Source organism: Acipenser ruthenus, chromosome 12 (genome assembly GCF_902713425.1).
Source record: "Acipenser ruthenus chromosome 12, fAciRut3.2 maternal haplotype, whole genome shotgun sequence".
NCBI lineage: Eukaryota > Metazoa > Chordata > Actinopteri > Acipenseriformes > Acipenseridae > Acipenser > Acipenser ruthenus.
Genome location: NC_081200.1, coordinates 2,569,457 through 2,691,352, shown reverse-complemented (window position 1 = coordinate 2,691,352; position 121,896 = coordinate 2,569,457). Strand labels below are relative to the sequence as shown.

The window sequence follows — 121,896 nt, the reverse complement described above, 5'->3', positions numbered from 1 at the left end:
AATGAAATGATCCTAAGTTAGTAAGAGATAACAGTAGGATTCAGAAGAGGTACAGTAGTCCAGCCAGTGAGCCCTGTGACCAAACTCTTACAGCCAGAGCAAGATACACAAGCCTTTTCCTTGCTGCTGTGTTTGTGTGGAAGAACATGTCCCTTTCTCACTCTTAACAAACCCAGATACGTAATCGGCTAAAATGGGAAACCCAGTAATTGCTCGTCTGTTGTTTTCAAATCGGACTTTTCCACTCTGTAATTGTCATGTGCAGATCACACAGAAGCAATGCATCATTTTTATTTGCACAGTATTGTTTAATGTGTTTTATTTCGTTTGAAAATGAGAACGGAAAACTTTCATCTTTACCAATTTGGGGGTTATTTGATACTGAAGAATTTCTTATCAATCACAGGTTAAATTCACATTGGAATCAAATATGAAAACAGTGACAGTAACAAAACTGACCTGAAAAGCTAATGGGCTTGGAGAATGGGAAAAGGTAGCCAAGATCTCAACACCATTAGCAACCTAAGGCACAGGTGTAAGGCTGCTTAAAATAATTTCTCGGGCTCCTTTTTAAGCTTTTTTTTTTTTGCAGAACACAGTATTAATATAACTGGAGGAATATTTGGAATGCCTGGTCCAAGACATCTATAATACTTCAAAGTAAAGTACATGGTTGTCTTCTTGTTTGGTTCTTAAAGAAACTGGTGCCTGATTCTGCATACACTGCACTGTATTCGTTTTTTGTTCGTTTGCAGTATAATTAGAAATCCACACAGTAGCTAATTGCACTGAAGCATTGACCTGCAACCTCACTGGATCACTGGTTTGGCTTCTTGTACCAGCTGCCTGATGGGAATCGGAAATGTCAAGACACCTTAGTTGTTTTTGTGATTTGCACTCATCAGTGACACTTGTTATTTTACTGGAAGTCTTCTTCATTAGCTGACTCATCCGGGGTACGTATTAGCAAGCCGTGCCCTACTGTTTGGGTAGACCTCTGACTTGAATTATTCCCATTTTAAAACTGCACTCCAACAAAATTCTACAATAGCAAACAGTGCCACCAGGTGGACAAAAATTGCAAATGACCTGAAATATAATTACTGTACTAGTGAAAATAATATTATTATTATTTATTTCTTAGCACACGCCCTTATCCAGTGTGACTTACAATTGTTACAAAATATCACAGTACAAAGTATCGCATTATAAAATATCACATTACAAGTTATCACATTATAAAATATCACATTACAAGTTATCACATTATAAAATATCACATTACAAGTTATCACATTATAAAATATCACATTACAAGTTATCACATTATAAAATATCACATTACAAGTTATCACATTATAAAATATCACATTACAAGTTATCACATTATAAAATATCACATTACAAGTTATCACATTATAAAATATCATATTGAATAGTACTTGGCATTAAAACTGGACCTTGACATCTCATTTACATCTATCTGCATTAATTGGCTTACTGCAGCTTTAATTCTGTAATTGGCAATTATCTAAATTGTTATTTTGTATGCTTGTTTTTATTATATATTTTATTATAAAGCATGTTATACATCAAATAAAATGTAAAAGTGAAATTAACCATATTGACAAATAAACAAGTAGTGGTTAGGGCTCTGGGCTCTTGACTGGAGGGTCGTGGGTTCAATCCCAGGTGGGGGACACTGCTGCTGTACCCTTGAGCAAGGTACTTTACCTAGATTGCTCCAGTAAAAACCCAACTGTATAAATGGGTAATTGTATGTAAAGAATAATAATAATAATAATGTGATATCTGTATAATGTGATATCTTGTAACAATTGTAAATCGCCCTGGATAAGTGCGTCTGCTAACAAAATAATTTATAATAATAATTAAAAAAAAAGAAAAACACGGAAATAATTATTCAAACTTCAACTGTACCCATTCATATAAAGCGTTTTTAATATTATTTCCAGTGATAAAAGGTTCTTTATCTGTTTTTAGATATATTCGGTTTATATATAAATTCGGTTTATATATATATATATATATATATATATATATATATATATATATATATATATATATATATATATATATATATTCGGTTAACCGATAACGTGTTTTATTTTTTGTAATTGAAACAGACGCTGTGATCACATTTTGAACAGCCTGCCCTGCACGAGCCGCTCAGCATATCCAGGTTCTGTTAGGAGCCGAGCCCTCAGTTTAATAATCTTGAGAGCTTTCAGCGGGTCGCTGTTTGCATGAACTCAATGAAGGGTATTGCCAGTTACTCTGTTAGCTGTTGAACTGACAGGAGGTCTGCCAAGCAGGTGCTATGCGCAGCCAGTTGTTGCCAATGAAACCAGGCAGTTCCAAGACAGAATTGAAAAAAAATAAAATAAAAAAAAAGTAGTTTTTGAAAACATTACGAGAAGTTCCATTAGCATTAATCTGTGCATTCATTAATTCATGTAGTCATTCATTTGATTGTAAACTAAAACGAAATGTGTTAAGACACAATGCGTCAACCCAGGAAACGTACCGCACCGGGTAGCAACAGCTGGTTTTCTTGAGTAGATACGTTTAGGAGGTCGCAACCAATTTAAACGAAATTATAAACACAGAGATCATTGTTATATTTAAATCTATTTCAAAATTAAATAAATCGTAATTGAGAATTATGTGCAATATATAGAAGAAAGATACGAAATGTTGCTTAAAAAAGAAGAAATGCAACCTGATTATAGCTATTTCTATAAATTGATATTTATTAGTCAGTTGTTAGTGGATTAGAGTAAATTGCTACACTATGCTGCATATACTATTACTAATAATTGTTATTTAAGTTATGGTATTAGTATTAATATTGTTATTTGTTTGGAATGAAACATGTGTAAAAGCACTGCTTGCTAAGACTGCCCATTTCATCACTTGCAAAGCCATGTTTGCAGTTCTTAAATTAGATATACGTTTTCATTCGACTTTACCCGTCCTCGCGCAACCAGAACGATGCCTGTATCCTTGTGGCTGTTCACCTCCCGTCCCTAAGGATTATGTCTGTGTGCTATTTTACATGTTTTATTCTGCGTGGAAGGCAAAATCTATAGGCTAAATGAAGATTCAGACGGTTGACAATCCCCGCACCCCTGTTTTATGATGTAATGGTTTTTAAACAAATTATATTCAATGGATGTATCATAACATTTATAATACGGTCGCATTATAATAGACTGTAGCTTCCCTAATAAATGTGTACATTATGGTAACGTATATTATAATATACTCGCTGCAGCATGAAAGGGCGTTGTTAATGTGTTTAAGTCATTTATAAAATACGAAATGAGCCCTTATCGAATAGGTTTCTATTGTCCATGTGTCCGTCAAATTGGGAAACACAAACCATACGATAAAAAAAGTCAATTTGTTTATTTATTCATGTATTTTTTTGTCTTTGTTTTACAAAAGCTTTTTCCTATCGTTTATTAGTTGATATTAAACTGAAACCTTTATCCTGGAGAAATGTATAGCATTTGTATTGGTTAACGCTTATAGAGGCGCGTTTGCAAACTGGAGGAGACTGTGTCAATATCATTTTCGACAACAGTATCTTGGATGGCAACATTAATTTATATTTAAAAAAAAACAAACTTTAATGTTAAAAAGTTTTTTTTTTCAATTGTTAAAGAAAACTGTCTTAAATTTCAGCTCATAATCTAGAATTAAAATAAATGCGGAGGCTTGGCCCGTTTATTGTCAGCCAAAATCCATCACGTTGATCAATGAACATGTCATTTTAATGAATACATTCCAATATATCAGTGGACCATATGTAGTGTGTAGCTTGTCGTGTAAATGGCTATACCAATGCACAAGTGAAGCATTTACACACAAGCACACACAAACCGAAATGAAACGATTTTTATTAAAACAATGTTGAAAAGAGCCAAGATCTCCAGAGAGGATACAGAGTTGACATAATAGAAGAACGCGAAGATGTAATTCCATGTTTAATTGGCCACAAAGTAAACAATGCAAAAGTGTAGCTGATACGATCAAAGCGAGACTGACATCACCAGCGGTTATAAAAGGAGCGAATGGGGAGGCAGAGAGGCAGGCTTGTGAGAACCAAGGCGCAGAGCAAGGCGAGAGAACGCACAGCTACAAAGCCTCCCAATCGAGTTTGACACGAAGGAGACACAACTTCGGAAACCAAGCAGAGCACAATGAATCTCACGCATTTGGTCGCTTGTGGACTATTGGTGACACTGCTTTCCGTGAGCATGGAGGCAAAACCTTTGACGCAGTCACAACAGAAGGTAAATTAAAATGTTGTGTGTGTGTGTGTGTGTGTGTGTGTGTGTGTGTGTGTGTGCAGGTTTTAATCCAGGATGATATACAGACTAGAATACAAACAGACTGGATCAATTAATAAGGTATAGGTGCGGGGGTGCTAGGTGTCTGAATCAAAGGGATGGGCTTTGTGTAAAGTTTTCATTCATTAAAAAAAAAAAATCAATGCAAAGGTTCATTCATTTCGATTAGTCGCGGGGGTAACACGGTGATGTGGGATGGGTTGGATTGCTGCTTATTGTGTATAGGTTTTAGCCTGCAATCGAAATGTGTCCGCATTGTGCTGGAAGGCAAGGCGTCAAATCATAGATAGGTTTAATTTATAGGTGGAGGTTGAGAGATCTTAAATCGATGTTCTTTTAATAAATGAAAGACGAGTTTTGTAAAACAGGTCTCATAACACAAATGTAGAGCACTGACTTGGTTTCTTGTTTGTATTACATTACTGGATTTGTGTGTAAAAGCAATTCAAAAGCAATATTTTTTTATTTATTTATTTTTAGTATGGAAGTTTGTAAACTTTTTGTACATAATACTTCAAATAAATAAATAACACAATGCATAATCTCGGCAAAGCGTGGGTGCTGTAACTATACATGTGAGTGATTGATTTACAGATTTGGGATTTGGAAGTTATCGGTCAAAACAGGTGATTGTTGTAGCAAGGTTGGTGGGCAAGTCAGACAGAGGCAGCGGTAACGGGACTCCTTTCACATTCTCGTGCAAACCCGCACATCTCTTTCCTTCAAGCAAATCTGGTGGTACCCACACTGCACTCTCCTAAATACAGACTCCCTGCTGCTTTAGTGCGAGGAGGCTGGGCGACGCTTCTACCACAGTAAGGTAGCTTTTAACGGTACCCCCAATCATTTTACTTTCCAAATGCGTTTTGCCATGCGGGTATGTTTAGACGAGCGGTATAAACTTCCATTTTAATAACATAATCCATCTGGAACTTCTGGCGCGGCGTTCTCTCCTTTTTTAGCCGGTGACCGGAGCAATGTAGCGCGCTAGTACCAATGTTGCGCTGTAGTAGCAGTGACACCAGCTGGCACGGGCAATGTTAGAGTCATTGACGGGCAAGCCACGGGCACAGCGGGGATCGAGAAACCACTTAACGTGGGAGTCAGCCTTGGAGATTTGATTTACTGCACTTCTCTATTCGTTTACCACTATATACCGCAATAAATGTCTACACCGTGCACGGGTATTTCTGATATCATCCCCGAGTACATTAAAACAGTAGGCTAGCCTATTGTTGTAATCTACAATTATAAAATATAATCAGTTTTTTTAGTTAAATCCCATCATGTTTTTTTTTATACTGATTATTTAGGCTGTACAGTTTATTATCGAGCATGTTTCTACGCGTAGAGCCTGCTATACAGCTTCGATCACACTTTATTTAATTAGGCACTTAAACAATTAGTACAAATCAAACCACCAGCCCCATACCGCTGTATTAAAATGGATATTGGAGTGAAAGCATTAACACATTCTTTTAATCGCCACTTTCCTTCGTAACTGTCTGTGTTAACGACGCGCTTAAAACACATTAACGCACATTGTTCATTTGTTGTTAATGTTTATTGCTACTACCTAGTAAATTAAACACTATTAAAAGTAATGTTGTCTTTAAAAATACCCTTAAACAAATGAAAACCCATCTCATTAAGTGTGTGCGTGTGTGTTTGTGTGTTGGGGGGAGGCAGGGTAAATGGGGGCTGCATATTACCTGAAAACTGTAAGCAAGCCTATTTTAACTAATTATTAAGAATGAAAGGGACATGATTGTTATTAAGCTAGTTATAACACAGACAGCGCCCCTCAGGGTAAAGGGTGACCCTTTCTTAGAACTGCTGTTCAAATACCTATTTGCCAGTACAGTAGAAGGCTCTTTGGTTTATTCTGGATAGACTTTAGACTCCTTGGACAGGTGCGCAACTGAAACCAAGCATTCCACACCACAGCAGGTTAATACTACAAATAACAACAAATACATACAGGAAAACTAAAAGAATGTTCCACTGATTAGGGACAACACATAGACCTGATTGAGGAGAGGACAACACATAGACCTGATTGAGGAGAGGACAACACATAGACCTGATTGAGGAGAGGACAACACATAGACCTGATTGAGGAGAGGACAAAACAATGCCTGATTGAGAACAACACATAGACCTGATTGAGGAGAACACAGCCGTGTACATGTAACAGAAAATGTGTTGCTCAACATGAACACAGCGTGTTCTCTAATCAAATGCATGCAGAATTATATATACTGCAGGGCTACCTTATAAAGCGTCAAAGCTTTACAACAGACACAGATATCATTACGAACCCAATTACCAACAAGCACACCTTACCACTGAAAGCACAAGAAAGAAATGGAATGGAATTGTGTTGGTGCAGAGAAGTGTGTGTGTGTGTGTGTGTGTCTGAGCTGGAGGTACAGTATGGGGTCAGGGTGATGTACGATTTCATGTACATGCATATAGACAGGCACCCTATACAAGAATATAAATCTTAAATGACTGATTGAAGATAGTCATTGCTATTGTTTCCAATGAATGTATCAGTTCATTAATGTGTTGAGTGAGCGAGTGAGTGAGTGAGTGTTGCTCATTCCTCTTTCCCTTTGTTTTGCAGTCCCTGACAAGTTTACTAGGCGAGGAGCTCTCTGAATATCTGGCGTCCGGGGAGCGGGACTTGAGGCTTGAAAGTTCGAGAGTGCGGCTCCTCAGGGACCTGCAACTGGACGCCAGGGCTAAAGCGACCTGGGCTCGCATCCTGAACGATCACCCCAACCCCAGGAAATACAAAGGCATCCACAAGAAAGGCCTGTCCAAAGGCTGCTTCGGACTCAAGCTGGACAGAATAGGATCCATGAGCGGGCTGGGCTGTTAGAGCCACGGCACAGAGTTGGGGAGGCGGTGAGTAGAATTAAAATACCCTGGTATCAAGATAATATCACACACTATAATTAGGCTTGATTTGACCAATGTCATGCGTCGACTGACTAAGTGCACTATAAGCAGAGTGAGAGTTTATTCCTAGGCATGTAGGCAAAAAATGGACCTCTGGGAGTTAGCCACTGTTTTTATTTATTTATTTGTAATTATTTGTTAGAGTGAGGTGTTGCTGACTTACTGAATTGACTGATCTTGAAGCTCAGGACCTTTTTTCGAAATTAGTCAAGTAAGCTAGTAAATATACTTACACTCTATACAATGGTAAGCTAAATAAGACACGAGCGGTCTATTCAGTTGAATCAAGTGCCACATTGTGATGCAGCCTTCCTTAAATCATTGAAATATGACCGTCCCTACTGTTTGACATATCTTTACACAAATGGCCCTTTATTAATTATGTAAAGAGAGACAGTTTTTAGGTAAATGTAATATATTATACTGCGATTGCCACAGCGAGCCCCAGTTTAATTGTGTATTTAAGTATTTATCCCTGGCCTCTCAGGTGTACAAACCCGCTCAAGTGAGCATATATTTTATTTTTGTAATAAATAACATCAGTGGTGAGTGGCTGTTAATAAAACAAACCAATAAAAACAGAGCCACATGAGTAGTGCTTGATGATGTCAAACCCATTCATCGATACTCTGGAGCACCCAAAACACGCTTCCCTGCAAAGGAGCTCATCCCATGCAGCTCATGTTTAGAAAGCTTTGCTGCTGAAAAAGCTAAACGCCATTTCTGCATGTTCAGGGTAACAACGTAACATAACGGAGCAAAGCAAAGCAGGGCATTACATTGAAACTGAAACGCCAAAGCAGGGCTCAATTCTGCTCTTCAAGCTGAGTGACTGCAACAACTCACAATCCACTTACAAAGTGTACAGTATATTAAGATGCACAGCATTAGTCAAAGACAGTCATTACCAGAAACAGCAGATAAGCAGAACACAATGCAGCACTGCGCCACAAACAGTTTGGAACCCTTTATCATTGCAGATTTATTAATCATTGGAAGCATGAGGTAAAATGATTCAACTTGGCAATAGGGGTCTATGCTTTTATACATATACCAGTCAATTCCACTAGACTGATGGGCATGTGTTTGCCTTGAAGGCTGTCTCCCTGTTGTTGCCTAAAGCAATGTCATTAGCTTTTGGCTTTTTGCTTTTGCCACTATATCCCTTTCTTAAAGAGCATTGTGTAATCAAAGGGGAGGCAAAGATGGGCACAAACCTATGAAGGCTCAGTGGCTGAGTTTTGCAGCCAGGAGCTCTATTTAATAGAAAGTTCTCAGGGCTGCCCTGTAATAGTATACCTGACAGTTATTGAAGTTACGAGAATGCTATATAGCTGCTGTATGACTCGGTTTACAGGGAGCCTACACACAGTATACAGAAAGAGTGAATACAACAGTCATGATAAGAAGTAAGGAGGAGACGACTTGTTGACTGATGACCAGACTGTGATAAATACTTACACAGGACAGCTTGTACTTCAATTCCACCTCCATTTCTTTATTCTGAATGGGGAATCCTGTCAACACGTCAGCGCATATCTGTGTGTGTGTGCGCATCAGAACAGTCAGTATATGTCAGACAGACAGACTGACAGTAAGTCAAAGTGGTTTAAAACGTACACAGTGCTGCACAGAGCTCAATCAATTCAAATTCATACCCTTTAAACTTGTTTTATTTTGGATTTTGTTTTAACTGAATAGACAGAAACGTGTGTTTTTTTAGGGGAGGGAAATAAACTGGTGTTATTGTTTTTTTTTAAATGTATAATTAATTATTTTTAAGAAAAAACTTTGCATGAGGTTTATTGTGTATTTGACACCTGAATATCTGATTTATTTCTCTCTCTCTTTTTTTTCTTTCAGGACGCTCATTGGAGGATGGGTTTTGGACAACTTCGTTTTATTTGCTCATCACCCGAGGAAAACAGAACAATACCATCCTTATTCAAGAAACTGATAGGTTCGAATTCCGGTACGAAGAAGCGTCTTCACCAGCGTTACTGAAGGTCCTGAAAACCATCACATTAAACACATACACAACAAAACAAAACAGCGGACCGTGTTGTAGAAACTAATAAGGCAAATCTGTATATTATTGTCGCTGCTGTACATTCATGTATTTCATTCCTGCATAAATGTATTTATGTTTAAAACTATTTATATGTTTATAAAGAGATATTTATGAATATGAGTTTTATTTATGTAACATTTTTTTGAAATGGATGCAAACTGCAGGTCAAATACGTTTGTAACTTTTTGTCTTAAATAGCTGTAAATGTTAAAAAAAGAAAAAAGAAACATTCCACATGCACTTCCCAGTGTCTTTCAGTTTGTTTTGCGGAATGCACCTTAAGAACATAAGAACATGAGAAAGTTTATAAACGAGAGGAGGCCATTCGGCCCATCTTGCTCTTCTTAGTAGCTTATTGATCCCAGAATCTCATCAAACAGCTTCTTGAAGGATCCCAGGGTGTCAGCTTCAACAACATTACTGGGGAGTTGGTTCCAGACCCTCACAATTCTCTGTGTAAAAAAGTGCCTCCTATTTTCTGTTCTGAATGCCCCTTTATCTAATCTCCATTTGTGACCCCCTGGTCCTTGTTTATTTTTTTAGGTCAAAAAAGTCCCCTGGGTCGACATTGTCAATACCTTTTAGGATTTTGAATGTTTGAATCAGATCACCGCGTAGTCATCTTTGTTCAAGACTGAATAGATTCAATTAATTTAGCCTGTCTGCATACGACATGCCTTTTAAACCCAGGATAATTCTGGTTGCTCTTCTTTGCACTCTTTCTAGAGCAGCAATATCCTTTTTGTAACGAGGTGACCAGAACTGAACACAATATTCTAGGTGAGGTCTTACTAATGCATTGTAAAGTTTTAACATTACTTCCCTTGATTTAAATTCAACACTTTTCACAATATATCCGAGCATATTGTTGGCCTTTTTTATAGCTTCTCCACATTGTCTATATGAAGACATTTCTGAGTCAACATAAACTCCTAGGTCTTTTTCATAGATTCCTTCTTCAATTTCAGTATCTCCCATATGATATTTATAATGTATATTTTTATTGCCTGTGTGCAGTACCTTACACTTTTCTCTATTAAATGCCATTTGCCATGTGTCTGCCCAGTTCTGAATGTTGTATAGATCATTTTGAATGACCTTTGCTGCTGCAACAGTGTTTGCCACTCCTCCTATTTTTGTGTTGTCTGCAAGTTTAACAAGTTTGCTTACTATACCAGAATCTAAATCATTAATGTAGATTACGAATAGCAGAGGACCTAATACCGATCCCTGTGGTAAACCAATGCTTACCTCGCTCCATTTTGAGGTTTCTCCTCTAATCAGTACTTTCTGTTTTCTACATGTTAACCACTCCCTAATCCATGTGCATGCACTTCCTTGAATCCCTCCTGCGTTCAGTTTGAGAATTAATCTTTTATGCAGTACTTTGTCAAAAGCTTTCTGGAAATCTAAATAAACCATGTCATATGCTTTGCAATTATCCATTGTCGATGTTGAATCCTCAAAAAAATCAAGCAGGTTAGTTAGACACAATCTCCCTTTCCTAAAACCCTGCTGACTGCCTCCCAGGATACTGTTACCATATAGGTAATTTTCAATTTTGGATCTTATTATAGTTTCCATAAGTTTACATATAATAGAAGTCAGGCTTATTGGTCTGTAGTTACCTGGTTCGGTTTTGTCTCCCTTTTTGTGGATCGGTATTACGTTTGCAATTCTCCAGTCTGTCGGTACAACAGACCACTTAAACAATGACACTGAACCCCCATCACAAAGCATAGCAAAGTGTAATCCATCACAGTGGAAGCATGGTAAAGCACAGGGAAGCACTGTAAAGCACAGAGAGGTATGGTAAAGCACAGGGAAGCATTGTAAAGCACAGAGAGGTATGGTAAAGCACAGGGAAGCATTGTAAAGCACAGATATGGTAAAGCACAGGGAAGCACTGTAAAGCACAGAGAGGTATGGTAAAGCACAGGGAAGCACTGTAAAGCACAGAGAGGTATGGTAAAGCACAGGGAAGCACTGTAAAGCACAGAGAGGTATGGTAAAGCATATTACAAATAACCATGGCAAATGCCTAGTTTTACCATGGAAAAGGCAAGGGAAAAATTGCACAATGACTGTGTAAATTGACTGTGGTAAGCTTTGTAATAATTATCATGCCTTATTTAAGAATTTTGTTTAAGGGTTTTAAGGCACTAATATACTCCTAACCCTTTATCGAAAGGTTTAATAAAATATCTTCTTTAATCGTAAAACAGGCTTTTAAGAAAATTGTCTAAACTAATTAATATTTCTATATAGGAAACTAACTGGGGGTTTTCCCCAAGGCTGATTTATAGGAACATAGTAATAGAGTGAGGCTTCTACATTATAGAGTGGCGGTATTAAGATCTGTTACGGTTTAGATCATTAAAATAGGCGCTTTTAAAGCGTGATCTTGTGAATAAGCCCCAATGTGAATGCAAACAGAAACTAGAAAGAGTGCAAAACAAATGAATGCAGGGCCAGTTGTGCATGACTTCAAACAGCAGGGGGCGCTCCACGCAGTGAAAACGTGCCCTCTGAATGATGCCCCAAATTGTCAGCTGATCCTGTGGTGATTTATATACAGATTTTAATAACAGTGGCAGCACTGGTCTCTCCTGTGAATCGAACATTTCTCCCCCATTCCATTGTAAGGTTTACAAGAGGCAAACAGTGGTAAAAGCACAGGGGAGTGTAGTAAAGCACAGTGAAATCATGGTAAAGCTGGTACAAAACGTCAAACAGTTCAAAGTTGAATTTGGAAGAAACCTAGTACTGTACAGTATAGTATGGAAACAAAATTTAAAAAAACAAAAAAACGGGTGCTGATGTGGGTAAAATGAGACAGAAACAAGCCAATGTGGAGCTTTTATCTGCACTAAACCTGCACAGTAACTTATACCATGTACAGTATCTACCATTGCATTTAAAGTGCTTTAGCATGCACGGCTAGCATGTACTGCTATTCTTTCACTACATGTTGCTATGCTGATGTCATGGTTTTCCTAAACAACGCACGGACACTGCAAACATTATTTTTCTGGAGCGTTCTCAACAATTCCTTGTGATATATCGCCACCTAGTGGTACTGCAGATTATGGCGTGTGTATTAGTTAGGCATCCGACAGGCACCGCACTGTACTTTAGCTGTGGTCTGTATACAATAGCATGTGCTTTATTTTAAATGTTGTGAGCGATGGTAACACAATTACATTTTTAAATGTGGCTGCTCATGTCCTCACCACTTTTGTGCATCGTTAAATTTACGCATCAAAAAACGGTTCCGCTTGTTTCAAAGAGTCCTATAGGTGGGAACCTATTTCAAGCATCGTGCTAAAATAAAATAAAAAAAGTGTCTGATGAGGGTGCAGTGACTGACTACCATGGCGATGAAGCCCAGTGTGCTGCTAGATTACAGTGATTTTAGAGGATGAAAGGGTTAATGTAGTCCACGGTAAGGAATCACAGAAGACGCCAAGGGTAAACCCCGCGGGTATCGTCTAAGTGCTACAGCAGTGCTACGAAGATACCGAATGTGTAAGCCTACGGTATTGTATTTATGTGACGAATTATCGTACGATTTGGGTCATGCATTGCCAGTATCATTTTATGATGGAAAACAACGTTCGGGATAAGAGTCGGGTTAAAATAGACGGAGCCAGCGAGTTTCGGACTGTCAGAACAGACTTTTGATATTCAGGGCCATTATGTCAGGAAAACTGAATTTAAAAAAAAAAAAAAAAAAAAATCACTTCTGTGATTACGAGATAATGGAATGATTTTCTCTATCACGAGATAAATATTTTTTTAAGTTTTAGTACAGTGCAGCAACAATACACTGCAGTCTGATTCCACTACAGCATTTCATGCGTGGATTCGAAGTTATACACAATTGCATTTATCTGTGTTTATGGGTGTATAACATTGTTTTCCCCCGTATTTAGTAAAATACTGTTTGACTCCCAGAGGAATTGGATTAATGTAAATTCCCAACTATTGTTACAAACATGCATTAGAATCTAAAGATCCAGTGCCATCTTGTGGTCAAAGTCTGTAACTGTATGACAGGCACAATTAGACCCATGTCTAATGTATGTTTCTAGTACCTGCAAAAATAAATATACAAACTAGAATCCATAGGCTTTTGAAAATGATGGACGTTTTAGTGTATTTCATAAAACATTTGTATATAAGTATAAAACAATCTAATGTGTTTGCTGCCGTTATGTTATTTCAAATAGAAACGTTCAATACAACTACAGCATATGATTCAAATGAAGCCAATACAGTCGACTCTGCGGTTTACAAACACCGCCCGTCCGAATTTACCTACAGTCCGAGCCCTTCTGTCACAATGACATTTCAATACCCCAATTCTACGGTATGGTAAATCAAAAGTAATCGATATAAGAAAAAACAAACCATGATAAACCAGTCCAGAAATAGTTATATATATATAAAGAAATCTAAAAAAAACACTGTTAATACTATGATGTCCATGTTAGTCTGTTTTGTCCTCATTTCATATTAATTCTCACGTGTTAATGTTAAATTATGTTGATCTTGCGCCACCTACTGGCCGTGAATAAAATACCTACAGCACACCTGTAATTCCAAGGCGGTCTCCCATCCAAACACTAACTCAGCGCCCGAAATCAAACGAGATCGAGCGTTCTCAGCGTGGTGTAGCCGTAGGGATGTGATTTTGTACTTCTAGTAATTGTATATCTTTAAGACACTTATTTTATCCCACAACACGCTATCTGTACCGTATTGACAAAACATACGTTTCTTGTAATTTTATTAATAGCGGGTAGGTGTAATTTTTCTAAAGATATATTTTATTGTTTTTAAATTAACATTCTCGAATTCTGAGACGATTTCTAGTAAAACATGTACAGGTAACAGCTACTGCAGCGTCTCGACAAATGAGATTAAAATGAATCTACAAAAACAAGTCCCAACGAATATATGTAGAATATGCAGTTGATTAGCATAGCTACTACACCGACTATAAAATAAAAGTGGTTATTATTAAAAAAAAATATTAAATGTAACGTAATACCTGGGCCAAAATGAACACAGTATTCTTTTTTTGATGAACCATACTCTATATAAAGAATGACACATTATGCTGCTTTATCGTAATACACAAGACGTATGATATAAACTTTTTAATTATGTGTGCACGTAAACTTCTATCTCCCATCGTGTTGTGCTAGAAAAAAACACGGACGCGTCTACTTCTCAACACGTGTTGGTTACAGCTGGCAAAGTTGCGTTCTTATTGGTCGGGGTGCAGAAATTGAGAAAGTACTTTTGAAACGCGGTTGGCTGGACAGCTCTTACACTGTAAATTTTACAAGCGCTATTCGCCAATCGCAAAGCGCGTAAGAGCGGGAGGAATCTCTGTGATTGGTTTACGGCCACGGCTCCAGACTAAAAACAGTCCCTTCTGATTGGTGGAGGCGTTCGGCGGGAGGGTTGGACTTGCGCGTCCACGGGGTGGCTGTGCTCACTCCCGCGGAGGAACGGGCCGCACTGATTGGCCGCAGGGCGTCACGTGTGAGGGGGACGGGGGCGCGCTTTCTATGAAGTGACTAACCCGCGAGACTCCCTGCGTCTCTGTCTTTCTCCTTCCAACGCAGCTCGAGACAGCAAGTAGGGACACGTGCAGAGCAGCGCCACCAAGAAAAAAATAATAATAATAAATAAGATCACGTTTTATACAATTTAAACATCGATTGACAAGATCACAACATCCGCAAACATGGTGAAACTGGCGAAGGTAAGTCTCAATTGTGTTACGTTACATCCGTTTTTTAAGGTGCAGGATTGAAAAGTTTACTTATTTATATATTTATTTTAGGTAATGACTCTCAAGCTCGATATACCGTTTGTTTTTACTGTATTAAGAGGTGACGGAGTCGCAGGTGGGAATGTTCAAATTCAGTTTTTTTTTTTTTTTATAATCCAGTGTAAACTGCAGTTAAGTTAGCGACGCAGTAATGGCTTTTTTTTCAGTCGACCCAGATATGAAGACAGCCATGTTTTCCTTTACGGTTGTTTTCAATGTGGTGTACGCTGCTTTTTACAAAATGGCCATGCGCGCACACTCCATGAAGGCATTGTTCCGTATTTGCTCGCTTAAATTGCGAAAGTGATCATTTTGTTGGCTTTTTTTCCAGTTTTATATACTAATTTCGTTCGATAATCGAAGTATCACCGGTGGAAGATAAAACACTTTATATATTAAAAAAAAAAAAAAAAAATGTTATGTATATAATATATTAATCGTATGACCGGCACATGTTGAGTTTATATATACCTTTTCATGACACATTGGTTATATGAAAGATTTATTTACACGGAAACTGATTTTAAAGAAATATAGAATTACTACGTATCCCTGGGGGAGGGTTCTGTCTGACGATTAGGCCCCGGTGAGCACCACGTGGGTTCCCATGTGTACTGCGCGCACGGTGTAGCTTGTGTTTCATTTTAGCAGCACTGTACATACTGTCTCGTGGATAACTGCTTTATTAAGGTAGTATATATCATTAAAGGGAATATTTGAGAGATTAACAGGCTGTAACAACAAGCTCAGGGCAGAGCTTACTGTATGCTATACTGATATTTACAAAAAACACATTTCTTTATTAGGCAGCGAAAAAACAAACTAAACCCCAAAAGGCCGCACCACCACCCCCAAAAGATGTCGATTCCGAAGAGGAGGACTCCAGCGAAGAAGACAGTGAGGTGGAAGTGGTAAGATGGGGAATTCATCTACCCACGTGGGAGATTTGTGCCTAGGGGGTTTACCAATAGCGAGGGTGCATGCTGGTACTGCTAGTAGCAGCTTATCTCCAGTAGTATATGGATACATTAACTTATTTAATCATTATAAAGGTTTTTTTTGATGCCCACCTAATGCAAGTCACACTTGGTGTCAAGATTTTAAAGAACATACATAAATAAAGGCACGGCCATAACAGTCCTGTGTTTTGCTTGTCTGTTTTGTGTACACCAATGATTTATTTAATTTGCAGGCTCCTCTCCCAAAGGCAGTTAAGAAGGCTGCAACACCGGCCAAAGTAACCAAAGCTGCCAAGAACGGGAAGGCGGCAAAAAAGGAAGAAAGTGAGGAGGAGGATGATGACGAGGAGGGAGATTCAGGTAGGTTTTAGACGGCAAAGCTTGGTATTTAACCGTAGTGCCTCGGTTAGAAACTCCACACTCCTGGATTTTAGAACTACCATTGTTTATGTATATTTAAAGGTCACGTGCAATCCGGCTAGCTCAACTCTGGACAGATTGTTCGTATTAAAACATGAAAATATCTGCTTTCCTTCTGTAGGTTGATGCAGCTATAGAGAAGCAACACATTATTTAAGACACACAAACCCCTTCCTCCTGATCATATAAATGTACTTGAGGGTAGTTCTGAAACCTTTGACTAGGTCTAGTGTTTGTTTTAACGCTACCATAGGCTCTTTGGAAACATGCATTGGCGTGTATGTTGTGGTTTTCTTGATTAGGTTACAACAGCATTTCCCTTGTGAAAGAATGTGGGGAAGGTTTTCATTCTGCTCACCTTGTGGTAGTGGTCTCTATTCAAACAGTCTCGCTGTGTTAGCAGAGCCATTGGAAGAGTTGGGCAAAGCAGTCAGCAGTACAGGCGGAATGTGTGTTTAATGCTCCGGTTTGTTGCAGACGAAGAGTCTGAGGAAGAAGTGCCACCACCCAAGAAAGGCAAGGCCACTCCTGCAAAGAAAGCTACTCCTGCAAAAAAGGCTGTACCAGTGAAAAAGGCAGAGTCCGAAGAGGAGGATGGTAAGTTGTAAAATTCACACCTATACTTCAACTGTAGGAGCCCTTAATCAGTTGCATGAAGCTGGGTGCAATTTTGTATACAATTAATTGTACTATAGTCCTTCCTTTTTCAAGACAGTGTTAAACTTGAATTATTTCTGAGGTTCCAGCATGATCTGATGCCATGTTAATAGTTACAGCTTTCTTAACTTTAGCATAGTTTTGCAGGTTGTGTGGTTGCAGCTAGTCTGTGCCTGCTTGCATACTCAGTGATTGTATAGGTGGGTTTTAACGTCTGATTTGTTTGTAGAAGAGTCTGAGGAGGAAGCTCCACCACCCCCCAAGAAGACCCCAGCTAAGGCTGCTATGAAAGTGACCCCAGCCAAGCTGGCTAAAAAGGAGGAGTCTTCAGAGGAGGAAGATGAAGGTAGGGTTTTGCTAAACCAGATATTGCATCTTTGCAGAACTGCAAATTTTAAAAGGATGGTTTGGGGGGGGGGGGGGGGGCGTACCAAACCACACCACACCACAACAAATGCAACTGCATACATGATGAGCACTAAGGGACTTAATACTGAAATGTGATGTCACTTTATTTATAACTCTGATGTGCAGTGTGTAGTATTTAAATGAATGTGTGTAGATGACCAAAGAATACTGCTGGCCAAGGTTAACTCCTGAGCATATTTAAGTAGATCTGAAGTTTTAATCTCTTATCAGTGATCATACCTCCTATCTACAGTGTTACATTTATGCACTTACTGATTATTTGTTTTACTCTTTTTTAGAGTCTGAAGAGGAGGCTATGGACACGGCCCCTGCACCTGCAGCCAAGGGAAAGAAGGCTGTTATGGTGAAGGTCCAGGAGGAGTCGGAGGAGGAGGATGAGGATGAAGAGGAGAGTGAGGAGGAGGAGGATGAAAGTAAGTCATCTGGTGAATGCATCTTACAAAGATTTCCTGGCAGTAATTTTAGCAAGAGGCCCATCGGGAGGGGTCTGTATTTCCCCTTGTCAAGACTCAGTTTTGTGTGTTCCAGCACCTGCACAGACACCAGGAAAGAGAAAGAAGGCTGAACCATCGAAGGCAGAAACCCCTCCAGCAAAGAAGGCCAAGTCTGGTGAAGGTACGCTTCTGCATGCTTTTGTCATGGGTTCTAACAAATAAACAAACCTGCACATGCGAGGAACATTAAGGAACTACTTAATACTGATTTGTTACCATTTTATATTTGGTATGTGCAGTGTTCTTGCTGGGGAAAAGCTTGCACTGTAGGTGTAAGCTTTTCCCTGTATGTGCAGAATTTACTTGGTGCTGATGAACTTTGTTTTGGCATGTCCTTCAGGTTTCTCTCTCTTCGTTGGTAATTTAAACACCAACAAGGACTTTGATGAGCTCAAAGAAGCCCTCGGCACATTTTTTGCCAAAAAAGATCTTGAGGTCCAGGACATCAGGATTGGGATGGCCAAGTAAGTCTGTCTCTTGTCGGCAAATACAAAAAAAAAAATCCCTTAATTCCCATGTGTTTATTCACAGTGCAGGATTTAATATGCTGATTTTTTTTGTTTTGTTTTGTTTTTAGGAAATTTGGATATGTTGATTTTGCTACTGAAGAAGATTTGGAAAAAGCCCTGGAGCTGAATGGGAAGAAGGTCCTTGGCCAAGAAGTCAGACTGGACAAGGCAAAGAGCAAGGAGAACTCTCAGGACAGCAAGAAAGGTAGGCTGAATTCATCTAATGCTTGATCTGTTAATTTATTTTCCCTCTAGATGTTTTTCCAAATTCCACTAACAGATTAGATGTGCTAGATTACTGCTTTTATAGTGGTTGCTTCCAATTCCATAAATGGCTGTTTACCTTTTGATCTGCAAGTCTCAAATAGTTTAAAAAAAAAAAAAAAAAAAAAAAGTTCTAGCAGATATCCACTTGTGTTGGCAATGTTATCTGCAAAGCATGTCTAAATCGAAGCATGCTTGCATCTGTTTCAACAAAACCTACACATTTGAAACGTGTGCAGTTTTAAATTTGAGCTACAAACACTTCACCGTAGTTCTGTGTTTTAATATGATGGTGTCTTTATCCTCCTTGCAGAGAGAGATGCCCGTACCTTGTTTGTGAAGAACCTTCCCTACTCTGTAACTCCTGAGGCTCTGAAGACAGTTTTTGACAGTGCTGTAGATGTCCGTATACCCCAGGGCAGGGACGGCTCCAGCAGAGGGTAAGAGTTTAAAGAGAATGCAACATCTACTGCAGCGTTGCTATTTATATGTCCACATTGAACCAGCTTGCTAACTATGCATTTCAGACACTGATTAGCATGCATGTTGGATTACCTGTTAACCTTGGATAAGGGACTCCTAAAGCCCCTTTCTTGCTTGCTTGATCTACCTGGGTCAGAAAGCAGGGTTGACCTGGGTGACAGACGCAAGTAAACAATATGGCTAAACAAACGTTCCTTGTGAAATGAAACTGACCGCAGGCGTGGCTTTTTGTTATTGTGTCTGCTCACGAACAGCTGTCAAGCATTTTGTGTTGCTCAACCCACATCTTTAACCCAGGTACGTGGTTTCACACTACGTAGGATTAGTACCTGGGTCCGGACCTAGGTAGGAGTGCCAGTGTGAAGGGGCTTGTGACTAGTGCCAATCGCGCTCTGTGAAACCAGCTTATTAATTTAGTGGACTTGAGTGTTAGATTTGAGGTTGTTTTGTCTTTGACTAGCGTTTTTTTATTTATTATTTAAATAAATGTATTTCAAGGCCAAACTTTGACCTTTTTTTAAAATTTAATTAATTTATTTTTTTAACACAGAATTGCGTACATTGAATTCAAGAATGAAGCTGCAGCGGAGAAGGTCTTGGAAGAGAAGCAGGGTGTGGATATTGAAGGCAGATCTGCGATCCTGGATTTCACTGGAGACAAAAGCCAGCAGAACCACCAGAAAGCGGGCAGACCCGCTGGGGCTGGTAAGGATGAATCCGTAACTTGTGCACAAGTAAATACTTACGGAAACAAACTGCTACATTTACTGAAATCTGGTCTAGTTCGTGTTTAGACGACCATGTCTTCTCCAGTCTGTTCCATAGCAAGACTTTGTTAGTCAGGATCAATTAAGTAATTGAGCCAAGCCAAGTTTGGCACAAAGTCCCACAATGGAATGGACTGGAAGAGGTAGCCTACCCAGTGTCTTGTTTGTAATTTGACTTGCAGTAGATGGCTAGTTATGACAATGTGACTCTCTCAGAAACTGAAATGACCTCTAGATAGTAGAGTACTAGCCCATGCAGAACATTTTGTTTGGTGTAGCACACGGGGGTTAATTAAACCCACCTCAACACTTCCTGTATTTTCCCCCTCCTGCAGAATGCAAGACTCTTGTTGTGAATAACCTGGCATACACTGCCACAGAAGAGGTACTGCAGAGCACATTTGAGAAAGCAGTCTCTCTCAGAATACCACAGAACAACGGCAGACCCAAAGGGTAAGTTTCACTGGGATAAACTTCCTGATCATTTGTTCTTTCTCTTCCTCCTCCAAGACAGGTAGTTTGGCTGTTAATGCAAGAGCCTTAACCAAAAAAAAAAGATTGAAAAGGAATTTGCCATCCATTATTTTGTACGGTTAATTTCAGCCACAGTTAAGGCCAAATAACTTTACTTGTCACCATGAGACTGGGTAAAAAAAAAAAAAAAAACAGCAGTTTTATATGAAATGCCAATTTTTGGGTATTGCAGTTTTGCATTAAGTAGTTGCTAGAACAAAAACAACCTTAAGGCCAAGTACAGGTGTCCTGTTGGTTTAGTGCTTGTGGCTAGAAATGATGAATAGACTCTCTGAGAAATCGTGAGGATATTTATTGAAGATAGTCAAGTACTGATCTAGCCGAAGGACTGCTTTGTGATGCTGGGGTGTCTCTTACACCTGTTTTTAAAATGTGTAACTTCGTAGTTTGTGTAACATCTATTCTAAATGCTCCCTGTACCTTCTCTACCCCCACTCCCTGTATAGGTTTGCTTTTGTTGAATTTGAAAATGTCGAAGATGCCAAAGAAGCCCTTGAAAACTTCAATAACACAGAGGTTGAAGGCAGAACGATCAGACTAGAGTTCAGCCAGTCCAGTGGGCAGAAGTTTGAAGGCGGTAGAGGAGCGGGTGGTAAGTACAGTTTTTATATTGGTGGTTTGGGTGCGGTCTGCTGTTCCATGGGGTAGGGGGTGGGATATAAATGCTAAACCAAAAATACACACTGATGTAAAACTAGACAAATGTTTAGACTAACTCCGTAGTGTTTCTAGTTTTCCAACGGGTGCGCAAGTCCCAGTTTCTGTGCTGGCTTGTCCTTCTACTGGGTGTTTTATATAGCATACCTGCTCCATGGAACATCCTCCCTGCCAAAACGTTCCTCTTGGGGGAGGTGTAATTCTGTCCGTGACCATTCTCTGCTTCTATCTTCAGGTCCCTCAAAAACCCTTTTTGTCGGAGGTCTTTCTGAGGACACCACAGACCAGACATTAAGAGACTCCTTTGATGGTGCTATTGCAGCCAGAATAGTCACAGATAAGGAGACCGGAGCATCTAAAGGGTAAGGTTGTTTTCAATTAAACCGGTTGACACTTGAGTGAAACACCGCAAGTGAAACCTGTGATCACAAGTGTTATGTGCAATCTTAGTAAATGTGTCCCAAGAATTAATGTCTATTTTGGGTGCATAGGTCAACTGATCTGAAGTGTGTAGGCTTCTTTTAAACTTGTTTTACTTGCTGCTTTTGTTCTCTTGCATGGCATTCACTTAATCCAGGTTATTTTAAAAGGATGGTTGCGAATGGGATTGTTGGACTGCGTTCTTTGGTATAATTTGACTGCAAACTTTTTTAAACTCCTCCCTTCTTTGCCTTTCCTTCAGGTTCGGCTTCGTTGACTTCGACTCTGAGCAGGTCTGCAAGGCTGCCAAGGAGGCAATGGAGGACTCTGAGATTGACGGCAGCAAAGTGACGCTGGATTATGCCAGGCCAAAGGGAGAGGGTCAGCGCGGAGGCTTTGGGGGTCGTGGAGGGTTCGGTGGCCGAGGAGGCGGCAGGGGAGGACGAGGGGGATTCGGCAGAGGAGGCGGAGGATTCCGGGGAGGCAGAGGGGGCAGCCGCGGAGGCTTCGGAGGTAAGAACAGCGCAATTTATGGGGCGGGGGGTATATAATCCTTACCTGGATAACCTCAGGTTTTTACGAGTTGACATTTGGCACTACTGTATATTGGCATTTAATATGATGGAAGTTGCATGTTGGCAACTTATTTTTAGTGTTGAGCAAGGAATAAAATCATTATTCACTCTGTTTTAGTTATTTTATTTCTTAGCAGTGGACCTTTTAAACATCCAAAGCTGCTTGTTGGTGGTTTTTTATTTTATATAAATATGTAATCTAGGAAGAGAAATGTATCTAAACCAGTCATTTTTCAAAGTTTGAATAGATTGTAGTTGTCTTATTTTTATTAAACTGTTGCACTAACCAAACTGTTGCAGTATCTTTTTGGAAAGATGATTTTAGCCTCAGAGAAATTGTGATTAAATGTATTGGACAGTCATTTTCTGACCTGCTTGCTGTTTTGTGCTCTTGGTCTGTTCACTGACATGCTCTCTTTTCACTGCAGGTAGAGGAGGTGGCTCTGGATTTGGAAAACCCCAGGGAAAGAAGATCAAGTTTGATAATTAAATCTATAGAGTTACATCTCCTACTTTTTTTTTGTTTTTGTTTGTTTTCAAACAGACTCTGTTTTCATCTTGATTTATTATTTCCTCCATGCGCTGTGACAGAGCCTTTGGACATTCCAGAATGCGTAAATATATCTAAATGTAACAACAACCCAGTAGATGAATTGAGCTGTTTGTGTGAGCTGTGGTATGTTCGGACTGCCCGTTTTCCATCTCCTCCTCCCCGTGAACTTTTTTTCAAAGGAGTAAAATGGAATGTGAAGACAACCCACTCTTTAACGCCCTGTTGGCTTGGTACATGTTGTACATGCAATGATTTGTATAACTTCATTTTACCTTTTGTAAAAAGTGCCGTCTTTCCTTTATATATTTTTTTTAGTTCACTGTAAATGCAGAATGTTTTACAAAATGAAGTGTGCTTAGCAGATTGTAATGGACAGATGATTAAAATTGACCCGAAGGCGTCTTGGGTGTTTAGAACCTTTGTGGTGGTCATTGACTCTGTGAAAGTGTGCTTTTTATTTTATTGAGGTTGTTTTTGTCCTGTCCAAAGCATGGTGTAGCATTTAAGGACCTGTGCTGCTGATTTGAAGATGTGCCCTCAATCCTGACTGCTGTTTAGTCATGTATGCATCATGGATATAATGTGGTGCAAAAAACTTGATGGCCCTTAAGCCATTTCAGTTTTCTGAATTGTATGGTTGGTAATAGGAGGAAACAGTGATCTAAAGAAAACAAATGTGGGTTTTTAGGACACTGGATGGATGACCAGCAAGGCAGGTCAAGTGTGGGAATCTTGACTACTGCTAATCAAATGTGAAGTTTTACTAAATATTACTGACATTCACCTTAATGGCTTGATTAGCCTTTTTTGCAGGTGGAATTTTTAACATCAGAAGTATCTGTGGGTTTGTCAGTCAGTATAGCTGTGTCCACCAGGTGGCATTGTAAATTGTGTATTTAAACTGCAGTAATCACTAAATTGCTTTGGTAAAATTGTATTCCACTAGGTGGCAGACTTGTTTAATGAGTTGTCAGAACTGAAATATTCTTTTGTCTGTGGGCCTGACCTTAATCGGGAAACAAGTGCAAGTTGTGTTTCATGCTATGGCCACATGCTTTGAGATACGACTACCATGAATGTAAACTAACTACTGTCAACTACAGAGAAATGGTGTACACACTTTGGCTTATCTATGGAATGGTGCAGCTTTAAGGTCAGAATTGCACAATTCTTACTCCAGGCAACTTTTTCCTCTCTTCTGTGTTGGTTTTTTTTTTTCTTTTCTCCTCTCCCTCCTCCCCCTCCAGTTGAAAGTGCCTTTCTGTTAATATTCAGTTAAGTCCAATGTAGTTTAATATCTGTTAAATGTCTGTTAACAGATGTTTGTCATATAATCCACGCTGCATTATGCTGACATTTATTGAATTGTCTTCACACCACTAGTGTGTGTGGGTTGGGGGGAAGCAAGGGGAAGGAAGTACAATGACCCATGCATCTATCAAACGCAGAAAAATGCTCTTCAGTCAGATAGAAGAAAACTAGTCCTGCACAAGCTGGTTCCAGATAGGGGTGTGATCGTTTGTAATTATGGGTGCTCACAAGATTCTGCTGAAAGCGTGTTTCCACACCCCGCTCAAAGATGGGACAGGAGAAAGCTCTCATTTCTCATTCATAGGCTTTATCTCCATCTCGTGGATGAGTGTGCTACTGAGATACACTGGCTGACGTTTCCTATTACCATGTCGTTACAGTAGGAACACATTTCAGCACATGAAATTCATTGGTGAATGTTTATACTTCTCTCATGCATACCCTGATTTTATAAAACAAAATATTTGGTTAGTAGTACATATTGTTCTTGAAAGTATTGTGGTCCATGCAGAAGATGTGTAGTGTAACCTCCTGAGAGAACACTTTTTTAAAGCTCACTGTTATACCTAAGGGTAAAGCACTGCACACTGTAGTAAAGCACAGTTAACCTTACTGTGCCTGTGTTGGGCAATTGCTACCTATGGTTCGGTGCCTCAAGCTGGTAGCCTTCTTTCCCCTGCAGCAGAGTGAGATGTCCAATTAACTTCATGGATGCCCTTTTCTGAACGAGGCAGCTGACAATCTCTATATTCACTGAGCTGTCATTGTTTACACCAGCAAGCTCTTTGCAAAAGAAAATGTGACTTCCTGCTACTTTCAGTGAGGAAACTGAGCCACTGAACTGATTTTTTTTTTCTTTTGTTCCCTGGAGTGCGCTACAATGGTGGGTTGTGTTAGCTGATGCCAGATAGCAGAGCTGCTGAAAGCAGGAGGAGCAGGACTGGAACATGGGGATGAAGGGGACCGTTGAGGAATCACACCTTCCCTCACCGGTGCTGCTCAGGAAGCGCTTGTGAGTTTCATGTCAAGTTATACGAAATGTGTGTAGAATAACCCATTCATGTAAACGCATCAGCTGCTTGTCCATTTGGTCATGCATCTGTTTTCAGGTGTACAGTATCTGTGTTAGGGGTGGATATGCAGCAGATCAGTCACTTTTGAAGCAATTGGTGAAGTCTTGGATATGGAAGCACCTGTCAAATGAGTTTCTCATACCAAACCAGAAGTCTGCTGTCTTTCTACTCTGTCCTGTCTTGTATGTAACCAAAACTCTTTATTAAGTGACCTGAAAGAACCAATTCCACTACCCTCAAACTTATCCCAAGAATGAGGAAAAAAATATTTAGAATGATAGTACAAGTGCCATACGTTTACTGAATCAACCAAAACACTAATTTTGCTGAGACAGAAAAAATGCCAAAAATCAAAATAAAGTCCTGGAAACTCAGAAATTAGCATTTGGAAGCTAAGCAAGTTTTCATTTACCGTCATCAGGTGCAATGAGATTCAATGCGTCCTAAAATAATTGACTGACCACTCTGAGGCACATCAGGTGTGTGTGTGTGTGTTTCTGGAAGGTGGAGCCCATCTTCAACTCAAAGATCATCTCTTTGGATGAGCGAACTCATGGCTACACAGCTCTTAAATAATGAAAAATAAATGTTTATGGAAGGAACCACTTTCTCCTTCTAAAGACCTTGGCATTTGCTTGAACAGCACAAAGCTGCCTGTAGCTCCTTCATGACCGGATATATGGACTGGACAAAGAATTAGAAACACTTGCCCTTAGACTGTCACCTCAGCGACCCCCTCTTGATACTAATGAAATTAATCACTGTCAGACTCTTAACAGTGTGAACAAATTAACTGATTATTGCACTTTTGAAGTGCTGTTGCTGAAACTAGTGGGCAGAGTAAGGAATGTTTTCTTAAAAAAACAAGGCCCTTATGCCAGAGATGTTTGAATACTGGTAACTACAGTACACTATTCTAATTCATCTTTAGTAATAGACCTTCAACCCTTTGCAGTCCATTTATTAATTGCGCGTCAGGCACGCCAGGTCTAATTAATTTTCACACGTGCAGTTCATTTTAGACGCGCTGTTTAAAAGTATTTTTTTCACAGTCAAACGGGTTTAAATGGCCCTGCATATCAACAAAGCACTCACTAGGCATCTCCAGCCCGACCCACCCTTTCGTTTGCTATAGCATTTACCTATGTAAGAAATAAATAATAATAATAATAGTCGTACATACCGATCGATCATCTCCGGATCACTCGTTTTATCACCAAACTCCTCAATAATGCGATCCAAGTCATTATTTTATTACTATAACATCTGAAAAAAGCTCTACAAATGTCCATGATAGTCTCTGTGCGCTGACGCACTCAGCCAGCTTGTTTACTATGAACGCCCCGTTATCTGATACCTGATACCATGTATGACTATTAATGAGATACGCCTTTTTTTTAATTTTTTTATTTTTTTCCGACTTGTCTCGGCTCTTGTCGCTCCCACTCGGCAATTGAATGGTTTTCTCGGCTTTATCCGGAGAAAAAACGACTAAACACCCGTTTATTGCATTGCTATAATGATGTCGGACCCAGTCCGACAAAGGACCTGTGAGGAATAATTGCAATGTCGGACCCAGTCCGACAATGGACCGCAAAGGGTTAACCTGACTCCCCTTGAGCAGCAGCATTATTAGAAGACTATGCGGGTCCTTATTGTAAAGTAAAATAAATGCAGGTCGCACTGTTTTCTAACTCTGCCAGATTACACAATCTGCATTATTGGAATGAATTATGAAAAAATAAAAGGACAAGGAAGCTACTACAAAGGACATCCAGGAAAGTGCTGAACAATACCGAGTCAGGGGAGGCTTCAACTGAAAATGCATTTTTAACTTGTATTATTGTTTCAGGAGGAGGGACCCAAGGAATTAAGCTGGAGTATTTTGGACAGTTAAAGCAGGCTCATACAAGTCCAGCCATGGAGGGCCATGCTGCACCAGCTGTAAGGGGTTAGAATAAAGACATGCATTAAGTTTCATTGGTGCAATTCAACAATGACCAACATGGTAGGAACAAGACCTGGACTGGAAGAGTTGAAGTGTGAAACTCTGCAGTAGTAAAACATATACATATTAGAGCTGGAAAATATGTTAGCTAAAGGAATTGGCCTTTTGTAACATTGGTGCTGTTAATCAAGTGCATTGTTACACTTATAAAAGTTTACTATGGTGCACAGTCAGCAAGGTATAGTGAAAGCAAGGTAAATAATAGGCATGAGAATGGTAAAGCACAGAAATTGTTAGTGAAAACTACAGCAAAGCAGGGTAAATGCATAGCATAAGCATAGCAAAATGCAAAACCACTGTGTATATTTACTTTGGTAAGCATCAAGTCGGAGTAAGGTCATGTCCCCCTTGTCCTTTCTGCTATCAGCCCTGGAGTTCTGAGTAAGGAAATTCAGGGGGGTTGCATTCCATTTTGTTGCCTGGCTGCAACGGTAGTAGTCACGTGACAAGAAGTGGAAAAGATCAAAAGAACCTGTAGCCATGTCCCTGCTGCGCCAAGCGTTTGCAGACTGTCCTGGAGGCAAAGTGTGAAGTCTCGCAAGTGGTTTTCTGTATAGGAAGTTCAAACAGTGATCCAATTTCAAACGACAAACAGGAGCCATAATTAGAAACCCTGGAGCTGTGGGTCCAGCATCCCACATGCAGGTGTGGACACCCTTTCCAAACAACAGCTGCTTGAAAGGGGTCTGGCAAGAAGACACAGTGGTAACACTTTAAAATAACGGCCATAAATTAATAAACACCACAGGAATAACACCTGAACACTGGTGGAGGGGAAAGAGAAACCTAAATGCTTTTCAATCACACAGGACTGAATTAAAAATGAACTACTTAAGAACTTGGAGGAAGTGCAGAAGATATTCCGGTGTTATTCCTGTGGGGTTCAGCCAGAATTTATTAGGAATTTGCGGCCATTATTTGAAACCGTTACCGACCTAGTGAACAGAACTGACACTTCCATGCACAGCCAAGGTGGTTGTGTAAACCCTACTTCATTGTATTGCAAACCAGTTCCAATTCATGATTTGTTCAGTTCTGGTGGTAAAAAAAAAAAAAAAAAAAAGTTTTCCAAAATCAGTATGAATCCTTTTGGATACTATGAGACTGCTGTACATGTTTTTACACACCCAATCAGAAGGATGAGATTTCACTGCATTAGTTTGGACTGGCTTAAATAACCACATTTTATCAACTCAGAGCTGACAAGCTGTCCTTCATATACAACATGGATTTGTTGCAATGCAAAAGAACAGCATAGCTTCAAGCTGATATTTGAAGCTCCTCTCTGGGTAATCACAGCTAGCTTGTTCTCACAGACACGTCTGTGTTATTCATGCTAATGGAACCGGTGCTAAAGCCAGGTTGCCCTACAGCCAGGATTTGAGAACAATGCAACAGGAGAGCTGTATCAAGCAAGCTGCAAATGATTAATTTTCTTCGAAGGGCATATTGTCAACTGTTATCTTTGTTGAAACTCATCCCTTTGGTGTGTTTTTCAACACAACATGGTTTAGTGCATGGTAAAGTGTACTGTAAATCATAGTTAAATTGTAGTTAAGTAAAAGTATTGTAAAATATAACCACATATATATATATATATATATTTATATATATATATAATCTACTGTATACTATCTGTGACCTAAAACTTTGATCTACTGAAAAAACATACGAAGTATATCAATAAAATAAACACCCAAGGAGAACAGTTATTACAGGTTTCTTTTTAAAGGTATTTATTTACAAAAAACATTATATTACTGCTGAAACATTTGCATTTGTACAGGTTTATAACAAAGTCCTTAACAGCATTCCATTACATTTTCATTCTTTATTCACATTCGCATAGACAGCGAAGAATTTGACTTTAAACTTCCTTGTATATCAGCTGGAAATGTGAAGACGAAAAGCAAGGCCTGGCAATAACTTACATACCGGTACCAGCCTTTCTTTGTATATTATATATTCTTATCTATATATTACCCTTTTTTGTTCAATTATTATTATTATTATTATTTTATACATGTCACTGATTTCCTTAAGGACACTTCTCATAAAAGCTATTTTACTTCTAGCGTGTTGGTTCTGATAAGCAGGGACACGTTTCATTGCTGAGACCATACGAATGACGCCTTGTGAGGTAGAGACAATTTACTTCAAACTGCTCCCTTTGAGAAGATCTGCACATGCTTTGGGAGCACCCCTATCTTAAATCTATAAAAAAAAAAAAGAAAAAGTTACAAGCTTTCCTGGACAAACACTCTGCAGCATAGTGGGAGGGGGGATTCCTTTCTATTGTATAGATCCAGAGATACCAGCCTTCCAGACGTTTCAGTAAGGGAACATTCTCTATTTATTTTTGGTTGGGTACAAAGTTTTTTTCCCCTTTTTAGCTCATGACCTTCCCTTGGGTAGTAAACTGCATTCGTTACTGCATACCTGTCGGTATGGACCATTACGGGATGTGCATTTGGCTATTTGGTCTATTCATGCCTACCCAGATTCTCTCACCTACATAAAATAATGACTGATAAAAAAAACAAAAACAAAGCTGGCCCACACAGGGATGTAACCCTGACAGTACAGTACATACATTAAATAATTCAAATGTCCACATGTTCTCCGTAGACGGAGTACTTCTCTTTGAGTCGGCTCAAATATAAAGAGTTTTTCACAGTGCAGTCATTCCCCTAGGCTCCTGGTACAGGTAAAGCGTTCAGACGGCTATAAAACCTATTTTCCGTGAACAAACAAGGTTTCTCTTGACCAGACTCCACATGTGCATGAGTTCCGGAGGGAGCAGCTTGTGGATCACTATTAAGCTTTTGAAAAAGCAAGGTTCTCTGTTCATTTTGCTGTTCTTGTTCTTCACAATCCCAAAGGTTTTGAAGCCGTCGTGCTTGACGGGAGTCACATGGAGAACTTCCAGGCACATTCCAAGGAAGACGTCATCAATGGGATAGAGGTCCAAGGTTTCCGAAGCTCCGTATAATTTTCTAGCCACGTGTCCGTCCATCAGGAACCCCCCTCCCCCAGCATAGGGTGGGTAGTGCGTTTTATTATACAGGGCATGGGGGATGTAATATTTATTCTCCTTCTTTCTAATGGGTTTTGCCCTGTAGAGCACGTCCCCAACGAACAGATTTGTAACCTTGCTACCATCCAGAAACTCCATGATGTTCTCTGTGTTGACGAAAACGTCATCATCGCCTTTGAATATGTACTGCACGTTTTCGCAGTAGGTGGAAAACCACTTCAAGAAGTGGACCTCTTTCAGAGTGAGGTTGAAGAAGCTATCCATGAAGTCCCACTGCAGGATGTCGCCGTAGATGTAGTCTTCATACTCCAGGAGCTTCTGGTGATTGGCTTGCTCGCCCTCCTTGGAGGCAGCCCCCAGGAGGAACAAGGTCTTGACCTTATTGCCGTTGACCTCCCTCTCCTTGCCCCAGGTCTTCCTGATGACCTCCCTGCGGTCATGCTGCGTTATGATGGACTTGATGACAATCAAGAGGTAGACGTTTCCACTGCATTTCTCAGGGTGGTTGATGACCATGGGGAAATACCTGCAGTGTCTGTAGAGCAGGAACTGCTGAAAGTTAGACTCCAGGCCACCGAACCACTCCATGTGGGTGAAGTTCAAGTTGGCAGTGCAGTTGGTGGTGGTCACATCCCAGGTCCGGCTCTGGGGTCTGTCGTCGGTCACTGTGGCTTCCTCGGTGGTAGCCTCGTGTTTCTTTTGTTTCCAGAAGTTGTGTCCCGCGGGGAGGGCATTTCGCTTCTGGGTTTTGAGCTCTCCCTGTGAAAGCTGCACTAGAAGACGGTCTCTGCTGGTGGTGGTGCCACCACCAGCAGAATTTAGAATGGTCAGAGTCACCACGATAATGAAAGACATCATGCACACACTTTTGCAGATCTTCCATCGTTCTCTAGTGCTCAACCTAAAAGTAAAAGAAAAAAGAAAATTAAAATATAATTTAATCGCCTCAAAAAAATTGCCAAATACTTACTACAGTGTAACCAACAGAAATTATTTCCAGCTTCCTGCATTCAATTCAGGTTTTCTTTTTTTAGACAAAAGAATTAAACAGCCGGTAGTGTGTACAATGAGAATATCTGCTAAAGGTCACTTTTGGTAACCTTATATCACCTCTATTATGTTTGGCCTATTTATATGTAATAGAGAGGTGTTTTCTAAACAAACCGCGATACTCTTCCATAGCACAACGACTTTCAAAAGCCTACTTTTAATGCTTAGCCCTGTTTTTTTAAATGTTCTTTTTTATATCTGGTTTAACGTGGGAGACTGATGGATATATTACCTCCTTGGAACGTGTGATTGTATTTCTTGGTTACAATGGTCATGGGAGACACAGCGGCTGGAAGAGAGCTGTGAGATACTGTGCAGTGTGTCAGAGAGCTGTGAGATACTGTGCAGTGTTTGAGAGCTGTGAGATACTGTGCAGTAGAGCTGTGAGATACTGTGCAGTGTTTCAGAGAGCTGTGAGATACTGTGCAGTAGAGCTGTGAGATACTGTGCAGTGTGTCAGAGCTGTGAGATACTGTGCAGTGTTTCAGAGAGCTGTGAGATACTGTGCAGTGTTTGAGAGCTGTGAGATACTGTGCAGTAGAGCTGTGAGATACTGTGCTGTGTTTCAGAGCTGTGAGATACTGTGCAGTGTGTCAGAGAGCTGTGAGATACTGTGCAGTGTTTCAGAGAGCTGTGAGATACTGTGCAGTGTTTGAGAGAGCTGTGAGATACTGTGCCGTGTTTCAGAGAGCTGTGAGATACTGTGCAGTGTTTCAGAGAGCTGTGAGATACTGTGCAGTAGAGCTGTGAGATACTGTGCTGTGTTTCAGAGCTGTGAGATACTGTGCAGTGTGTCAGAGAGCTGTGAGATACTGTGCAGTGTTTCAGAGAGCTGTGAGATACTGTGCCGTGTTTCAGAGAGCTGTGAGATACTGTGCAGTGTTTCAGAGAGCTGTGAGATACTGTGCAGTGTGTCAGAGAGCTGTGAGATACTGTGCAGTGTTTCAGAGAGCTGTGAGATACTGTGCAGTGTTTCAGAGAGCTGTGAGATACTGTGCAGTGTGTCAGAGAGCTGTGAGATACTGTGCAGTGTTTCAGAGAGCTGTGAGATACTGTGCAGTGTTTGAGAGAGCTGTGAGATACTGTGCCGTGTTTCAGAGAGCTGCGAGATACTGTGCAGTGTTTGAGAGAGCTGTGAGATACTGTGCCGTGTTTCAGAGAGCTGCGAGATACTGTGCCGTGTTTGAGAGAGCTGTGAGATACTGTGCCGTGTTTCAGAGAGCTGCGAGACACTGTGCAATGTTTCACATTAAAAGTATGTTTTTCTAATTTATTTATACATAGCTTTAAAAGCATTTTGTTCACATTCTATAGCCCTCATTTGACTCATTTAGCTATTTATTTACAAAAGAAAAATAAACGTAGTGCTCCCTTTTAGAGTCCTCAGTAGTCCTGCTGATCTACAGTAACCCCTACCCAGACAGGCAGGCTTATAGGCTCCCCTGACAATAATCTCTGCCAATTCCCCCTCCTGGTTAGTGAATACAGTAACTCGTCCAGCTCCACTTCCTGGAGCGATGGCAACCATTGATCCACATGCAAATAATATATATATATATATATATATATATATATATATATATATATATATATATATATATATATATATATATATATAATGAAACGCAGACACTAAATATTATGAATTGTTGGAATCATTCATTATTTAATGTGTACTAATTACGGATATTGGCATGGCTCCTTGCTACAGATAAATATACCCAAGTACAGTTTAAGATCTAGTCTTGCACTCACTTATCAAGTGCCTTGGAGGAGGTCCTGTATTTCTGAACAGCATTTAGTCACGGCCCCTATGGCATATGCTATAGTCTGGAGCAGAGTATCCGCGGTATGAGTGCATCAGATAACCAGAATGTATCAGATAGAGAACAATGACTGAGATTACATTGACTTTAATTAGTCGGTTCCAAATGATCACAGTATGCATGTTTCTGAACCATGTATGAGGTTGTTTTAGTGGGTTAGAATTAAGAACTTTGGGAATACACATTTAATGTTGTTTTCATATGGAACGTTGAATAAATCTAGTTTTACAATCCAGGCAGCATTTGTTTCTTATATCATCTCAGCAAAAAAAAAAATCTTCTCACGAGGCTCCGTGGACTTTTTTTGAAGTACATTATTATTATTATTATTATTATTATTATTATTATTATTATTATTATTATTATTATTTAATTAATTTATTTGTTTGAATTAATGAATTGTTCTCATGCAGTTTACCGTTTGCATCATAAATCACTTGTTAAATGAGATGTGTACATTATGTACTAACAACGTGGCGAAGAGCAGCAACTGAAGTTTTTAGAACGCTTTCAACTTATGCGGATCGTTTATAGTTTATTAAAAGCTTAATTCAATTATAAATAAAAGCTTAAAAATTCAAGTTACTAACGATAAATTAGTTTTCGGAGAAATGTCAAATCACAGCAGAAAATCGAATTTTTAACCTCAATACAGCCTCCATCGTATTCCCTTAGGAAGCTATTTCGCATGCACCTTTACTTGAAAAATGTAAGTTATAGTTTCAACAGTTACAACACCTTGACAATTCTATTGTGCTGTAGTTTATTATATGGTGCTGCGTTTGGAAATGCCAATAAGGAAATATACGGTAAATAACCACTGTTCTTACTGAAATTATTAACAGATCCTACGAGTCAACAGAACATCCCTGGCGAAACAGGGCTTTTTTGTACAAGGATCCAATTCGGAAGCAACATGATATCCAAATTCATGTATAATATGCATGGAACACCCTTAGAAAAGGGATCAAGGTATGTTTTGCTTAAAATTCACCACTGCTGTGAAATTTAAAACTCACGGTATAAAAAAATCAGTAGGTCTATGTGTTTTACCAGAAATAATGATGGTAATAAAGAATATATTAAGGTCAGGGTTTCCGTTTTCTATCTATCTATCTATCTATCTGTCTGTCTGTCTATCTATCTATCTATCTATCTATCTATCTATCTATCTGTCTGTCTGTCTGTCTATCTATCTATCTATCTATCTATCTATCTATCTATCTATCTATCTATCTATCTATCTATCTATCAGCTGGGATAGCAATACCCTAGATGTTCAATAAAGCTCTATCTTGTAGGCAGCCGCGGTATAGTTTCTCTCCATCGTTTATTCTAAATGATCAATGCAGTGTCCCGATCAAACAACTCTGTTTATACATGTATCTATCACTAGAGAGACAGAATACACATTACTCAGCACTAACGACGGATTACATTGCTGCATCTGTTAGCCAGAATAACGCCCTCATTCTAAATAATAAAGACCTGAAAACAAAGCGTGTTGCTGATTCTGTATCTCAGTAACACTTGATAAAAACAATTTTACGCACCACTTAAAAAGGATAACTCAAATACAATAACTTGTTGAAAAAAAACACACAAGGGAACATACACATCCAGGTGAAACACCCACAGAAATATATACTTACATTTTTTTTTTTTTTTAACGATACTGTATTAGAATTATAATACAGTTAAGAAAATGAAACGGCGATCCCTTGACTGCTTTCGGAACCCCGCTCCGCGCTGTTCAAGCTCCTGCAATCGAATGCGATGTCAAAGTGTGTATCTCCAGTGAAGTCCTGATCACCGCACCGCTTCACACACACTGACTGACAGACTGTGAGGGGACGGGACCTGTAAACATGCTGTCCTGTTACGTGAGGGAAGCTCGTTCTGGCAAGTGGACCCCCTCCCCTCTCCTTCGGAGTTTCAGTGGACTTTGACTCTTTCAATAATTGATCCTGTTTGTATTATTGCAGATATTATATTACATTAAGGTCATATATATATATATATATATATATATATATATATATATATATATATATATATATATATATATATATATATATATATATATTAGATTGCTCCAGTAAAAACCCAACTGTATAAATGGGTAATTGTATGTAAAAATAATGTGATATCTGTATAATGTGATATCTTGTAATAATTGTAAGTCGCCCTGGATAAGAGCATCTGCTAAGAAATAAATAATAATAAGCAGGTAGCAGTCATCGCAATTTTCAAAGCGCTTCCTCCATTATTTAATTAACTCCCGTGTTTTTGAAAGGAGAACAAAAACATGTTAATGTTACAAAATAAGAAACAAAACACTTTGAGAGCGCTGACGAGGACGTGAAATATATAATTGAATTGTTCTGTTCTAGCTTTGTAAGCTGAATTAGGGGTTTATTAAAGAAGGCTTTGAAAATAGTGAGGGGTGCCAGTTAAAATCTCAATATTACCAATTGCAATATACATGTAATAGGTTCATATGTGCAGTTCACCCAGTGTCTTATGGTATTAAAGGAGCTTCTCCTGCACACTTTGAACGACATGACCTCTCAGCCGTACTTCTCAACTTAAACCCTACACGCCTGTTTAATAGCGGGGGCGCTCTGTACTCCGGGTCAGGTCCTACACACTGCTGTATTGTCCAATTAGTAATCCAGTTTCATGTAACTACCAGAAACAGACGGTATTTATTCTCTCCCTATTTCCTGTCGAATTCCAGCTATCCCTTCCTGGACATGTGTATCCTGCAGTTTGTAGAGACTTCATGCACAGGTTCCTGTGCATGAAGCTTCTCCGCTGGACCGGTGAACACAGCGGCTTTTCATGGCGCAGCCCCTTGGAACATAGCGCAGTCTTTTTATGCACCCACCACGCCGGTCAGTCCCCAGGGAAAGCGTAGGCCTGCCACTTGAGCGCTACACTACCTCGTTCAGTGAGCAGCTAGTGAAAACAGGCGGCTAGCCAGGAGAAACGCATGTTCATAATAGAGTTAGTCTTCGCATAACGGTATTTAAAAAAAAAACAAAACAATTAGTGACATTGACTCTGCTGTCGACGGTTGAAATCTGCCTAGCTTCACAACCGCGCACAGTTCATGTAACAAGTTCGCAGTTAGACTAACTGACCCCTAATCACTAAAACGTTGTATTGCTTAATGTTTGGCATGTTTTTCTTTTATTTTTTTTATGAATACTGGCCCTGAATCAGTAGTTCAGTTGATTAACGCTTTCATTTAGGGCAGCAGTGTGGAGTACTGATTAGGGCTCTGGACTCTTGACCGGAGGGTCGTGGGTTTAATCCCAGGTGGGGGACATTGCTGCTGTACCCCTGAGCAAGGTACTTTACCTAGATTGCTCCAGTAAAAACCCAACTGTATAAATGGGTAATGGTATGTAAAAAAAAAAAAAAAAGTAAAAAATAATGTAATTGTATGTAAAAGTAAAGTGATATCGTAACAATTGTAAGTCGCCCTGGATAAGGGGGTCTGCTAAGAAATAAATAATAATAATATAAATGACAACTATTAACTGGGCTGTACCAGCTGACCAGGAAAGCCCAGAGGAAGAAACATGCGCCCCACATCGATCGTAATGAATAAGAGGTCTCGTCAGAACATGCGCCCCACATCGATCGTAATGAATAAGAGGTCTCATCAGAACATGCGCCCCACATCGATCGTAATGAATAAGAGGTCTCATCAGAACATGCGCCCCACATCGATCGTAATGAATAAGAGGTCTCATCAGAACATGCGCCCCACATCGATCGTAATGAATAAGAGGTCTCATCAGAACATGCGCCCCACATCGATCGTAATGAATAAGAGGTCTCATCAGAACATGCGCCCCACATCGATCGTAATGAATAAGAGGTCTCGTCAGAACATGCGCCCCACATCGATCGTAATGAATAAGAGGTCTCATCAGAACATGCGCCCCACATCGATCGGAATGAATAAGAGGTCTCATCAGAACATGCGCCCCACATCGATCGGAATGAATAAGAGGTCTCATCAGAACATGCGCCCCACATCGATCGGAATGAATAAGAGGTCTCATCAGAACATGCGCCCCACATCGATCGTAATGAATAAGAGGTCTCATCAGAACATGCGCCCCACATCGATCGTAATGAATAAGAGGTCTCGTCAGAACATGCGCCCCACATCGATCGTAATGAATAAGAGGTCTCATCAGAACATGCGCCCCACATCGATCGTAATGAATAAGAGGTCTCGTCAGAACATGCGCCCCACATCGATCGTAATGAATAAGAGGTCTCATCAGAACATGCGCCCCACATCGATCGTAATGAATAAGAGGTCTCATCAGAACATGCGCCCCACATCGATCGTAATGAATAAGAGGTCTCATCAGAACATGCGCCCCACATCGATCGTAATGAATAAGAGGTCTCATCAGAACATGCGCCCCACATCGATCGTAATGAATAAGAGGTCTCATCAGAACATGCGCCCCACATCGATCGTAATGAATAAGAGGTCTCATCAGAACATGCGCCCCACATCGATCGTAATGAATAAGAGGTCTCATCAGAACATGCGCCCCACATCGATCGGAATGAATAAGAGGTCTCATCAGAACATGCGCCCCACATCGATCGTAATGAATAAGAGGTCTCATCAGAACATGCGCCCCACATCGATCGTAATGAATAAGAGGTCTCATCAGAACATGCGCCCCACATCGATCGGAATGAATAAGAGGTCTCATCAGAACATGCGCCCCACATCGATCGTAATGAATAAGAGGTCTCATCAGAACATGCGCCCCACATCGATCGTAATGAATAAGAGGTCTCATCAGAACATGCGCCCCACATCGATCGGAATGAATAAGAGGTCTCATCAGAACATGTGCCCCACATCGATCGTAATGAATAAGAGGTCTCGTCAGAACATGCGCCCCACATCGATCGGAATGAATAAGAGGTCTCATCAGAACATGCGCCCCACATCGATCGTAATGAATAAGAGGTCTCGTCAGAACATGCGCCCCACATCGATCGTAATGAATAAGAGGTCTCATCAGAACATGCGCCCCACATCGATCGTAATGAATAAGAGGTCTCATCAGAACATGCGCCCCACATCGATCGTAATGAATAAGAGGTCTCATCAGAACATGCGCCCCACATCGATCGTAATGAATAAGAGGTCTCATCAGAACATGCGCCCCACATCGATCGTAATGAATAAGAGGTCTCATCAGAACATGTGCCCCACATCGATCGTAATGAATAAGAGGTCTCGTCAGAACATGCGCCCCACATCGATCCTAATGAATAAGAGGTCTCATCAGAACATGCGCCCCACATCGATCGGAATGAATAAGAGGTCTCATCAGAACATGCGCCCCACATCGATCGTAATGAATAAGAGGTCTCATCAGAACATGTGCCCCACATCGATCGTAATGAATAAGAGGTCTCGTCAGAACATGCGCCCCACATCGATCCTAATGAATAAGAGGTCTCATCAGAACATGCGCCCCACATCGATCGGAATGAATAAGAGGTCTCATCAGAACATGCGCCCCACATCGATCGTAATGAATAAGAGGTCTCATCAGAACATGCGCCCCACATCGATCGGAATGAATAAGAGGTCTCATCAGAACATGCGCCCCACATCGATCGTAATGAATAAGAGGTCTCATCAGAACATGCGCCCCACATCGATCGTAATGAATAAGAGGTCTCATCAGAACATGCGCCCCACATCGATCGTAATGAATAAGAGGTCTCGTCAGAACATGCGCCCCACATCGATCGTAATGAATAAGAGGTCTCGTCAGAACATGCGCCCCACATCGATCGTAATGAATAAGAGGTCTCGTCAGAACATGCGCCCCACATCGATCGTAATGAATAAGAGGTCTCATCAGAACATGCGCCCCACATCGATCGTAATGAATAAGAGGTCTCATCAGAACATGCGCCCCACATCGATCGCAATGAATAAGAGGTCTCGTCAGACACTGCAGTGCGTGCCCCTGGACAGACATGATTAATCCTTTATCTGTACCTTGTCAGACATTTCAGACAATGACATTACTGCTGATATACAGTCTGTTTAGAGCATTCCTGGAAGAGGCGGAGGAGGGGGGAGGGGTGCTTCAGGGACCAGAGTTTTGAGCCAATATTGACTAGCCAGCAATACAACCTGTATTTCTTTTTTTTTGTGGTTTGTTTGTATGAAGGAGGGCTTGAGGACCCTGTTTGTAAACTTGTTTAAAATAAGGTTTTGTTTGAGACATGGTTAGAAGTTCATTTTCACTTTTAAAGCAATGTTTAATCAAAGAATGCTTAAAAAAACAGGCCTTAAAAACATTCCTTAAATGTGTATGTCTAGGGCCCTATTTGTTATTTGGAAGCAGGTTGTTTTATCTGCACGGTTTCAATGCTTTAAACAGGTTGAGTGCCATATCAGAGGCAGTCAGGAAATAGGGAGGGAAAATAAAAACGGAATTACTGAACCCCTGGCATGAGAGTCTGTTCCAGGTGACCTTGCACTCACTGCACTGTAGCCCATTATTAGGGGAAGATCGCCCTGCTCCACAAAGATCAGTTCAGAGGGGCGGGGGTGGGGAGGATGAGGGCAGATAAGAGCGTCTTCAGTTTCCTAACAATACTGGCCAAAGTTTCTCAGCAGAATTTATGAGAAATTCAAGACAGATCATCCAAATAATAACAGTCCTGTCCCTCAGGCATGGTGCCCGGCTTGTCTCATATAGACGACTGCCACGGAGCGGAGGAGAGACGGAGAGAGCCGAAACAAAATGAATAGGTAGCATGGTGGTGTGCAAACTAACTGGAAGTCGTGCACACCACAGTGCATGTGAGCACCACGGAGTCACCGATCTGGGTATGCCGGAGACTTTGTGGGATGTGGAAAGTGGGCTTTTCTTGGTGAAACCTGTTTCTAAGTGATAAACAAACAAATCCAGTATTTTGTTTCTGTTTACTGGAACTGGAATTCCCTGTACTTCCTGATGTCCCTTCATATTGGACCAATGTGCAGTGCAGGGTTAGGGTTCACACCTGGTCAGATGGTAAGGATTCTGTGCCACGGGCAGCTGTGTTTGTCGTCCCCATTCTTAAGCATATCCCGTTCTGCATACTCACAGCACAGCCTGTTTCCTTGCATTGTGCTGCAGCTTCGCTGACATTGGTGCATTCACACAACATCATGTTTATAATGTATCTATCTGTGGGTCTAGGGGAGAAACATTTGTGCAAATGGTGTTATAGGTTTCTACAGATTGTTGTTAAAAACCACGGAGACTGTGGGTAGAAAGTATTAATGAAAGCCATATACAACCCCCTCTCTTTCTCTCTACAGCATTGTAATTTATTGAAGCAATTGCCATGGTAGCCCTTCAAACACGCTAGTAAACAGCTCCACACAGATTTGTGACCGTGACTGTTGTATTAACCGTGTTCATTTGACTTCCTGGTACGATGCACAGTACAATTGGATTATTGTCCAGTTTAAAAATGATGATGGCTTCTTATGCCCACCAGCCTTTGGACTTAGGAAAGTATGATTGGCGTCAATGACCAATGATGGGATCTGCCTGCCGTGAGTGCTGTTGCAGAAATGTGTCTGCCTGCATGTCTAGTTCACTTAGTGAATAATATTTCAGTTTCCTGAGTGTCAATGCATTTCCCTGGAACTGATGGAACGCATTAGTGGCTTGTAGTGTTTTATAGCAATCTGCTGACCCCAAATCCCAGCCAGTCTACTCACCAAGCCAGAAATATACCTTCTGTTCTTCCGAGGCACTTATACATCCACACATTAGGGATGGTTTATGTCTCTGCGCATGCAACTTCTGCACTTTACTGTCACAAGTTTCCAATAAAACAGTTAACCCGGATGATCCAAATTACACAACCATGAAAATGTAAAGAGGATAAAAAATACATTAAGCCCAAGATCCTGCCCACCCCATACCACCCACTCGACCTCTCTTGCCTTCCCCGGTAACTTTCTCTGTGTAATGTTAGCCCTGCATTATAGTTTAATGCCCAGGTGTTTTCATCACTCTTCCACAGCTGAGAGGTTATTTAAAAAACACCTAAAGGAACCCAACGTGTGCAACAGGATGTGATTTAATTCCCTGATGAGAAATACAACCTGTTATATACACGTCGTTTTGCACATTAAAAGAATAATTTGTAGAATGTACAAAATGAAAAATCACCCAGTAAAGTTAGCAAACCAGAAAACAATCTTCGGACACGCAATTAATTCAGGGGCTTGTTTAGTCTTCTGAAACCACTTATTTGTTTTTACAATTATAATTGTAATTTCTTAACCTTTAAGAAAATCTCTGTTCCATTTTCTACCAAGGTATAACTTTATTATGCCAATTCACTTTGCAAGTTGCTGAGGACACACAACAAATCTAGCAAGCGAACGCCTGCCAACACAGTAACCTTGACATCTCCTTGGTAGCCACTTCTGAAAACAGTATGTTTTTGGCCAATACTGCCACTCAGCATCAACACTTTGGGCTATTCGTATTTTCTTTGTGTGATAGATTAATTAAAGTTGGGTGTGCATCAATAATTTCCAGCCTGTTAATGAAGTCACCAACCAACTAGAACAGTTTTGAATTAAAAACACCTTTTGTGTATTGATCTCTATATGAATACTACAGAGAAGTCTGGAAACATCCACGTACTTGGTCAGTTTAACTTGTATCTCGATTATGTACTGCTCATAACTGCTTTTTTTGTCTTTAAATGTTAAGCTATCAAAGGTTTTATACTCCTTTAAAATCCCAAGAAAATGCACTACATTTGTATCTGAACTGGTATTAGTAATAAAACTGATACACACAACATCTAACATTCAAAGAATTTTAGAATATTTAAAGAAACTTTTATTAGAGTTCATGTACAAAAATAACTAGACAATTTATGGTTACCAAAATATAGCACAACACACAAAATGGAAGAGTATTCTTTAGAAAATATTTAAAATGAATAGAAAGAATGTCTGTGCTAAAGTTGCTTGAAAATCCTGTCCACAGAACAACCAAGAAAACATGCATGTTAAATAAAATATGTAAAACAGAGGTCTATGATGGTTGATTAAAAAATGAACTTGAAGGACGTGCGTCTCCACAGGCTGTCTGAGTTCAAGTTCAAGGAAGTCGACGTTCACTGCCAAGTGTTCATAATGAAGACCGTTCGAAAGACCTTTCATTTTCTATTTCCAGGACCTGATAAACAGATCTGTTCTAATCATAAAACACTGAAATAACACAGGAGTAAAAACAAGCAATCATTGGACTGGGTAGAACAGCACATAGATTATATTTACATGCACTACAGCAAAGGACAAAAAGGTTTCAAACATGATTCATTCAGGCTTCTTTAAAAATTACATTTCAAAATGGGACACACCAACATTGTCAGAAACATTGTTTAATTTACTTTTGAAATATTGTAGTTTCACAAAATGTATAGATTATATGAGATTTACACACATGATTAGCAATCTGTCCAAAACAACACCCATTATTATGCAATTCTTACAGTGCTCTGAATGATCATACGGTTATGAAACAAACAGTATATTTGAAGATATAAAATGAATGCCAGGCACCTGGGGTCTCAAGGGAACAATTCATTGGTGGACACAGTGCAATATTTCCTATAATGTAAAGTGAACAATACAATTACACACAATAATCCTTGTGCTTAAGCTGCGTTTACCACTATTCCCCAGAGACTCCATCTGGATGGAACTCAATGACTGCTTCCCACATTAAAGGTGTGGTGAGCCCAGGTGTGCCGGTCAGGAGAGCCACTGCAATCTTGTGATGCTGGCTACACTGCACCAGTAAGTAACATGGCCGAGTCACCAATACTCAGGGGGTAGCAAGAGCACTGCAGATAAACAAGAAACAACAATACCTCCCAATTCATTTTGATTATGCAATTGAAGGTCGGAAACAAGTTGAGAAAGCTATGCCAGGTAATATACTTTATAAGGGAATTTGAACCCTGTGCAACAACCAAATGACTATCAGCCTTTATGTGGTTTGCACAATACCACCACGAACTTGGATTTGTCTGCTTTGTCTAACCTTTGTGTGTGAAGTCGTACTGGTGTCCCAAATATAGATGATTTACTTAGAAATGTGTTTTAGTCTTTCTCTAGGGCTGTAAATTAATGACAGAAAATAATTAAACAGAAAACAAGCTACTAATCCTGTGTTGTGTTTATTATTGGGAATCGCATCCTCCCTCCAAAGGAAGGAAATATTTTTTGAAAAATACCTAAACTAATTTATTTGTTTTCTTCCTGCCAAGAGGACATCCTCAGAAGCTCTTAATAGTATTTCTCAAGAACGGACCCTTTTTTTTTTTTTTTTTTTTTTTTTTAAATAAACGGTTTCCCTTTACCATGTGGATTATATTCGACCCGCTGTGTTTTTTCTATTTGTAAGGGCACTCTTCCATCTTGACAGGAGGTAGTATCTGAAATACAATCTGCTCCGAAAAATGACAAGATGATTCACCAGCATGAAAGCGTACACCTGCAGTGTTAACAGCAACAGAATAAAACGTGTCTGTTGCACTTAATACAGAGTCTTCCATATTCCAGAATTACAGAGCAGTTCTGTGAGCAGCTGGAGCTACAATCCTGCAGATTGTTCCGCGCCTCAATGCTGCTAAAGTCTCTGCTGCTGTGATCTGGATGGTGTTACATGAAGCTGGATCAATCTCTGGAGTCTCAGGGTCAGCTGACTCCTGTGCCGAAAGGTCTGTTTTCACTTCCTGTATGACTGGCTGCCTGTGAAATAAAGAAAACAAGAAAATAAATGACTAAATGGCGCGTCAGGAACAAGCTAACAGAAAGCCACCGAGTTTGAACCCTTACCAACCTTTTTGTGATACAATGGGGTAATAATGCATTTGTATAAGATAGCTATTTGTTATGCAGTGTAATATACAAGGACGTCTAGATCAGAGGTACTCAACTCTGGCCCTTGAGATCCAGTCCAGTCCAGGTTTTTACTCCAAGCAGGTTCTAATGTAGTTAATTGAAGCTGATGCTAATTTAGGACCGGCTTGGAATAAAGACCAGGACTGGAATCGATCTCGAGGGCCAGAGATAAGTACAACTGCTCTAGATAATAGTAGCAACAGGGTTACATATTAACAAAAAAAGTTTAGTCCCAATCTGAACGGATACGTGAAAAGTACCTACCTTGTACTTCACAGTATTTGTAGGCATCCACATAGCTGCATATATACATCCTTTATTTAAGTAACCTTTTTGTGAACATTTTGGGGACTTTTCTCTAACACATGTATTTATTTATTTATTTACACAAATGTGACATTTAAAATAAAGTCTGACATATTGTGACATGGAAACTGTATAACCCAGCACAGCTGACCTCAAAACTTATTTTTCCCCTCAGAGGAGCAGTATTGTTAAAAAAAAACAAAAAACAAAAAAACGGACTGCCACTTAATCACTGAAAACCATCTTACAAAAAGCCCTTTTGTTTTGTATTTGTTACACATCGACTCTTCCTTTTCAGCATGTGCCAGGAAAAAAAACTTTTTGGTAGAGGAAATAGCATTCAACATTTGATTTGCAAAAAGCCACAGGCTCACAAGAACCCTTCCAAGGGATAGGAAGCAATGGCAGAACTGACGTCAGCAGTCCAGGGCAACAGCCCGCTCGGATCTATCAAATCTGGCAGCCGAACGCTCTTTGTTATGACACCTGCACGCTTTGAAACATTTCTATAAGCACAATAGCCTCGATTTGTGTACAAAACAAAACAGCCCGCAGGCACCATAAATCTTCAAAACTGGGGTCATGTAAATGTATGCACTGTTTTTACAGGTACCATACGGATCTCAAGCCCCCCACTTGAGGAATTTCAGAAAACATTGGGGGCAGGGAACTTCCAGTCTTGCTTTGCCCTATATGGCTTGCATAACCCGGGGCCCATTCACCAGACTGATTGTTTTCTGACTCTGTGTCAGCGTGGCAGATTGAAACAAACGGAGATGTTACTGTAAAAATACTGCTTGAACTGAAGCTTCCCCTTTCTTTGGGCAGCACTAGCTACAAGAGAAATATACTGTAGCAGCAGTCTTGGGCTAGGCCATGCTTTTAATCTTGTGGCTGGCAGGCAGGGTGGTCAAGAGAAAAAAGGATGAATGTAACCCTAAGAACACCTCATTATAAAGTGGTTCCTAATATGACAGGGAAGTAGTTAAAATTAAGTGTGCTTTATTATTCCAGAAAAATAGTTGGAAAGAAAGCCATGGATTGTTCCCCGTTCCTGGCTTCTATCTCCAGCCCTGATTATGCTTTCGCACATCCACCATCTGCATCCTAGTATCATGGGTCAGAGTTACAGAGTGTGACTGGTTTCTAGTGCAGATCTCAATCATTCTGCGCCATTAAACTGAGTTGGAAGAACTCAGCATACCTTCACTACTGCTAGTGTACAGCAGAATTACATTACTGCTGAATTATTGAATCCACTCAAGTAAATTACAGTACATTTCTTTATGTAGCACTATCCCATAAACAGCAGTGTCTGATGCAATTGCACCACCCTCATGCAAAACAACATGAAGACCCAAACAAACAACACTCTGTTCAAAACATTTGCAGGTTGTAATGGGTTTGAAGCCCGCTAGCACTGGTGCCATCCTCTCCTTTTGTTTTCTGTGCTGTGGGAAGCTGTACAGACAGCAGATTTGGGGTTTTACAGCTGATTCAGTCACTGCACATCAATACTCAAGGCTGCAAACAAATGGCACTGAATAGTTTCCTGCTAGCTTTTGTGCATTTGTGTGCAATTGATGACTTTGTTTCAGTTCTCTACCACGAAAAAAGGTGGTTAGGAGAAGTACAAATTGTAACTTGGTTTTTGGCACAGGCTTGATGCTAAAGGATTCAAACCAATCCATCAACCAAGGCACTTAAAGCTTTGCCATGGGTTTTAGTTTCAGTGTTTGGAAGACAATATCAAAATATTATCAATGCAATGCACACCTGTAGAGTTAAATAGACTACAGAATCTTTCATTCACACTGCATCTGAAGCTGAAACAGGTAGACCACACATATAGGCATTTTATAAATCACTGCATTTTTACAACCACGTTTTCACTATACTGTATCTGCTGCAGTCTTTCAGAGAGGCTGCAGAGAACAAGAGGATGGGACCCACCTTCTCATTCATAGGTTTCAATACTAGCAGCATTTTGACTGGCTAAGTTTCCACAGGCCAACACTGTACACATCACTTCTTTAAAACTGAGCCATGGGACAGAGTAGCAAAATGGTACTACCGGGCATTTGTATTCTAACTAAGTACGCTGCAACTACAACCCTGAGAAGTTATCATTTTAGGACAGGTAAAAAATAATTTTGACACAGAAGTCACCTGAATTTTACAAGTGCTTGACGGTGATGAGGAGTGTTTTAAAACACACGGAACACTCTGTTTAATCCTAACACACGGAACACTCTGTTTAATGCTAACACACGGAACACTCTGTTTAATGCCAACACACGGAACACTCTGTTTAATGCCAACACACGGAACACTCTGTTTAATGCTAACACACGGAACACTCTGTTTAATGCTAACACACGGAACACTCTGTTTAATGCTAACACACGGAACACTCTGTTTAATGCTAACACACGGAACACTCTGTTTAATGCTAACACACGGAACACTCTGTTTAATGCTAACACACGGAACACTCTGTTTAATCCTAACACACAGAACACTCTGTTTAATCCTAACACACGGAACACTCTGTTTAATCCTAACACATGGAACACTTTGTTTGCTTCCTTTGCAATGCCCAGATAAAAGTGCTTACTCTGTCTGCTCCTCCCAGAAGATCCTGCAGAGCTGGGCCGACTGGTCTGCTGAGGTCCAGACTGGGAGAACTGGGGCGTGATGGTCGGGGTCCGGTGCTTTCGGGGACTTGGGCTTAAAACCTCAGGGGTCTGAGGGATTTTGGGGTTACTGGAGAAACCAGGGTTGAAGTCACTGTAACTAAAAAACACAATCCATAATGCAGTTTAATTTCCATCTATCCAATGTAATGTGGCTCTGCTGAATCAGCAGAACACTGCTCTCCCACACCCCCACCCAGAATATATATGAGCATATGACTGCAAAATAGATGTCAGCACCACAAGAGATTTCTCTCCTGGCTGACTTTTGATCACAATAAAATGAACCCCAATGAAACTCTGGCAGTGTTTTTAGCTTCACATTTTGACAAATCTGTAAGAGTTCCTGGTTAATGATTCAGAATTTAGGGCTACTCCTAGACCTGGGTGGTTCAAATTATACGTAATCCATCCCTGGCTTCAACTTTAATGGTTTTTGGCAGCAGCTGGACAGCAGATACTGGTGGCAAAAAAAACCCAATTTAGCTGTATCTGCTTTGGCTGTTTGACAGCAGAATCTGTCTTATGTTAAATTACTTTTTTCCAAAATTACATCTTAATTTTCACTGGATAGCTATAAAAATGGCCAATAGAGAATTAAGAGAGAAAAAGGAAGGAGACTATAGATTTAAACTTTTTTTGTTTTTTAAAAGATACAAGCATTATTGTATAGTCTAGTGGCACCACACTTAATTAAACTGGCTGTAAAGTCCATCTTATTAACAGAAGACCACTACGAGAGCACAAACGGCTTAAAGGATTTGCAGGCATTTAATGGAGCTCCTCTCTGGAATGCTGTTTTACTGATATTTAATCAACCTGCTCTGAACAATCCTGCTGAGTCAGAACAGATAGACGCGTCTCCCAGTTACTTGGACAAAAATGTGAGTACGTGCGAAGCTTGCACTAGATCCTCGCGGAGGATTATAATATAATACAAGTTCAAATGTTGTGTGTACGGTGTCTCTAATACATCATTACAGTTTGGGTGGGGTTGGTTAACGAACTGAGCCATATCTTATCTTATCTATGCACACTGGATGGTCTGTGGGGGGAAAAAAAAAATGTCTAGCTGCCAAAATGGATTAGGACTGATGACAGGGTTCCTTTATCCCATAAACCTTTACAACCTAGAGATTAATAAATGTACTACTAGGTGGCTCTATTATTATCTGAATTAGTGACTTGCTTTTGTTTGCCTACCTGCTGGGCTGTCCATTGTGCTCTTCAGGTGCCTGATCTGATACTGACTGGAGAGAAAGAGCCTCAAATTGCTGGTTAATCCCTGAACCCGGGGAGAAAAGTCTAGAGGCTTCTGTGTCCACGGCTACATGGGTAAAAAAATAAAAAGGTGTGAATGACTCTGCTTAGATACCTTTGCTAGCATTTGGAAGATACTGCTGTATTATTGTTATCAGAGGACTAACCGTATCCTAGACGCTGCACTTTATTTTACATTTTTAACTGTATTTACAGATTGTATCAAGCTTCAGATCAATAATATGAAGCCATCAGTTATCTAGAGCTATCAGTGTTGATAGTTGTATATAACATTACAAAAATATCTACTATTATTGCAGATAACATATCAGTTCAAATGTCTGATTCTGTGTCTTTTTACAATTAGGGATCCAATAAAAATATTAAAATAAAAAAATAAGCACACCTATTCAACTAGAGAAAGAGAGACTTGACAGATTCATATACAGGACAGAACAAAACTCAATACTAAATATAAATAAATTAATTCTGCATTCATGTTTTAAAGGGTACACATTCCTCTTAAAGCCGCAAGGCCACATCAAAAAAAATAAATCTCTTTGAAATACATTTTGAAAAGCAGTAAATCATAGCAAAACATCTCTTTGGCATGGGTTTCACTTAAACAGGCGGAAATTAAAACGCTCTACCAAGGACACATGTGGTGCAGTTATCTAAAGCATATTGTGTCTGGATAGTGGTACGCTTCCTCTTATGAAAATATTCCTGTATTTTTGAGGGCAGGTTAAGGTATATGTGACAGCAATCACAACTCAACCACGATTGCTTTCCCTAAGCGGTGCAGTACCCTCCACTCCCTCCCGCACCCCCAGCCACACTCACACATTGCAGGGCTGCAGTAGTCAGAGGTGCTGGGTCGACTTCCACTGCGCGTCGGTGGGCGAGCGCTGTGCCTCGACTGGGTGTCTTTACTTCTGTTTATGTTACTTGAGTAATGGAAATCACTGCTGGGCTTGGATTCTCTACAGAGATTGAGAGGAGAAAAAAATTGAACAAACCGTTGGGCATCATAAAAATATTACCTTCTTTAAAAACACAAAGTGAACCAACAATGCATTAACCCGAGGAGCCACTAAGCTTGCTCCAGCAACTAGAACGTTAAACCTCTTTTACTCAGGATTTTATTTCTCTAAACTTTATAAATGGAAAGAATGCTTTCCTCTATCACTTCCTCAATAGTTAGTCTTGTGCTGGGTTTTGTTTCAATGAGCTTTTACTGTTGAAAGAACCCGTCTTGCTACTACAGACATGAGACTTACCTCTTTCGCCACAGAGGGATACATGCAAACCCCCAAAACCTAATCCTGATCCACAAAACGTTTCTCATTATTATGGCGCCCAGATTTCACAGACAGATAAGTTGAGGCGCTGCCTTGCTTTAGAATTGTGTCATAACATTCCTTCTGGCTGCTGTAGTATTGACTTATCAACCCAAGCACAAAACAACACTTTCCAAAAGGAAGCCATGTGACCTATCTGTTGGGGAAAAAAAGCCAGCAGATCCTGGGTTTGAATCCCAGTTTGGACATCGACTCGTTGCACTTTAGAGGGAGTCTGTCGACTTCACTCTGCCTATTTGTCCCACCCCAGCCGGACCCCCTTGAAATTAGATGCATACCTCAAGGGTTCTATCCTGGTTAAATAAATACATTTGAATTTGAAAAGTGACACAAAAACAGATCTGTCCCACACTAATCAAACTACTGCATACAGGTCATATGTGGGTAATAGCAAGCCTACATTTAAAAATGAATGAATACTAAAATGATTAAATTCTAGAGCATAAACACCCTGGTGATAGAACAGTTTTCTGTAGCCGTGGAATTGGGTAATACCCTCTAGCCCTGGGGCCCGTGGCAACTGTAGGCAGACAGGTGGACTCACTGTGTAAAGGTGGTCCTGTGGGAGCTGGGCGTGACTGGCCGCTGCAGTGGCTCGTCAATGATGTGGCTCAGGGCTGGTGCCATCTTCCTCTTTGCCTTCACCACGTTAGTCATTATCTAGCAAGGGACAGTTAAACAAGCTTGCTACAAAATAATTCCACAGAGTAAACAACCAGTCAACACCCATCAGAGCCCATCATGCAAAAATAAGCTTGTATCTGCTTGTGGAAAGCAGCCTCCTTATTTATATATGGAGGGGAGGGGGGGGGGGGGGGGGGAAGAGAGAGAGCAGTTTCATTCAAATACATTGATCCGTTCAACAGATGAGATCCATCTGCCATCTAACAATCCTGCACCCTTGTTATAGACACATTTGTACACTAGAACATACAGATGCCCTGATACCTTAATAATGCTCCATTACTTGAATGTTAATTTGAGCCAGTTTCTAGTTTATCAAAGACTAATCTGCGGCTTGGCTGACCCACATAGACAGCACTTACTCCCAGGTACTCTGTGGTCAGCAATGTCTCTCCAGACAGTTCCCTGGGCTGGGGCTGAAGAACCTCCTCTTTGTCCAAATCTGCTTCCATCGCATCCTGATCTTCCTGTGAAAAACAGCACGTTATAGTTAATCAGAGTTGGGCCTGGTTAAGACGCAAGCCCTCCAAAGCCCACAATATGGTTATAGGAAATGGTTCTGGTAGATCCATAGGAAGACGGAGCACAAACAATGATCAAGCTACATTCATACATCAACAAAGCTACCCTTCTACACAGGATCTACAGAGTCAAGTGTAATAGCCATGCCAACACAGAGCATCAGAAACAGGGGGGGCAATCTCAAACATACCTGCTGGAAGCAATGCCAGAACATCTCTGTTAACCTGTCCAAGACTTCAAGTTGACTTGGTTAGATTTTTATTATTATGATCTTAATGGAGAGTTCAAATTAATCATAAACGTAATGCTCAGCTGTAACAGTGTCACATTTGTCAGGCTTCAAGAGGGCAATCCTCTCTGGAATGCTGTTTTACTGATATTTAATCAACCTGCTCCGAACAATCCTGCTGAGTCAGAACAGATAGACGCTTCTCCCAGTTACTCGGACATGGGCGCAAGGGCCAATGTAGCCCTCTCTGTGGAACCCCAGCCAAGATTGACAACTCAGCATGACCTGGATTCAAACCGTCAAGCTCCTGATCACGTGACTCAACTTGCTCTCCATGCGGTAGTGCCTTTACTAGCCACTGGGCACCCATAACACCATATAATTTTATTACACATTTTGTAGCTTCTCTTTGCAAAATGTCAAGCTGGCAAAAAAAAACAACATCCTACTTCGCACAACAGAGTATTTCACAACAGCTACACCTACTTCATCATCGTCATCTTCATCTTCATCGTCAGAGTCAACTCCATCTTCTGAAACTTCCTCTGGAAAAAGAAAGCAAAAAATAACTCCAATACAGGCACAAAGGCGAAGTCCAGGGATTCGTGTTTTTAACATAGATTTTAAAAAAAACTGGAATTTGCAAACTTTATTTGCGATTAATATTACTGCATGTGAACCAGAACTGGGATGTTTAGCAACCTGAATTGAGCTGCTTGATGATAAACTCAATCTGCCTATTCATCTCAACGTTCCCTTCCTTGCTGAAGCATCTCAAGAGCTCTTCCATTCCCTGCAACGACAAAGATAAATGAACTCAGTAAAACGGCCGGGTTCCAGATAAGGGATTGTGTGGCAGTGCTGGCGTGTTTCTCACCATGGCTCTTGCCTCCTCCCGGACTGAAGGAATAGCGAGAATGCTGTAGAGCGCTCCATTCACATAGGGGCGAATCTAATCACATTAACAAAAATTAAACAATGTCAAGGCAACCGGTTTTTTTCATTTGCAAGCAGCTTTCATATCACACATTAATATCAATGATCAAAGCCAGGTTTTTGGTTAATAATACAGAACACTTTACACACAACCTACATCTGTTTAAAAGTGACTGTTTTGTCAGGAGATGCTTTTGATCAGAAAGCAGGTTTTTTCTTATTTTTTTTTTTTTTTAAATCATAGCTTTTCTCTTTTGACAGCCTCTTGCAACCACAGCTCTTCTTAGAAAACATGCTGTTTTACCCACCCAGTGAGGAGGATACAAACTCATCTAACCCATTCCAAAAACCCCATTCAAAACATTATTTATGTTCCAGTTACCTCATGGTTATCGTGCCCCAGAAGATCAGACAAAACCTTCAGCACGTGAGCAGCATGTTCTGCACACTTCTTCTTTCCTGTATTTATTTAAATTAACAAAATATTAAATGGTCAAGCAATAAATAAATAAAAAGCTTTAAAAAGCAAAAGCAGTTAGGGATACTACAATCACAGTGTAATCAAGTTATGGTAGCAGTCTGAATTTGGTACAAGTGGACTTGCTTTATCAGACAAGATTCCAAATTTAGGAACTGTTGCTAGTCAATACTGTATGATTAATATAGTAATGAAAATTAGGTGTAGCCATCCAAAATAAAGATGTCCTACTGTATAAACGGCTGCACCTCAACTTTCCTCTACATGTCAAACCACAGTATATTCTCACCATAACCCAGTGCCCTGCATTCCCCCCCCCATGTGGCTGAATGCTCTCATTGTGTGCAGTATGACACAGTACCTGCTGTCCTGAGGCACAGGTTCATCAGCAGAGCCACAGCGTACTCCAAGGTGTAATCGGAAAGGCAGTCTGCATCCTCCAGCAGATTCACCAGCCACAGTATAATCTCTCCCCTGATCATAACAGACTGCAGACTGCGCCTGTAAATAATGTTATTTAAATACATTCTCAAGGTCAGCAAAGCCGGGTTTGAAATGTGTTAAACTCCACATTTGTAAACATGGCAGTTCAGTTCCCTCCTCCTGCTCCTTCATCATGCTATGATGCTGTTCAATTGTTAGGTTTCAGAATCCTAGAACCACTTATTTCTTATGTTACTTTTCCCTGAAGAAGCTCACAAGGAGAGAGCTTGGGAAGACTCTTTTTCTTATCTTCTGCTTCGATGATGCTTATATACATTGAAAAATATATACATTTACAGACAGCATTCCTATCCTAGTGGTGTCAGTGCATGCAAGCTTGGCAGAGGAGAAGCATGAGTCTCTTCTTCCAACAGTGCTCAGATTTCAGTTCTAACAGCTGGTCTAATTACCGTAGGCTCAGCTTCTGCAGTGCACCCAGCACATTCTCCCTTGAGAGCGAATCCTTCTCCTCTGCCTTCATCGTGTTCTCCAGCATGGTCAATAACACGGGGCTCTGGGACAGATACATGCGCCCTGGGACAGCAACACACACAAAACAGACTTAAAAGCTACAGAAACACTTCAACCATTTCAAAACCCAAAGTTCATTAATAAGCAGCTTGTTCAGTCTTTCGGTTAGTAATATCCATGTTTTTAATGCTATGTGGGAATTGGATAACAGGGTTACCATCTGCGAGTGAGGCAAAAGCGTTGATCAGCCGTGCCATGTACTGTCGGACAACCTCGCTCTTAGAATTTAGCAGCTGAAGTACATTTCTCTGTGAAGTAAAGGAAGACCATGTTAAGTACATCTGGCACTGAATAAAGACAGAACATTGAAAAGGTTCAAATTGGATTATTTCTAAACAGCCAAATAAAATGCATACAAAACTTGAAATAGAATAGTAAAGACAAATGCAGAACATTAAATGAAATTCAGGAAGTTCAAAAATACGTCGACCTGGCTCTCTTCCTGAGGAATCCTAAAAAAAACTAAAAGTAGTTAGCATGCCATCACAACAAACACACATATATATCACTGCTATTTTTACTCAGACACACGCTCCCTTGAGAAAGGAAGAAACACTGTGAAGAATGCTAGTCAGATCCAAAACAACTACTGTATACTTTTCCTACGACTCAGAATCCTGTTTCCTATGAAACGTTTTTTTTTTTTTTTTTTTATCTATAGTACACATTTGCTTTGTTATATAATATTTTAAAACCATAAAAGCAGCGCAGATACAATCACACATAACCAAACTTTACAAAAGTGAAATCTGCTGTCTTATAATACATCATACACCTTGTGAAAAATGAATGGCAAATCTGCTTGCAAACAGAAGCACCGTTACCTACTGATAAACCGGAGTTTCACAATTTCAAAATGCCATTTAAAATAAATAAATACATAAATCAATCTTATCTTCATACTAAACACCATTTGGGTTTATTGATATATTATTTAGAATAGTTCAGATCGGTCGATCCATTTGCACGTTCATCACAGGGTGGGGTGGTGTCATTATTAAATCAGATTGAGTTTATTCTTTAAAACAATGAAAATCACTTTCTGTTTCTGTTTTACATTGGTGTTCAAGGTGTGCACTAAAACACTTCCAGGTTTCCTTAGTAATCAGATCATTTCCCTTTGATCAAAACAACAAACTTCACTAGACTGCCACATCCCCTGTTTACTCTCAGCCCTTCCTTTGTTTAAATCCAATGATGTATGTCAATTCTGTTTAACTGAGCTGTGCAATTTGCCTTGCTGCTCCTGACTTTGGGGGTATCACCTATCTCGCCTTGAAATCAGCCTGGCTGTCTCGTAACTATGTAACCTGTTCCAGGTTTGCTAACCTGGTGGTTGCTGTGGCAGTCAAGTAGATCGTTGCCGATGTAAGCCTGCAGGACAGTCTCCCTCTGCTCTCCATGGAGTGATCTGGTTAATCTCTAAAGAATTAAAAATGTTAATGGTTTTGATATGCAACATCAGTGCTACTCCACTGAGAACACTCTCTGACGGGTGTGGTAACAGTTTGTAACAAGCATTATAAAAAGGACAGACTTCTTTATGCAAAGTATTCATGTAAAATAAATAAAAACAGGTACAGGCCCTCTGCTGGATCTCTATGGGACTAATGTCAGCAAGGGACCTCTACCATCCTGGGAAGCATTCAAAAGGAAACCCAGGACTACATCACGGCAATATGTTTCTGAATCAAGGGCAGACAACAACGTATTTAAATACATCAACTTGTTGAATTCAGATCTGGTGAAACCATTTTTAGTTCCAATGTTTCTGAAAAATTATTTCTCACAGGGTCAAAGCAGACTCAAATAAGTTCTTGGCTGTTTTTCTGTGCAAAATAACCTGAAATCACTGTCTAAATATTCAATCATTACTCCACCTCTTATTATTTCTGGCATGTCCCCAGAAAGAGGCAAACTCACCCAGCGAAGCGCCTGCAACAGCAGGGCCTTCAGACGATCGGTGCCGTAAATCAGGTCTTTCTTCAGCTTCTTGTAGGCCAAGGAGGGCAGCAACGGTACATCTGTGGACTTCCTAACAGAAAAAAACACAAATGTATTAATAGGACTGCATTAAGACTTGTTCAGGGCACCCGATTTCATAGCATTGCTGCACCTTCCCAATGCCGGACTTCTGCAGGAAAGAGATCCACACAATATCCCTTTTCATGGTTTAGGGTTTATAAACTTTTAGTACATTTCTTACTCATTTGAAAAATCTCAGAATTTACATTACAATAGCAACCCTCTCCTCCAGGGTGATCTGCGGGTGCTCAGGCTGCCGGATTCAGAGGACATATTTAAAAAATAAAAAAAATCTACTTACGGAGGGGCAATGGATGCTCTCAGCATGGACGATGCCTGGATAAACAACACAGAGATTAGTAACTATTAGTAACTGGGAGAGGCTTCCATTCAGAAGAGCTACTAAAGTTAGCATAAACTGATAACAGACTAAATCAAATACAAATGTTCTAAAAGTGTTATAGCTAGAAACAAAAGATTGATCATATGTCCTTTATTCTTTTGTTGGTTTGACCGTCACGATTACAGAATCTATTCTTCAATAATAGAAAATGAATATTTATGGTGCCAATGCACTTGTGCGATGAACTGCTCAATAAAATCCTTTTGCAAAAGGTGATTATTTACTTTTAAGGGAATCCAAGATATTCAATAATATATTGTTGCTGTTGTATCGTAAATCAACAGTAAAAAATGTAATCTTTAAAAAATATGTTTCGTTATACGGCCAAAAACTTACCACGACTATCCCCCTGGAAACAATGAAAACATTTAGGGAAGGGTTAAAGGGACAGCAAACTTGCCCACAGACATGCTGAACCCTTGGGTGCATGCTGAACTGGGGACCATGCAGTAAATACACAGTATTGCACAGGACATGTGTAACCCTTGCTGAGCATTTACCATGAAGCACAAAGTTAAACTACAGTATCCCCATTCCTCATCCGGAGACATACGACACAGAATTAAAAGTATATATTGCATGCTGTATACAGATTTCAAAGACCCATCTCCAGGTTTACAATGGATCCAAAAGACAGAATTGTGTAGCAGTCTGGGCTACCCCTGGTTTTGCTAGGTTTACATTTTCCTCGCTGTGGCTTAGGCTCCCAGTAAAACTTGCAAAGGGCTCAGACTGCTGTGTGATGTGTCTTTCAAGGTGAAACTGAAGACTCCCATTGGAAAGCCATTCCAGCTGTTGAGCTCACTTACAAGCAAGTGCTGATGTTGTTGAAAGAAAGGAGATACTGCAATTCAGAGCGTTGCATGCAGGCCCATATAAGCACATTAGTGCCCTAACCCTGTATTAGTCTTCTTTAGTCTGAAGCCATGCTAGCAGGTGCCCTTTAGATTGTCTTGCAAAAAGTATGAAACTTCAAGAAACTGACTACGTTTGCGTCAGGGTGCACATTGGGGCTGATGACCTACTGAACATGCTGTGCCTTGAAGATCCTACTTTGACAGGAAACCTCAAAAAGGGGGCCACTTTTCCACAGTTTACAATGTTCCCTCTATGTAAAGAATGGCCCCATTTATCAAGGCAGTTTGCTCAAGGGTTCAATTTGCACCATTTTGTGCGAAAGGAAAACATGATGGTATGTTGGTGGTAGGGTATTAAATGAACCTCCTGAGCTTCTCACTACTGTCGTAACAAGCCAGTTTGATGTGCTTTTCAAATCACACACTGGAGGAAAAACAGCTTTGATAAATAAGGATCTTACATTGTGAACTATTTCTATTCAGGCTTCGAGGCAGGTTTAAGCATTGCCCAAGAGTTTACTGTGTACACACAGTTGGGGACTGGATAAAATTTGAGAGGTTTGGACAGAGACGAGGGAAGGCAGGGGATGGTAAAGTGCAAGCAAGACAGGGTGAGGGGAAATGAAGAAACTGTAGGTAACTTACATATCCACCATCACTGTCATAAGGGCTCATAGAGTAATATCCCTTTAAGGATAGACATTAACAAAAAAGAATAGTCATATAAGATTTGACATAAACACAAATGTTTTAAAAAAATAAACTTATAGAAGAAGTAAGAAAGCCAACATAAAACTACCCCTGCTTTTCCACAATTCCTATGCTGTGAATAAAGTTTGTCTGGGGTAACTAAAAAAACTGCAATTTGCCTGGAGGAAAGAGGCAGTGAAATAGATTTGTTTCCACCAAAACAAACAGAATAGAAATTTCACAAGGGCAGAGAAAAAGTCTTTCAGATCGTGCCTCTGATCTGGGCTTTATTGTTAATATTAAACAGATATAATATGATAAATGCATCAGAGTTTTTCTCTTGAATTCCACTCCAACTTATTTCTTACATGAAACCACATTAGGAAAATGCTCCTGTTGTACTAAAAACGCAGTACACCTACCGTCCCAGGCCTCGTGAAGTCAATGCTTTGGGCCGTGCTTTGTCTCATCTGATTGCTAAACAGACGCACACAGACACTCTGGAGATATTCAGGTGTGATCTGGCAAGGAGAACAAGGCAGAGGGTTAACATCCACGAACAACACAGACCTTCTGAACTAGGCTTACAATAAGGACCCGGCTAGTACAGTAACTTCCAGAAAAAGACCATCCTGGATCCTGGGTTGCTTTATGACCTGGAAGCAATACAGAATGCAATCTACAGATCTACAGGCACCTGGGGATCACATGACAATACAACTCTCATACAGATGTCTATTACATGAATCTGAAACATCTGAGTTTCCAAGACACTTTTATCATGAATGCTGCAGCTGCAACAGAACAATAGAATAACCACCCACTGTATACTTTGCATAGCAGCCTGAAAGCATACTGACTACAGCAGCTATCAAGACAAAAACAGACTGGCGTCTTCCAATGACTCATTTAAAGATCTGTACAAGCCCCACACAGGTGACTGCAGGAGGTACAAATCATTTTGAAGTGCAGCAGACACTCGGCTTACCATTCTGCCGTTCACCGTAGCCTCCAGCGAGTCCACCAGCTCTGCGGTGACCCCGATGAGGTTGTGGTAGTCGGCCTGCATCTTCTTGTACTTTTTCATGTAGGTCGCAGCTTTCCTCTCCGCCTCCAGCAACTGCTGCTGCAGATTGTTCAGCGCCTCTGTGTCAGACAACGAGACAACATAATCAATGCTCAACTGGAGGATTAAGAAGGATACGCATGCAACAAAAACTTCAGGACACCACTCTGAATGACGTCTACTAGGAGGCAGAGCGAGAGAAATCCAACTTCAGAGGACACCCAAAAACCACAAGATGGATTTAGAGTCACATGGCCCCTTAACGCTTGTGCTGCAGAAAAAAATATTCACAGCACAGTAACAAAGACTGTCAGATTAAGGCAGATCCTGTCAATAAATGTCACTGGCTGCATTATTTGTCGATACCTAGTCTAAGGGAATGGCATCCTTCAGTTTGGATTTGAATACTTTTTCCACAGCAGCAGTGTAAGCAGTCAACTTACTGTATAATATAGCCACCCTGTATACCAGGATGAATGTGACCCAGATAACCTGGAGAGTATAATCAAACTAAATTAAATCTTGCAGCATGGTCCTAATAATAAACCTCTTAATGACTTCTAAGAGGGGTTCTGGATTTAAGTACTCTTTAAAACAAGATTTAGGAATCCCAAATTAGGGTCCATCCAATAATCCTATAAATTACTAAATCATTTATACATTGAGGAGGAAATTGGAATGCCTTTACTTCTACTTAATAAAAAAAAACTATGCAACAATTCTCCACAATGTGCAAGGGCAATATGAAACAGCGTTTGCCCATCAATCTAAATTGAGATTTCTGGTATCCAACGCAATTGATTAATGGTGTCTTGATGTCATCTGTTTAATGTTTTATAGCTGTTTGCTAATCCTGTTGTAAAGACACACTCTAGTAAAAAGGGGAAATGAAGCAACCTTATTACCTTCATTGCCTTGCCCGTTCTCCTTCTGTGGTTTTGAAGTTAAAGGAAAGCTCAAAGCACTCAGTAAGTCAATATTTTACAATGCACAACCCCACTGTACATCTGAGTGCTGACCTTCTTAACTGGTCCTGCCCATTCCTTTTAGCATTTTAGTGACGGAAGAGAAAGATATGTACATCCAATATGACTCAAGTGTGCAAACTCAAGGCCTTTTCCAGACAGATGTTTAGCCTTCTCTAAAGCAGAGACACATTCACCAAATCAAGACTGCACCTACCTATGGAGACTTCTGATCCAGCCCCATGCAATTTTAACAATCTGTTCCTAAAGCAACTGGTTGATTCTGACAGACATATTGAATGTTTAGTCCAATGATCTTTTTAAAGATGTTTTAGAATTGAAAGATCACATGAACAGTATTATGAACATCCAGGAATGCAGCCCTATTAAACTAACGTTGCTGCTACATGCTCAGGGAAGCCTCAGTCTTCTTACAGTAGAAGACATTTCATTACCATAATTGGCTTTTATAACACTACTTACAGGATTACATCACATAAAATATTAACAGTGTTTAACCAGGCCAGGAAAATAGGGAAAACAAATGTGCCTAGATACGTAAATGTATTTTTACCACAGTAGTTAACTCAGTGTTAGTGCTGTCCCAGAGAAGGATACATATAGAGTGAGAAGCTTTGGAGTACTGCAGGCTTTCAGTGTCACAGACAGGAATGATTCCAGTCTCCTCTTCAACTCAGGAGTCCAAGATTCCTATAGAAAACAACAGGGTTTGCTGAGATTGCCGCTTTACCTATTCACAGTGTGAAATAACTTAGAAGTGCCACTTACAACAAGTTGTATCAAGGTTGCTAGAAAAAGTTCCCTGAAAGTCGTGTTTCATGTGCGTACATACTACACCCAGATGATCAATCCTGTATTGAACATTTTGTTAAAACGCAAACATGCTGTCAAGAATGAATGGTACAGGCAAAGCTATATTTACAGCCAGCAGTGTCCTTTCTTGTGCTTGCGGTTCTCAGCTGTTGGGAAGTGTTAAAGACGTACCTGGAAGAGTTCCTTGAAGGAGGGGTGCACTGTGGGGTTGGGTACGAAGGGCAGGGCGTAGAACGGCAGGAACTCTGTGGTCTGGCTCAGTGCTGCTCCTCTGGTCTCCAGGTAATGCTTAAAGTGAGTGATCCTTTCATCCAAATCCTCCCTGTCCTGCACAGGGAACAAATGCATTGGTTCTTTTTAATGCGCAACACTCTGCCAAGGTGTTTCACTGATCACCTGATGCACGATTTCACCTACATGCAATGTTATTTTTTTATGCTTTTATGATTGAGAAGAAAAGTAATGCAAGTCAAACTGGAGTCTGCACCACAGGTTCCATCAAGAAAGTGAAGTCAACTCAAAGACAGAAAATATGCTCACTCTGCAGAAGTTATTTCTGAACAGAAAGCTCAGTGCTGAAAATACAAAGAAAGTGTTTTGAACTAGATTTTAAAAGAATATATGTAACAAGCAGCTTCATCTTGCATCCACTGCATCAATATAGGAGCTAACTTTTAGCTGTATTTTCTGTATGAAGCAACTGAGACACCTGGTGGCTACACAGGTTGTTTTTCCAATGTCACTCAAGAGCCACACTATCCAACTTTAACTGAATTGAATTTATGTATTTATTTTAAGATAACAGGATCTGTAAGTTCCAGAAATCCCCCTGCACACCCATCGTGCTAAATTACATCTAGAAAGGCTAATGGAATGGATCATAAGGCTGCCCTCATATTTTACCATGCATCTACAACACCACCACTAGGCGGAGATCACACTCTCTTTAAAACAATGCAATGTTGCAAAATGCATATGACGCTACCTGTGTTGATATGGAAAACATTAGAGGCACAGCGATCTGGCTAACGTGAGCAAGTAACAAAGGAAAAAAAAATGTGATTGTGCAAGCAATATAGTGTATGGTATATGTAAAATATATATATATATATATCTTACAAGCTTCCCCAGGGAATTTTTCAGAGGGTAGATGGCAAAGTGTACGTGCAGATAGAACTCCAGCTTCTGTGCGAGAAGGTCACAGTCTCGAACCTGAGCTGGGACATGCTCTGCCCACAGGTCCAGGAACACCTTCATATCTCCATCTTCAAACGAGGTAATCATGTCCTTCTGCTCAGCACCAAAGAAACATGTACTATTGAATTCTCTGATATAATCTACTTAAAGAACCAACCGCAGGACACACAAGTGTGCAATTCAAAGATGCTAATCTGATCACCAAGAAGAAGGTCCAAAAAGAGTTATTCAGATTGAAATGTTCTATATCAGTAATTGTGATGGGGGGCTCCTTACCTGAATAATTAAGGTTTTAGAATCCCGCAAGACATTTCTTGCACATTTCGGAACAGGCTTTCCTTTACTCTTGCATTCTTTCTCGAAAACCTTCACAGTTTCTTCCAAATCACCAAACGCTAAATACTTGAAATACAGAGGGGAGAAAAAAAAAGTGTCATGTCTGTTTTCTTCCTGTGTTTCAAATTGTTGAGAAGATAAAATGTTGACATGCTTATCAAGCTTGTTACACCAGAACACAATTCGATCAGATTTTGTTCAAATTAAAACATCTAGTAAGGTTACAAAAAAAAATCCATAAGGTTATACTTACATTAGTTATGTTAAATTAACAGTTTAAATGGTGCAAATTGCATTTTGGTGAAAAGACAGACACACTCCCTATGTATCATGCGAGGATGACAAGTTGTAATGGTGATATTACAAGATACAACAGCACGCACACCTCATCATTTATAAGATGATCAATATTTAACTTATTGTAAACCACCTTAAGAAACCGTGGTGTGATACTGTGATATACACTGAGCATCAAAAGAAACGTATCACTTATATTTGAGCATCAAAAGAAACTTATCACTTATATTTGGATAAAATTCACTAGATGTGATTGAAAAATGACAAACTCTGTTTTAGAGCAGGTGCAGTGATTTTTTATTGTGCCGATTAAAAATTGACATCACGAAGATGCTGCAGAATTATCTGTTGATCTTGGGCAGGTGTTGTGACTCTTGGTCTCCCAGTTTGTGGCCTGTCATTGACAGAGTGTGAGTGTGTCTGGTTATACCGTCTCGCCAGTTTGAAATTGCTGGCTATGAGCACCCAAGACGGCGAGCCACAGTACCTACCCTAGTCCAGCCTCCAACATGGCGATTGCACGAAGGCGCTGCTCTCTTGACAGATGTGACAGATCTTGACAGATATATTAGCTTAAAGAGCCAGTTGCCCTGAATATATATATATATATATATATATATATATATATATATATATATATATGTGTATATATATATATATATATATATATATATATATATATATATATATATATATATATATATTCTTTCTGTGATTTTCTTTATTGCTTTTATTCAAGCTTGCAATTCAACAACTGAAATCACTCCATATCCAGTGTCCAATCAACTGTCTCACTAATGAGGTGATTAAGTGAATATGCTTCAGTCCTACTCACTCTTAAGCGTGTCATGGTCAGGGATGAACGATCGAGTGATTAAAAAGAAACCAAAAACATTTCGTCAATGTCCATCATTTATATACCTTATTTTTTCCCTAAAGAAACGTGTTACAATAGTGATAAGTTTATTTTGATGCTCGGTATATTATTATTATTATTATTATTATTATTATTATTATTATTATTATTATTATTTTCTTAGCAGACGCCCTTATCCAGGGCGACTTACAGTCGTAAACAAAAAATATGATGGTGTGACGACAGCTTTCAAATCACCTACCTCCTTAACCAGACCAAGGAGGTCTGATTCATACGCCAAGACATCCCCCATTGTCAAATGTGTTTGTGCGCTTTCATATCCAAAGACTCTGGAATTGATAGCAACGTTGTACAGTGTAGATGGCATCACCAACAGCATACAAATCGAACTCAAAGAAGCATTACATTTAAAGCAAACACACACTGATGAAAGCTGTCTGCATGTGTCTGTCAATGATACAAAACCGATTTGTTATGCATACACAAGGAAATGCAGTTTTTTGCAATAATTTCGCCAATGGTACATGCAAAAGAATGTGAATTTCAAAATGTCATATTTTTCCAGAGAAAGAATGGTTCCTAACGCAAACTTACTGCAGTTATTTAAACAACTCATCTTAAGTATGCTGTAAAACAAACACGAATATGCATTCTAAACATTTAACGTCAATGGATCATACAAAGGGGGATTTAATTCCAGTAAATCACTTGCAAAACTATATAACAAATCTGTCAAGTTTTACAATCGTAGCTGCACTGACACAAGGCGGTTTGGTGTCGTTAATGAAAACGCATGCAATAAAGAAACACTGCTGTATTACTTGAAGATTTAGAAAAATACACAGTCTACTAAAATAAGCATCAGACACTTATTATCGTGAACGCAACCAGCATTACAACGAGAAGGAAACAAAGCCCCCTTTAAATGCAGCTATGCACGTTTCGCATCGACATAAAATGTCCAATCTTACCGAGTAGAAGGAAATCAAATCCGCTCCGGTTTTGTCAACATCACATTATTAAATGCCCTTACTTCTCAGAATAACAACATTACATTTCACAGATGGTTTAAATCCCGTCGCAAAACGTAGGTTGTTTCTTCCGCGTCCTGATAGCAACCATACGAGGAAGACGCTTCCAAGTGACGCCAGGCAACCGAGACCAACCAGATGCCGGAAAATAGACGTTCTTAGCAACCGAGCAGCAACAGCGCTACCAGCGGCGAATGGTGGTAACTACAGTGTCGTAAATAGCTCTCCAATATATAAGTACTATATATTTCTGAACTATGTTGCAACTATTAATTAACTTACTTGTGTAATGTGTCAATCTAACGGTCATTTAAAAAGATGGTGCGAGTTGATATTAAAAAACAAAAACCATAACAATGTTTTATTTATAAATTGTTAAAACAACCAACTGGGAGTTACAAAAAAAAGAAAAAAAAATGTTTGAAAGACTACAACAAACACGATAAACATTAGGGAACTTTACACAATTGTCGTGTATATGCTTCCTATCAAAAGCGTTGCACAATCACGATGGGGAGCAGCGTTTTTAGTCCGCCGTGTGTAGTGACGTAACGATAACCCCGCCCAGGTGTTCTACGTGTGTCAGGACCAGCATGGCTCCTTCCTGGAGCTAGACAGGAGTGTGTGGAGGAAAGCAGTGCATCGGAAATTCAACGCAATCTCCCATCCGTCTCGCAAACGATATCTGGGCTTCTTGTAGGGATACCATGGGCATCCCGAGGCTGCTCTCAAACGCAATGGCCAGGGTCAGCACAGTCCGCTATTACCAGCTAGTGCTGGTTATAGCAGCCGCACTAGCTGTTGTTGCTTTTTACAGTTTCGGATCGGACCGGCAGAACTTTTCCAGCACTACCAAGCGTATCAAAGAGACTCATGCCAGCCACAACGCAAACATGAACGACGGCGATCTATCCTCCGATACCAACGCCAAGCAACGCGGTTCAAAAGCTGCAAGTGTGGGAGAAGCTGGCAGAACGAACACGGATAGTATTAACGCAGGGACTGCAGAGGAGCAGCGTCCTCGATATTTTCACGCGCTGATGATGTTCACCAAAGTGGACACGAGCCAGGCGTTGCAGCAGAAGTTCCAGGTTGCCATGAGATCGATGCTGAAGCACGCCAGGTTTGAGGACGGGGAAGTCTTGACCCTGCATTTTGTGAGCGACGAACCCAGCAGAGAGATCGGGGAAAAGATGCTGGAAGACTTGCTGCAGGGCGCCACCTTCCGTTGTGAGGTAGGGGTGGCATTTCGGACAGGCCAGGTTTTTGATTGTTCAGAAGTGATGTGTGAATTAAAAGCAAATTAAACCGTGCGAAGAATTTGTTGCTTTACCATCACAGGTGTATCAGTTTTCATGCTGGTTTAGGGCCCCCACCCCCCCGTTGTATTACAATTCTAAATGCAAAATGTAATTGTCTAGCACAGTTTTAAATTCATCTGATTGCTGTAAACCTGTGATGGGCTTTACACTAAAAAACCCGTAAACTTGTGTTCCAATTCCCAAAGGTGTAGTAACAACGTTTAGATTTAAAATCTATTAACATAACCCACAGTAACTTTTCCACTGCCTCACCCCCTTCCCTTAGTACAGACATCGCAGTTATCGATAAGCAGAGCTTGGCCATTTCTCGGTCTTAACATGAAGAACGTGCAGCATCAAAATGCCCTCTCACACCCTACATTAGTACTGTCATTGCAATGTGCATTGTAGTTGGTTACGGCCACAGTTACTCACGTGATATATTCATTTGAAATGATTATTTAAGGACTTGTTCCAGCCATGTAATTACTTTTAAAATGTAACCATTTGAAACTTGAACTCAGTCCAAAGCACTTTTTATTGACCCTATATCTTTACACCTGTACTGTAATGGCCCTCTGTCACTGGAGTTCTGGGCTATAAAATACATTTCTTTCAGTTCCATCAGCAGTAAATGCATACAAAACAACTTCTTCCTTTGTTTCCAATTGCATTCCCACAGTTACAGCCTGCAACAGAGCTTGCAGCTGACATTGGACCCCCTGCTGCTGCAGGTTGGTGCCAGAACAGACCTGTTTAAATTACAGAGCAAAGATTGACAAGTAGGCTCCCATAAGGGGGTGGGGCTTGCATAGCAAGTTCCATTACCTGAATGTAAACACAGCGAGAAACACACAGTCTGATTTCTAATAGAGCACAGGGCACAGAAGGTTCAATTCCAGAAGAATGCAGTCAACAGTCACACTGACACACATAAAGCCCAACGTGATTTTAGGACACTGTCACTTTAACCTGAGACTGGCACTAGCTTGTAGTCTGCTGCCCCCCTCCCCTTTTTGAACTACCTGGTAAATGAAAAAGCGGACCATAGAGGCTAGTGTTATAACATCATAATGAGGGTGTGTCTTCAGTGTTTTATTGTTGTTGTGATTCCTAGGGATGGATTTAAGACTCCTATTGCATAGCAGTTTCACCCATTCCAGGTTTTACTATGAGCTTGATTAGCAACAGTAGTAGACTCATAGTAAAACCCAGAATGGATCAAACTGCTATGCAATGGAAGTCTTATTTCCATCCCTGATTCCAGTCACTTTTCTGAGCAATGGTTTATAAAACACGTAATAAACAATAGGCTTCAGTGTACCATAGCTCTCTACACTGGGGCTCTTATTGCCTGTTTCACCCCAATCAGACAGCTTGTTTACTAAACTAGTAATCTGAATACATGACCATGTGCTCTTCAAACACAGGTACATGATTTTAATGAGCAAGCGTTACATGTGCGGGCAGGGCGATTTGAATAGCAGATCTAGGCAGTGCTAACGTGCTGTGACATGTTTGCTCTCTGTGATTCAGAATGTATGATTCAGTATGAGGCACTAGGGGGCAGTGTTGCACTTTACAGCGCTTGTTAGTTATCGGGCTATCCAGTTATCGGGCTATGCCAGTTTTCAAACAGCACCTACATCAGGTCCACACCTCCACTGTGAAGTATGCAAGCCTTGTAAGAATCTGGGAAATGTTTCATGGCGTGTGGGTGGGAGGACATTATTGAATTGATTGTTTTAAGGTGTAGTCCTTAATGTTTTAAAATGCCACCCCAGTACTGAGCTTGTGCACTGTTGTCAATAGTTACGGGTTAAACGTGGGGTTTTCATGATCTTGAATATATTTTTTCAAAATTCAAATGAATATTCTATCATTTTGAAATAAGTGAATAATAATAATAAAAAAGCATAGTGGAAAATGGGATAGGTGGAGGTGAATGGTGAAAATAAAATGAATGTGAGTGAGACTGACCTACATGACGCGCTATTACTTAAAAACACAAGTACAGCACAGAAGGTTCTTTAGGACAACAACACGGTGAGCAGTGATCCTGTTGCTAATCTAGTATAACAAATACTTGTTTGTAATTCAAAGTAGTCCAATCCTTGAGCATAGTTTAGAATGTGTGCCAGCGTGCTAAGCAGGCTAATCCAGTGTAATTGTCCTCATATGACTTGAACCAGCTGCCAGCAGTGTTCTGCTGCATATACAGCACAGTACAGGGTGTATGGCAGGAGCAGCGAGACTGTGCACATGCTTTATTCCTCCTTTGAGAACTGCTTTATAAAAATGGCTTCGGTCAGTTGGGAAAAGCGATCGCTGGTCAGATATTTCAGAAACGTTAAACTGTTAAAAAAGATTAAAGACTAATATTCCATACAAGGCTCTGTTTTGTGAAACATTAGTAAGTTGTGCAGTGTAGGGTATGGAAGCCCCTGCAAACCGAACATCTTACTGTAATCTCACTAAGAAAGTCTGGCTGAGCCAATAGGATTGAAACGGACTTGCACCAGGGATATGCAGCTTTTATATGTAACAAAATTCAGCATGCACAAATTGTGGGTAACCAGTTTGCACAGCTCTAGTTGCAGAAAGCTTGCAGTCACAATGAGGTTATGTGTTCTTATCCACACACACACACACATCTTATTGACAGAGCCTATACAGCAAGCTGGTTCTGGCTGCAGACTGCTCATCCTGCAGTAATCCATTGCTCAGCTGCCATGCAGTATTATCATGATTACTGTACAGAACTGCAGAGCATTTGATGGATAGACTTCATCTATTTACTGCAAACACTAATCTAAAGTAAGGAGGGAACAATTGGATCTGTTGTTGATATGGTCTGATTGATGCAAAGCACAGATGCCAACTGCCTCCCACGCACTGTCAAGTGATCCTCCTAACCACTGTACAAAAAGAGACTCACACAAGCTGCTTTAGAGGTTTTTAACATTGCCTGTCTGCAGTAGGGTTCAGAATCAGTGACATCAGTGCACCACAGCGCATTGCCTGTCTCACACACAGTTACTGTAAGAATGCACCATTGTCACAGGGGTGATTTAGGTGAACACACTGTACCACTAACATGATGTGTGAGAGATCTAATCCTGAGATTGGTGTCCCTTTGCAAACCCAATATAACATCCCCAGGTCTTCGACACATCAGATGCTGGGGGCCATTGCGGTTGTAAAAATAGCCATCAGCACACACGAAGGTTCCTCATGTGTATTGACTGGCGTCTGCAGAACCTGTGGAATCTATTTTCTGTCCTGAGTCTCATTTACAGGCACTGTGCACAATGTTCTCTGTCTAGCCCCCTGGGACCTGCAATGCACTGCCGATTGCCAGGTGAGGTGCAGCATAGTTTCCATGGCGAGATCCTGCTTCTACTGCTGGGAGAGTAGGGGGGCACGAAGGGGAAGATTACGCTCCAGTGCAAAGGAGTTTGCAACTTTATTTGTTGTAATATTACACAATGTACTCAATTTAGTGAATTTGGAAGATAATTCCCCAGTTAATTCAGCAGTGAGTTGATGGTAAACATTACTCCTCCTGCTAACTTCAGAACTGCTCGTCCAGCGCAATTACTGCGCTCAATAAAGAGGATCATTGCTCTGTTTGTCAGTTCATCCTGAAAGGTCATTGAACTCCCTGCAGTTATTTTTTTCACTTATTTACTGCTTTACCTTTTAAATTGCACTCAGGCTGCTATTGCTCTATAGAAAATATCAATCCACTCAAAAATGCACACCAGTAAAAACTGCTACTGCCCTACAGTATTACACTGGTATATCATTTATATGATGTTTTCAGTAAAAAAAAAAGCACAATATTTGTTTAGCTAGTTTACTGTTATCTTGCTGTAGAGGTATTTCAAATGTTGGCTATATTTACTCACTTACATTATTTACATAGATTTGAATCTGCTTTGATTTTCTATTTGAACCTACATGTCCTATCTGTTCTGCTCAGTTAAGTGCTGCTGATGAAGTAAATGTTCACAGTTTGGGATAGGATGTTCCGGTTGCAGAGTTCTCTCTATGTACTGTAGATGCACAGTGCGTCTCAGTACTCTGACATTGACATTGTGAAACATCTGCCTGGAAAGGATGAACACTCCTCACTAATGATCTGATACCGAAACGCTTGTACACTGATCACTTCGGATACATGACATGCATCAGATCTGCAAGTCAATCCAGCACTGCTCACTGCATTCATACAGGTTAATGCATGCAACAGATCTGCATGTCAATCCAGCACTGCTCACTGCATTCATACAGGTTATTACATGCATTAGATCTGCACGTCAATCCCGCACTGCTCACTGCATTCATACAGGTTAATGCATATATAGTATAATTTTGGGTCATCAGTTAAGGCTAGGTGTATGGAGCTCTGTTGAGTTAATGTTATGATCTCATATTGCAGGTTGACCCCCATACTGACATGCTGGTCTTGGGCTATTACAGTATGGGCTATTCTTATTTTTAGTCAAAATGCATTTTTGAATCTGTCTTGCATTCTTTCAAACCATCGACTATCCCGTATGTACCCTTTCAAACTGTTCAACATTTTCTTGCACTCGTTGTATGGCTGACTGCTCTGGGGCTTGTATACCCTTCACAGTTCATCACAGTTCATCACTTGACTTGTCACATGGTCCAGCTGGTTTGCATAGCATTGCCTCATAATGCATGTGTGGCATGTACTGTATATGTGCATGCATATACCTGCATGTGTGAACGCTTTGTAAATGTGTTGGTGCACCATCTCTGTGTTTCCTTTGTCTAGGGGTGAACAGAAACAAAAAGGAAGAGGTCACTACAGGAAACCCTGTGTTGTTGCACATCATATGGAAACAGTTGAAGGGTCTGATGTCATACACCATGCTTACAGTTTCATAGGAATGCACAGGCTTGTAGTTCCTGTCCTTTTAGAGAAATGTATGTACTGTTCTTCTGTAAACAGTATATGGTTACAGCCCTATGTGGTTAGCAGAGACTGCGTCCCCTTGCAGGTCAATCCTGGGAAATACTGACTATTTAAAGAAGGATTTGAGAGAAAGATGCTGTTCCGCAGTACTGGTTAGTCCAGTACTGTTTCACAGTAGGCTTTGATACTGTAGGTAGCGTGAATGCACTCTGACTAGGCTCGATACAGTTCACCTTCAAAACAGAAGAATATCAGAGAGGGATCTCAGAGGTCGTTTTCAAACCAAATTACTTTCATAAAAATAAAAACAAAAACCAAACAAGTGTGTGTGTGTGCGGTCTCTGGTATTTGTACTCGTACATGGATTTGAACGCACTGTCCAATACAGCAGTCAGGTGTAGGCCTCTATATTCAAATGATTTTTGCTGCTCTGCAAGTTCTAAACCAGAGTTCCCTGTTGTCAAGGCAACAAAGAACGCTTGCTTGTTAATTAGTTGGGAAACTTCAGGAGTACAAGGGGGCTCACAAAAGCAGTAACAGCAAATCTGTCCATGAATAATAAATAATGTAAGAAAGAAATGAAAAACAGCTAGTTTCCATTGTCACCCCCACATAGCTTAAACCTTTGTGTGACTGTCATGGAAACTGATGAAAAAATTAAAAGCAGAATAACAGGAAATTTGAAACGGCAACAGAGAGTTAGAGGTGTTTGTGATTGTCGATCCCCAGGATGAACACTAGGTATTAATACATAATGATGGTTTACGAAAGAAAGCAGTAGCCCATCAAAGTAGAGTAGAAGCTCTGTTTTATTCAAATCCACGCGAATGTATTCATTTTGGCAGATGTTCCTACCAGTACAACTTCTACTTGCACTATGGCAGCTGATTCAACTGCTGAAATTAGCTGCACAAAACTAATTCTGTATATAAGCACCCATTTCACTTTCTCTAAACATAAAGTCAATAAAACAAGTATTTCTCTTTCTTCAGCCCTAACTGATTAGGACCAGTAGAAAATCTACTGGCAGCAGTCTTTGTGGGGCTTCTTACTGGCAGTAGAATTTGTACTGGGAATAGGAAACCCAAATTGACTGCTGCCAGTAGATTTTCTACTGGTCCTAATGACTGATTCATTTTTGCCACTGGCTGCATTTCAAGCATGCATTCTGAAATAATTGAATATTTGCCAGTAGCTTGAGCATTTGAATCTTTGAAATCTAGAGTCCTTAAGTGACCCTTCTAAGTTGCTTCATACGAATTTAGTTAAAAAAAACAATCTACTTTTATTTTCCTTTCATAAAAATTGCATTCAGGCCCTCAAGCAGCTTGAAAAACCCCATCAAACAGCAGTAACAGTAAAGAGCCAATGGAAAAGAACAAGACAGTTGATGAGTGGCAGGGAAAACTCATCTTTAGCCCTTTTATTTTACTCCCGGAATAACACAGATTTTATTTATTTATTTTTTTATCAAAGAATTTCATATTTCTTGTTGCGGAAAACTAGGATCCCTGTTGATGATTCAGATCCATTCACTGCACATGCCTCCCCTGGATTCAATCTGTACTTTAACATAGAAGGGATTACAAGGTGAACCGTGTCTCTTCATTTGGATCCGATACAGAAAAGCACATCATCACATTAACAGACCTCCGTGGTGAAATACATGGTTTCATCACTATTACTCAATAGCTGCATGTGTGAAAAAAATGTCAAGGCCAACCATTGTCATTGTGTTTTGTTTTGCCCATTCATGCAGTCAGCTGGAGAATGTTGTTTTGCACGTGTGGGCAGCAATAGGATCTGACAAGTTAATCAGGGGCCAAGATACAAATAAATAAGCAGTTATTCTGTACCTCAAGTGAACCCTTTACTGCCCTGGCTGTGTGGTCCAGTGGTTAAAGAAACAGGCTTGTAACCAGGAGGTCCCCGGTTCAAATCCCACCTCATTCATTGTGTGACCCTGAGCAAGTCACTTAACCTCCTTGTGCTCCGTCTTTCGGGTGAGATGTAATTGTAAGTGACTCTGCAGCTGATGCATAGTTCACACACCCTAGTCTCTGTAAGTCGCCTTGGATAAAGGCGTCTGCTAAATAAACAAATAATAATAATAAAATAATAATTCCCATACCTATTGAATGCCTAGTTTCTCAATGTCAAGTAGTTTTGACACTGGGCAGCAAAGGGTTAAAACACAGATACAGCCAAGCCTGTTTTAAAGGTAGTCTGTCTGTCTGTATTGAATCCCTGATATATTTTGCATGTTAATATTGCTGTCCTGAGTGGTCATTATAAGAAGAATACTGCATTGCAAAAATAATAATGACAATAAAACACTAGATCTGCAAATACTCCAACTCAGTTTTGTCTAGCAGAGTTGCCTAAATAGACTGGTCACAAACCAGGAAGCCACTTCTCTTTCATAATTACAGCCATCGCCAGAAAGCAGTGAACGAAAGTTTAACCCCCAAGCCCAGGCTCAGAAGTCTCTTTTTTAAATGCAGGATGTCCTCCTGGAAACTGGAGGATGACTGGGCAAACCTCTGAAAGAAAATACAGGGCATAGTCTTTCAGAGGTTTAATGGAAGGGGAGCATTTCTTTACAGAACATTCTGTGATGTGGGAGTGTTGAAATGCGGTGGTCTTTGAAAAACAGTTTTCAGTAGAACTTTATCAAGCAGTAACTATACTTCCGGAGATCTACTTCATTCCAGCATATTATAATGTTGCTGTGACTAGCACACTGGTATCTAGCTCTCTTCCTGTCTAGCTGTATATTTAAAAACAGTGGAATGGCGTTGCAATAGTTTGATCACTTCAATGAACTTCTACCTGTTTTGCTGTAGTTAACAGCATGAATGTAGTGTGGTATTTTAACTTGTTTAAAAGAATACAAAAAAACAGTGGAATCTAGTAAGGCAAGGAGATATTATCAAATATATCAGCAAGCGGGTACCAGTTTCAAGAACGCACACAGACACATCCTACACGTTCGAAAGCCAAAAACAGCAACGGCTGCACACAACCTGATGGCTTCCAGTAAGGGTTTTGGGGAATGAGTCACACAGAGCAGGGTTTTACCGTCTGTATTGAGATGCTCCAGCGAGGTGCTCCCTCCCGCTGCTAAACCCCGCAGCAAGTCAATGCCTACAGAGGAGTCACTGCTGCTTCAAAACACGCCTCGCACCACCCAGGCTGGTACTGTCCAAGCATGAGAGACTATACTGACATCCTGCTTAGTGATGTAGGAGGCAGGGGAGCTGCTGGGAAATACCTTTCTGTGTTACGCAGTGTTTAGCATTTTCTCACCCACACAGCTGCAGTACATTGGCTCAGAACGAAAGAATTATCGAAATGGTTTTCTCACCTGTCAAAAACAAGGTAACCTCAGTGTTGTCTGCTGTGAATTCACCCTTTTAATGCCCGTATTAAAGTCTTTCACTTGTACCTACAGTTATATATCCTTATCAATGTTCCCCAATATAGTCCACCAGTTAATCTAAGTCACACATTGTCAGTCTTCCCAGTCCATTCATGTTATCAGATCAAAAACCTTGTTCTTGGCAGCTCCATACCCGACACATGTTGCTTACCCTGAACTCTTAAGCAGCTTTTTTGACAATAGCAGAGGAGCGTGCCAGCCTGGATCTTCACAGGACCCTGTGTGTGTTTGGTGAAGGTCCTTCGCAAATACTACCACAAGCAGTTTGATCCATTCCTGGTTTTACTGTGAGATTAATAGAACCCACCTGAGCTTGGTACCTATACACTTGGGCTAATCAAGCTTGTAGTGAATCTTAGAATGGGGGAAACTGCTATGCAATAGGAGTCTTATTTCCACCCCCGTACCAGCGCTGACCTCTCTTGACAGGCTGACATAAAAAAGTACAAGCAGTGCACAGCGTCTCTTCCAGAATGTGCGTGTGAGAGGGGAGCGTTCTCACATCGTGCTGTGCTCTGTGTCTCTTCTCAGGTGAGCTTCCACAATGTCAAGGTGCTGACGGAGAAGCTGTTCCCCATCGTGGAGGCCATGCAGAAGCACTTCAGCGCCGGCTCAGGAACCTACTACAGCGACGCCATCTTCTTCCTGTCTGTCGCCATGCACCGCATCATGCCAGCAGGTGAGCCGGGCACAAGTCACCTTCTCATCACTGCTATATGAAGTATATCATCCATAGCTAACAAAACACATAGTAGAGCTAGGTGTGTAGACCATTGATCAAACCCTTTCAGGTCTCACCTTATCTTAGTACCGCATGTTAACAGATGCCTTCAAGAATCACACTGAAACCTCATGGGACTCCTAGGTCACATTCTGAGGTTGTGTGTAAATATATGAAAAAAAAGAATGTTTGTCCTGTTCCCCTGTATACTCTGTAAAGGAGTGCCGCCTTCAGCTCGACAAAAATAATTCAGGACTGAAACGTGACCCGAGACTCTTTGAAGACCGTGTGAAAGACTTTTGGTCTAAATGTCTGTCATTTCAGTTTTTTGTCAGTGTTTTCTTACTGTACAGTATATTATTATTTATTTCTTAGCAGACACCCTTATCCAGGGCGACTTACAATTGTTGCAAGATATCACATTATTTTTACAATTACCCAGTTATACATTTGGGTTTTTAGTGGAGCATCTAGGTAAAGTACCTTGCTCAAGGGTACAGCAGCAGTGTCCCCAACCTGGGATTGAACCCACGACCCTCCGGTCAAGAGTCCAGAACCCTAACCACTACTCCACACTGCTGCCCTCGGTATAGTAGCGTAGCGCTACAGAGTTGAAAGGTCACAGGCTGGACAGTTTCTAGAATGAGAAAGCAAGCACATTTCATCTAGCAATATTAAAAGTCAGGTAGAAGCAGCAAAAAATGCAACAAAAAATATATAATATTAGAGCAGCATTCTCAGTACAGTATAACAGTATGCAAAAGTATAAGAAAATGTAAAAATATATTCATATTTGGAGCCATCTACCCTCTCAATGCACTTGCAAGTCAGTAACAGAGCTGGAAATAACGTTTGCGGGGTGCAGGCAGAGTGGAGTTCGGATTTGGTCGCTGGAACCCCTGCCGTCGGGCCCTGCAGATCAAAGCCAGGCAGGGGGGCTCCTCCGACTGCTCCTCTCAAACACACTGAGGTCCTGGGGAGCTGCTGAAAGGGTACGCAACAGGAGGAGAATCGACTGTGAATCAAATCAAAGTTGAACCTATCCATGGAGGAGAGGGGAGGGGATGGTGCTCATGAAAGGCACACTTCTGTTAAAGTTAGCAAGAATTGACCAAGCTAGTGATGCACAGAGCCAGTGCATAAACAAGCTTCACATGACTCTTTGGGATCTTTTAGCTGCAGATTTCCACTCCCAACTTCCCTGAAGGAATTAAGAGGCTCTGGTACAGTAATTGATCCCTCCAGAACAATTTTAAACCCTTTCCGACTTGTCAGGATGAAACCATGACCTGACTAATGTTGCCTTTAAAAAAAAAAAACAAAAAAAAAACAAACATGCACATCAGTGTTGTGTTCATTTAATTTGATTTACCCGTGTTGTAGTTTATTATAGCAGCTGTTAACAATTCCAGCTTGGTGCCTGGTTTCTGTCTGAATGAAGCTGGCTGACTCAATCCCTGGCATTCTCCAGATCTTAATGCAGGTGCCACAGATTCATCTGTGGTCCTGGTCGTAATTGAAAGTATTATTAAAGGGATGTGGGGCGCAGCGGGCAGATTCACAAGCCTGTGATGCCTTTCACCCCTGCAGGCCCGGGTTCAAATCCAGCTCAGGTGGTCTCGATTAATCCCCCAGTGTACGCTGGTCTACAAAGACCATATATCTGCTGCAGAGAGGCCCAGGACTGAACGGCAGACAGGGGATGTTCAGGTCAGGACTGAAGGCGCTTGGTACCTTGCAGAGCTAAACAGGAGGTAAAACAGAATGTGTGAACAAAAGAGACACTTACTTTTTTCTGCCTCCACTTCGGATTTGAAAAGCTCTTTGTCAGCTGCAACAAGCAGCGCCTTCATTTCCATCTGGAGCCTAATTAAATGAAAATGAGTCTTTATATTTTTATAAAACTCTCTTCACTGTCGTGTCTGTTTTTCTCACCTTGTTGTTCACATGCTCATCGGGCGTGTTTTATTAATATGTATGCCCTGGGGCCCGATTCAAATGTAGGTCAATAAGTACAGTAATTATGCTACTTGAAATGTGGAGTAGCCCTTTTGTTTTCTGGATTAGATAAAGCCACTTTCTCTAATTACACTACAGACATTGTTGAGAGAGGATTAACCTCCCCACCTAATATCTTTAATATAATTTAGTTTTTTTAGGTCACAAGAGAAATTAGTTTAGGAGTCTCAACACGAATAAAAACAGCAAAGCATTTGGAATAGCTTGAGGCCCAGTCACTCGATCAAACATTAGTAAAATCCCACTAATTAACTGTGTTTTTAATCCTGTATAGTAACAGTATGAGATTTCAAGCATTGTAAAACAAATTAAAATAAGGCCACAGTGTGTCTCTGTTGTTGGTCTTGAATTGTGCCTTGGTGTTGCATTACAATAGGCAGCGATTTCGATTTGCATCAGCAGTTTTACCTGTGTGTGTGTGTGTGTGTGTGTGTGGGGAGGGGGGTGTCATAATTTTTCCTGGTATTTTTGTTTCAAGTGGGATGAAAGACCTTTTTTTCTTTTCTTCTTTTTCCCTTCTCTGCACCATCTGGCTCTGTGCTTTTACAGGATCAAAACACAGCCCTCCTGTCTCTCTATATGAATATGTTGAGCAGTTCCAGTCACAAAGTAGGGCAAGGTACTGTGAAGTCCTCCTGCTTTTGCAGCCAATCTTATACACTCTTTATTTTGTTCTTTTTAAGTGTGCAGTTCCTTTTCCAAAGAGGCACGACAGGCCCTCCTAAAACAGACACAGGCTTGCTGATTCATTGTGCTTATATATAGAGGATGGAAGTCATTTGTTTGACCAAACGTTTGTCTGCTCGACTTTTAGTTTAGAGAATGTCAGTACAGTAAGTTAACCCCTTATCCTCCAGTCAGCATGCAAATTAATGCATTCAATTGATGTGCCATCTGATCTGCTTGGCCTGAATAAGCTGAGTGAGGGTTGTGTGCAACTATTCAGCAACAAGCATGGGAAAGCAGAAGGATGTATGTCACTTCAAAAAGGCCATGGTAGCGGGTTCCTGTTCTAAACCTTCAGCACTGGACAAGACACGCTTTCCACATGAACTATGTTTCAGAGCCTTGCATTGTGGGCCTTTGGAGCAGGTCACCTTTTAAGACATACATATATTGAAACAGCAAACCCTTCTATATCCAAGGAGAATTCTTCTTCTTCTTCTTCTTCTTCTTCTTCTTCTTCTTCTTCAGCCCGCATTACTTCCAACATCAGCCCCTCGTGGTACAAATTGCGATCAATACTCTGAACAAACCACCAATCAGAACTGGAGTGAGAAAAGCCTCTCTCCTCCTCAGAATTAAATCCAGATTTAAATTTCGATGTGCTGTGGCTATTTGAGTATAATCATAATCACAGGGGCAGATATATGTTAATCATTATGAGTATTTTCTTTGTTTTGTACCATTTAAATGATTTCATTCCTCTCTAAAAAGTTTCCTTTGCACTTCGAAGTAAGACCCAATGGGTCAAATCCAGACTCTACAACTCGTTTCGTTACTTTCAACATCCAGGAGAGTTAATTATGAAAGTGAGTTGAAGCTTCTTTAATGCGAGAAGATACCCAAGCCTTAATGCAGTACAGCCAGGGGGCCTGAGGCGAGCAAATAACCGTCTCCACTCCAAAGCGTGCACTGAGACAAACTGTTACAGTAGGGGGGGGGGGGGGCATTTTGAACCTTAAACAGAATCGTAGAAAGTTTGTGAACTTTCCTTCTAATCGTAATCTGTGTACCTTTGAGCAGTTGTTTCTAAGAGGGGCTCTCTGACCTGTAGTAGATACACATGCAGGCGCTCTGATCTCTAGTAGATACACATGCAGGCTCTCTGATCTCTAGTAGATACACATGCAGGCTCTCTGATCTCTAGTAGATACACATGCAGGCTCTCTGATCTCTAGTAGATACACATACAGGCTCTCTGATCTCTAGTAGATACACATGCAGGCTCTCTGATCTCTAGTAGATACACATGCAGGCGCTCTGATCTCTAGTAGATACACATGCAGGCGCTCTGATCTCTAGTAGATACACATACAGGCTCTCTGATCTCTAGTAGATACACATACAGGCTCTCTGATCTCTAGTAGATACACATGCAGGCTCTCTGATCTCTAGTAGATACACATGCAGGCGCTCTGATCTCTAGTAGATACACATACAGGCTCCCTGATCTCTAGTAGACACACATGCAGGCTCTCTGATCTCTAGCAGATACACATGCAGACACTTTATATTGACTGTGGCTCCAACGCGCAGAATTTGTCGTTGATTAACATTGGAGAGACGCTGCATCTCTGTTGATCTGGGAGGGCATATTTGTACATTGGTACATAATGATGGCTTTCTGTCTTTGAGGTTTTTGGCAGCCATCTCTGCGCTGGTTCCAGTCCAACCAGGGGAGTGAGCAAATTGAGTTCCAGTGGTGTGTCCGACTCCCGGACCGGCTGTCAGTGGACTTTATCACAAACAACTCCGGCCCCTGAGAGGGATTTGCACACCACACCATGTCTGTGACTGTCCTGGGTGGCCCTCCAGCCACAGACACTTTTCAGCCCCCTCGTCTTCAATGAGCATCATATGTTTTGCCAGAAATCCCAGTGTTACCAGTCCGTGTGTGTCGCTGCCATATGGCACAGATCGTCTCCGACCCCCTGAGGACAGATTCAGTGAGATATGAATCCTCTCTTCACTTCTCCTTGTTTACTTGCTTTCCAAATGGCTAAACCCTGCTGACTGCTGCATGTCATTGAGCATGCTGTGGTGCTCTGCACCTGAATAACAGTTCAGAACGCTAGCTGTGTGGGTCCTATAGGGATTAGATACCACACGCACAATTTTTCCTCTCTAAATCTTGAAACTCTTCCCATAGCACATGTCAGCTCCCCAGTCATGTCTCTTATGAGTGATGGTCATTTGGGGTTTGTTTTGAACTCACAAGCACTGTGTTGTATTAAAATCCAGATTTGTTTTCTTTCTGCTGAGTAAGTTTAGAACAGAAGGTAGGAAGCACTTTCTTACACAGAGTTATACATGCATGGAATAGCCTACCAGGTGAGGTAGTAGAATCTAACTTTTAAAAAATGTATTGAGCTATTAACTTTGAAGTGGACCGCTTCTTCGACAGTCAGGTAAACTGGACAGAGCACAAGAAAGGGTTCAAACATACATCTGTGTGCAAGGTGCTCGAAACCTCCTTGTCTGCACTATCACTGAAGGGCAGTGAGCCCTGTGTCTGCTTTGCTCTCAGTCCTCATCCCTTCTCTCCCCCTCTCAGAAATCAAGCGGATCGTGCAGTTAGACTTGGACCTGAAGTACAGGACCAACATCAGGGAGCTCTTTGAGCAGTTTAACCAGTTCCCTGCCGGAGCCGTCATCGGGATTGCCAGGGAGATGCAGCCGGTTTACAGGTATGTCACCGTGGTGACGGGAGTGTTGCTATGGCAGCAGCAGCTCCCGGCCCAAACAGGACACACAGAAAGATCTGGCAGGGAGTCATGAGTGGAACATACTGTGTATTCATTGTGTTTACATTCACACATTTTCAGTGTCTTTAGTGGGTCACAGGAACCCAGGAGTTGTGTTTAATGACAGCAGAAGGCAAAGGCTGTGTGGTCCAGTGGTTAAAGAAAAGGGCTTATAACCAGAAGGTCCCCGGTTCAAGTCCCACCTCAGCCACTGACTCATTGTGTGACCCTGAGCAAGTCACTTCACCTCCTTGTGCTCCGTCTTTCGGGTGAGACGTAGTTGTAAGTGACTCTGCAGCTGATGCATAGTTCACACACCCGAGTCTCTGTAAGTCACCTTGGATAAAGGCGTCTGCTAAATAAACAAATAATAATAATAACAAAACTTTCAAGGTCTATTGTTACAAACATTTCTTTTGGTATGTTGAGATGGTCTGCTTAAAAAAGGCAACACATTCAGGGCACACAATGCAGAATGCTTTGTATCGTATTACTTTCTAAAGAGCATGACTTTGCATCACATACTGTAATGTCTTTTTTAATTGCTAGGTTAAGAACATCCTGCTTGTTTTATATAGCCACTGTGTCTTAGTGGGGGAGGGTATACAGGTCAAGCGCATTGTGTATTCGTACTGTTTCTCATATTGCAACACCCTGATGTTTTTAAATAGCAATTGGGGTGTGCATATCTGGTACAGTCAGTGCTGTACTGGGATTGCAGTTATGACAACAGAGGACTGTCTACTGAACCACATGGGAAATGCTGAAATGATTGTTACAAACACCACACAGTGCAAAAGTGATCTGCTGTGGTTTTTGTTGCTCGCTCCAGTTGAACCATGACTTGGAGTAAAAACACAGGAAACTGTGTTGTGTGCGATTTCGTATCCTGGAGGTCATGCAACAACAGGATATCTCTGGCGGTATTGTTCTGCTTGACTCATTCCTGGAGGACAATGCATGTTTGAAATGTGTTTTGTTTCGGGTCTTTGACGTCGCTTTTAGCCACCGCCTGAGAATTTCCAACGGAGTGTTTTAAACAAACAAGCAAACGAGCAAGTTCAGAGCGGCGAACGACTGGCACGGGAGCTCCATTGTCACCGAGAGAGCGAGGAAAGGGCTTCTCCGAATTCCTCAAGCAGTGGAACAGGAAAACAAGCACAAAACTAGTCTTTAGGGATGCCTCATTTCTTTAAAGAAATGCAAAGCTTTGTGCTGGGTATCGGAGTGAGTGTAATCTTAGTCTTCTCTTCAGTACCACGTGGGTGTGTGAGAGGGATACTGAAGCGTTAGATTAAGTCATTTCATTCACCTACCTTTTTCTTTATGAACTGTGACCTTTGCAAAACTCCAGCTTTCCAGAGCATTTTTGGCACCTGAACTGTACTTCTTAGCTGAATCCACTAGGTGGGGCTGATGGCCCAGCCGCTGGGTTCACTCCACCCCTCCCCCTTCATATACACCCCAGACAGCTTTTCCTTGCCTGTATAATCGCTTGTCAATCATAAGTAAAATAGCACAAATGTTGTTAGAACTTGCTGTTGCTATATTGTTTTATTTTTATACAAATCTGTTGTTATGGGGCTGTCTGGCACTAATTTGAAGGTGTATCATAATCTGGGGGTGTATGGAGGTGCCCTGTGATCGTGACGTTTGTCCATGTGCATGCTGTCTGTGTAGAGCCAGGAGATGTATGATATAGATAGCTCTCAACTTTGTATTTGCCGTTTGACAGATAAATTAATAAATGCTTCCTTGAGGAGCTGCTTGTTTAAAATGCTCGGATTGATGCTATGCAGCTTTTCAACCATGAAATTCTGCTCAAGGGAGGAATTTTAATGCGGGCTGCGGTTTGAAGACAAAAAAAACAAACCCATTAGGATTGTGAGGAGGAGAAGACAGAAGCTGGTGGAATCTCATGGCCTTTCTGAAGGGAATGTCTTTGCTTTGGTTGCAACACGAGCCCCTTCCCCTTGCTGTTCTGAGCAGCAGTGCTCTGGCTGTGTGACAGAGGAGGAATGACATGATCGATTCCCCGGCGTTATATTTTTTCCAGGGAAAAACAATAAAACAGTTTTATTTTTAGAAATCCCTGTGGAGGGATGTGCCCTCGAATTGAGGAAACGGCTGCAGGAGGTGAAACGAGATCGCTAGATAGCCTTAGGATCAGTGGGAGTGACGTTAGCTGATAGAGTTGACCTACATAACAGGAAGTGATACGAAACCAGGGAAGCAATTGAAACTTAAAAAAACCCCAAACATCTGCATTTAAAAAATAATAAAATAATAATCTGCTTAATGTCCCCTGTTAAAAAGCCATGGCTGTCTGTACAGTTATTATTAACCCTTGATTTTACTAGGAAATCACATTGAGATTGAAACCTCTTTTGCAAGTGAGACATAGCCAAGAAAGGTAGCAGCAGTACAATAAAACATATTACAATGCAAACATACAAATACAGAAATAAAATACGTTTAAAACACAGACAAGTCATACTCAATATAATAAACAATCAGTTAGTGACAATCAATTAGGTGTAATCAACTACTTAAAACAAGCACGACTCTCAATTAGATAAGGGCAGCAGTGTGGAGTAGTGGTTAGGGCTCTGGATTCTTGACCGGAGGGTCGTGGGTTCAATCCCCGGGGGGGGGGACGACGACGACACTGCTGCTGTTGTACCCCTGAGCAAGGTACTTTACCTAGAGTGCTCCAGTAAAAACCCAACTGTATAAATGGGGAATTGTATTTATAAATAATGTGATATTTTGTAACAATTGTGTGTCGCCCTGGATAAGGGTGTCTGTTAAGAAATAAATAATAATTATGCAGCTTACTCTTGAATTGTACTAAAGTTATTTGGGACTGCAAGTTAAGTTCAGACTGTAAGTCATTCCAAGACCATGGAGCAAAATAAGCAAATGATCTTTTAGCAGCCTCATTATGCACTTTAGGAACCGTAAAATACAAAAATGAGTGCGATCTGAGACTGTAGTTACTATAAGCAACTGTAAAGTATTCATTTATGTATGGAATAAATGTCTAATCGAAACGTTTGTCATAAAATTCATATTTTTACAGTTTTAACCTTTTGCTGCCCAGTGTCCAGTATTGACATTGAGAACAGGCATTAAATAAGTATGGGAACATACCCTGGACAGTAAAGGGTTAATGCACAGAAAAATGATTGTTTTACTGTTGTGGTAAGAGACAGGCCTTGTGGTAATTCCAGTACAGACGCTATGCCTAAGACATCTGCTTGCACTGCAGTGCAGTATCTCTTTCTACTTTGTGCTTTTCCTAACCCTCAGCCTTTAGTTGGGGGTTCCCAATTCAAAACTGGTTTAGTTGGTTCACAGCGTCTGTACAGCTAAGGCTGCACAGACGTTTTGAAACCTTGTTGCCTTACTTCCTGCCCACTCCATCCGGCTTCATCTCTGGGTCACCTTGTTGTTCAGCTGTGTGTGTGTGTGTGTGTGTGTGTGTGTGTGTGTGTGTGTGTGTGTCTGTACTGTGTTGACCATTCACCTCCTATGAGAAGTAGCACATACAAAGAAAATATTATAAATCCCGGAAGGTGGTTCAGCCGTTCCATTCTACTCAATTCTAAGCACCTATTAAATGTTGATACATTGTAACAATGAACTATTTTAGCGAGGAAAATAAATGATGGAAAATAAACGGTACCTTTTATTGTTATGCTTAACAATAGATTTTTCAGAAAGATTTTGTAACACCTGTATAGTTAACCAGAGCTGCAGGGTTCAGGGAAAACAACCAGCTTACATTTCAAACACCAAAGTCAACAGTCATGCTCTTCATTAGCTCTTGGTACAGCCTTTATTATGACTTTTAAAAAGCTGTAGGCTGACGTTCATATGCCTAGCATAAAGACGTTTGTTACAGTTGAAGTTAGAAATTGATTCATTCTAAGATTGTCCATCTCAGAATTGGTTAATCCTAGAACAATCCAGCACATACTACAAGGTAATATTAGGAATAACAGGACAATACTTGCACTGACCTTATCAACTGTTCTTGAATCTAAAATATGAAATACAGACCTTGCCATTTGAAAAGCTGTATTTGTATAGGGTTGTATAGGGTTATATAAAGGACGTTTTCATTAGAATTTGGGATCTGAAAAATGTACCCAGAACAGTAACTCTCAATAAGCACTGTGCAAATATTCCAGCTCTGTGAACCCAAACAAGATCTGGACTCAGCGTGCTTTTAAAAGCCTCCTGATGTACGCGTAGCACTTGTACATCCATTTATGTAATTTGCTTTGGCAGGCTTTAGTTTTTAGGTAACGCTAGAAATGATTGCGCTACTGTACCAGTGCTGGATAATCTGCATTAGCAATGTTCCAATAAATCCATTCCTACCACCTTCTTGCATAATGCATTGCTTTGTTCCTGTATGCTTTTGTTACCATTTAATGTTTTTCAGTTCAAAATGTACTCCTCAAAAAAACACAGCAGGTACAGCAGATACAAGGCATTCTGTGTGTTTTATTCTCCCCGTAGCTGTAAATAGCTCTTTCAGTCACTGTGTGCACTCTTGTACCATGTTAAGTTTCCTGTCTATGAAGTTACTTTTATAATGTAAATATGTTTTTTTGTTTTTTTTTCAAAGTTATGGCAGGGCAACTTCTCGAACTCCGTAGAGTTCACGCAAACTGTTTGAAAATTTCAAAAAATATGGAATTATACATTTGTGACTGACGGGGTTACAACATGCAACGTACTAAAGACTGGACATTCATCAAAAATGACTTTTGTATACAAAAAGAAACCAAAGCATGGGATTTATTCAGTGGTATTATTTTGTTAGTGTTTGTGAAGGCTTCCTGCAGTACTACCAGAGGATGTAACCGCAATATAGTGCACTGTAATGAGAGCAGTTTCAATATGTTATAACCACAGGGTGAGCCTGATCTGCCCTTCGCTCTTTTAAAAAGCAATTACAGCAGTTTCAGGGATAGAAATAAGACTCCTCTTGCAGAGCAGTTTCACCCATTTCATGTTTTTAATATGAGCTTGATTAGCCACACTGTATCGGTAACAAGCTCAGGTGTGTCTTATTAAAATCATAGTAAAACCAGGAGTGGATCAAACTGCTATGCAATGGGAGTCTTATTTCCATGCCTAAGTTTGCACACTTTGCACATGGGGCTGCCAAGCGCTTTAGCTTAATGTGGCTCTACCCAGGTAAAGTAATGTCAGACGTGAAATATATGGCAACCGTTAAGCAGGCTTCTAAAAATGGTTATTAATTAAAGAAACCACAGAGTGCCGACATGAATGGCTGTTCTCTTGTTTTCTGCCTTTGATTCAGTTTTGTGTGTGTCTGCCTCATTAGTGTACACATCAAGCTGTGTTTTTTGTTATTACTGTCTAGTCTAGTAAGACTGTTTTTCTATAAAAGCCCCTTTCTGCCTGCCTGCCCTGTCCTCCTGTGTTGTCTGTCACCCTAGATCACTGACCCACTCACAGCTTTTAAAAGTGCTCTGGCCTCTAATGGGCTTCTGTGTTATAGACTGGACATGCATCAGCCTTTTAGCTGTCTGCCTGGTACCCTGAATCACAACAGCTCACTGTCTGCCAGACCAATGCTCTGGATCCATTTGTCTATTGCCCCGGATCCCTCATTATACCTCAGGACTGGTGTCGTATTATTTGTTTTTAAGAATTGATCCCCCTAGGTTGCAGTATTGTTTCCTGGGTCACCCTGTCTGGTAGTATATATTTGAAAGGTTGCATATATGGGGAAATAAATTGATACTGTTGTCTCCCATTCATATGCTGCCTCATACAGTGAACCTAACTTCTACAAGCCAGGACTTTACATGACCTTCTCAAGACCTCCACAAAGACCATGGAACACAAGATGATGTAGAGGAAACTTCTTTTTCTGATTACTTATTTTGAGTGACATTTTCAAGCAATTTTGCAAACCTTGAGCAACACCATCTAAACTGATTTCTGCAACTTGGTGGAAAATACAACTAGTCACTTCAGCAGCTGCCAGAGAGAAAGTTGTCTAGTACAGTGTCAAAGCTGCATTGCCCCAATCGAAAGGAATTCCGAAATCGAACGAACAAAAAATGACACGTCACGGGCCCTAATGCAGTGCTGCCCCCAGTGGCTGTGTTTGAACAGCGCAACGCGAGCGCAGCAGAGGAGCGAATTCAAAACCCACCCGGATGCGAGGGTCGTGGAACTCCACTGCAATCCCGCATCCCTAATCCAGCAAGAGCAGCATCATCCTGAACTCCCGCTACTTCTCTCCCAGACTGAACCGCACTGGAGCAGGGATGGACAGCAGAGGTCCCCTGTGATTAAACGGTGAGGGTGGTTGAAGTTAGTGGCTACTGCTGTGAAGTGCTAAATAGGCTCATCTGATTGTTGTGGTTGGCATGGGACCACGGCAGCGAGCCAGCACTCTTGGGAAATCCCTGCCAATATTATTATTTGATAAGACCGTAAATACTGTACGAAACACGGCTTGGAAATAACCCATATACGATAAAAACACTGTACCATACTGAATACTGTAGGTTGACTATCCGTTATTGTGCTTTACTGTGGTTTATACCGCTGTGAATCTACTTAATTAGTTACCTACTAAAGCTTCTATGTTGTTACCAAATTAGTATGTGTGCATTATTACCATTGACTCCAAATAAGACCCAATCAGCTAACTGCACAATGTTGACCATTTAAAAAAACAATTTGGAAGTTTCCAGTTGTCTAACAGTATCACTCCTCTCCATGTGCTGGTTATTTGAATTGGATTGTTGTATGATGTGTTATCTGTATCACTAAGATTTCTTCATTTGTATGCATGCAGACATTCAGGTGTTATTCAGTATTCACCGTGTACACCATAGAATAGGCGAGCAGGGTTGAATAGCTGTGATACCACTGGCTGTACAGGTTGTTACTGGAAACTCTGCTTGTTCTTGTAAACCCTCCTTGTGTGAGAGCTTTGCTCAGCTCTGCGATGTTGTGAACACCCATGCAGCACAGTTTACTTTACTGTACAGCACATCCTTTTTAAAACCATGCTGCTGTTTATTGTGCTACCGTATTACAATGTTTGAGCCTTTGAATACTGCACAGAATCTTACTTGCATGTATATCAGCCAGTCCTATGCTGTTATTTCCCAAAGCGATGTTAGGCGAGGAGGAAATCGGCTGCATGGCTCATACATGTGTGACTATAACCGTGGTGATATTATCAGCTTGTTCCTATACTTCTTAAGCAGATGATTTTCACTGTATTTGAGTGCCTGTAGATACCCCTATTTAAATGCACTTCGCAGGGTTGCTAATGTTTCTAGGTTCCCTACATCAGTGTTTCCTTTCAGTAAAGAGTTTTGCACATTTTGTTGTATTTTATTTATTTTTTGTTACCGTACGTTGTTTGTTTTTGTTGGATGCCAGAAAGCCCTGCATTTTTTTGGAGTTTGACCCTTCGTACTGTTGGATGTTACGGAAATCTCCTTGAGATCAGACTAGTCTCTTTATGACTGTGTTCCTGTTATTGCAATACTGCCTGGAACGAAATGTAACCGAAAACTTCGCTTTGAGTCATGTTTCTATTGAATTCACCCTTCAAGAGTAAAGCTGTCGTCCTTTCAAGCTCTGGAAAATGTCAGCTTCTAGCACTTTTTTACGGCCAACTACGATAACAGCAAAGTGTTTGGTCGCCTCCCTGTCTAAGACTGTATACTACAGAGTCGATCATGTGACACAGCACACGGGTTAGTTCATTTTCATAACATTGCCTCATTGTATCCCTGCTCTATTATCCTGTTCTATGGTTCCTAAAAACAAGAAAACCTAATTTTGCTTTGACAGTCAACCCCTTCATGACTGCCTCAAAGAGAGAGCGAGAATAGTGATAATAAGAGGAGTATATGAGGTCACCAGCATGGCAAAACAAGCATTGAAACACAGACGCAGCATTGATACAACTAATACTGCATGCCTGTTGCGCACTGATTACGTCGGTGGTCTTAATAATCTGGGGTTTCTATCAGTACAGTTTACTTCTATTGTGCTGCTGTACTTTAATGTTTACATTTGAATACTGCACAGAATCTTACCTGCATGTAAATCGGTCAGTCCTATGCTGTTATTATCACAAGCTTGTTCTTATTGACTTACAAAACTTTACCGTAGAATTTTTGCACATTTCTTTTGCAGATTTACCATCGTTTACCCTGTTGCCATGTTTATTAATATGCTTTATCTATGCTTTATCATGGTTTTGCTATGCTTTATTACACTTTGCTATGTTTTTACTATGGTAAACTTTCATAAAGGTAGTTTTTTTTTCCCCAATCTGACTGGGAGAAAATGGAGTGCAGTGCTGCATGCCAGGAAATATCTTGTGTAGTCCAGTATTCGCACTCCTATGCTTCACTGTTAAAGACAGTGTTTTCCTAACTGATACGGTAACACGATCCCCTGGTGAAGCAACAACCCCTGAAATAATAAGCTGTGAGTAGCGCTCGGGAGATCCCCTGGTGTTTAATAATGATACCCAGCACTGGCATGTCCAGGAAGAACAGCAGATGAGAAACAGATGGATCTGTCTGAAAACATCAGGATTATTATGCAATACTGGTCCTGGGAGCTCTCAGCGAGATACCAAGAGATCACTGAACAAACATCCCACCCTGTCTGTCTTCTTCAGCAGCAAATGCAGTATTACTGCACTGGTTGTTTTTGAACTTGTTTTTGAACTTGTTTTTGAACTTGTTTTTGAGTCTTAGCAATGGGTCTATATGGGTGTAAAATGGGCAATAAATGCCCCATGATGGAACCCCCATTCACTTATTCATCTGCCCCGATATTTGTTGCAGGGTAGTGCGACCATCTTCAAATTCAGATAGGACATCGTTGTTATGACTGTGTTCCTTTATAAAAGTTTATTCAATTTGCACAGTAATTTGTAGTTTTCCCATGCTTTTCCCCATGGCTGTACTATGCATTTACCATGGTTTACCATGTTTTTAAATTAAAATGTTTTTTACCATACCTCTCGGTGCTTTACAGTGTTCACCTGTGCTTTACCAAGCTTTCACTGTGCTTTATTACACTTTGCTGCTGTAGGCTTTTACTGTGGTAAACTTTCATAAGAGTTACACTTGAGAGAATGTGCAACTGGCCCTTTAAGATGTGCTTGTGAACCATGCCTTATCAGCTGTTTGTCTTGGCTGGCCCGAGGCACAGTGGGTATGGGAATGCTGAGTGAGCCCAGGGCATCTGAAAGTGCAGCAGACACCTAGGACGAGACTCTGTGTGAGACGTCCTAGCAATGACTCAGGACCGAGACTCTGTGTGAGACGCGCTAGCAGTGACCCAGAACGAGACTCTGTGTGAGGCGTGTGAGACGTGCTAGCAATGACCTTGGACCGAGACTGTGAGAGGTCCTAGCAATGACCCAGGACAGAGACTGTGTGAGACGCGCTGGCAATGACCCAGGACCTAGACTCTGTGTGAGACGCGCTAGCAATGACCCAGGACCGAGACTCTGTGTGAGACGCGCTAGCAGTGACCCAGGACCGAGACTCTGTGTGAGACGCGCTAGCAGTGACCCAGGACCGAGACTCTGCGATGGGGGATTCCTGTTATTATCACCTACTGTTTTACTATTTTAACCCCGTTTTTTTTTTTTTTTTTCTTTATTGTTGTTATTACAGTCCTCCCCCTTTATAACGCTGTAGCCGGGAGCTATACGTAAGAGACAATTTGTGTTCAGCCTTACAATGACAATACAGTACAGATTTCCGTGTAATTTTTGCTGTTTGATTACATTGTGTGTGCACAGCAAGATCATGAATAGAATGTACTGTAACTGGAACTGATGCCTTATTGGCCAGGACACAAGCACTGTACAGTGGAAAGTACTTTAGTGTCCCAGGAGTATTCATCCTGGGGTAATCGTCAGAGCAAATGAATTGAGTGCAGAACTCTGCTCTGCTTTGAAATCCAGCAGGTTTTGATTAAAGCAGAAACTGTGTGTACCACAGGGAATAGTTAGGACATCTGAGTCTGACGGGCATATCTGAGTAATCCGAATGTCTGTTACAAAGTTTTATATTGGAAACGAAAACGTTCGGGTACACTAAATCCTCCTGTGCCTCAGAGAGAGGTTTGTAAGCAGTTTTTATGGAACTGGTTTAATGGGGCGCATTTCCAAAGTGTTTTACACCACAAAGTGTTAATTTGCTCCATTTAAAAATAATAATAATGAATTGAATCAATATCTATTCATGCAAATGTGCAGCCCAAAAAAGTAAAAATAAATAAATAAATAAATTCATCTGCTTGAAAACCACAGAAGCCACTTTGCGCAAGATGTAGCTAGATTGTTTGTTTTGTATAGACACCATAGGGATTCAGAAACTGCGTCCTGGTAGTCGCTATTGTAACTCCATTGTGCTGCCGCTCTTGGATATAAAGAATGAATAGGACACACCAGGAGCTGTATCTCTCCAGAGAGTCTGCAGATAGACATGAAACTGAATCACTGAGATGAGCAGCTTCCACTGAACTCTGCTTTCCTTCTCCAGCACAATGCAGTGTCACCCAGCCCAGGGAATCCCCCACTGGAGAGATGCTTCCTGGCATTGTTCTCAAAGGGACGAGCCTCGCGCTGCCTCGCTGTCCAGTTGCAGCTCAAGTAAAGACAAGGCTGCACTGTGTGAAGATCAAAGCTCGAGAGAGTGCTGAGCCGCTCTCACATTCCTCTGCTTGGGTATTTGTTGGAAAGATACCTTTATGCTGTTTCCAGTCTTTTGCATCTCCGGCGTTGCTATCACAGCTGTGGTGGTCCATGCAAATGCTCTATAGAGGATGAGGGGGTGCAGTATTGATTACTGAAGCAAAACCAGCTCTGTTAAAGAATGGCATCAAAATCAAAGCCTTGTGTAGAAACAACAATGCATTAAATAGAGTAAACGTAACAGGACATACTGTTGTGAAACTCTATTAACTAAAGGTTTTCCAAACTATACTTGTGGTTTTATCATGCTTTCTCCTACTGTTTAGTACCCTTTCCTACACGTTATACTACTTTTTATTGCACCTTATTTTTTTTTCAGTTGGAGAAATTTTTCTTGCTCTGCTCCAGACAGTTTTTCTTTATACCGCAAGCCTTGCAAAGACGGAAGTGTGCACTGAGATTGATTAATATACTGGATCTGAGAGAGTCTTGATAACCAAAGCAGCTGTGTTCTTGATTTAATGAGCTACAAATATCAGAGCAGGTTCCTGATGTAATCCTACCTGTGACTGTTCTTGTATCTTAGGTTTAAAATCATATCTAGAGTTTATATTGATTTTCTGTCTCTGACCTTAGTATCTGATCTAATCATTTTTTTTTTCTGCACTTCTGTCTTGTCACAACCTCCCTAATAAGGAGATGTTTGTGTCTCGGGTTGTATATATAAATAAATCAGGTGGCGCCTATCTTGTTTTGAAACACAATGTTGTTTTGATCCCTCTGAAATTTGCAGAATTCTGTCCTGGTTCCTCAGTGCAGTAGCTGGCTGCTGGCAGCAGCCCCATGTTAAGTCATGCACAATACTGTACATTTTTCTTGCTGACTTGTAGGAGATGTTGTGCGTCATTTGATGCAACAGCTGACTGAGGTTTGAGCCTAAGTGACGATTTTTCAAACACTTGAAGAGGTTTTCTTTTATGTTTTAGCAGAAACCAGGAGTCCTTAAGTGTCTGGCAACATCTGCTTTGGCTCCTGGATGATTTACTTCATACAGAGCAGCTGTGCTTTGAATACTGCACAAAATGTGATGGATTCCCCTTTGTTTTGCAATGTTCCTACATCTTCTGTAATGTTTTTGGTGGGACGGAGCACTACACGCCAAACCCGGGGGTGTAACTTTACGAACTGCAGTACCTTAAAAGGACAGTATAAACCCTAATGGGAATCAGTCATGTGGATGCTCTCTGCTAGTCCCTTCCTTCTATAGCTGTATGATCTTCAATGTTTAACTGTGTTTGAATCGGTAAATGTTAATTGTATGCAAAAGTGCTTCTGTTGTTATCCCAGCTAATGAAATGCAACTTGCTAGTCTTAAACCACCGAACATTAATCTGAAGGCACATGGAAAACTGCATGCATAAATTCAGTTCTGTATATATGTTTTATTTTTTTTTTATTTGGAAATGTACACTAGAAAAGGCAAGTAGAGCATGGTTGCCCAGGAGAAATGGAGTTGCATTTTTTAAATAATAACAAAAAAGAACACAGCAACTAGTAATGTCGATTGTCCTAGTACACTCTGTTGGATAGATTCACTTCTGAAAATTTGACAGCCAGGTGCAGTAAAACAGCATGCAGTCATGAAGGCTGAAGGAACGAAGACATTAAATGCACAGATCGCATGCTTTTCGGTGCTGTTTTTGTGGCGTGCCCTCAAGCCAGCTGCTAGGCAGGGTGCACAGTACTTCGTGCTTTGCAGACATAAAACATCCAGTGGCGATCTTTCAAAGAACAACAAAGCAGGTACAGTACAGGGGCACCGAAAAATATTTCAGGGAATTGATTTATACCGTGGTGCTACAGCTAGGGCTATGTCATGGGAAGTCTGTTACCTTCTGCCTGTCTGGGGTGCAGGATGCTGCATCTTCGTTAAAAATACACTTCGCTAAGTCTGTCAGTCACGTTTAACACCACACTTTCATATTTTTTAATATAGCTCAGCAACCAATCATTGAATTCTGGCTAAACTACAGTAGCACAGTCTTGCGAGTGTCACTCAGTTTTCTCCCAAGCGGGAGCTATGTATGTGTCTTGTGCCTGGTTTCCACTGCTCTCCCCAGGTATAGCAGAGCTGGCCGGTCTGAGTGAGGTGTAGCTGGAGGGTGTTTCCACTGACAGTATGAACTGTGCTGTACAGAAGTGCATCATCGAAATGCGTCTGCTAGAGTCAAACTCTTTTGAACATCTTTAACTGCGTCTCGTCCAGACCGTCCTGCTGGGTAAAGGCAGTGGAAACAAGGCATTGCCCATGGTTTCAGTTTCAAAATGCAGATTCCTCTCCACCTAGTGGACTGTATTATGCAGAATCTGTTTTCAGTTGCTGCCCACTCAAAAAAATATTCATAATGAGATGACTTTTCTAGTCAGAGCCGTTCTGTTCAAACAGCAACAGCACACCCCTAGAAAATACTAGATGGAACAGATCACTAATGTGGCTGAGATTAAAGAAACATTTATTTAGAGGAGGACATGCCTCGGTGACATACCAATACACATCACGTAATAGAAAACACACACATGTAGCAATAGAATGGATCTAATTAAAACCAGGCACAGTACATTGTGTATATTCGCTACATTACTTGAACTGTAAGTTCTTGCTTTGAACGGACATCAATCACAAGGGCTGTGGCACTGAACATTCCCACAAAAGGCAAATGAATGGGACAGTGGAGGCTCTTAGTGGTCAGCGGACCTTAGAACTTGCAGCACAAAAGATTGGTTTTGTTGTTGTTGGGTTTTTTTGTTTGTTATTAAGGCTGTAAAATTGAATAGATTTGATGTTTAAATCTTCTGTGTAAACAGTTATTTAATGTTTAAACCAGGGATGGGAATAAGACTCCCATTACATAGCAGTTTGATCCATTCCTGGTTTTACTATGAGTTTAATATGACACGTCTGAGCTTGTTCTCTATACAATGTGGCTAATGAAGCTCGTAGTAAAACATGGAATGGGTGATATTGCTGTGCAATAGAAGTCATATTTCCATCAATGTAAACTATAGTATCATGCACACTTTCACTGGAGTTTTATTTATTATTTAGAGGCATGTTTGTTAAAAATAGACTCCGTTAACCCATATGTTTTACTTCGGTATTGATTTTAATTGTATTGATTTTAGTGGTTTAGAATGTTTAGCTTTTTCAGTGTCGTGGAAAGCTATTACCCAGCATAACTAGTTATTGAGAAATGTTAGCATCATATTTACATGTTCATTTAAATTGTTAGTTCGCTGACCTAATTTAATTTAGTGTGTCCAATTATGATTTCTCCCCTGATTTTGTCCCAGTTTGGAATGCCCAATCGCTTGTCTCCTCACCGCAGCAGTTCCCCACATGGCTCAGGAGACCCGAAGGTTCAGCGGGCATCCTCTGATCCCACGACCAAGCCAGCTTCCTTTTCCACCCAGGAACTCGAGAGTTGGTGTTAGCGAGCTACCGACCTCTCGAGGACAAAGGCCAGCCCTGCAGGTGTCCACCCTGAGCGCCCTGGGGGCCTGGCCAGCAGGGTTCACTGTAGAGCAATGAGGAGAAACAGTCCCTGCCGGTTTTACCTCCCTAACCCATGGGAGCGCCTGGGCCAATGCGACACTCCCTTCAGAGTCTCCAGCGAAGACCAGCCTACTTCACACAGCCAGGACGCGAACCTGCGCTGTGTGACTCACCCTGCACACCACAGGGCTGCGCTTCTACCAGGAGAGCCACTCGGGGACCCCTCTGTGGATCATTTGGAGCAGGTTGGGGGAATGAACTTACTTTGACTCTCTCTGTCTCCGCCGTCGCAATCTGGAAGTGATATTCAAGCTAAATACCTCTTGAGAATCCCCAGCCTGTAACCACACACAATGAACCATTACGCTGGGAGCTGAATTATCTAGCATGTGCGCACGATTATTTGAATTGGTCTGAACTGTAAACTAAATAGAATCCGCTCTCTGAACTAAGTGCACTGTTGAATATTACTGAAACGTATTTAATAATGAAGCTCTCATTATAGTCAACTGATGGTAGTGAAAACTCATTTGCTGAAACTGTCTATTAAAGTTTTGAAAAGCAGTTAAATCCGAAGCTGTAGTGTGTATTAGAATGCCAGGTTGATCACTTTTTGTATTAATGTGTCCCTTTTAAAGGGCCTTTAATTGAAACGAGACAAACTAAGAAATTATTTTTTAATCAGTTCAAAACTGTTGCAGCAGTAGAGATGGAATGCGCCTGGTTTTAAAAATGGAGCGGGTCTAGACAGTCTGGCATTCCTTTCCCCTTGGGTAGGCTGTCATGCAGCATCCTCTGTACACTAAGGGAGTATGAAGCCTTTACATGTTTGCACCTAGGGAATGAGAGCCTTTGTTTTGCGCACTCAAAGTTTTTGTTTGAGCCATGGGACAGAGTGGGCAGGAAGTGATGCTTATCAGAGCGCTGCTGTATCTCCTCGGGGGCTAAACCAGGGCATTCGCTCTTGACGTTGCAGTTTGGAGCTGTGGTGTAATAGACCAGTTTCCCTGCGTGCTAGTGGGTCATGATGACAGCTGGGCCCAGGGAGAGGGGACAGTGTGAGGGAGGGGTGGCGGATGTCTCTGCTCGGCAGAGTGATGGAGTGGAAGCCTGATGCACACGCTGCCCTCCTCCTCCAACACAGAACTCTATGTACAAAACATGTACAATAAAAAAAAACACTTTCCCGTTCCAAGAAATGAATGGCAAAGGTGTACTGTAACGATATATATTTTAGGATGCGACATCTAGGAGTAAGAAAAATACTCATGTAATGTATTTCAGGCATTGGTTCTTTAAAACTGTGATTTATCTGTGCAACTCCCAGTTTACTCTTTTTAAAGAGAAATTGAATTCCACATTAATATTACCCAGGCACACATAACTTGGGAATATGTTCTTGTGTTGTGAAGTTAAAAGGATGTTTATCTCTTCTGATGCAGTTATCTGAATATTATATCAGTGCTGTCAACTCACAAGCTTTGTAGAAGGGGGGTGTCCTTGTTATGTAATAATAATAATCATTTTAAAAACAGATTCAAAACAAACAGTGGAAAATTTGTGAATATTCATGAGGGTGAAATATCAAATGATGAATAATTCAGAGGGAGGAATTAGTGAAAACAAATTGAACCTATCCGTTATGAAAAAATCGGAATAATTTCAACTATCTCTCTCTCTCATCTTGTTTGTAATTTAGATTACTTACCACACCCCCCCAGAGCGAATTTGAGTCTCTCTTGGGACACAAAGGAAAGAGTGACAGGAGTGTTTTATGCCCCTGATAAAATAATTAATTTGAATTGAATTTTCGGTCCAGTTCACTGAATATTGTGTGCCGTCATACATATTAAATCATGGACTGTGTGTGGGGAGAAAAAAATTAAATAAAATTCAACCCAGACATACTGTTAGTGCATAAAAGAACTGAACCAAACACAATACTTTATGACATCCTGAACTTTTGACATAATGGTGCCTTTGGCATGCGAGATAACTTTTCAGAACTGAAGCTGTCTGTCAGTTTGAACTCTCCTGGTCCAGAGGATTACTGCTACATCATGTGACCTGACACAGCACTGTGCCAGTCTCTCAATAGGCATGCTTACTATACACATTTGTACTGTATACTATGACCTAAATATGTCAGCTTACAGCAGTTTATTTATTTGAGCAACACTCAAGATAAAAGGCACATGGCTGGGAGAGCTCGTATTTGGTACTGGTGAATATTTGATACTTACTAACAGTCACAGGGAGGAGGGAGTGAAAACTAGTGCTGGGGAATGTAAACAAACTGTACTGTCAACAAGGCGATGGAGACTCCACAGAAAGAAACATGTAGTTGTTTTTTTCCCCCCTCTGTGAAGTGCCCTGGAATACTTGTTATGAAGGGTGCTATAGAAATGAAATGTTGTTGTTGTTGTTGTTGTTGTTGTAGTAAATGGGCACCAACGAATGATATTTGAGTATAAAACTAAACCTGATTGTGGGGTACGGCAGCTTTAAGAAACCCTTGTGCTAATGGATTCCTCTATGGCTTTGAACAAGCTTGTGTAATTAAGATGCACAGGATTATTTTTTGCATCGCAGCCAGGCAAAACGATTTGAATCATCTGCATGTACTGCAGCAGACAATCTGTTTAGAGAATGATACCAGGGTTTGCTTTTCAGTGTTATCGGCTTTTGCAAAATGAACAGGCAAGCGTGGACTTCCTGTGAGCCAGATAGCAAGGCGTTGTTTGGATGTGAGGTGTCTGTACTGTGTCTGTTGATTATTTAGAACAAAAAGCTGCACAATGTGCCCTGCAATTCCGTGTGTGTGTTCACAGCAAACTGCATCTCCTGCGAGATTGTGAGGCAGACAGGTGCAGATAGCCATGCAGCTGCAATCGCAATGCTGTAAAGTGCGTGTTTGCTTTGGAAAGGAGTTCACTTGGCAGAAGTTAGCATGGGCCCTGTGTCTTGTGTTACTATGAAGTGGGACATACCAGGAGAAGGAATGTTGTTTTGTTGATGATGGCCCAACAGAGAATCCTCCTGACATTTCCGGTTGACTTGCTGCTAACCATTGCCGCTTTCGTGGTTCGTGATTGTGCTGCTGTCTCGCTCCTGGCCCCTATCCTCGGCTTTATCCAATAGCAACCTGACTGCAAGGAAAATTTTTTTTTTTTTATGATGTTGATGTAATCATGTTCTCTGAGTTCTGTCCCAAAGAAGACAGAGCACCACCAGTACTAAGCTGCCTACACCACTCCACACTCCGTGCACAGCCCAGCCCAGCCCAGCCCAGCCCAGCAAACATGACGCCCATTGTATAGCAGTGTGAGCTGTACCAGCTACCACAGTCAGCTCCAAAAGACTTATTACCTCCCCTTCAGCACAGCCGAGCACTGGCCAGACACAAACCTCTTTAGCTTTCGGGTCAGAGGTACGGTAAACAGGAAGTTTAAACCACAGTTTCCCTGTGGTACAGTATAGATGGATATAGCTGTCCACACTGCATGTGCCAGTAACCACATAAAAGCAGCATGCAGCCCTCTTCAAAGGATTAGGTGGTTTGCAGTCCTTGAGGACAAGGTTTGATTTATTCTCCTATTTCTCACATACAGTCGGATAATTCATCTAATTTTCAAACCAATTTTATGTGTTCTTTTCCAGAAAGTGGCAGATGAAAGAACAAGCTAATCAGAGTGAAATATGTCTTTTGATGAGAGGGAAAAAAAAAAAACTTTAGAAAGTTTAACTTTAGAAAGTAATTCCATGGACATGTTAAAAGTTTTATGAAAATGTGACCAAGAGTATGCTATAGATTCTTTTTTTTTTCTTTATTTGCATTTCTCCAGGCTTGAGAAGGACAACAGATATATATATATTTTTTTAACACTAGTGTCTCTGTAGTAATCAATCACTGTTAATTGTTGCAAAGTACATTTCCAGTTTTCCTTTCTCTGACTCCAGGATTCGGACACTCTGCCACCCAGATGTTTCCTTTCCGAGGGACATTAACAACCCAGCCAAAATTAGCAGCCGTAATTCTTAACCAAAGACATATATATTTTTAAAGAAATCATTGTGTGTATATATGTACTGTGTATTCTTTTGTAAGATCCAAACTGTTGCCCGCCCCCTCCATTTAGTTACGATTTTGTACATTTTGTTAAATCCATAATAACAATCGTGAGCCTGCAGTAAGGAAGCTTGGAAGCAAACCGAGATTGTGGCTCTGTGTACAACAGCCCTCCTTAATAATATTTCCAACCAGAAAACACAGCCTGTCCCCACCTGCCCTGCTGGGAGATGTGTGGAAGCCAAAACAAGTACCTTTCAGATTTCTGTGATATAAACTTGAATTTCTTCTGATCAGGCTTCTTTTTCACTATCTAAAGGAAAGTGTTTAGTGCATAGTTCTGACCGCTTTGCCCTTGTGGAATTTTACAGTGGAGATAAGGCTCACTAATTGGTGTCATAAAATAGATTAAAGGAGTCCATGTAGGCCTCATCACAACTATGCAAAGTGTGTGTGTGTGTGTGTGTGTGTGTGTGTGTGTGTGTGGGGGGGCAGGTATTGCTATCAATGTGCAGACAAAATTTGAGAAAATGTCCCCACAAAGATAGTAACTCCTGAAAAAACGACGTTGTGGGGACTTTGTAAAACACCTTTTTAAAGAAATAAGTATGCCTTAAAAAAAAAAAAAAGGTTGTTTGTTGTCGACTTTCACGCTGTGTGGAGTTTTGTTTGACTGGAGTTAGAAATAGTAAATCAAAATATAATGAGAGTCAATGAGAAGTCTCCACCAATACAGGAATGCAAATGTGGGTGTGTGAGTGTAGGCAGGTATTACTATCAATATGCGTACAAAATGTGAGAAAATGTCCCCACAAAGATAGTAACTCCTGAAAAAACGACATTGTGGGGACGTCCCCACTTTGTAAAACACCCTTTTAAGAACCAAGTATGCCTTAAAAAAAAAGGAAAATAAAAAAATTAGTTTGTTGTCGACTTTCACCCTGTGTGGAGTTTTGTTTGACTGGAATTAGAAATAGTAAATCAAAATATAGTGAGAGTCAATGAGAAGTCTCCACAACACTTTTTAAATTTTTTTAATATAACCTTATCCTTATCCAAACAAAAAAGAAAGTTTGCTAAATTTAAGAAATGTAATATTTCACGGCCCTCGGCTTCTGCCAGACAGGTGGTTTCAGGTAGTTGTACAGTACATGCAGCAGGGTTTAAATCAAACTGACAAGAAGTGTAAACTCAAAACAGCTGTGGTTATATACCATCACGATACTGGCAGAGAATTATCCAGATACTGGACTGTCATTGTAGGAAACTGTGAGAAGTTTGGCATTTTACAGCATGGTTGGGTTGTCGTTAGTGTGGGTGTTTGTGTTGGCGTTACTGCTGGGGTTAGGGTTGGGGTTAGGGTTAGCACAATTCTAAGTATGTACTGTATAGAGTGCAGTTTCATTTCCTGAAATGCTAAACAAATGCACAAGCGCCTGAAAGCCACGTTGTAAACAATTGCCGAGTTCAAAGAGCATTTCTCATATTGAAGGGCCACCCCTTCTTGACTGATATGATACAATCTAGAAATAGACCGCCATATACAGCTGTTATTAGTATACAGAAACCTGCATTAGGTTTCCAGTTTTAACTCCAGCGCGTCTTGTTCTGAATGATATCTTCTTGAGTTTATCGCTGAGCTGGCACCAGTGTGTGTGGCGGCTTGCTGTGCAGCATTCCTGTGCTGAAGCTTCCTGTTGTTTGCAAGTCTGCGTCCAGCTTTCCCTTCCTGGATACACCTGCATACTGCACTTGTGTTCTCTTTCTTTGGCTAGAAAGCAAAAGTAAAATACCTCAGCCTTTGTAACATTGCATCTGTGTTTTCTTCAATTTCTTAATCATTTCCTGTCATTGCAGACTCTGTCAATCAGTTAGGATAGGAAGGTAAAACCAGAAAACTCCATAGTCTGCAGTGCATGGGAATGTATAAGTGTAGAAGTAGAGCACAGTATCATTCCCTGATATGCTGAACAAGCGCACTGGCCTGCCGGATGAAATCTGTTTCTTCTTCTGCTTTCCAGGCACACCTTCTGGGCGTACCGTAGGGAGAACCCCGATTCCAAAGTGGGTGACCCTCCCCCGGGCGGCAGCCCCGGGTTCAACAGCGGGGTCATGCTCCTCGACCTGGAGGCCATGCGTCGCTCTGAGCCATACAATCAGCTGCTGGAGCCCCGGAGCGTGAGCCGGCTGGCAGACAAGTACCGCTTCCAAGGGCACCTCGGCGACCAGGACTTCTTCACCATGATCGGCATGGAGCACCCCTCCCTTTTTCACGTGCTGGACTGCGCGTGGAACCGGCAGCTCTGCACCTGGTGGAAGGACCACGGGTACGGGGACGTCTTCCAGCTGTACTACCACTGCCAGGGTCCCGTCAAGATCTACCACGGGAACTGCAACACACCCATCCCCGACGACTGAGGGCTGGAGCACCACAGCCAAGGAGCGGTGATCTGGGGCAGAACAGCGGGCTGCTACAAAACTCATTGAGGGTTTAGATGAAAATAGGATAGCAGTCGCTGTAACTGCGCGTGCTGTGCTTGCTACGCTTACTTCCAGGGTCGTCTTGAGGAACTACTCTGCAGCACCCCACCTCGGCCCCAGAATCTCCCCCCAAAAACGTTGGATAAAGGGGTTAAACTGCCAGATCATCTAAATCTGCACCAAATTAGAATTAGCAGTGATTACCTCTGTAATGTATATAAACTATACACATTGATGAAGAGCAAGGACAGACAACAGATTGAGTCTTCTTACCTCTTGTAATTGTCTTTTTTTGCCCAGTGTGCCCCAGTAAGGCTTTAATGATTGAAGCTGTTTTATTAATGCTTGGTTCTGTTTTATTGTTTCAGTCTGTTCAGAATAAGTTTAATCTTTTATGAACAGTATATCGTTTAAATATAATATCTGTAACCAGTTAGGCTGATTTATTTTTTTGAATAACCGGTTTGTAGAATTCATTTAGATTTAGAAGATCAATATAATTGATCAGTATTAAATGTACTTGATTTGTAAGTGATTTGTAGATCACATGATCAATAAAGGGTCAAGTCTAAAAATCTTACACTATAATTTTTTTGGATCACAGAATACTGATGCATTCTGGTAAGTGTAGTCTTGCTGTGAAAGGTACCCGAGAGGTCAGACGTTCCAGAATGCAGATGTGAGTTGAGAAGCCTGAACTGTCTCAAACTATATATATATATATATATATATATATATATATATATATATATATATATATATAAAAATGTAGAAACAGGTTTCCTCGTGCTGAGCTTCAGTGTGCCGTGGGTGTTTAGTCTGAAACGTGTACGATAACTGGGGAGAAAAACAAAACAGAACCTGCATTGTGTTTTATTGTTTTTATTATATATATATATATATATATATATATATATATATATATATATATATATATATACAAATGACATGGTATGATTTGGAGGTGGCAGCCTTGGAAATGAGTACGACCCTGTGGCTGGCTTTAAACCAGCAGCCTGTCCCTCTTAGCTTGGGATCGCATGCCATTTGTCTTCATGTGTTCTGTTTCCCACCAGGTCAGCTTTGCTCTCTTTATGTAACCGATTTGTATCAATGCCAGACATCGTCTTCCAGAGTCAACGGGCGTCTGTACAGTGAGAAGTGCTGTTCTGCTTTGCAGGGGTTTGCCGCTGTGATTCAGCTCAGCCCTAGATGTCATCCGCTCTGAGTCGCTGGTACAGATATCTTTCAATACAAAGCCTGTGTGTGTGTGCCAGTTGTGCTTTCGTCTAAGAAAAGGAAAGTGCAGGGTGGGCTCTTTGAACTCGGTATCTTGGAATGTGTGACTGTGGTAAAGTGGCTTGCGCCCAAGGCAGACAACGGAGGGAAATAGCACAAACACAGGACTTTTAATAAACACTAAACAAACACAGGAACAAGATAACAGTTTAAACAAAAATACCCTACACACTAAACAAAACCGTACCCAAGCCTAGCTATCACGGTACCTTACTCGGTTTTCTCTGCTCCAAGCACTCGCCTACACAACCCCATAACTCTGTTCCTTTGATAGGGTGTGGCTAGAGGTAGATTGAAAATTAATCATTCAGTTTCCTTCTGGCCACATTACGCACTTTTCCAACCATACCTCAGTCACTCAATTAAACAATTAAACACAATTTCCATCACGAGACACCCACACACACACGCACCCATGTGCAGGGTCTCTGCTCTGCACACACCCTCCCACTACTTTACCACAGTGACTAACAGGAGAATGCCAACCAACCAGTTAAACCAGTCATAAGAGTTATACAGTATATTTAAATACTGTAGATTAAAGGTTTTTCCCATGCCTTCATGATACAATAAACAGGTTTGTCATGTTTAGCCAGGGCTTCCACCCTGCTTTACCATACCTATCTGTGGTTTCACTTGCATTGCATTACCAGGCTATCCCAATGATTTTACAGTCATAGTGAACCTAGGCCTAGGTACAGTAGTAGGACAACCATCAATAGAAAACTACATGTGGATGATAATCATTTCCTTCCAGTGTTCACTTGCTAATAATCCAAGCTATATTTCAGAGTCAGTGATGCCGGATTATGTGTTGGTGGTTTTGTCAAATGGATTAATGTCCACTTGGTGTTAGGTAGATCCTGATTCTAACACAGACCCCCTGAGACAACGCACAGAAAGCTACTGTGAAACCTAACCAGTCTTTGCCTGAAAACCCTGCAAGGGATTGTATTTACAGAAGTTTGCTTATTGGGGAGGGGGGTGTTTAAAACACTCAGGCTGGGATAAGTGTGTTGTCTTGATGTGATTGAAGAGAAGCAACAACATGCAATACCAATCAGAGCATTTTGCATAGCCTGTGCTTTAAAAGCCAGCACTGAATGATCTCCAAAGCGAGTTTTATTCTCAGGTGTTTCGTATTTTTTCCTCTCTTGTGCACGTAAGTAGACATTGTTATTTTCCATGCCCAGGGCAGACATCTGTGTTGCTGTGATTGAATCAGTTGCAAGAGCTGCTGGGGAGCACTGTTTAGTGAGGCTGTCTACAAGACACAGTGACTGCAGTGGTTAAGCATGCAGCTGAGTGAGGCTGTCTGCAAGACACAGTGACTGCAGTGAAGTTAAGCATGCAGCTGAGTGAGGCTGTCTGCAAGACACAGTGACTGCAGTGAAGTTAAGCATGCAGCTGAGTGAGGCTGTCTGCAAGACACAGTGACTGCAGTGAAGTTAAGCATGCAGCTTCCTTCCTTGCATGGGACTGTGCTTTGGGGTACAGCCTGCTTTGATAAAGACCAGGATTCGGCTCCATATTCTTTCACAGCACCAGATGCATGGTCTGAACATTACATGCCCTGCTTTTTCTCGGATTACCACAGCTGTAGAAATGTACCGTGTATGTCTTTTGGTTTATAGTTTTAGCCAGAGGGGGTCAGTGTAATATCCCCACCACTGCATTGCTGTCACAGTTTGCTAACAGCAGTTTATATGTCATACTCTACTCTGCTGTAATGGCCATATTCACAAGAATCTTCAGTCAACAAATGATCATCCATACTCCATATACCACTAGCATATTACACACATGCATACAAATGTAAGTACATAATATAATATGTTGATTATGAAAAACAATATTTTACAATATCTTGTAAAATATTGGACCTAAACTAATAAAGTCTAATCATATTATCGCATGGCAGTAATAATAGGGTTCATAGCTGACTGTTATGCTGCAGCAGACTTTAATGCTATTGTAACAGTGAACTGGGTTATTCTATTGTAACCCTTCATTTTCCCTCAGGGAAATGGAACAAACTGACATATAATATTTGCAGAAATAGGTTGAACAATAGCTTCCTTTAACTTTCAAACAAATCTGTAATTATACGTTATTTTTTTTTCTGTGGTCTCTCTATCCAAAGGTATCATTAGGAGAACATGTAGGTGCTGAAGGCCTGCTTTACTGGAACATTTTCAGCAGGTTGGAGAAACAAACTCTTGGAGCAATTATTTTTGCACTGCACGCAATCTGGAGGACACTGCTAACCCAAAACTGCCTGAATTAAATCTGGATAGTCTGGCTCAGTCCTGCACCAGCTTGTCTAAGGCCATATACCCAGAGACATTCGCTTGAGGGGGAGGGGGCTGCCTAACTACAGAAGTAAGGTCCAAGATTGTGCCTATCCGCATGCAAGAGAGTTCTTATCTAATGGCCAGCATTAGATGCTGATTCAAGCACTGTTAAGATAACAGAGCCCTTGAATCAAAGCCTGTAATTTAATATCTTTATTATAATGAGGTCCCTCAAATAAGAGGGTAATTGCTCTTGCAATACGACGTGTGACAGCTCTCATCTGCAGCCTGGGGGAGCAGCTTCTAATGGCCCATTGTTTTAGTGCAGCTGTGAGAATCTATTATTATTTCCAACATGAGGGTGAGTGCTGGTGTCTCGCAGCAGCTTTTAGGAGAGAAATGGGGTCAGCATGTTGGTAAAACGAGCTGAAACCCTATATTCCTCTTCTCTCTATATACTGTATATACAATGGTTCTGTTTTATAGATTTCTCATTTGACAATGCAATGTTCTCAATCTGGGTTTCTTTTAAGACGTGTGTTCCTTGGCTCTAACTCTTTTTACTTTTTTTTTTTTTTTCAAAGGAATTTGGAACAATAGCGTGAGTGACCTACAATACACGCCAGCAAGCCAAGACTGCCACGAAATCCCAAGGCAGCCCCAGAAAGGACTTTTGTATTGTATAGGCAAGAGTAATTACAGTGTAGTCAGAGACACTTCAAAGAGCTATGTGCCCTAGTTGATGAGAAGACCAAGGACCAAACAAAGCAGTAGCAATTCGTGTGTGTGAGAATACAGTACAAACTATAGTTGTTCTGTAACACATAAAGGGGTCTATTGGATAAGTAGATGAGCTGACGATGAAGCACTTACTGTATATTGCCTTTGAATATAACGTAGGAGTCAGCCTGCTTTGTTTACCTTCCTTCAGTGTTCTTTAAATAGAGAACCGAGGTGAGGATGCTGTGTCTGTGCAAATGAGTTGTTTATATGTGGGCAGGTTATGGGTTACATTGAAATAGGCATGTTATATACTGTATATATTCATAACTCATTACTGCACACCATGCACAGCTGCCAATGCATAATAGAGCTGGCTGAGTAATTGAAATAATCCAAAACAAATATTGAGTGTAATTGGCTTCAGAAGTGAACTGTTCTGTCTCTGCTTCCCTGCTGGGAATCAGCTGCTAGTTTCTGTCCTGGCCGACTCGGGCACCTCAGTACAAAACTTGGTTACGTTTTCTCTTTTTGTTCGATAATTGAAATTGTGTTAGGATTTGATTCATATTATCAGAGCTACACCAACCAATCATTCGATTATTCAGATCCAGCTCTCCACAGTGAGGGTCATTAGTGTTGATCGGGCTGATTTACCATTCCAAGTGAAGAAACAGCTGCTTGGGTTTGTGTGGATTGCTGCTCTCCACAAAGTCCAAGAAAAGCAACAGTTCTCAAGAATCAAGCAGCTGTTTCTTCACTTGTTCACTTGGAATGGTAAATTAGCCTGATCAACACCATTGCCATTGCCAGCACCTGATTTCTGTGGCGAGCTCAATTTGAATAAGCGGTTTGTGCAAAACCACTTGTTGTTATTATGTTTTACTGGCTGAACAGAAATAGAACCACACTTTGTAATTGCATGAAAATTGGACACTAGGCAGATTTTTCCGAAATGTTAGCACTGATGCCAAACTTAGCAAACGGTGCCCACTGGCTTCATTACTTGCTTCTGTCCCAAGCAAAGCAAGTTACGCCCAGAAGCATGTCAGTGCTTGTAATTGGAAGGTACAGATTGTGATGTCTGCATTTGCTTTCAAACACTGCAGGAATCTCGCTGGGCAAGAATGATTGCATGATTTATACAATCTGCAACCACTCAAATGTCAAGAATAATGACTTGGGTGCATCTGGTTAACCAGTTACACTGTAACAATTTCACATTTTAAATAAAACAAATACTTTAGTTTATTTGCAAAAGACCAAAAATATACATGTCTGGCTATAGCCTGTGAATTTCTCACTATTGCAAACTGTTGTCCAAGTAAGAGAGAAAAAGAAAACTTAAATCTAACCCTCAACCTTACCAATACGCTTGAAAATGTGGGTTTGCATATATCTATTAAAAATAGGTGAGACAGAACTGAAAGAATTCTTATTGATTCTTAAGAAGACCTTTAGGAACGGAGGGGCTAGTAAGATAGCCAATGCTTTGTGGATTCTTTCTCTACTGAGTCACATGCATTGCATAAACCAAAGATCATTTATATGCTTTAGAAAGTATGCCCAAGCTAATAATGCTGCAAAATGGGGGCATACAAACTAGAACGTGCAACTTTGTCATGCAAGTGACTGGACGGTATATGCATTGAAGAGCTAGGAACAGTCTTTCATTATTGGCAATAACACAGAGGACATGGCTGTCTTGTGGGTTAGTAATTGTTATTTTCTCAATGACTCCCCTGCAGGCTGCATGCATCCCTTTCACAATCTCATGTTACAAACTGATCTCCTGATATTGTTTCAGTGCAGTGCCAGTTACTGCTACGATAGTCAAGAATCATACGCCTGCTACTGATTCATACAATCTTATAAAACATGACGACAGGAGTCAGGTTTCCACTGCCTTTATCTGCTCAGGAAGCCTTTTTCCTCTGATTAGTCAATGTGACAATCTGAAAAGGAACTCTTTTATTTAATAGCTCATGCTCCAGGCAGCACACCATGCTTCTTACACGCGGCAGAGTCTAAACTACAGCACTTTTTGCTCCCCATTGAGCTCAAGGTAATAATTGTAAGTCGCCCTGGATAAGGGCGTCAGCTAAGAAATAAATAATAATAATTACATGGAAAAAGCTGTGCATACTTTCTTCTTAACTTCTTAGAATAATGTGGCATTCTGCACTGGAAACGATCCCAGTACTGCGGAGTGTTGAAAGCAATAAACTGACAATATGTGTCTGCAGAAGCAGCACACACCCAGTGTGTAATACCCCAAACACAAAATCCATTGCCTTGAGCTTATTTTTATTATTTTTATTATATTTGAAAATGCTCTCTTTGAACTTCTGTTTGTCAGCATTTTCTGCAATGTTATTATGTACTGTGCTGCTGAGAGAGATGTATTTAATGCTGGTAGAGCATGATGTTCAGCTCTTCTTGTGCCTTGAGGATATTAAGGTTGTCATTCTCTGCGATTCATAAGATATGCTAATGATAAGCCTGTAGCTGGTATAGGATAGCAGTCAGCTACTCTTAATACCCACTGACACACCATAGCTTTACACACAGAGACAAAGGGCAGGGACAGGGGTGTTTAACAAGGGCTTGTCTTAAAGAGATGCAGTATCCCCTTTCCTCGGCTCAGATCAGGCCCTTATAAATCTGTTAAGAGTGATGCCTAATGGGAAAATGTAAACTGCTAATTTTGACTTGAAAACCAAAGTTAATTATCTTGACTATTATAGCGACTTCAGGCAAGAACAGGTGGCCTGTATCTGAAATAGCTGTAGATATTTGCAGTTTGAAAAAAAGTTTGCAGTCGCACTTCGGGTTTATTGACCTCATTTAATGTTTTCATTACACACACAGCGTGTTTTGCACGGCTCCCCTTGGGTTTGTGAACTTTACATATACATGCACAAAGCACGAGAGGACTCCTGCACTGACAGCAGGTAGCCCTGCGCTAGGTTTGATATACGCCACAGTGGAAGCCTGTTCCACAGCACTGTACTGTAGAGAGAGTGGTGGTGTAAGCAAGGCTTTCTGTTCTACACATATTTGGGGCTTTGAAGAGATTAGCAGAATATAGAAACAGAAATGAAACAGGGGTAGGGCAATGATCCCTACATCCAATCCCCCAACCCCAGTCAGGCTTCAACCTGGCTTAAATGCCTCTGATCACGGTGAAAACTGGAATGACAGTGCTGAGACAAAGAAAGTAAGAAAGGGGGTGGCTGCTGTCAGGGTTGCAGGTGCAGTGCTGTCTGCCAGCGCATTTAGATTCAATGCACAGCAGCAGGGATAGAGTCTTCTCCTCTGCAGAAAGTGGGTCAGCCTGCCTCTCCACACTAATGCAATCAGATTCTGCTTTATTGAGTTCTGTGCAGTTTCACGGCTATGAAATAAAAGCCAACCAGTGAGACCCATTCTAATAACAATAATCCGTTATAGTATTTGATAGTACCATTGTATTGTGTCAGAAAATACAATTCAAAAACATGCAAGTTGCTCCAGCTTTACATCAAAAGGAAGCTCCTAAAAGATACATTTTTGTGTTTAATTTCTATAATTCTAATAGAAAAAACCACGTGAAACAAACTGTATTGTCAAAATCTGTTTACTTAACTTTAACTGTGCATGTTTATTTTAATGCTGTGCTGATAGAAATCCATCGTTAGTAGGATAACTGATTACTTGTGAACAGCACAAATGTTGAACATTAATTAGCAAGAAAAAAAAAGCACTTTTCTCATTGCCTTACCATCTGTTTTACCAGGAGAATTAGATCTCTGTCTTCTCAAAGCTCCCTCTCATACACCCACAGAGATGAACTCGTCTGTAGAGATTATGGTTAAATACAGATTAATCATTTATTTATTTATTTCATCTATGATACACTGAGGGTTGGCAACAATCTTAAAACCAGGGAATCTCTCCACTCTTGGGCAATCTTACTTAAATCTGTCCACAGGCATTGCTGTTTATTTCTGCCTTATCAAGGGGCTGCCAGCAAATAAAAGAGGGAGTGTTGGAGGTTTGGGATTGTGGTGTAATGTCCAGGGCTGTGGGATGCACTGCTGCTACCAATTCTGAAACCCGTCAATGAGATGAGGTTAGCTCTATAAACACACCTGCAGTCGATCCTGGCTTATTTGCGCAGTGGTTAAGACGCTCGATTGTGGAGTGAATGTTTCCTGGTTCATGCCCAGCCTCTATCCTGTTTCATTGGTGCCGTGACCTGGAACTCACAGATCCTTTGACATTTCTGAGAAGCTGAAGTACTCCCAAGAATCTCGAAGAACATTGTGGCTTTTATTATTGGTCTTGCAAATGGTGGTGTGGTACACTGCCGTTAAAGATTCTGTCCTGTCCCATCGGTGAGATGAGATGAGGTTAACAAGCACGGATGCAAACGAGCCCAGCTCTTCTGTAATGACAGTTCATTATCAATCAGTTGGTCCTGAACCCTATTCATCTATGCTCTTCAAACCCTATTCAGTTCTGTACTGCACAACCGCAGTGCTTCATTATGAGAGATTTTTAATGTGGACAGCCCCCAGGGTTATATAACTGTGCCAGTTCCACGCCGCTCTACCTTTGTTTTAATTATCTGAAGCTCATTTATCTTTCCTACCCTATAGAAGTAGGATTTTTTTAAAACCTTATAGTCATTTTTGGACTGTGCTGTGCACCCTGTGTGTAAATGCGCACGACTGCGTAATCTCTCGTGTAACGTGCAACTGCCCTATCAAAAAGAGCATAGCAACCTATATAGAATACTATTACGGCGTACTTTTTATATAACATGGAACCCGTGCATAACATTGGGGGCATGCTCTTTGTGGAGCGGCAGTCTCTGCATGCTGCTGTCTGGTTCTAGGGGTGCAGTTTGTACTGTATATCAATTCTTTGCAAAGGCTGATACATTACCTACCGTGCCAAGCCCCACAGCAGGGCAGTGTGTAGCCTGCAGCTGCTTTGCAATGAAACCAGGACTCTCAGCACTTGGAGCACCTGAGACCGCAGTAGGCGCTCATGGAAAGCTGTACTAATGCATTCAGTGCACAGGGAATATTTGTCTCTATTATTAGAAAGGGGGTCGTGACTCAACAGATTGCATTTGTACCAGGAGCCAAGACTGCCGATCCATTCGTTTGTCTGGTTATTAGTAATGTCCCTAAACTACACAGAACTCATATGTGTGGTTTGCAGGCCCATGGTGTGTAATGGTCTTGGCTGAAGTCCGTAATGATAATAACAACAATATAGAGGCTCGTCGGCTCAGGGCCGATGCAGCTCTGTGCTGTGGAGCATTAACCCATCCAGCTACTCTGAGCCTCAAGGCGTGGGGGCTTCTAATTAAAGTCCCTGAATTCATGTTCCACCGGCTTGCTTTTTTAACGCTCCTAATGCAGTAGACCTCCTCTTAACAGATCCACATTAAATATATAACCATGTGGAGAGCGCATTCATGCACACTCTCTGTTGTTTGAGGACAGCAAATATCCATTTGTCTTCGACTATCCAACTGCCAGCTGTAGCAGGAAGTAATTTCCTAATGCACCAAAAAGAAATACAGTATTACTTAACTCTGCGACACTACCAGTTCCCCAACAGAGCAATACAAAATGCATGAAATCAAATGCATACATTACTGAAATATGAGCCTCACAGCAATACGCAGGATCCTCTGCACTTACAGGAATTCCCTTTGTGTTGGGCATTATTAAAGTACATATTGAAATACAAAGAACAACAACTTCACATTGTTTTTGCAGCCCCTTTGGGTGCAAGTAATATAGTCAGATAAACAAAAACAGCGCAGCTAGTTATTCAAATGTCCTCTTTGCAATGCGTGCTTGTAGTTGTGTCTGACTAGCATCGCCCTGCCCTGATCATTCCATCTTTCAGGTCATTATTTCTACCGTTCGTCCTAAATGGTTTATTAGAATGCATGAAAACAAAGTGTGCTGGGGTTAAACAATGCAACCCCCGTGTTGAGCCTTTGCTGTGCAGGGAGAGAGTGCCTTCGTTTATGCTGTTTGGAATGACACTTGACGCTCAATGCTGCTATAAAAACATAAGAGGCTTCTGGTCCAAGCTGTTAACCTTTCTGGTTTTACTTTACTGGGATGACAGCCTGGGAACTTTTTATGAGCATCCAAACAAAAAAAAAGTTTTTCTCCAAGCATCTATAAAGAAATGGAATGATCCATGCACTCTGAAGAACCTCCAAGCATCTATAAAGAAATGGAATGTTCCATGCAGTCTGAAGAACCTCCAAGCATCTATAAAGAAATGGAATGTTCCATGCAGTCTGAAGAACCTCCAAGCATCTATAAAGAAATGGAATGTTCCATGCAGTCTGAAGAACCTCCAAACATCTATAAAGAAATGGAATGTTCCATGCAGTCTGAAGAACCTCCAAGCATCTATAAAGAAATTGAATGTTCCATGCAGTCTGAAGAACCTCCAAGCATCTATAAAGAAATGGAATGTTCCATGCAGTCTGAAGAACCTCCAAGCATCTATAAAGAAATGGGATGCTTCATGCACTCTGAAGAACCTCCAAGCATCTATAAAGAAGTAGAATGCTCCATGCACTCTGAAGAACCTCCAAGCATCTATAAAGAAATGGAATGCTCCATGCACTCTGAAGAACCTCCAAGCATATTCCCTTTTTCATCTAGAAGAAATATCATTGCATGCTCTAGCAATCCACAGTTCCCCAGGATCTACTGAGTGAAGGGTTTCTGGACAATCTTGGCAAATAATCCACACCCAGTCAGTAGTGCTGCCTCATTTGCAGATAGAAAAAAGCAGTATTGACGCTCTTTCAGATTTTCCTTGAATGAAGAATAATTTTTCTCAGAACCACCAGCATGCAACACCATTTTTTTTTTTCAGTTTGGAAAAGCAAGAGGAAATATGATTGAGCTGAGTCGTGGGTAGCGGCTGCCTAACTATACTGATATAGCAGATGTACTGTAGTAATGCAAATTGGACACATCAAAGGCATGCTGTTATTTGGTCCAATTAGCTTCAGTTATGGCTTTTTAAGTGCAGCTTTTTCTACAATGCAAAATGTTTTAAAGGACACGTCTTGGAATCATAGGCAATGCAGTCATAATCTTCAAACCTCACATTGCTAACAGTTGCATTTATATAAAAACAAGTTGCAGTGCTCTGAATTGCAGGCATGCAACCATCCCTGTGAAACCAGAGCTGAAACCCTGAAAAAAACAACTTGTTTTTATTGTTAACTGCCTGATACACTTGAAGGCCAGTCTGCGTAGCTCCAAATCAACTGTGCACTCCTGAAACATGGGTCATTGTCAGCATACAATACAATGTTCAATGTGGTGCTAAAAATTCATAACCACATAATTCTTCCTTGTGAAAGAGAACAAAGTAAAAAAAAAAACACCTTGCGTGGAGTTTCATTGATCCCGAAGAAATAAAGAATGAATAAAACTTTGTGTGGGTGGTAATGTGGGACAAAACCCATCAATATGAATAAAAGGAGAGGAGATAAAAGACATTTTTTACTGTGTGTTTGAGCCTTTTATGGCAATAGAAAGGGTGAAGTGACATCCAGAAAAATAAAGAGGAAACTGAAGGGTTATTGTTCCATTGGAGACAGGAACTGAATAAAGAGACCAATCCCAATTGTGTATGTGCCATTCCCTAGTGCACAGTCACCACTAACCACTAACATTCGAGTGGAACGAGAGGCACCTTTTATTAATCCAACACAGGATATCCAATCCCCTTGACAAACCAGTAGGGTTAGGCTATTTGCAACATAACATACATTGCATTCCTCTATTAATGTTTATCTGGCCAGCACCATTGCATTCTTCAAATGATGTTTATCTGGCCAGCATCATTGAATTTTTCTATTGATGTTTATCCTGTCCTGTAATTCCATTCACACTTTTCCTCACTCAGAGGGGAGTTTACTTTTTGCCACTGGGGGAGGGTCTAGTTCAATTCAAGTTTTAAGGGATCATTAAAATATTTAGCATGTTTTTAAAAAGGAGACGATTATCTATTCAGGGATATACCAAGATAGTTAGTAAGTAGGGGTCCGATTGAGGAAAATGGGCCCCACCCCCTAGTCTTGCTATAAATCGTTTGTTGTTTCCAAACTTTGTACCAGTACCGTACAAGAACACACGGCCGCTGATACCCACCTGTGAGAAGCACGCCTGATGAGCGCTTCACATGAAGAATACGATTCCAGCTGGACGGAAGTACGCAGAGGAATTAAATCCCTCAGAGATGATTTATTGTGGCATGCAATTGGCGGCACTGAGAGGGCACAAAGCATACAAGATGTGGCTGGCCTACTTTTTGCTGAGTGGGGCACTGTGCTAACCTTAATAGAAACACACTGATTATGGTCTTTAAAGTTCTTTCAGCAGCTGCTCCCCTGCTAAGCTCGCAAATGTAAAGCTGAACACCAGCAAAGATGATTTCAAATCCTTTTTAGTTTTCATCTTACTTGTTGACGCTTATCACACTTATTTTTGTATCTAGGTTGACAAGTTAGGAAAGAGAGAGTAACATGTCGAGACTTCTGGTCAAAGATTAAAATGTTACATATTGTTCTGACTTTCAACCCATACTGGTCTGTACCACACTGCTTCATGCTTTTGGATTTCCCCGGCCATTCTTTTAACTGCTAAACATTAATGTTTAGCAGTTAAAAGCAGTTAAACCACCCTTTATTAGATCATGTTAGACTATTGAGCTATTTGGGTGTTCTGGGGGTACAGGCAACTTTTGCTTAAAACTGAAAAGAGTATTGTTACATTATTACTTTGCCTCACCTTGTAAAAAAGTCGCTAATAATCCTTGGTTGTTTCGAAGCCATTCGAACACGTTTAACTAACACCTATGGTGGTATGAACGGAGCCGTATGGTGTCACTGTAGTCTGCAATAACAGTACAAGATTTTGAAGGGCACAGATGCTAGAGATATCAGCGGGAATTTTAATGTATGCGCAGAACGAGGGATGAAATGCATTTTATTTTGCGGTAAAGCAACATGTAAATAGTCACATTTCATAAGGAAGGCAGCAAACCCAGATATAAAATGACAGCTTCCGTTTTATGATTAAGAATCCCAGCCAGAATCAAAAGAACTTAAACAGAAGTACGACAACGAAAACAACAGGCACCCCCCTAGGGGTTCTGACAGACAGGTCTGTCATCTTCCCAAAACAACATGGTGTACGGTACAATAATACAAAGATCACAGACAGTAATGAAAATGATTAGCTGTTCTTGTGGTCTTCACGGTGTTAGATGACGTAATGTGCTAGCCCCATGCCTGGCAGGGCAGTGGGAGTTTTATATGACAGCCCTCTATCAGCATGAGGAGCCTGGTGAGTGAGATATTGCCATTTATCTGCCTCCGATATTGCATGTGGTGCAGGCGTGCTGCAGAATATCAGGTGATTAAGTGACAGGGGCGAGGTATTCGTAATCTCTGCCATTCTGTTGCACACAATGGTGCAGTAATTCACAGGCTCATTGGCCCGCTTATACAGACGTGCTCAAATTTGTTGGTACCCTTACAGCTCATTGAAATAATGCTTCATTCCTCCTGAAAAGTGATTTTATCATGTATACTTGCATGCCTTTGGTATGTCATAGAATAAAGCAAAGAAGCTGTGAAAAGAGATGAATTATTGCTTATTCTACAAAGATGTTACTTTTTAAAAGTACATTCTTAAATTATACAGGGGAAGCCTGCTCAGTCTCTGATTTATGATGGTAACAGTAACACTTTACAATTATGCACAGTTACAATGTACTTAATTTGTAAATGTTTTTGCATGATACTCAACTCTGGCCCTCGAGATCCAATCCAGTCCAGAGTTTTTAGTCCAAGCAGGTTCTAATGTAGTTAATTGAACTTGCTAAGAGGCAATTAACTAATTTAGGACCTGGTTGGAATAAAGATCAGCACCAAAACCTTAACCCTAACCCTATCTCTAACCCTAACCCTTTTGTGATAGAATTGTGTACTTACATATATCATGCAAAAAGATGTACACATTGTAACTATGCATAATAACATTGTAATTATGTGTAGGTAGACATGTATTAACATAGTAACTGCTATGCAAATACACAGTAATTAGAGACACACAATTTTTTGGCATCCTAAAATATATCACTTTTGTCATTCAATGCATGGAACAGGAAAGCGTTTTTTAATGTTATGTATGTACATTTTTTTTTTATACTGTTCATCATTTGCAAACTTCTAAAATTGCCGCCTGTCAGATGAAAAGGTTCTGGATCTGGAATGTGGTGCGATCCAGCACACGTTAACCCTGCAAACTCTGGGATAGCAGTGTGCATGCGAGTTAATGCTAACAACACTAAATAAACCCATTGGATCTCTGTATCACTGCGGCTTCTTGTATGTGCATTTTTGGAACTCTGATTGAGCGCTTCAGAGTTATGGATGATATCATTCTGTACTTTTTAAATAAATAAAACTGTCAAAATACTCTGTACTGATGTACACCTATTTTATTCACGAGTACCATGTTGAAGAATGAAATGCAGCTAAAATAAAGCCACGTATGATCGCAATTTTAATAATACCAAATCTATGGCATATGACCACTGCTTTGAAAATAATAGCAATATTTTTTTCAGAATTCTAAAAATGGATACAGTTTCCAGAAGGCCGACTGTATATCAAAAGAGATTGATGGAAATAGCAACAGCCGTATTTATCCATTTGTTAGCAATTAGCTTCATCTTTCTTTCTTTTTATAACCCTCCACATCTGGTAAGAGGCTTGAAACTGCTGGTGCTGCTGTTCACTGAGGAGGGAGTCAGCCCTCACTGTACATAGCCAGTATTAGAATAGGGTCGCGTCACATGCAATGCCACTAAGGCCTGGATTAAATCATTATGATTCCCTGAACACTGTAGACATATAGGCTATATCCATTAAACCACACGAGACTTAACATAGTCATATCCACACCCAAAGAAAGAAAGAAAGAAAGAAAGAAAGAAAGAAAGAAAGAAAAAAGAAAGAATGCAAGCTTGTTACTGGAGGTGTAAGGGAGTTGCTCGTACAAATTTTGATTTGTAATTAATACATTCTGATACTGCGGGACATTCTGTGAATTTTTTTAATTACACATGGTTCATTTTACTTTATAAAGCAGCATTCCTTATCTTAAATTAAAAAGAAGAATGCTACACTTTGAACACACCTTGAATCACTGGTAAAATACCAATGAGAGCATTAATGCAGCACAATTCCCTTAAACATACACATGTGAGCACGATGTGATCTAGGTGAACTGCATAAAAAAAAACACATCCCATTTACATATGTATATATACATCTTGGATTAACTTTAGGGTTTGCTGGGGTATCACTCTCTGCAATCAAACAACCTTTACAAACTACAGAATTAAGTAGAAAATTAAATGCCTGGGATTTCTGCATTCCAAACAGGACATTAATAAGACGCACATTCCGGCACCAAGACAAGCTGGGAAGAATGCCTTATATTCCTCAGGGAGGAATCATGCATTATATTGATGACACCTGCCTACCACGTCAGCCTGTACATTGGGGGGGGGGGGTTACAGATCAGATCTCAGCAGATGCTATATACCGCCATGGTTTAAATCAATATAGGGAAGGGACATTGAGAACACATATCTTGCATTGAGTCTGTGAGTCTCTTCAGAGTATGTTTGCCTTTAAAAGTAATTCAAATGGGCAGATTTCATATTTGCATGGTGTCAGTATACAGCGATCCTTAGATAAATGAAAAAGACCCTTCTGTGTCAGAAGCACTATCCTGTTTGTGATTAACTGACATCAAGTTTGCAAGGTTTAATATTATGAAGTTAATCCTGAGCCACTTATTATGGTCAATTCAAATGCAATTGCTAAACAAAGTACAGCAGATACTGTGCAATGACATAACGCTGCCATTCCAAAGTGACCTGAACTAACCTTTTCAATGAAAGTCCAATTTAATTCCTGACCCTGGGGAACTATGCCTGTGTTAATCTCTTTAAGAATCCCAGACTGCTTTCAACAGCGCTGCATTGCGTAACCTAATCGCCTACTAGCTGTGTTTCTCTCAAAGCCGGCATGGCTGAACCCAAGGACCTCCAGGTCCTCACTGCAGAAGAGAAGCTGTCCTCATGGGCTTTACCTCTTCAAGGACTGCACAGAATGGATTGAATGCAGTTCGGCAATGTGTCTCCCTATCTGTTACAAGCTCCTATGATTTAATAAAGGGCAAAGTTTAAACTAAAGACAATCAGCCCTTTCTGAAACCGTGCTCTGAGAATACATTTCGTTATGCAGAAGGGTTCCTAGCCCATATCTCCAGCAATGGTCCATGGAGCTGGAAATGCTGGTGAACAGAAGACAGTGTTCTAACCTGTGCACATTACCCACCTAATGCACGCTCATCACGAAAAAGCATGATGTGCATGAAGTACATGGCTAAATCACTTGGTTTCAACACGTTTTGATCACATTTTATTTGGATAGGGTATTCAAGTACTGAGCAGTTGAAACAAATTTGTTAAGAAGAGATGCATCTAGTCTGATTACACACTTATCATGGCACACTTAAGTGAGCACTAACACTCAAGTTTTGGTTCTGGCAGTAAGTGTCTCTGACTACACTGCAATTAGACTATAATGACACAGTCATTACACCTATGGTTGTGTAGTTACAATGCAGCAGCATGCTTTATTACAACATGAAAAATGCTGGCTGTTGGAGGTGTCTTGTAATTACACCGTATTTACACGTGTATTTCTAATGTAATTACTATGTGCAACCACCACACATGCAATGAATGTGTAATTACACTGTAGTTAGATACAACTTAATGTAGAGTGTTGTTGGAACTATATACAAAGTACAGGCTGGCCTACTTAAAGTAACATTAATCAAAATATCATGAGGCATATTTCACAGCTCTGACCTACTTCAAAAAAAGTATCCCAGCTCTTCTCTGTTCCAAGCTCGGTCTTTCTCCCACACAATTCTAGACTTCTGCACACTTCTTCCCATTATTGGAGTTCAAGAAGAGGAACACCAGTGGTTGAGCTGGGGGGAACTTTCTTGCAGTATTTTGTTTCTTTACATGAAGAACAATTTATGCAAAATAAACCACAAAGAACTGTCTAGGATTATAGCTGTGCATAATTAAAGCAAGGATGAATGTGTTGATATTAAAATGCAACAAAGATCTGTTAGTGGTACAAGCAGATACGTTTGCACCTCTGAATTAAACTCAGCATCAGGCCTGCTGTGAATTGTGCATTAAAAGTGTAGTCTGCAGAAAAGCAGGGAGGCTGTATTTGGGTTTGCACTGTTTAGATCAATAGAATTAGACTCTCAGTGCCTTCAGTTCATCCAGTCCACTCGATTGCTGTCAAGAGGGCCACCGTGATTGTATTGTGATGAGAGGGCAGCGTGCATGTGTGTGCATGCCTTTGATCTACAGAATCGAGAAGCCTGTTTGCCCGTGTTTTTTGTGGTATGGTGGGTCATTAATCTGCTTTGTTGCTCCACATTATTATTGTTCTGATATTTGCACAGTGAATTCTAGAATGTCAATACAGTACGGTGTATGTTACATGGCCCTGACCCACGACTGGAACTCTGACCTCTCTTTGTTTTACTTCTCTGCAGAACTGCCTATGTGTCTGCTGATTGAGTCAGCTCTGTTTACCCTGGTATCCATGCAACATGCTGGTTTGGGTCTGATTGAGTATTTATCATCTAAATGCTGCTAATGCCAGCAATTCTCCTGGCCTTGCATAACTGTCGTCCCAGTGGGATTTCTAATACACAATATTATGTCAATTCCCCATTACGTAAGTAATATTTTATGTAAGAAAGTAGGTAGACTCTTAAGCTGTTTTGCCCCCACAGATCAAATAAACCTAATTGTATTATATTGTTATTTTAAAATGTATGTCTAACTGACGCTCAGCCACAGTCTGAATTTCCTCCTAATTGGCAACAAATTGTATGCTGTGTTGAGTAGCTCATGTATACTTTTGGGAATGCTCAGTCCTCAAGCATATGCATACAAACCTGCATACAAAGATTTTTTACACCTCACTTTAATAGTACTGCATACCGCAACTACTCAAATCTATGTCCTTTTAAATATCTAGTGTACTTCAGTGCGAAAAAACACTTCTGTCTGCTGCCTGCATAGCTAATTAAAGTCTGTTTGTTATTCAAGCAGCTCCCACCTCTGATCACAGAGGCTGAGAGCAGCTTTGGGGGATGCAGGTTTGGATTTGAAATGATTTTCATTTGCAATACATTATCCAGCAGTGGAATTCTTCAGTGTTCACATCATCACTAAAAGGTCAGCTCAGCAAAGGAACATATTGCAATGTAAAGATTGACAGTAATAAGTGTGATTGATGGAGAGACACCAGATTGAATGTGGTTAGTTCATAAAGGTCAGGCTGCTTGGTCTTCACTTAACCTGCATCGTTATTGAAAGTGGTCCCCCTTCTTATCAATGGTCAGGCAGCTTTGTGAAAGCAAGGATGACACCCTCCACACTGCAGGAGATTTTCCCAAATTCCTGATTGTGGCTTGAGAAATCCATGGCATATGAGCTTGGGAATGGCTGTGCTGAAAGAGGATAAACCCCCAGACACTTCCTTTACAACTGGATGGAGAATTGCTGGTTATAAATGGATTATGCTTGGTTAATGACATTGTTGTGTGGAATGGCATGGCATAGTCGGTGGATGGCTTTAAATTTCTTTGATGGTGGAGATGAGGGGTGTTGTGATAGACTGCCACTTTGAATCAACAGGTCCTGTAGAAGATCACACACACATTCCGGAGTAGGATTTTGCTGCATAACTGGAAGTATATATTGTACATCACAAGAGAAAACAAAATCCACATACTCCTAACTGTGGACCTCTCTAACAGTTTGGTGTTGGTTTGCCTGCTTGTCTCAGGTCAACATCCAAGACCTGTGTTGCTCACCTCCCCAGTAATATGTTCATCACATTGGCACACTGTTCTGTCTGAGAGAGCTTGGTCGCCACATCCACCTGTTGAGGATGAAAGTCAGCTGCATTATTATTCACAAATTGCAATGAAGTGCTGGTGACTTGCTGTGCTGTGAAAAAGCAGCCAGTTGAACCAGTACTGCCTGTCTTTTAATTCTAATGCCATCAGCAAAACAATACAAAAGTATTTGGATGCTTAATGCCAGCGGCACAAATATGCAGAAAAACATGGATTTTACCCAGGAATGACTCACCCTACATTCTCCTTTCATTTCTTCTGGAAATGAGAATGCGATATACATGACCATACTGAAGTGAAGTTCAATTAGAGAAGCAGGTTGAACAAATGGTTTAAAATTAGAAAAAACTTAAAAAATTGTCATTTTTGCTATTCTTATTGAAACACATGAAAGCATTTCAAGTAATACTAACTCAGCAATAACCTCTTAAAGAGATAAAAGACCCATGCTTAATACTGACTCAGCAATAACCTTTTAAAGAGATAAAAGACCCATGGCGTGAGTCAACACCACTTCTATTACATTACATAAATATAATATATATATACATACATGTAAATACCCACATGCGCTGAATGTCAACATATCCAAACAGCTGCTTCAATAAGCCTGACGTTATTTTCACTTGGATCCCATATGAAGCTTGGATACGTGGCCATGTTTTTTGTAATAGCACTGTCAACACGCATGCAGTTCCACTATTTAGGATGTTTAATAATCATTGCTTTTGATTGAGATGGGGAAAATACAAATCTGAGCCTTTATGATTGCCATCAATCCCCTGTTGTACTGCTGTACTGAATGCTGCAATGAAACAGAAATATAGCCGTGCTTGAATCCTTCCTGCAGTGCAATTCTATACATTTACGTTCTCCTGACTCCATACAGAAGAGAAGTCGGGATCAGCTACAATTCCTGTAATGATGCAAACAGGGGGCATGTTTCCTGTTTGTGCCTGCGTTTGTGAAATCTCCAGTGTCTGATCTCCAGCGTCTGTTAATAGACACTATTAGGAGGCAATGTTCTCAGCGAGGCCTAGGAAATGAAAGGTCTGTCTCTCTGTCATTATCATGCCTACCTGCTTGTGCTGCCCTCAAAAGTGCACCATCAAAAAACATGAGACAGCGAGACCATTGTGCACTGCTGTGGATAAAATGTACTTAAAAAGTATGATTGCCTTTGAACTGAAACCAGAGAGAATAAAGAGTGGATTATACAGGGATGCAATTTTAATTTACAGAAAAAGACAAACAATAGATCATGCTGGGAGAGGGACTGAACTCCAGACTCCAGTCCCTTACATTATGAGGGAGAGGCAGCAGGGAGTGTGGGGATCACACGGGCTCCAGTTCAGAGCAGTTATTTAAATGTATTTTTTT

At 40.7% G+C, this 121,896-nt stretch overlaps 5 protein-coding genes and 2 non-coding genes across 8 annotated transcripts; 5 read left to right on the top strand and 2 right to left on the bottom strand.

The window, feature by feature from the left end:
• Nucleotides 1–4,107: 4,107 nt before the first annotated feature.
• On the top strand, nt 4,108–10,472 carry LOC117416959 (C-type natriuretic peptide 4-like). The gene is made up of 3 exons (XM_034028476.3): nt 4,108–4,322; nt 7,009–7,292; nt 9,210–10,472. The coding sequence occupies exons 1-2, from the start codon at nt 4,230–4,232 to the stop codon at nt 7,264–7,266; spliced, it is 351 nt and encodes a 116-aa protein (XP_033884367.1). The 5' UTR covers nt 4,108–4,229; the 3' UTR covers nt 7,267–7,292; nt 9,210–10,472.
• A 4,552-nt stretch (nt 10,473–15,024) lies between these two features.
• LOC117416530 (nucleolin-like) lies at nt 15,025–23,402 on the top strand. Its single transcript, XM_034027662.3, has 16 exons — nt 15,025–15,196; nt 16,072–16,176; nt 16,458–16,584; nt 17,122–17,241; nt 17,531–17,647; nt 18,009–18,143; nt 18,259–18,345; nt 18,565–18,688; nt 18,802–18,938; nt 19,311–19,437; nt 20,031–20,185; nt 20,583–20,700; nt 21,228–21,373; nt 21,674–21,800; nt 22,121–22,371; nt 22,862–23,402. Exons 1-16 carry the CDS (start codon nt 15,179–15,181, stop codon nt 22,921–22,923), a joined length of 1,956 nt encoding a protein of 651 aa, XP_033883553.3. The 5' UTR covers nt 15,025–15,178; the 3' UTR covers nt 22,924–23,402.
• Nucleotides 17,763–17,833, top strand: LOC117417500 (small nucleolar RNA SNORD82). The gene has a single exon (XR_004546723.1). It is a non-coding gene; the product is annotated as a small nucleolar RNA SNORD82 (small nucleolar RNA).
• Nucleotides 21,032–21,101, top strand: LOC117417504 (small nucleolar RNA SNORD20). The gene has a single exon (XR_004546727.1). It is a non-coding gene; the product is annotated as a small nucleolar RNA SNORD20 (small nucleolar RNA).
• Nucleotides 23,403–29,097: 5,695 nt separating the features above from the next.
• On the bottom strand, nt 29,098–35,162 carry LOC117416983 (UDP-GlcNAc:betaGal beta-1,3-N-acetylglucosaminyltransferase 7-like). The gene is made up of 2 exons (XM_034028518.3): nt 34,944–35,162; nt 29,098–31,316 (listed from the first exon to the last, which is right to left on the bottom strand). Coding segments are annotated over exons 1-2 (1,224 nt in total). The 5' UTR covers nt 34,946–35,162; the 3' UTR covers nt 29,098–30,094.
• Nucleotides 35,163–42,187: 7,025 nt separating this feature from the next.
• Nucleotides 42,188–64,638, bottom strand: LOC117416674 (lisH domain-containing protein ARMC9-like). Of its 2 annotated transcripts, XM_034028005.3 has the most exons (26): nt 64,304–64,638; nt 63,574–63,661; nt 62,099–62,224; nt 61,745–61,915; nt 60,797–60,952; nt 60,410–60,502; nt 59,732–59,756; nt 58,749–58,906; nt 58,183–58,281; nt 57,716–57,757; nt 56,112–56,146; nt 55,709–55,820; nt 55,115–55,207; nt 53,943–54,033; nt 53,665–53,788; nt 53,133–53,272; nt 52,676–52,752; nt 52,235–52,309; nt 52,060–52,150; nt 51,844–51,902; nt 50,969–51,073; nt 50,467–50,582; nt 49,405–49,544; nt 48,505–48,628; nt 47,223–47,401; nt 42,188–44,146 (listed from the first exon to the last, which is right to left on the bottom strand). In XM_034028005.3, exons 2-26 carry the CDS (start codon nt 63,622–63,624, stop codon nt 44,124–44,126), a joined length of 2,505 nt encoding a protein of 834 aa, XP_033883896.2. In that variant the 5' UTR covers nt 63,625–63,661; nt 64,304–64,638; the 3' UTR covers nt 42,188–44,123. The 2 variants fall into 2 exon arrangements, with proteins under 2 accessions (XP_033883896.2, XP_033883898.2); XM_034028007.3 differs by lacking the exon at nt 57,716–57,757.
• A 305-nt stretch (nt 64,639–64,943) lies between these two features.
• On the top strand, nt 64,944–101,683 carry xxylt1 (xyloside xylosyltransferase 1). The gene is made up of 4 exons (XM_034028504.3): nt 64,944–65,598; nt 74,586–74,733; nt 80,072–80,204; nt 100,649–101,683. The coding sequence occupies exons 1-4, from the start codon at nt 65,071–65,073 to the stop codon at nt 101,043–101,045; spliced, it is 1,206 nt and encodes a 401-aa protein (XP_033884395.1). The 5' UTR covers nt 64,944–65,070; the 3' UTR covers nt 101,046–101,683.
• Nucleotides 101,684–121,896: the final 20,213 nt, after the last annotated feature.

Coding starts and splice junctions, on each gene's coding strand:
- LOC117416959 (XM_034028476.3), top strand. CDS start 4,230: ATGAATCTCACGCATTTGGTCGCTTGTGGACTATTGGTGACACTGCTT. Junction 4,323..7,008: donor TGACGCAGTCACAACAGAAG/GTAAATTAAAAT, acceptor TTTGTTTTGCAG/TCCCTGACAAGTTTACTAGG.
- LOC117416530 (XM_034027662.3), top strand. Junction 16,585..17,121: donor TGACGAGGAGGGAGATTCAG/GTAGGTTTTAGA, acceptor GGTTTGTTGCAG/ACGAAGAGTCTGAGGAAGAA. Junction 21,801..22,120: donor GAGACCGGAGCATCTAAAGG/GTAAGGTTGTTT, acceptor CCTTTCCTTCAG/GTTCGGCTTCGTTGACTTCG.
- LOC117416674 (XM_034028005.3), bottom strand. CDS start 63,624: ATGGGGGATGTCTTGGCGTATGAATCAGACCTCCTTGGTCTGGTTAAG. Junction 58,282..58,748: donor CTACGGTGAACGGCAGAATG/GTAAGCCGAGTG, acceptor TCTCCTTGCCAG/ATCACACCTGAATATCTCCA. Junction 44,147..47,222: donor TTCTGGGAGGAGCAGACAGA/GTAAGCACTTTT, acceptor TTTATTTCACAG/GCAGCCAGTCATACAGGAAG.
- xxylt1 (XM_034028504.3), top strand. CDS start 65,071: ATGGGCATCCCGAGGCTGCTCTCAAACGCAATGGCCAGGGTCAGCACA. Junction 65,599..74,585: donor GCGCCACCTTCCGTTGTGAG/GTAGGGGTGGCA, acceptor GTCTCTTCTCAG/GTGAGCTTCCACAATGTCAA. Junction 80,205..100,648: donor GAGATGCAGCCGGTTTACAG/GTATGTCACCGT, acceptor TCTGCTTTCCAG/GCACACCTTCTGGGCGTACC.